Below are 144,179 nucleotides of genomic sequence, written 5' to 3' on the forward strand. Positions count from 1 at the left end.
CAATAGGGAACACAAGTTAGGAAGGCTCTTAAAAGTCACAGTAAGTCCTCCAGCTGTTACTTTCATTGAGAAGGGAAGGCGTGGAGATCTGTAGCAATGGAGTGACAAGGTTTGCTTTAGATTTTAACAAGATAACTCTGGCTGCTGTTTCAAGAGAAGAGGGAAGTGCACCCTATCCCCAGGGCAGAAACAAGACCAGTTACGAGGCTCTTGCAATAATCCAGGTTGGACCAATAGTGGCTTGGAGGAAGGCAGTAGCAGAGGAAGTGGTAAGAAGCAGGCAGAGCCACTGTCTTTTGAAGAGATGTCAGATTTGGAATAATAGGTCAGATTTCATATCAAAAAGAGGAATCAGGATGACTCCGAGTTTTGCACCTGGAAAATCAGAAGGATGAAGTTGATTTTAACTGATAGGAGCCATGCCATGAAATAGCATTTGGTAATATTATTTTTATTAATTCCGTATGATTATGTCATAATGTAATAATGCCTTGACTATGGAGCTTTAGGTTCTATTTCTTCACTTTCACAAATTAAGCTGTGGTTAATATACTTGGAAACAAATATCTCTGCATGTAACTATTGTTGCTTTGGTAAATCCCATTGCCATGAACTTTTAAGGCCCTTGATACACATTGCCATATTGCCTTTGAGACATTCTGTAAATACAACCAGTACGTTAAAGTGAAAATGTACATCATATATCTTTATCTGTCTTTTTATTCTTAGTAATAAATAAATTTTATTCATTGAGCATTTCATACCAAGCATTTTACACACATCATCTTATTTCGTCTTCATGGCAGGATATTGGGTAGATTCTTTAATCTTATTTTACACATCAGGAAACAATCTCACAGAAAGTAACCTGTCACAAGTCATTTAATTGGTAGTGTCAGAATTCAAATAACTATCTAAGTTCAAGGTTTTTCGTTGCTAAGTACTATGACATACCATCTCTTTACTGTAAAACTTCTGTGTGCTCATTTTTCAGCATGTATTTTATAAGATATGTCTAGTTAGATTTTAAACATTCTAGGTGAAGTCTGTATTTTAATTGGGATGTTTAGCCCATTTATTTGTTGTAGTAACTGATGCTTGATTTTACATCTATTCCTTAATTTATTCTGTTCGTTGTTTTTGTTTTGTGTTTTATATACCTCTTTAGACCTATTTTATCTGCTTTGTTTATTCCAAAGATTTGAACATATATATGTCCAAATATAGTCCACCCTGAATTCTATGCGTGAGTAACCTAATTTTTCAAAGACAAAACTGAATTTATATTTTCTCAATTTTTAATTTGATAGCTTTCATTCACTTAATCCTCGAAACCTCTTCATGCACCCTGAAAAGTTTGTTGCAGACTAATGTGTTTGTTACAAAATTGAGGAGCTTGTATTTTTTAAAAATGGCTGCAACAATACTTCCTGTGCCACTTGTTCATCTAGAACAGGGGTCAGTGGACTTTTCTGTAAAGAGTCAGCTAGTAGATGTCTAAGCTTGGTGGGCCACGTGGTACCCGTTGCAGCTACTCAACCCTGCTGCTGTGATACAAAAGCAGCTGTAGACAAGACAGGAATCTATGAGTGAAGTGTGTTTGTGCTAAAAAAAAAAATCTGTATTTACATTCTCAAGTAGTGGGTCAGATTTGGCCGACATACTGTAGTGTCCCAATCCCTGTTTGAGAATCTTTATACTCCTCCATCAAGAGGTGGAGACCAATTCTCTTCCACTTAAATCTGGGAGGATCTCTGTCTCATTTGTAACCTATAGAATGTGGCAGGTGTGACTACAAGGCTAGGTCAAAAAAGACAGTGAAACTTCTTCCTTGCTTGCCAGAAGACTGATGTTGAAACGCTGAACTGCCATGTAAGGAGTACTGAGGACCTGAGGCTACCATGATGGGTGGGAGCTCAAACTACTGGGGGAACCCCGAGATTGCATGAAGAGGTGCACAAGCTCCAAGCATATTGTCTCTCTAATGAAAGACCCAGAGAGAAAACCATACAGATGAGCCCTTACCACATAAATTCTTGACGCACGGAACATGAGAGTTAACACAATGATTGTTGCTGTTTTAGGCCACTGAGTTTTAGATAGTTTGTGATGTAGCGATAATAATTGGGTCAAGATTTAATACCTGTGGGTGGGGGTGCTGCTGCAATAAAAACCTGAAACATGTTGCATTGGTTTTAGTATTGGATAGAGGTAGTGGCTAGATCTCAAATGAGTTTCAGTGAAAATTGGAAGGGAGTTCAGAAGCGCATTAGCAGAAGCCCAAAGGGCCTCAGGAGGCTGTCAGTGAGGGCTTAAGGGAAAGTGAAGGGACTGTTACTGGAGAAAGTGAGATTCTTATGGAGAGGTAGAAAATTTAGCAGAGCTGTTCTTTGTAGAATTGTTCAAGAAAGGAATCAACTTAATGACCTTGGTGATATAGCTAAGAAGATTTCCAGGGAGAGTGTTGAAGGTTCCTTGAGAGAAGAGAGAGATGAACTAAAGAGCAAATGATTCAGTTTTTAAGTGGAGTTTGGATACAAATAATGAATCACGGAACATTGCATCAAAAACTGGGGGTGTACTGTATGGTGACTAATACAACAAAATGAAAATTATAAAAAAAAATTAAGTGGAGTTTGGAGGAGATGTAAAGGGTGAAGAATAGTCTTTTTGGCCAGCGAAGCATTCTCAAGGCAAGACGTGGCCTCAGAACATGGAGCAGCTCAAATTCAGATTTTATTAAGATCTCTAAAAGATCTGACATGGTACTGCCTAAAGCCTTACAGACTGATGAAAATAACTCTCAGGCTCCTAGGGTTTGCCTGTCAAACACTTTTCATAAGTACTAGAGCTTCTAAGAATCTAAGATCTTATCTCAAAGAGACTGCACTTGTGTGTGATAGAATGAACTTCAATAAGAGTTAAAGAAAACTCACAGATTTGGAGAGAAAAATTTCTTTTTCCATTAGTAATGTATTTCCATTAAAGTCTATTTTCTTGGACAAGGGTATAGCTACTCCAAATTGCTTAGAATTTTTTTCTGCTCTTTTTTTATTGTGGTAAAATGCATATAACATAAAATTTACCACCTTAGTCATTTTTAAGTATACGGTTCACTAGTGTTAAATACATTCACATTGCTGGCCATTACCACCATCCATCCCCATAACTTTTCATCTTGTAAAACAGAAAATCTATGCCTATTAAACCCATTCTCCTCTCCACAGCCCCAGGCAACATCATTATACTTTCTGTCTTTATGATTTTGAGTACTCAAAATACCTCATATAAGTGGAATCATACAGTATTTGTCTTTTTGTGGCTAGCTTTTGCACTTAAGCATAATGTCCTCAAGGTTCATATACATTGCAGTATATTGCAGAATTTCCTTCCCTTTTTAAAGCTGAATAATATTTCATTATATGTATATACCATATCTTGCTTATTCATTCACCTGTCATTAGACCCTTGGATTGCTTCCACATTTTAGGTTTTGTGAATAATGCTGCTAGAAACATAGGCATACAACTCTATCTTCTCTTCAAGACCCTGTTTTCAATTCCTTTGGGTATATACCCAGAAGTGGAATTGCTGGGTCATATGATAACTCTACTTTCAATTTTTTGAAGAATTGCTATACTGTTTTCCACAGCAGCTATATCATTTTACAGTCCTACCAACAGTGTACAAGAGTACGAATTTCTCCCTCTCACCAACACTTCTTGTTTTCTGTTTTTTCAATATTAGCCACCCTATGCGTGTGAGGTGATACCTCATTGTAATTTTGATTTGCATTTCCCCAGTGAGGTTGACCATCTTTTCTTGTGCTTATCGGCCATTTGCGTATCATCTTTGGAGAAATGTCTCCTCAAGTCCTTTGTGCATTTTTGAATTGGGTTGTTTCTTTGTTGCTGAATTGTACAAGCTCCCTATATATTCTGGATATTAATCCCTTATCAGAAAAATGATTCGCAAATATTTTCTCCCATTCTGTGGGTTGCCTTTTTACTCTGTGGATGGTGACTTTTGATGAAAAATATTTCTTAATTTTCCTGAAGTTCAATTTATCTATTTTTTTTCTTTCCTTACCTGTGCCTTTAGCATCATTTCCGAGAAATCATTGCCAAATCCAATGTTGTGAAGCTTTCCCCTTATGATTTCTACTAAGAGTTTTGTTGTTTTAAGTATTACATTTAGGTCCTTGATCTATTTTGAGTTAATCTCTATGTATAGTGCTAGGTATGGTTCCAAGTTCATTTCTTTTGCATGTGTATATCCAGTTTTCCCAGCACCGTTTGTTGAAAAGACTCTCCTTTCCCCATTGAATGGTCTTGGCACACCTATGAAAAATCATTTGACCATATACATGACAGTTTATTGCTCGGCTCTCTTATCTGTACTGTTGGTTCATATATCTGTCTTTATGCCGATACCACACTGTTTTGAATACTCTAACTTTGTAGTAAGTTTTGAAATCAGGAAGTGTGAGTCTTCCGGTTTTGTTCTTTTTCTAGAGTGTTTTGGCTATTCGAGATCCCTTGAGATTCCATATGATTTTTGAGATGGGTTTTTCTATTTCTGCAAAAAATGACAATAGGATTTGATAAGGATTACATTGAATCTGTAGGCTGTTTGGGGTCATTACTGACATTTTAACAATATTAAATTTTCTAATCCATAAACATGGGATGTATTTCCATTTATTTAGGTCTTCTTTAATTTCTTTCAGCAATGTTTTATAGTTTTCATTGTGGAAGGCTTTCACTTCCTCTGTTTAGCTAATTCTTAAGTATCTTATTGTTTTTGATGTTATTGTAAATGGAATTGTTTTTGTTATTTCCTTTTTAGATTTTTCATCGTTTGTGTATAGAAATGCAACTGATTTATGTGTATTGAATTTGTATTCAATTCTTTGATACTTTGCTGAATTCATTAGTTCTAATTGCTTTTTTGTGGACTCTTTAGGATTTTCTACATTTAAAATCATATCCTCTGCAAATGGATACTTTTACTTCTTCTTTTCCAATTTAGATGTCTTTTATTTCTTTTTCTTGCATAATTGTTCTGGCTAGAACGTCAAGTCCTATGTTGAATAGAAGTGGTGAAAGTGGGCATTCTTGCCTTGTTCCTGGTCTTAGAGGAAAAGCTTTCAAAATTTTACTGTTGAGTATAATGTTTGCTGTGTGTTTAAATTGCTTTTGCTAGAGATTGTGGCTTGTCCTTTTTATTTCTTTAATTTCAGCCATTTTGTTTCTATATGGCATGTGTCTTTTAAACATCACATAACTAGATTATTTTTTTTGATACATGTTTGGCATGAATATTTGGCCTGCAAAGGTATAATATTAATAAATACTTTTTTTCCTCTTTAAAAATATGGAAGAACCTTTCAATGATTTAATTGTTATCACCTTCCTCTATCTTACATATTGCTGTTTACGATATTTTAGTTTCATCCTATTTTAATAACCAGGAAATTAGTCATCATAATAATTATTATTTTATAAAGTCCATGCTTAGTTAGATTTACCCACGTACTTAGTCATTTTTTATGCATCCTTGTTGTATTCCGTCTTATAAATTCAGCTTCCTTCTCATCAAATGTGAAGGACTTCCCTCCATCAGTCCTCCATCAATGAAGAACTGTCAGGAATAAGCTCAATTTGTATTTGATAGAAAATGAGTTTATTTCACCTTTACTCTTGAGTATAGTTTAGTATATAGTTTAAAATATTTTTGTATATCCTTGAATATTAATTATTTTGTCAGAACTTTGAAGAATACTCCATTGTCATATGGCCTATATTTGCTGTTGAAATCATTACAGATAATCTATCATTTCCCTTTGATTACATTTAATAATTTCTTCTTGTCTTAGGTTTTTTATAGTTTTTCTCTCATATATGGAGTACTGGTGTTTTGGTTGTTGTTTTTTAATTCTCCTTATGACTCATGGTGGTGTCTAAATTTCTGCTCTAAAATATTCTCAGCCATTATCTCTCAAGTAGTACCATCCCCTATTTCTTCTATTCTCTTTCCTGGTACTCCAACAGTCTGCTGTATTATCTCTCCCATGTAAAATATTCTGTTATATTCTCTGTGTTTTTATGCTTCTGTCTTCATTCTGTGTAATTTCTTCATATTGATTGTCTAGATTGCCAGTTCTTTCTCTAAATGTATCTAACCTTCTATTGCATTTATTGTGCTGTTATTTTCATTAACCATATTTAGAAGTTCTGCACAATTCCAAATCTATCTGCCCTTTATAAGTAGTGGTCTGTTTTTATATTTTCTTTTCCCTCTTCTAGTTATTTTATTCTATTTTGTTTTGTTTTTAGCAATTTGAATTTTTCTTACTTTATAGCCTCTATTAAATTATTCAATTATTTGGTTTTTGAAAATCCCACTTGGCTATTTAACTTTCTACTGATTCTCATTCCTGGTGGGTTGTTTCTTATGTGTTTTAAATTCTGGCTTCCGAATTCCTACTGAAAAGCTTTTGGCTGTGCATCCTAGATTGAAATGTGTCCTTTGATAGCCATTTTTTAAAAGTTTCTGCTAAGTTACCTGTGGGGATCACTGGTCCAGGAACAATTTATTACTGTGTCAGCTTGAATGTTCTAGGATTATGTTGAAAGTAAATTCAACACCCAAATGTGCAAGGGGTATAGACAATGGGTATCCATTTTCAATGGGAACATTTTTTCCCCCACTCAGAGCACAGGTGAAGATAAGTGACCTTTATCTTTCTCTCTGGGATTGTTTTATATTCTCCCCTTTCATGGTGAATGTAGTCTTCTGAGCACCCCAATTCAATCAAGGTATTGTAGTTCAAAGCTCTACCTTACCTACTTTATCGCCTTACTTCAGATTGTCATATTTGGCGTAAGTAACTTTTTTTTTCTATGACACAGATGCCCATTTCTAGGAGATTCCTGGATTTTAAACCCTTTGTGTTTCTGACACTAAGATATTTTTAGGAGGTCACAAAATCCCTAAAAATGTTAATTTTATTTTACTTAATTACTTTTACATGTTGGTATTGGAAGAGGTTCAATTCTCCATATAGCTTGAACCAGGAATTGAGAACTAATTTTCAAACTTTCTTTTTTAGTAGGAGAATCTTTTTAGACATGAAACATTATTCAAAACTACATTTTTTTTTTAATGGAAGAAAGAGGAAGTGATTAGACCAAAGTAGATATAAAGCAGTACATCTTCCTCTTCACCCTCCTGTGGACTCCTGGGGTAGTTCAAGGGAACATTAGGGCTCTAAGGCACACACTTTGCAAACCTCTTCAACGGGATAAATTTATTCTTAAAAGCTCTTGACGTAAGCCTGGTGTCATGAAAAACACAATGGAATTTGAAGCAGGTGACCTTGATTAGAGTCCCACTTTGCTGTTATTTAGCAATATGACCTTGTGCAAACCCTTCAACATCTCTTGGACTCAATTTCCTCATTTTTAAGAACAGAGACGGTTGGACTACATGGTCTCTGAGCTCCTTTTTTGCTGAAATATTCTGCGATTGTAATATCCAATCCAAAATCCTCCTGGCATAAAATTTTGGGCATACTAAAAGTAAGAATGGCATTATAGAACTAAAGTAATTGAACACAATTCTCTGATATTTAAGCTCTAAGGATTATTTAGCAATTCACTTATTTTGTGTAGCTTGCCCACAGACATATTTTAAAATGCGAGTTTTTAAATTTAGACGTTGGCTGAACATTCAGACATTAAATTCAACCCAAAGCTATATTGGAATGTTTATGACTAAAAATCACTTAAGTGATAAAAAAAATTCTGCACACAGCCAACTTTAAGTCTAATGTAGGTATAAAGGGAATAATTAGTAAAGATGGGTTTTGAAAAGGTGTTTAGAAAATCTTGTTCTTCTTTCAGCCACCACCAAACTGATCATAAGAAAAAAGTCTCAAAACATAAATTTCTCTTAGTAACCATGACAACATTCAAAACAAAAAGAGTTTTAAGAGGGCTTCATTTTTCTCCCTTTTTATTTTTTGGCAGTAATCGTTTCTGCTTCTGAAACAAGTTCATCTAAATTTATTGCACTACTCTACATAGAGATTAGTACATACCACAAATATAGCTCTGTTTCAGCTTATTTAGGATACAGCTAACAGCACAAGAAAGAGAATTGAAAGTGTTGGTGTGATATGGTGTTAAATTATATTTTACAAGCTTTAACTTAAAGTGTCAGTTACATTATTATATAGTTTTCTTTCCATTACACTTTAAAGCTTTATTTTAATGATCAAATATGGGATAAAACATATCCTTTGTAAAATAGTTCAGACTTGGACTTGAAGTTGATGACCTAAGTGTATAAAAAAATTGAATTTAAAACATTGTTAGTATGTTGGGTTATACTAGGGACGTACATACTGTGAAAATATATATTCACCTAAATTTGGAAGTAATGTTTTACCCTTTTCCTGTGATTTGATTTTCAAATTGAATTTCAATTTACAAATTGCAATTATATTTTATCCCATGCTGAATTTTACTTAAAAGCAACTCTCTTAAGGTGGTGTTCAAACTAGGATGATCGGTAGGGGAAGAAAGGGATAAAGAAAGGGGGGTAATCAGAAGGGGGAATGAAACATGAGAGACTATGGACTATGAGAAACAAACTGAGGGCCTCAGAGGGGAGGGGGTGGGGGAATGGGATAGACCGGTGATGGGTAGTAAGGAGGGCACGTATTGCATGGTGCACTGGGTGTTATATGCAACTAACGAATCATCGAGCTTTACATCGGAAACCGGGGATGTACTGTATGGTGACTAACATAATATAATAAAAAATCATAAAAAGAAAAAAAAGAAAATGCATTTCTAGGAAATTAAATCAAGTTCTATTTGACCATAAAAAAAAAAAAAAGGTGGTGTTCAAGGGCAAAAAGAGAGAAAAAGAAAAAAGAAAATCAACAAAATGACAATGTAACCTGTGGAATAGGAAAATATATTTGCAAGCTATCTCTGCAATATCCAAAATGTATAAGTAACTTATATAAATCAATAACAAAAAATCTAATTTACAAATGGGCAGAGAACCTGAATAGACATTTTTTCAAAAGAAATACAAATGACTGATAGCTACATGAAAAGGTGCTCAACGTCACTAATCATCAGGGAAATGCAAATTAAAACTACAGTGAGCTATCACCTCACACGTGTTAGGATGGCTCTCATCAAAAAGACATGAGATAGCATGTCAATACCTGGATACAGAGGATATTGATAAAGGGAACGCTTGTGCACTGTTGGTGGGAATGCAAACTTGTGCAGCCACTCTGGAAAACAGTATGGCGGTCCTCAAAAAATTAAAAATAGAACTACCCTTGATCCAGCAATTCCACTTCTGTGTATATATCCAAAGGAAAGGAAATCAGTATTCAAAGAGATATGTGCATTCTTTTGTGCATTGCAGCAGTATTGACAATAACCAAGATATGGAAACAACTTAAGTGCCTATCTATGGATGAATGGATAAAGAAGATGTGATATCTATCTCTATCTATCCTATTCTATCTATCTATCTATCTATCTATCTATCTATCTATCTATCTATAATTCAGCCAAGAGAAAGAAAGTAATCCTGCCATTTGCAGCAATGTGGAAAAAACTTGAGGGCATTATGTTATGTTCAATAAGCCAAACAGAGAAAGACAACTACTGTATGATATCTTTTATATGTAGAATCAAAAGAAGCTGAACTTATAGAAACAGAGAATAGAATGCTGGTTGCCAGAGACTGGGGTAAAGGGGAATAGGGGAAATGGAGAGATGTTGGTCAAAGGGCATGAACTTTCAGTTATAAGATAATTTCTGGGGATGTGATGTGGAGCATGGTGACTATAGTTAACGATACCATATTGTATACTTAAAAGTTGCTAAGAGAGTAGATCTTAAACGTTCTCACTACACATTCACGCACACATACACATACATATACACAAGGTAATCATGTGAAGTGATGGAGGTGTTAACTAACACTATTATGGTAATTATTTTGCAAATGTAAGTGTATCAAATCATCACATTGTTTACCTAAAACTTACAGATTATACGTCAATTGCATCTCAATAAAGCTGGGAAAAAAGAGCACTACTTGCTCACTTCGTTTAGGGAAACAATACATTGTTTGGAATTCAGTTAGGTGGCAATTAAGCATTCTTATTTTTATATTTTATTAAATTGGAAGGGAAAATGACCCTATTTTCACATGTAAGCATTTGAGATGATGGGTGAGGTCTATTTTGTAAATCAGGATCAGGAAATAATGTTTGCATGTAGTACACCGGTTTCTAAGGAGGAACTAGAATAAATAGATCCCTCCCTAGGTGTGAACACCTTTCAGGCAGAAAGAGGGATAATTCTCACATAGGTCAAAGTTTTAATTCCAGAGAATATTTAGCCAACAACCAATGAGTACTTGTTCCCTCTCTATGATAATAATAATATCATTATTATTAACAATCCGTAGGATAAAAACCATAATAAAGCACTGCGAGGTTTTGCTAATATTCATTATAAAAGTTATAAAAATAAAAGTAAAAGAGATTGGATTAAAATTTTCATGACATTTCTTACATATATATAAATAAGCAAATGACAGTCATTTTACGTGGTTCTTTGAAATACTCTAATTTTTAAATAGTTCTTTGAAGTAAAAATAACCTATGTGGCAATCCTTTTAACAGGTTCTGAACCACATTATAAAGATAACTTGCTTTTTTAAAATGGGATTTTCCAGTTGTTAGTGGCAGATATTCCTTATTGGGTGGTAATAAGTAGTTACATTTAGATACACATCATGCCTCTAGTAGTCAATAAAAATTAGAATCTTTAAAAATACTAGACAATATAGAAAAATACGTGGTAGTTAAGCCAATTAAATCTGCTACCAATCAGAAATGTTTTATGAGTTTCTTCGGAAGTTGTTTTTTCAGCTGACACCACTCTAATAGAAGTGCCTGCATGACGAAATTAAACCTTTCCCATTATTGCAATGGCATAAATCTGCAGAGAATCTCCTTAGTCAACTTATCTTATATGCATTCTTTGTTATTGTTACAGAACATAACTTTCCTTTTAGGGACAGATTTTATGAGAAATTCTCAGTGGTATTACTCATAATAAATATACTTCATGTGTGTGAATAATGTTTAGAATCTGTCAAACAGTACCAAGAAATTTTTAAATCTAAATCTTCCATAAGGCCAAAGCAAGGTGCTTATATAAAAATGCAGGTTAAATTCTTGGTCTGTAATGTCACGTGGTTTCAAATATCCTTTTCACTGAAGGCAGTATGCAGAGGTCCACGATTTTAATAATATATGGCATTATGAGTGCCCTGGCTAGGTTTTCTATCTTCTCTGGCCCATGATTATTCAGTTTCTCACCAGAGTTCACTCTGTGGGGAAGCATCTTGCACAGTGAATGACTACCCAGGTCAGGCCTAGTTTTCGTAAGTGCTTCTACTTGCCAGTGTTTGACCCTATGAAACTGCTATTTTTATAGACTAAAAAATCGTGTCATGTCAGCAAACTCATACCGCTCCACCTAATACTTGTACGACCACGAGTAAGTAATTTCTTTAGGGCCGAATATCCCTATTTAGAACATGAAGAGAATAAAGTGTGCACCATAAAATCATTACAAGAATGAAGTACATAAATTAATTTGCATAGCGCTTAGCCTGTAGCAGTTCTTTCAATAAAAGGTAATTATAGTTATAACAATATCATAGCAGTAGTGCGGGCATTTAAGGAACAGTGTTATTACCAATAAAATCACGGTTAGCGAGCGTTCTCGTAGGAAACGTGGGAACTCTCAGATGAGTTCTTGGTCTTGCAGAATGACATTATCTTACCGACCAACCACTCCTACCTTCATTTCTCCATATGGAATGTAGGAATATCAGCTTATACCTCACAGAATCAGGAAATGTGATATTGATAACTCCACATAAATATCAGGTGTAAGAAGTACCCAGAGAGAAACAGAAGCTCTCAACACAGAGTATTTATTTGAGCTGTTTTTTATCATTTTTATAACTTTTTTCTTTCTTACCAAAAGGAAACCAAAGTTTGGGGAATTTAAGTAATTTGTCTAATATATCACAGATAGATGCAAAACTGGTTTTAGAACCCAAGTCTATCCTTATATCAAAGCCTGGTTTGGGTTACATTTCCCTGTTACGTTCCTTTACAAAACTTAGCATTTATTATTTTATATAATAATGATCTGTGTTCCTGTCTGCCTTTTTCCAAACAGAGAGAATGCATTTTTGTCAGCTTTTTAAGTCAGGTACCAGGAATGTGCCTGATGAACAAGTGAGTAAGTAACCTTTCCCCATATTCCTGTCACTTGACACTATGAGAGAGCTTCAATTTTCCTGATTTTTCTTCCTGACTACAGCTTTTGGCAACCCTTAATTAAAATCTCAGCATCTCCCAAGGATCTGTATTACTGATCTCCATCTCTCACTGGTGCTATTGCCTCTTAGATATTGGCTGGAACCTTCCCCTTGACTGGGGAACCACACGTTTCCATGTGCTTAGTCTGGGTTGTACCGGAGTGAAAAGGAACAGAAAGTAGAAAGAAAACACAAGTAATCTGCTAAAGCGGTGAAATATCAACAGGCCCAGAGAAAATAAGGGGTCATTCCTGAAAATAGAGAGTGCAACACTTGCACTTCCTTATGTGCGTGATGACCCTTCTTCTCAGAGCCTCTGTAGAATTTTACCACCGAGATGTAAGACAAGTGAAGGATCAGCATGGTTCAAGTTTGCTTATGGCTCAATAGTTGTAGGAGATATGTAGATTTATTTCTGGTTCAAATTAATTCACTGAGTTTTAAAATAGTTGTATTCCTGTAGGCTTGAAGTTCAGTAACTGAGTGTAGCTCATTTTCATTTTTGTTTTATGCTTCTCTAGATGTCCTTGCTTACTACTGTGTGATGGGCTATGGCCATTATAATACCACGTGTTCCAATTCCTATCTTCCTTACTTTCTTACTACTGCTCTATAGGAAATCCAGGGGCCAAACATATCTTTGTCATTAGCATCATCATTCATTCAAGAAATGTTTATTGAGTGCTGACTACTGGCCAGGTAATGGAGGAGACATAAAATAAACAAATGTGGAAATCGTCAGGGGTATGATAAGTGTTATGAAGAAAATTAAAACAAGAGTTAGAAAGACGAGAGGGTGGTAGGTAATAGGAGGTTGGAACTACTTTATATGGGGTGGTGAGATTTGGCTTCTTTTGATGAGCTCATAGTTAAGAAGATACCTGAAGAAAATAAGGAAGAAAAGCCACATGGTCATGTGGAGGAAGAGCATTCCGGGCAGAGAGGACAGTAAGTGCAAAGGCCCTGGGGGAGAACACTTGATATGATTGAGCAGTAGCAATGTGGCTGGAGGAAAATGAATAGTGGGTAAGTGGTAGAAGATGATGTCAGAGAGCAGATGGGGACTACATTAAGGTCTTTGACTTTTACCCTAGAATGGTGGAGGAGTGTCATGACCTGCTCAAGAGAAGATGGAGAGCAAAGGGTTGGAAGTAGGGAGACCAGGTCAGAGGCTACTGCAAATAATCCAGGTGGGAGATGGTGATGGCATAGGTCATAATGGAAGCAGCAGGAATGATTAAGAAATAGACTGTGGATATATTCTGAAGGCAAACTCAACAATATTGACTGTTGTATTGGGGGGTGGGGTCAAGGTTGATTCCACATCCCTGGGCATGAGTAATTGGAAGAATAGAGTTTCTATTGACTGAGCTATTGTATGAGGAGGAGGTTTCATGGTGAGTGAGGGGGCAGCAACATAAAAAATACAATGCATTTTTCACTTTAAAATTTAAACAATTCTAGCTGGCTTTAGTTTTGGCATGGAAGTGTTACATTAATCTGCTGAGAATTTCTTTTGGAAGACAGATCTTCTCTTTAAGGCAATGAGTAAGATTTTTATTCATCATAACTTAAAACGACAGTAAACTAAAGTTGGTCTTGATAAAATATAAAATCTCTACAGTCAGTCTGTGTATACAACTGTCTCGTGGATTTCACCTCCTTGAGTAACAGGGATGATTTTGTGGTGTGTGAAGCCAGAAAGCATATGGTAAATGTAAATAGTGAGCTAGCTATCTGGGATTTTAAGTCTGGGCTTGGATTAAATTAATGGGAACTGTTTAGGGAGAACCCAAGTACCAACTTGGAGGTGATTTAGATAGGGTACCCTGTAGTGGCCGGATGTCCCCTGGGAGAGGTAGGTCCTGGCTGCTGTGGGGGCTCAGGAATATTTTAGTGGCTTTCCTGTGCCCAGTAAGAGGAGGACATGCATGGATGGTCCAGAACCTCCCTCTTCGAGGGCACAGGGCTATTTAATAAGCACGAATGCCTGTTTTTTTTTTTTTTTTTTCTCTCCATATGTGCAATTGAGAACTGTTGACTTTGGATTCACTTTTCATACACTGGTTTGAAATCCACTTTCTTTAACATTAATTTGTCTTTCTTATTCAATCAAAACAATCATACCTTGTAGCTGTCATAACGTTTACTCAGACTAGTAAGTGGTAACCCCCCACAATTACTATTCCTCTAGGGAGCCACCATAGTGGTCTCTTTAGGCCCTTGTGTGAGAAGTTCCTGCCCCCTCGGTGCCTGCCCAACAAAGGCCGTTCATCAAGCAAACACCACAAAGGCCTAAATTAGGAAACAGAATCCTAGGAATAACAGACTTCTATAAGGAGGTAAGACTCTCTGACCAGCAGCCTCAACAGAGCAATCTTGTTTCTAAATATAGAAGCAATTTTCGGGCCTCTTTTCAGGGCAGAGAGACAATTATTGTCAAAACAAATAAGGCAGTGTCTCTGTACCTCGGGCACTGAGGGAATGCCGTCTGGGCAAGGACGACAGCCGGGACAACAGCACGCCAGTTTCGCTGGCCTTGCTAGGCTAACGACCTCCCTTAATTGTCTTCGAACGGTTTCAGCGTGTCCCCTTAATTGATGGATTAGCTAACTTGAACAGAATGCGAGACACAGGAAGATCGCGGTGCTCTGCTCGCCCATTCGCCTAGCACCACAAATATACAGGACTCGCTAGAGATGGACGGCTGTGAGCAAAAACGTTAATAACATGCAAAACTTCAGGATACAATTGCCAAGTCGTCTCAAAATTCTGATTATGCCCTGAAACGATCCCCTCGAATTTATCTGCATGTCCGGGCAGGGATGTGATGGATTAATGTTCTCCGCTTGAAGTGAAGTTAGAGCTCTGAACTGAATCCTTTCAGTTTCTGCAAATAGCGTCATCGAGCTTCTGGATTGTTGCTCATTAATGACCACCGTCCGGAGTTCTTTCAGACACATCCACCTGCCTCCCTGTGCTTTCTCAGGATTCCACCCCCATCCCTACTTCATGATTTTGCCCCAGGATCGTGTTATCTCTACACAAGCCCAGCAACTTCCACATAAGAGTTTAAAGAAAATGTAAGGTCGTTCTGGTCTCCAAATTCTTTTATCTTCTTGACCCTTGGCCTTCTCCTGTTTTCATCTTGACATCTTTCAACTCTGGATAGCCTCAGTTTTCTTTCTTCTCTGCTTTTCCTCCTGGGCCCCAGAGCAAGTCACAATAATTTCAGACATTTTTGTGCGTCCTTAAGGTCTTAGCCTCATTTCCCCTCACATTTAGTCACTGACTTCACTTCTGCTCGGATGAGAATGAGATCATTTTATGGGAATTTGCTCCACCTCACGTCTTCTGTATCCTTAGCCAACCTGTCCCCTTTTGTTCATTCTCTCTCTGTCTGCCTGGCCCATAGTAGCAATTCAAGAAATATTTGTTGAATGAATCAATAATTGCTTCTTGATCTCAATCCTTCAAACTAATGGTGGTACTTTGCCCTGCTCCCCTTCCCCTTCATTCTTTCCTCTTCTTGAAACATGATTAATTTTCTTTGCCTTACTGTTTTCTCTTTAAAGGAGACTCTCTTTTTTTGATTATGCTTATGGTACAAGGGGAAAATCTCTAAAAAAAAAATTACATGCAGAGGAAATTGCTGATAACATTTAGGTGCTTTATTTCTATGCTTTTATTTATTCATTCAAACTAAATCACTCCTATGTTTATCTCAAAGCCTTCTGTTTAAGCCTCCAGGTTCTTCTACTTGCCACAACATTTTTTAACTAAGTCACTTGGAGCAAGTCAATTTCTTTCTTTCTTTTTTTTTTTTTTTGAAGATTTTATTTATTCATTTGAGAGAGAGATAGAGACAGCCAGCGAGAGAGGGAACACAAGCAGGGGGAGTGGGAGAGGAAGAAGCAGGCTCCCAGCAGAGGAGCCCGATGTGGGGCTTGATCCCAGAACGCCGGGATCACGCCCTGAGCCGAAGGCAGATGCCCGATGACTGAGCCACCCAGGCGCTCCGGAGCAAGTCAATTTCTTTAAGCTTAAGTTTATGCTTCTATGAAATCAATAATAAGAATCACTCACATAATTATACGGTGGAGATTAAAGGCAATATTGCATATAAGAATTTACTACACAGCTCAGCGCTCCGCTGCTCAATAAACATTAACGCTTGTCATCTCCCTTCTCCTTCCATCTTTAAGCTTCTATAAAAATTTATCCTCTTTCACTACTTCGCTTTCACCAACCATTCCTTTATTTCTTATGAACTATTCGGCATATCCAAGAGAATATATGTAACAGACTTGTTACAAACTGTGACAATAGTATGGATACTTGTGAGTTCCATCATCTTAAGAACTACAACATTCTCAGTGGATGTGGGTGGAGCAGTTAAGAGTCGACTCTTAGTTTCAGCTTGGGTCATGGTCTCCCCTGTGAGATAGGCCCCTGCATTGAGCTCCACACTTGGTGGGGTCTCTGCTTAAGATTTTCTCTCTCTCTTGGGGCACCTGGGTGGCACAGCGGTTAAGCGTCTGCCTTCGGCTCAGGGCGTGATCCCGGCGTTACAGGATCGAGCCCCACATCAGGCTCCTCCGCTATGAGCCTGCTTCTTCCTCTCCCACTCCCCCTGCTTGTGTTCCCTCTCTCACTGGCTGTCTCTCTCTCTGTCAAATAAATAAATAAAATCTTAAAAAAAAAAAGATTTTCTCTCTCTCTTTCTGTGCCCCCCCACTCTCTCTCTCTCAAATAAATAAATCTTAAAAAAAAAAAAAAGAATCACAAAGTATCTCCACTCATTTTTGTACTTGATGCCTTTGTGTGCACGGTTATCTCTTTCTGGAGTGTCCTCCATTTCCACCTGCAGAAATTCTTCCCGCTTTCTTGTGTCCAGACTATACGTTACCTACTCCTTTGTGTTTTTCTTGAATGCCAGGATGCATATTACCTCTTAGTTTTCTGAGCCTTTACCATGGTTCTTTCCTAACATAACTTTTGCTTTGTAATAGAATTATTTGTGTGTAAATATACCTGACTAGATAGTATGGAAGTCTTGGTGATAGAAGTGTCATTCATTTTTACTTCCTATAGCATAGCTTCTTCTTCTTTTTTTTAAATAAAGATTTTATTTATTTATTTGTCATAGAGAGAGAGAGAGAGACCACAGGCAGGGGGAGCAGCAAGCAGAGGGAGAAGCAGGGTCCCCACTAAGCAAGGAGCCTCATGTGGAACTCGATCCCAGGACCCTGGGATCATGACCTGAGCTGAAGGCAGGTGCTTAACCGACTGAGCCACCCAGTAGTACTGAGCATAGTATATTCTCAACAAATATTTGAAAAATTAGCCTCACCAAAGAATCTATAATATTCTCTCAAGAAAGAAAATCATACTATGATGCTTTTAAACCCTCAGAAAGAGTCAGGTTGTAATACACACACACACACACACACACACACACACACACACACACACGATAACAGGAAGCAGTTAACTGATAGGACCGATTAAGAAATTAGAAAGTTTAGATGGAGGAGTTATTTTCAGGGTGTGTAGAACCCCCCTTTCCTATGTCTTATAGAAGCTCCTGCTTCTGTTATCCCAGCCCCAAATTTCACAGCCATCATATTCTTTAGAGAGGATTCAAGTTTCCACCATTAGAGCCATTCAGAAGTTCAAGAATTAACATAGAAAACCACCATAAAATGGGTTCATGTTAAATTAGGCTAGAGATAACACCAACAAGCAATAATACAAGTGGGACATGCCTACCCCTAAAAGACAGGGTTCTTAGAGACGGGAATGAGAAAAAGGTAATGTTTTGAGAGAAACAAATCATGAAAGAACTTAAACTGGTTTATCTGAAAAGCAATCAGAATGTGGACCCTACTTGGGAGAGGGTAATTCCATGAAGACTCTGAGTTTCACCTTTAGCTAAGGACTAAGGACAAAAGAATAAGAAAACTACAAGTATAATATAATAGGGTTTAATCTTGGCCTACTTTAGAGGGTCCTTTCTTGGCTTAGAAGTTTTATAAAATACATTAAATTATACATTATCATTTTTAAGTTCTCTAAAACTCAGATAATGCTTTTAGGAATTTCAGAACTTAAGAAATACATTCAATATCTAAATAATACATTCAATACATAAATAATCAATAACATCTAATGAAAATGAAATCTTGCATAATAAGAATTTTATGGCCTACTTCCTATTTTTACAGTATCAAAAGTTCTACTTAGGTATATTCTGGCCACGGTGGAGTTACTAGCTGTAGATCAGCCCTCCCTGTGTAAACATCTGTTACACTGGACAAAGTCTTTGCAGGCGTTGGACAACAGGGAGTGATTCTGGAGAGAATGGAAAGTCATGAGGTGAGTGTCACGATCGTCAGTTTCTTTCCAGGAACAATTTCCAGGTAATAGTACAGAGCGGTGGGGTCTGAGCAGAGCACGCAGTGGTTCCTCTGAGGTAAGGAGGCAGAGATCAGGATTTGGGGTGGAGAAGTGGCTTGAACCTGCGGTGTGTGTCATGCAGAGAAGGAAGTGAGGCAGAGAAAGGACCATACGGATGCATGCGAGGGTTTTCTGTAAGTCTGTGGCTGAGGGCTAGCTGCACAGAAGGAAGGCAAGGTCATCTCAGGCTTAGTAGAGAGGGGCTAGTACGGGACTGGGAAGAGAAGAGAGGAATTACAGAGGTGGCAATTTTCCAGGAAGGTCTGTGTCAGGGAACATTAGAGTTCTGGACTCGCAAGCATGGAAATATCCTATAAATATTTCCTCCACACCTCTGGCATCTAATACAAGAAAGAACACATCTCAGAAGTACGAATTATGACTTAGAGGAAGATCTATCTATCCTACACCTTCCCAAACAAAACTTACAACAAACTCCTACAAAAACCAAAGGGAGAGAGGGTTTGGAGGTTGAGTCTTGCCAAATTAGAAAGACTTGGGAATCAATGGAGTCTCTCCACGGTTCTGTATAATAAAACAACATAAAATTCAAGGCTATAAGTGAGAAATTGGACTGTATGTTAAAACAGGCATCCCAAATTTGTCAGAGGAAGATAGCAGAATCTATAACCTCTTTAATGTATTATCCATTACACGAGATCTAAAAGAGAGAAGAGAATGTGATCCATAGGAAAAAAAAAATCAATGATATAGAGCATTCAAGAAAAAAATGAATATTAACCTATGCAAACTTTTTTAAAAGATAAAACACTTCCAACTCATTCTATAAGGTCAAAATAACCCTGATAAAAAACTTCACAAAGACTTTTTTTTTCAAAAAGAACATTACAGACCAATATGTCTTACAAACATAGACACAAAAATCTGCAACATATTATCAATTTAATCAAGCAAATAGGGGTTTTCCTAGGAATATAAGGTTGGTTTAACATTTAAATATCAATCAGAGTAATTCACCACAAAGAAAAATCATGTGATCGTCTTAAAAATGTGGAAAATTCATTTGACAAAACTTGACGTTCGTTCATAATAAACATTCTACAAAATCTAGGAAAAGGAGATCGCTTTCTCAGTCTGATAAAATGGCATCTGTGAAAATCCATAGCTAACATTATTCCCAATAGTGAAAGATTGAATGCTTTCTCCCTAAGTTCAGGAATAAGCTTAGTATGTTCACACTTAGCACTTTCTTTTTTTTTTTTTTTAAAGATTTATTTATTTATTTATGTGACAGAGAGACAGCCAGCGAGAGAGGGAACACAGCAGGGGAGTGGGAGAGGAAGAAGCAGGCTCCCAGCAGAGGAGCCTGATGTGGGACTCGATCCCGGAATGCCAGGACCACGCCCTGAGCCGAAGGCAGATGCTTAACGACTGCGCTACCCAGGCGCCCCCACTTAGCACTTTCTATTCAATACTACAGTTGAGGATCAGGATTTCAGAGAAAGCTGGGCTGATCGAGAGATGAGATACTTGGGGAGGGCTATAATGTCTTGAGACTATGAAATATGCATAGACAGAGAGGAAGCAGGAACAATTTGAGCAAAGGTTTAAAGGCAGAATAAAGCTAGCATAATGGTAATAAGTTAGAATCATAAGTTAGGTGTAGGTAAAAATGTAACTTCTTGTTCTTATAATTTATTTATTTATTTATTTTTCTGTAGGATGCATTTTATTATTTTTTTAAAATAATTTTTTTATTATGTTATGTTGGTCACCATACAGTATATCCTTAGTTTTTGATGTAGTGTTCCATGATTCTTTATTTGCTTATAACACCCAGTGCACCATGCAATATGTGCCTTCCTTATAATTTAAATCAAATTTTCTTTATGAGCTCTGTATTAGTTTTCTATATAACATGACAAGTCACCACAAAGGTAGCAGCTTAAAACTAAATGCATTTATTTATTTTATTTTTTTTATTTTAATGTTTTTTTATTATATTATGTTAGTTACCATACAGTACATCCCTGGTTTCTGATGTAAAGTTTGATGATTCATTAGTTGCATATAACACCCAGTGCACCATGCAATACGTGCCCTCCTTACTACCTATCACCAGCCTAGTCCATTCCCCCACCCCCTCCCCCTGAAGCCCTCAGTTTGTTTCTCAGAGTCCATAGTCTCTCATGCTTCATTCTCCATTCTGATTACCCCCCCTTTCTTTATCCCTTTCTTCCCCTACCGATCTTCCTAGTTCTTATGTTTCATAGATGAGAGAAATCATATGATAATTGTCTACCTCATGCATTCATAATCTCAGTTTCTGCGGGTCGGGAGTCCCGGCACAGGTTAACGAGGTCTTCTACAGAACTACAATCATGGTGTAGGCCATACGTGGTTCCTCATCTGGAGGCTCTACTAGAGAAGAGTATTCCAAGCTCACTCAGGTTGTTGACAGAATTCAAATCCTTGTGCTGATAGGGTTCATGGAGCTTTGGTTCTTCAAAGCTACCAATAGAGAGAGATATTGGAAAGTATCTGCTAGCAAGATAGGGTCATGCAAAATAATATAATCACAGGTGTAACATCTCATCATCTTTGCCATGTTCTCTTGGTTTAAGCAGGTCACAGATACCACCCACATTTGAGTAGGGGGTGTCAGAAAGGGCATGAGCAGCAAGAGACAGGCAACATGAGGGGCCACCCTCAGGACTGTCCACCACAAACCTCCACTTCTGCTTATCCATAGAAATCATAAATATAGCCATTTCTAGGTGTTTTAATCACTTCTGGCTCAAAACAATCTCTTTGGGTGAACTTATTCAGTCCAGTATGATTAACCACTTATAGCCCCTGTCAGAGGTTTGTCTCATTTTCTGAGTCTATCCCAACTCTTCCTCTTGGTTTTATTACTACTTCATGGAACTCATGTAGGAGTAAGCCAGAAGTGACTAGAAGGGGAGAGAAAGTAGGGATGACAGTGAGAAGGACAAAGCATGTGCCTCCAAGGCCAAGTGTAGGCCAGAGGAAAAAGCGGAGCTGGCCACTTCTTAAGTCAGGCCTGTATTTCAGCTTTGTGTTGGCATCACAAAGCTGTTTTATTAGTCTTCCTGGGCTGCCATAAGAAAATACTGGATGGCTTAAACAACAGGAATTTATTTCTCATAGTTCTGTAGGCTGAGAAGTTTAAGATCAAGGCACTGGCTAATTTTGTTACCTGGTGAGGGCTCTATTCCTGGCTTGCAGATGATGACCTTTTCACTGTGTCCTCATGTGATGCAGAGAGAGAGAAAGAGAGAAAAAGAGAAGGGGGTGGGGGGGAGGCTCCCTGGTGTCTCTTCTTAAAAGGACACTAATCTCACCATGAGGGCTCCATCCTCATGACCTCATCTAAACGCAATTGCCTTTCAAAGACCCCATCTCCAAACATTACTACATTGGGGATTAATTTTTCAACATGTGAATTTTGGTGCTGGGGGCATAATTCAGTTCAAAGCTGCTGCTGATATCCTATTGGCTTCTTCAGTGTGGATAAAGTATGATTTGGGGTCATTCATTTGCCACATTAGATATTCTTGGGGAACTTAGGTGGCCACCACCATAACACCTCAGCCTCCTGGCTTCTGTGGTAGATGATCCTATTGGGATCATCTTCTCTAATGGGGGATCCATCCCATGTCCCACAGACTATGTTGGTGGAGTGACTGTACTGCAGGGTAGAGACTGGGGAGTTTGAAGCTGGCAGACCAGTTTATCCCCCCGGCTAACTTTTATGGCCTTCTCTAGGCCCACAAGAAACCTAGGAATTACCATCATTCCAAACAGGGCACCCCAGAAAACCAACGGCAATCTGTATCCTCTCCCATCTCTCTATGCCACACCATGTCTCTCTGAAGTCTTTCTTCCACATGCTGGTAGTGCTGGATAAGCTCAGCTTAGCAAAAGAGACAAGAGTTAGGCACTGGTCCCTATGTTCAGAGTCACCCCCAAATATGTAGGGACATTCTCTTGGAGACTCTCTCGTCATTTGGAGATGACTGAGCAGATGATGGTGGCAGCATACATAAACCCTTCCTTCCTTCTCAGTTGCTATTCTTCCCAAACTCACCTCTAGTTCCTTGTAATAGTCTATACTAATAACTTGCCCTGAGTAGGGAGAACATTAGTTCTTTAGGCTGACATTTCCTCCACAACAGCTTCTTCATCTGCCTGGCTGGTTCTTTATTAAATCTAACAGTTGATAAACTTGTTGTGTCTCAGCAGTACGTGATGCGTGTGAGGGCTGGTGGGAATTAGGACCAGGTTGGATACACTGCGGGAAGAGAAGGAGAACATGTGCATAAAGTTATTGTCATAAGTAAACATTTCACATTTCAACATTTGGAAAGTAGATTTGGGGGGGGGGATGAAGAAATCAGCATAAAGGGAGCAAGCTGGATCCATGAGACTGGACATACAACAAGGACCAGCCTGGGGTTTGCCTTCAAAGTCTGACAGTGAATTAGATGCTATCTTGGTTTTTGCTTGTAGTGGCCGTCCTGCCCATCACTGCTTCCAATGGTTTATATTTGGAGGGTGTAGGAATGGAATTACAAACCATTTTAGAAAAAAAAATTGAGTAGAGAGTCAATTTTTCAGACTTGAGGGAAAAAATTGAGACATAGAGCTCTAGTAAGAGTTGGTAGTCTCTTTTCTTAACCTCCTTCCCCCCCTTTTAAAATGATCTTCTTTTTAACTTAACCTTTTATCATAATTTCTCCATTTATTTCATATTTCTCCATAATCTCTCATAGGGATAAGGCAAATTCAAGGACAAAATATCTGCTCTATGTACGACATAAGGGATGCATGCTGATTTTGATATGGCTAAATGTGTTGGAAGCATCAACTGATTTGTGTACCTTCAACCCAATGCAGAGCTAGAATAAGGTTTCGTTTAAGGAAGCTCCATCTGAAGATGATGAGAATCCTTTGGTTATGGAGCAGTGATTTTGGGAATTCAGCGATCACATGGGCACAGTGAATAATATATATCATTTATTATTGATTATAGAATAAGAAGAAGATCAAAGAAACAAGCTTTATAGGTGTTTTTTTGTTTGAATAATGCTTTATCTAAAAGCTTGGAATTTTGAATACAAATAGGGAAATTAAAATAACCACCCCCTCTGTAACAAGAGACAAAGATTGTCATTAAGAAGACAATCCAACAAGAAGACATAACAATTGTAAGTGTTTATGCACCTAACATGGGAGCACCCAAATACACTGATACAATAATAGTAGGGGACTTTAACATCCTACTTATATCATTAGGTCATCTAAACAGAAAATCATATGATCATATGATTCTCTCAATAGAGAAAATATTTTTTTAAGATTTTTAAGTTTTTATTTATTTTAGAAAGAGAGAGAGAGCATGAGCAGGGGGAGAAGCAGAGGGAGAGGGAGAGGGAGAGGATCTCAAGCAGACTCCCAAGTGAGCACAGAGCCTGACACAGAGCTCAATCTCATGATCTCATGATTTCACGATCATGACCTGAGCCAAAATCAAGGGTCCGATGCTTAGCAACTGCATCACCCAGGTGCCCTGAGATTTTTTTTTTAAGATTTATTTACTATTTTAAGTAGGGGAGGGGAGAGGGGCAGAGGGTGAGGGAAAGAGAGATTCCCAAGCAGACTCTCCCTAAGCACAGAGCCCTACATGGGGGCTCGATCTCATAACTCTGAGATCATGACCTGAGCTGAAACCAAGAGTCAGACACTTAACTGATGATGCTCCCCAGGCACCCCAACATCTCTTCTGGAGTCCCTTGTGGGGTCCCATATTAGGAGACAATGGATTTTTTTTAATTGATTGGATTTACTAATCACTTCCTCAATAAGCCAGGAAAATGAATCGCCCCATATCTCAAAACAAATGTACAGTAACTTTGGTTAATATTTTTTTTAGTAATTTTTATTTTGTTATATTAGTCACCATACAGTACATCCCCAGTTCCTGATGCAATGTTCCATGATGGATTTTTTTTTTTTTTAATCCCAAGGCAGGACAGAAAAAATTTCATTTATCACTGGAGGTGAAACACCTTCAATGAAAAATAAATTGACTCAAAAATTTTGGAGATTAATGTTTTTTAGGTGAGTTTCAAATATCACCCTTGGAGCCTGTCAATTTATTCTTCAATCAAACATTTTATTGAGTGTATGCTGTTTGAGTATGAGTAGAAGTTTGCAAGGGTTGTGCTACTGTAATAAACTAGGCGGATGGATCCATGGTAAGAATGAACAGAAGGTAGGAAGAGCAGTATTGCTTTACTCCTTGAAACCACAGTTTCTCTGGTGACATCTAACATTGCGCCTAATACTAAATGGTGACAAAGACATAACAATAATAATTATTTTTTATTTGGGTATAGTTGACACACAATGTTACATTAGTTTCAGGTGTACAACTTAGTGATCTGATAACTTTATACATTATGCTGTGTTCACTGCAAGTGTGGCTATCATTTGTCCCATTACATTGTTATTGTGATATCATTGACTGTATTCCTTATGCTGGGCCTTTTATTCCCATGACTTATTCACTCCATAACTGGAAGCCTATGTCTCCCACTCCTGTTCACCCATTGTGCCCAAACCTCTACTCCCTCCCCTCTTGTTCTCTGTATTTATAGGTCCAATTCTGCTTTTTTGTTTGTTTACTCATTTGTGGGCTTTTGCTTGTTTTTAGACTCCATTTATGAGTAGAATCAGATGCTATTTGTCTTTCTCAGTTGGACTTATTTTAATTAGCATAATACCCTCTAGGTCCATTCATGTTGTCTCAAATGGCACAATCTCATCTTTTTCATGGCTGCATACTATTCCTGTGTGTGTGTGTGTGTGTGTGTGTGTGTGTGTGTGACATCTCCTTTATCCATTCATCTTTTGATGGACACTTACAGAGCTTCCATATCTTGGTTATTGTAAATAATGTTGCAATAGACATAGGGATGCATATAGTTTTTTGCATTAGTGTTCTCATTTTCTTTGGGTAAATACCCAATAACAGAATTATTGGATCATATGGTATCTCAATTTTTAATGTTTTGAGGAAACTCCATACTGTTTCCCACAGTGGCTGCATGAATTTACATTCCAAAATGACAATAAATAGCAAGTATTGGTGAGGATGTGGAGAAAAACGAGCCCTTACACACTGTTGATGGGAATGAAATAATTATTAATGAATAAATTGATACATATTTATCAGTAAACATGATTCAGAACATCTCTCTCTCTCTCTCTCTCTTTCTCCCTGCCTGCCTACCTCCCTCTCTATCCTCTTTCTCTTTGGAAAGTTTGACAATGTTTCTAGTGCGCTTAAGTCTCCAGAATTTTGAGTTTTGTTGAGTAGTTCACCATGCACATGATTGGGATACTCTAAGGTCTTGATACAGAAGTGTCTTCTCAGCTGAGTGTCCAGTCTTCTACATCTGTAAGGTGAGGTCCTTTGCTTTTATATTTTAAAATCTTAAATCTCTTAAACCACTTTCTAGAGTATGTAAGCTAATTTTAGATTTCATTCATTTTAAACTTATTCAGTAAATATTTATTAGATGCTTCCTATGAGCCAGATTCTATTCAAGAATCTTGGAACACAGCAGTGAGAATAGCACCAATATTATCCTTCAGTGAGCTCCAGGGAACTTACAGTCTAGTCAAAAGGAGGATGTAAATTAAATGATGAAGGGAATCTTGAAAGCAGGGGTGTCTTTTGTTTATTTTCTTCTCCGTTGTATTCCATGTGTAGAAGGGTTTCAGACAGCTAATGAATTGCTGTACAGTCCATGTTTGTTGAATGAATTAAGGAGAAAAAAAAGAGAGAATAAGGTTATATTAGAGCACATTTAAAGAAAGAAGAGAAGAGAAAGAAGAGAATAAGAATGAGGAAGAGGAGGGGAAGATGGAGGGGATGAAGAACACCACCTGTGGGAACGCCTCAGTGGCTTAGTTGGTTAAGCAGCCGGAACTGACGAAAATGCCTCTTATTCACATATTTTTGAAGTTACCATATATGTTACACACAAAGGAACTCATTTAGAATGATAGGCATATATTTATAATGAAAGGTATAGATTTTTGGAAAGCTGCAAATCTTGGAATGTGAACTGCATTCTTCAGATCCCATTTTTGCTTCAATCATCATACCAATGGCTCTCACAGAACCATGGTGATTCTTGTAGGCAACTGTGGCTTTCACAGTCACAGTTCCCAGATCTGTGCCACAGCCTGTCAGGTATGCCCCCACCGTGCCCCACGTCATCCTTGGCACACGTTTTGGCCAATGCCACGTCTTCCCTCCAGGCAGCCCCTTGTTGAATTGGAAGTTCCCCTCTCGCATTTCTCGTCTGCAGTCTAAATGATGTCCTTATTTCCCAGTCACAAAGCAGTTCAAGTGGTGCCTTCCTTTTTCTCTTTCAGGCTCTTCTTACTGCTTGTAGGCTCCTGTAGGACAGAAAAGCCCACACGTCTGTTCTGTCACTTAACTCTGTGATCTGGGGTAAGTTTTAAGGCCTCTTCTACCCTGTATTTCATTATCTATAAAATAGCAACAGTTACAACAAAAATGCTTCTCCCAACCATTGTGTCTGTTTCTCATAGCATCCCTACCAGGTAGATGCTAATATCATTTCCATTTTCAAAATAAGAAAACTGGACCCACTGAGGTGAACTAATCCACCCAGCGCTACGCAGCTAATGAGTGGTAGAGGTAAGAGAGATAACGGTAGTAGGATCTGGCCTCCAACAGCTCCACAGTACATGTATTAGCTATCATGTGATCATAAGAATCCTTTCTTATTGGTTCTTGTGAGTTAAACGAGATGATTTTTGTGAAAAGCTGAACATGGCGCCAGGCACACCATCAATTCTCGATGACTATAAATTTACTTTCTTCTACGTTCAGATGAAGAAAACAGAGAATTTGAAAAAAGGATTTTTGTGTGTGCACGTCTGATCTGTGCTTTGTCCTTGTTTCAGTATTTAAACCTTAACGTAGTGAAATAAATGGAATGTCATGTAGAGAATTATTGTGTTTTGTCTTGTTTCTCTACATAGCTCTGCACTATTTCTATGACTGAAAACTAAATTCTGTGTAAATCTAAGTTTCCCTTTGAATGGATTACAACAAGTGGAACTGACTTTTCCAATTACCTACTCAATTGACCTGGTACAAAGAAGGTTAAAGTTCCCACCTAATATATGATCATTAAAGCTTTTCATGTAGCTTTTCAGACAAGGCAGTCTGGGAAAACCCTGACACAACATCATTCTCGGTGCCAGACTGATAAAGCTTTTAGCATTTGTCAGTTACAGGAGAAGACAAGATATTAATTAGATGTACTCCTTCTCTTGGACAACATGGAAAGAATCTTCTGTTTTTTAAAAAAAGAAACATGTCAGATAATAAAAGGTAAATATAGGGTGGCTTAAATAATATAAAGAATCTCTCTTATAATACCAGAACTTTGAAATCTGTCATATAGATTTAACATATATAGACATATATATCACATAGATATATGTCTATATATGGGAAGCATGCACTGAGCAATATTTTTTCATCATCACTGTTAATTTTATGCTTGATGATTTCACCCAGGATGATTTCCAATGCCTGGTACCAGCTAAGGTAAATTAAGAAAAGAGGTTTTGGGGAAAAAACATCACTTACCTAGAGAATCAACTTCTCAGCTGCCACACACCTCTTCAACTTCGTAAACATTTTTTTTTGCCAGTTTCCGAAATGTTGCAGAAACAAACAGTGAGTAAATCCAATAATTGTCCTCTAAGATTTTAGTCTTAGTTGAAATCAATCATGTAGGCCATTTATCTCCTCTTTTTCCTCTGCACCAGCCCCCGCCCCCCACCAGACCAGTGTGGGCTGGTCACTTGCATGGCCTTCATCCACATGTGTTTCAGTTTGGGGATCCTTCACCATAATTGATGAAGGATTATTTTTCTTTTTCTTTAAGACAGCTACACAGCACGCTTTAGGAACTGGGTTCCACAAAAGGACTTTAAATTCCATCTTTTAAATATTTTATAAGTTTTTTGAATGTTGAATTCTATACATCAGTATTCAGAGAAAAAATGTCAGCATTGCATATATCAGATCAACATTTTATTCTAGAGCACTAATTCATTTTTCTTTTATTTAGAGAACTAGCTACTTAATTATAAAAATCATGTTTTGTATTGTAGTATATTATACTGAAACCCTTAGGAAGGTTTTATTTATTTTTTTTTAAGATTTTGTTTATTTATTTGAGAGAGAGACAAAGAGAGCAAGGGCAGGAGCAGTGGGAGACGCAGACTCCCTGCTGAGCAGGGGACTCCATCCCAGGACCCCGGGATTGTGACCTGATGCTTAACCAACTAAGCCACCCAGACACCCCCTTAGGAAGGTTTTATATTCTTGTTAACTTACACTGTGGTGTAAACCAAACTGGATTGGTTTCTTAATTTACTTCCTTTTATGGAAATTAAAAAAAACAACAACCTTGTTTTTGTTTGTGAGTCTGGTTTTGCTACAGAGTATCCGATTTTAGTGTATATTGATAGTTCCAACGTTGAAAAATAGCCATTGCTAACCTTTCTTTTCCTCTTTCCCTCTCTCACTCAAAGAATAAACGGAGACATAGAAGATTTAGGAAAACATCTAAGAAGACATGTGTAGAACCAGTAGTCATGATAAAATCCAGATTTTCTACCTTTGGTAAGTGCTCTGTTTTAATTATATTCTAAATCATATGAACTCATGAAGAAAATACAGATCATGGCATTTTCTTTGTATTTTAAAGTATCCTTTTAAAACATTATTTTTGGTGCCTTTGTCAGTTACAGGAGGTAGTTGCATATTCATACATTAATAAGGTGTAATATTTAATTATATCATTATTTCCCTTCATTTTGAAGGGCAAAAATCTTTCTGGACCTTGGAAATAGGGCTTGGAAATGAGAGGCGAAATCTTAGAATACCATCTTCAACTTGTGCTAAATTTTGCAGATCTCAAGGTATTGCGTGCCACGCTGCCATGAAATATTTTATGGAAAACAGTGTCCTACTACGTGTAGGTTAGTGTCAGCTTGGAATTCATTTGTTAGCATTATAGAGTGCAAATACTTGGAGGAACTGCCAATGTGCTAAACTAGCCGTGAGTCATGAATCCTCCTGACCCTTGAGCTCATCTGGACTTATCTTATCATAAACCAGGGGGGAGCAGAGATTGTGAGGCTCCTCCCACGTGCATTTAGATACATAGGGCCAGCTCTCTTGGTGGGGCTGATGCCCAAGATAAGTGCTAAAGGTGACCGCTTGTGGCTGTCCTTTCTGGGGAAGAACTCTGTAATGCGTTACACCCAATATCCGCTTGCAATGATGTCAAGATCCACAGTTTGGATTATCAGCTAGGCATTACTCACAGAGTTTAGAATTGTGCAAGAGACCTTATGTCCTCATAGAATGAGGAAGACTATTTTAATTCTAAACATGCTTCGATTCAGGATTTTTCTTTAATGCCCCCATGTGTCACACTTGCAATTGCTTCAGTATAAGGAGTCAATGGCCAGCCTTGGACTTTGGATATTGTTACCCAGAAATGCGAAATCGCTAGCTCTTTCTGAACTATGCTGAAATAGAACTTTAGCTTTACTGTACATGTTTACCATGTTTTTCTTTTGCCAATTGAAGGAGACACACGAGCTTAGTGTAGGCTCATGCACAGGTTTTATAGGATGTCAGACAAAATGATTTTTTATTGAGGAAGGGTCAAACGAGTTGTGTTTTCTGTTGTGTCACACTATACAATATGAGGGCCATGTTATAAAAATTCAGGGCTCCCATAAGAAGGCAAAGGCTAAGAATGGTGATTTAAGACTACATTATCCTGTTTCTAATTCCTTCTCTTTCTTCCTGCGGAAATGTAATTGCAGAAGCTGGGAGAAGGGATTGGAGCGTGGGCTTCTATATCTGCCTTGAAGAGAGTCGTAAAGTCTGTTTTATGAGTCTCTCTCTAGCCTCGTTCTACTTTTCCAAATTAAAGGAGACAATATGACAATTTCACCAGGCTCTGATCTTACATCTTAATTTGCAAACTCAGCAGCAATATCAGTATCTGGTTTAAGTAGAGCAGATAAAAGTGTTGAAATTAACAGCTTATCTCTAGAAATTCAGTAAAGTGTTCTATGTAGTGAAGCCAAAGCCATTTTTTAAAAAAAGAATATCTTTATTACAGAAGTTATTATTTCTTAAAATTGATGTACTCCATGTCAGTTTCTTAGTTTGGACAAACGTTCCATGGTAGTATAAGATATTAGCAGTGGGAGGAACTGGGTGAAAGGAATCTTCACGCTGTTTTTACAACTTTTCTGTAAATCTAAAATTATTCTAAAGCAAATTGATATATACATTGCAAGCTATTATATGTGTCCTAATACATTTGTGATGTGACAACCTAAAGACTGGGAAGCAAATTCACGGTGCCGTATTTCTGTGTCAGATTAACTGAGGGCTTTCATGGTATAGACTGTTGCCCATTTCCATGATTTTAAGAACTAAGAGTATTTTGTTTCTTAGCATACGTCATGTAAAAGGGCAACGTGAACTTGTCTGAAGCATATTCACCAACTGTTGTGTTTCTAGTCAGGCCAAACAGCCTTCACGTATTACGTGAGTTCCCTTCACCTGCGCAGGCTTTGTCAGAGAGTTGAAACCACCATGACCGACAGTGTCTCTTGATTATGGCTTCAAAGGACCACCCACTTCTGGGGGTGAGAGGCTAATTCTGACTCTCCAACAGGCCCATTTTAGACCTTCGGAAAACAAGCATTTCATTTAAATCTTCCCAAACAGAACGGAGCTTGTTAGTGGGGTTCTAGCATTTGGAACAGAGTCAAGATTAAACCTTTGTACTATTTAAACAGAAGAGAGATGAGAGTTTACAGTTTATCTCATCAAAAACAAAAACAAAAAAAAACAAAACCCCAAAAACACAAAAAAACCAAACAAACAAAAACTTCAGTGAGAAAAAAAAAATGTGTGCGAACTTCACCATAGCTATTCTCCATGTAATGACGTGCCATTGATCATCTGGAGAGAAAACTTCCATCCTTTGACATGCAAATCTGTATACAGTGCTTCTGGAATCGAAATCTATTCCTTTGTTGAAGTGAAACATTACAAATGAAAACCAAGAAATGCACTAACCTGCAGAAAGAAAACAAATGTATTGCCAAGACTTCACAAATCACAACGAATTGAGTCACAACAAAACTTCAAATAAAGGAAACAATGTGGTAATTGGGCCCCTTGTCCTATATAATACGCTTGTTGGCATACATTATGGGTTTGCTATCTTCTAAGAGTATTAAATCATTGTACAAGAACATTGCCAAAAAAACTCTTCATTTCCTTTTAGTGACTTCTTACTGCCCTCAGTGGAAGTTTAATAGAAAAGGAAGGACATGATGTAGTTTTAATGACAGGAAACCCATAGCCTTCCAAATGAATAAATTCCATCACTGGCTGCCACAAAGTGTGCTAATTATTTCCTTTGATAAATTAAAAGCTGTAAAAGTCCAAAGTATATAAGCATGTGGTTTACAGTTATAATCAACCTGTCTGCATCACCAAAAGTTCATATTACCCTCATTATTTAATAAGCATTGCATTTATTTTTTTATTTCAGAAGATTGTATCAAAAACATGTGTTAAACCTTTACTGATTTGACAGATTACTAAATAAACTAATTAACCATCTTGTTTCTGAACTATGGGATCCTAAAATCAAGTATTACTCTATTCCCCAATTCCAAACTTTGAGGTTGAAAATAAACTATAAAGTAAATATAAACTATATTTATGAAAAGATGAAACAAAATCAAGCAAAAGCCACTCATATTCAAAATGTATAAAGGAATTGCAATCTTATACTTGATTTTATTAATTTATTTTAAATATCACCAAAATCAACTTTGGGAGTGCAATAGAGCAATTAGTTTACTCAATAAAATTTATTATGTACCTCTGTATGCTCTATATGAATTTATTAACTACACAAATATTTATTTAATATGTTCCGTGCATTCTGGGGATACAGTAGTAACCCAGATAGCCTCCCGTCCCTGCATTCATGGAGCTTGCCATGTAGTGGGAGAGCCATGAATGTGGGGATCATACGACTGTAAACTTGGAAATGAGGTAAGGAGGTTTGCAGTTTAATGAAAGCCTACTGACCATAGGGAGAGCTGTCCATATCATAGAGCTTAGATTTTCTCCATGGAAGGGGGATCAAACTGAAATAAGAGCAATGAGCTGAAGAGGACAGGGAGAATTTCAGGCAGAGGTATGGCATATGCAAAGGCTTTGTGGTGGGACTAATAAAAGACCTTGTGACATCAGGATAGGGAACGAGGCTGGCTAGCATCTAGCTTGCCCACCAACAACTTTGCGTACCTTTTCTTTCTTTCTTTCTTTCTTTCTTTCTTTCTTTCTTTCTTTCTTTCTTTCTTTCTTTCTTTCTTTCTTTCTTTCTTTTTAAAGATTTTATTTATTTATTTGAGAGAGAGAGCGAGCATGCAAACAGGGGAAGCTGCAGGCAGATGGAGAAGCAGGCTCCCTGCTGAGCAAGGAGCCCGATGCAGAACTCAATCCCAGGACCCTGGGATTATAAATTGAGCCAAAGGCAGACATTTAACCAACTGAGCCACCCAGGCGTCCCAATCATGGACCCTTTCTTCAAAGTAGATGCAGACTGTACATGGATTGTTGAGTGGAGTGCGGTTGCATTTCTTTCCCCATCACCACCTTGCTGAATGGCCAAATGCAGGCTATGATTGCACAATACATATGGCAGCCCTGGGAAAGTAAAGCAAGATAATGTAATGGTGGGGAGGTAGGAAGAGGTCAGTTGCTACAAGATGCTATAGACTGAATGCCTGTGTCCCCCCAAAATTCATGTATGGAAACCCAATCCCTAATGTGTTAGTACTTAGGAGAGGGGCTTTGGAGAAGGGATTAGGTCATAGGGTGGAGCCCTCATGAATGGGGTTAGTACTCTTATAAGAGGTTTCTTGCCTCTTCTACTGTATGAGGAGACAGGAAGAAGACAAGATGCCATGTATGAGCCACAAAGCCAGTACTCACCAGACACTGAATCTGCCAGTGCCTTGGTCTTGGACTTTCCAACCTACAGAACTGTGAGAAATAAATTTCTGTTGTTTATAAACTACCCAGTCAATGGTATTCTGTTACAGTAGACTGAAAGTGCTAAGACACAAGACTTTGCTGCCTTGTAGCAAATAAAAAAGAATGGTTTCTACTAAGCTTCATATTAAATGAGCTAATTTTACAACTTTAGTTTTGCACCGTTTCCAACATTTCTCAAGTTCTAACTCTGAATAGCTCTTTGACTAAATTGAACATAACATCTTGCCTTTGTCTTGTCTTTTGCATTCAAACACAATACCTGTTGTATTTTCAACCATTTACTATAATTCTGTTCAGACTATCTAGACTAAGACATTGAATGTAATTTAGTAGACATACATGTGTGGTTAAATCAAGGCTTCGTAATGTCTTACATCAAGGTACTGTGGTTCTGTTAGAATTTAAAGGATATTATAACAGTGTCTTATAAAAGAGTTGTAGAGTAAATCAGCTATGAATCCATGCAGTCATTCATTCATTTATCCTTTTTTTTTTTTTTTTAAACTCGTAAAAGTTCATGTTAGGTCTACTTTTATCAGGATCTGTGAGAAAGAGTAGAAGACTCAAGGAATCAGTCCTAGGCCCTGTACTGATTCCTACTGGGGAGATCACCTAAATAGCTTATTAAGGAACAGATATTTAGGAACAATAAGACTCTGACAAAGTATTAAATAAGGGGTGAGGGAAATCATTCTGGGCAGAGACTGTAAGGAGTAAGCCTGACAAAGAATGGAGGAGGAGCCTTCCAGATGGAGAGGTCAGTGGGAACGAAAACAAGGAAGGAGAAAAGCATGTTGCTGGAGCATAAATGTGGGGAAGAGAGAAGCAAGGGCTGACACAGGATGGTACGAGGGGCCAAGTCAAGGGGAGGCTTGAACATTAAGAAGCTTAAACTTAACTTTTTAGAGATGGGAAGCTATTGAAGAGTCTTGCTTCTTCTCTTGGGATCCATCTAAGGAGTCCATATGTATCTGGGCTTAAGGCTTCAGATCAGACTCTGTTCTTTACTACTTTGCCATGGGTCCAGCAGGTGTTTCACAAGTGTTTTTCAGAATGACATAATCAGGAATATGGTGGAAAAGCTGTTTTGTAATTCAGTTTAGTGGCTCAGATTTGCATTTTAGATATGTCACTGGATGTCCGGATAGAAGAACAGTTTGGCAGGGCCCCAGCTCTAAGCACAGATACCAATGAGGAAAGCGTTGCAGTTGTCCAGGGGATAGAACCTCAGCGAAGACTCTTGTGGTGTGCAGGAAGAGAAAACAAAAACCTGAGAGGAGTATGGGAGATAAAAAACAAGCCATGCTCACTGCTTAATTGAATGTTTGGAGTAAGGTGTGGGGGGGAGAGAAATCAAGGATGACTCTTAGCCTTCTAGCTTGAATAGCAGAATAGAATGTGAAAAATCAGAAAAGATAAAGACATCGAAAGCACCAAAGCATTCATACACTGAATTAGGAAAAAATTTGGTGCAACAGGAAATTTCAACAAACATCGACTTTGTTCTTATCCATATGGAACCGCATTTAGTGACACGTAGTTGTTCGCAGCGCTATTAACAAGAAGTTTTTCTTTGGCAGGATGATGGTCCTCTAAACAGGCAGCTTCTTGGCACTGTCCAAGACAAACCCTTCCTGTAGCAGATTCGGTGCGTGTTCTTTTACTCTATCTATACATTCTTTCTTGTCATTTCAGATACTTATTAATCACACCTAACCTCTGCGTATCTGCTTTCTCTTCTCAGTTCTAAATAAACCTAATCCTTTAACTTCCACTCAGAGACTTTATTTTGCAAACTACGAAATCACTTTGCTTCTTCTCTTGGGATCCCATCCAGGGAGTTCATTCCTCAGTTTCAAGGCCTTAAATCAGACACATTTTCCCGACATTTCTACGCCTTGCATCCAGTAGGTGTTTGATAAGTCTTTTCAAAATGATAAAATCCTGAGGATGGTGGGAAGACTGTCTAGTAACTCCCACATGCTAGAATCCTATTTATTCCAGCTTTTTATCAGCACATTTTTAATCATTAACATGGCATTGGTGACTTCTATGTGATCCTCTCTAATCCTGTCTTTTGTTTATGCTGTATTTGCCTGTGACCAGGTCTTATCATCATTTCTGCACAGTTTGTTCTCCCCTTTTCACTTGTTCTGATTAAGTTTTTATTCTCATTATTTCTGTTTATTTTCAAGGTCATTTAAAATTATAATTATCTTCTCCAAGTTGCTAAGCTTCCCACTCAACTTGGTGCCACTAGTAATTTACTGAGCTCCTCCCAAATTCATCTGTGCCATTAAAGATGTTATAAAATATTTCTGGCTCAGGATGAGTCCTATGAAAACACACTCATGCTGTCCAGGCTGATATCGCATTGTGGATAACTGTCTCTTGAATATTTTTCTAACAGGTTTATGCTCTTAGCTAGTTGCAAAGAAGCTTAAATAGTAGTGAACAAAATAACATACGTCTGTATGGTATTATAGAATCCCCCACCATAGATCATTTAATCTGTTGCTTAAATAACCCTGTAAAATAGGAAGAAGAAGGTTTTCTTAATCTCTATTTCAAAGGCATAGAAGCTGAGATTCAAGGTAAGTGGCTTGAATAAGGTCACTCAGCTAGCAGCTAGTAGAACCAATTCTTAAATGCATATATACTGGCTTCAAAACCAATGCCCTTGCTACTCTACCATGCTGAACCACACTGTTTATATATTAATACATGGTTTAAGATTAAATTAAGATCCCTTATTAAAAAATTCTGACTACTCCATTCCAACATTGATCTTCCTATTCTTTTAATACTTAAGGCATAACTGGTCTGTACAACACAATTCAATTCAACATGTACCAATTGTTCAGGAAGTGCGTAAGGCACTGACCTAAACGCTGAAGGGTACATAAAATAATCATGACACTTTCTGAAGGAGCTATCTTAATAGATATCAAGGGGATAGACAGTTGAATCTGACACCAAGAACCACAAGCATAGAAAAAAATTATAGGGTGTTAGGTAGCATCTATTTATGTGAGGTTTTGAATTTTTATGTTTATTGTTTTAAGAAAAATGGCTCATTCCTTGAGAGCAGATTCCATGTAGTCTGTATCTGCATCTTCTAATCATACATAGCAAGTTCTGGGCTAATAGCATAGATTTTTAAAATACTTGTTGAACTACTTTGCTGATTGCACTCCATATTTACTGAATTCCTACTACGTGTCCAATGCTGTGCTAGGTATAATGTGGAATGCAAAACTCTGTCTTCAGCAAAGGGAGCACTAATGAAAAGGGTGTGTTTGGGAGATAATTAGGACACACCTTGACCAGACTAGACTCTTGATTCTTGACTAGAGTTCAGGTTTTGAGGTGAGGAGAAGGAGGAAATAAGCTTGGAAGGATCAGATTGGTCCATAGTATAGAAGACCTTGAAAATCAAGCAAAAAAGGCTAGACTTGAGTGATAAACAAGAAGTATAATTTCCATATCAAATAAATCCATTACCAAGGATGAGAAGAAATTTAAGATTATATCATCTATTGCTTCCTGTGTGGTAATGTAAGTATTCCAATTCCTATTATTTGAGAAATAATAAAATAAAAAAGAAGCTCTTCCTACCTCCTTGAAATGAAATATGTTTTCTTCAGTGTTCCTTTGGCCCACCTGTCTAGACATTCTTTATCTAGCAGCACCTTCATGGCATCCTTCTCCTTCTTCTGGAATCTCAGCCCTGCTTCTTTTGCTCCTTTTTCCACACATGTGTTTTTCCTGGGGCTGATGACCTTTTTCAGCCATCATTTGTGTTTGCAAATGATGATTAAAACCATTATGTTTTCAGTCCAAATGATTTAAGTTCTAATAAGCTACTCATTTTGTCATTTAATCAATTGACCCATCCATTCATTTGACATGAATGGGGAAGGCAAATGACATGGAAGAAATCTGGATTGTGTGGGCAATGTAAAGAATACAAAGAGACAGTTGAGGGCCCTGAGAAGCTTCCGAGCTAGGAATGCATTACAGTGCAATACATTCCAAGCTTCTTGTATAGCCTAACAGTTAAGAATACCACTATAGCATGTGGTTTACTCCCTAAAGTAAAATGTAATTTAAAATATTTAAACATCTCATTAATATATTCCTGATACAGTGAGTGGGGAGGAAGAGGGAGAGAACTCTCAAGCAGACTCCCTACTGAGCACAGAGCCTGACATGGGGCTCAGTGGCATGGCCAATGAAATCATGACCTGAGCCGAAACCAAGAGCTGGAGTCTCAACCAAGTGAGCAACCCAGGCACCCTGCTAATTGTAATTTTAAAAAATCACACTGGAAGTAGTTTGGAGCACAGATAGAGGAAAGAACCAGCATGTCTAGAGGTAAGTAGACCAATGTGGAGAGAATAACCTTGGATGTTGTTTGGATTAACTTCATGTTACTAAAGGAACAGTCTCTGTTAAGTAGTGAGCTCTTAATGAATGTAGCTTCTAGAATTACTACTACTGGCATTATGTTACTCTTATTTGTATTACTGAAATAGTTTTGGTGAGAAATGAGAAATGATTAGAACATATACTAGAGTTTCAGAAGTAGGGGTGGAGAAGAAAACCCAGATTCTCAAAAGTCAGCTGGGTTAGGGTGTAGGAGAGGCTAGAATTAAGAAGGTGTTTTTTTTTTGTTTTTTTTTGTTTTTTTTTGTTTTTTTTTTGTTTTTTTTTTTTGTTTTTAGATGACAGGATAAGGTAGAGGGAGAGGTCTAGAATGTGCTTTGAAACTTTGAATCATGGCTCATTAGTAGATTGTGATATCAATCTAGAGGGTTATGACTGGCCATTAAAAAAAACCCCAAATAGAACAGAATTGAAAGGTTCACGAGTAATTATTCTGCAGAACTTTTATGTGGCTGGCATAAGTAAGGGCATTTTCCGCGTGTCTGTGGTGTATCCAGGCACTATGTTTAGCACAGGTCTGGAAGAGTCTGGATGAATACAGTCCTCCAGCGGCAGGGCAGACAGCTCAGAGAAGACTAGCGCTCAGGTTCCTGAAGCCATACTGGTTCCGAGGGGGAAGCTGAGAGAAGCCATGCTTATATCTTTCCTTCAAACCTGCGTATTAGGTAAGAGATCAGTCCTCTTCATGGATTAGAGGTATGAAGAAAGGACAGAAGTATTGTTTGTTTGTTTGTTTGTTTGTTTGTTTGTATAGGAAACTCATCCATAGGGAGCAAAAGGAATTCAGAGTATGTGTTCCTTTCTAATAGATGATTTACCTTCCTCCAATTTTTGATGAGGTTATTGTCATGATTTTTATTTTCATAGAGATTGGCACTAAAATTGACATAAAATGGCAGTTTTGTGAATTCAGAAATTCAACCTGACATCACAATTCTAAGATCTCTGAAGAATTTTTGCTTCCATAAGGAAAGAGTATCTTGCTTCAGTGAGAGCACATGAGTCTTTTGGTTTTCTTCTTGCTTTTAGTGTCTGAACAGTGTTTTACTGCAGGCAAAGACTATTCTAAGACTCTGAGGTTGGAAACTGAACATAATTTGATTTTTAAAATAATTTATAACTGTCTATCATGAATGTGTATCTCCATGTCAAAATTTTAACCTGTGACATGGACCCAGATTCTCACTGAGGAGAGTCCATATCTCTAAGCTAATGGAGCCACTAGGGCACTGCAGTGGGGGAAGGAGGGAGACAGTGTGAAACTCACTAACTGGACCATTAAGATTTCCAGTTTTCAAAGCCCTAGGATTTTTTTTTTTCTCTCTCTTCTTCCCAATCCCAAAATACAACCACTTTCAAACCTTATTAATTCTATCTTTGAAATGTCTCTTGATTCTGTTTTATCCTTCCTGTTCATGCTACCACAGGGCATAGCATAAATTCCCGGTGCCTGGGTCATTATGCCCTGCTTCCACTCTGCCTTCTCCAGACAGCCCTTCCCTAGACCCATAGGCCCGTCTTCTCAGCGGCTGCTTCCATGGGATTGCTTGCCTCGCTCAAAACCCCTTGCCTGGGTGGCTCATTCCATTAAGTGGTTGCCTCTTGCTTTCATTTTAGGTCATCATCTCAGGGTCCTGGGATTGAGCCCAGTGCTGGGCTCTGCCCTCAGCAGGGAGTCTGCTTGAGATTCTCTCTCTCCTTCTCCTTTTGCCTCACCTCCTCCTCACATGTGCAAGCTCATCTCTCTTTCTAAAATAAATAAATCAATCTTTAAAACAAAACAAAACTCCTTGATGAGACAACTAGGTTTCCATACAAGGAAAAACGAAGGGAGGGACTCTAGTCCTATCTTACATGATGCACATAATTCCAAACAGAATTAAAATCTAAATGTGAATGGCGAAACAAAAAATGGTTTACAAGGCGATTCAGGAAAGGATCTTCATTACATGGAGGGTCACGAAGGGTTCTTTAAACAAACACAGGAAGCACTAACAAGAACAAAAGAGATAGATAGTTCAGTCTAAATTAAAATGAGAAATTAATGTTAAGAGGAGTTTTATCCAAAAACACCATATAAAAAATGAAAAGACAAGCTTTAGCATAGGAGAAGGTATTTGCAACCATACCCAACAAAACCCTAGCATCCAAAATATTTTCAAGAACTCCTACCAAACAATATGAAAAAAACAGACAACCCAATGGAAGAAAAGACAAGCAAAAAAACCAGGCACTTTCCAAGAGAAAAAACCAGAAACAAACCAACAACTCCTTGATGAGTGTTTATTGTCTACAACTCAAACCCCAAATTCTGCCTTCAAGGTCTTTTGCAAACTTGACCCCCCAAAGATTCACTTCCACCCACTTTTTCTAAGACCTTCAAACAGTCAAACTTACTATTTCTCAAGTACACCTTGTCTTTTCCTCTCGCCAGGCTTTGAAAAGCCAATACAAATGCTGCAGCTTCTGGAATACCTCCTGACTGCAACCATGCACACACCATCCATCCCCTCTGACATGAGGATGCACGTTCATCCATTTGTTTTAAAATGCCTCCTGATCCTTGTATTCTTCCTTTGTTTCAAATTTTTCCTTTCTCCGTTCATCTCCTTTCCTTCAACCAGACACTGAAACTTGCCGAGGTCAGAAAACACATCTCCCTTTAAAAAAAAAAAATCTGTATATTTTTCTAGGATGTACTTTATGTGGAGGGGATATTTTTGACTCATGATCATGAAAAGAGAACATCTTTTCTGGGTATTTTCTCAGTGTAAATGAAGTCATCGTAAGAGCATCTGCAATCACTCTCAAGCTTTGCCCTTCATCTCATTGAGTTTGAAAAAACATTTTGCTAAAATAAAAGTAATTTCTTTCTACCTTTTTCTTTAGTTCATGTCATCCACATCCATGTCCACTTTCTCTTCTCACATCAAAGGACTCCTACTGTGCTGCAGATCCAATCTCCTAAGTATTTCTTGGATCTCTCATAGATCTCAGAGCCCACCTCTTATCCATCTTCATGGCCACTGCCTGGGTTTTGGTTCTCATCCTTCCACCTGGAACTTTCCATACACTCTTTCTTGAGTCTGAGCTGTCCTCCAGACTGCTACGGGACTGTAGCAACTCACAAAGCAATCTCACAACTTGCTTTGATGGCTTTGCTTCCAGGCTAATGCATAAAGTTCTCCAAGGAGGGAGGAGCACAGTGGTCCTGCTTTGTTCACAGACAGCCCAGCACTTGACTCCTGGCACTGCCACCTGTACTTGAGTGGGAATAGGATGAAAAGGAGACAAAGAATTAATGCAAAGGACTTCCAAAGAAATAACCGTTTATGGACAACAAGAGAGGAGGAGTAATCAGCAATGACTTTGGGCTTTTGAGTTTGAAAATGGTATGTATGATGAGAAAATAATTGGAAATTGATAGCAAGGAGTGAACAAATAGTTCTTGTTCAGCGGATGTTAATATGGTACATTTGATCCTTAAAATATTCTCACTGAGTGGAGACCATTTTCTAGAATTGTTCATTGTTATTTTGGGCAAGTCACTCAAACTGTGCTTCAGTTTCCTCATTTATAAAATGTGGATAATAACACCTACCCCACAGGGGTATAATAAGAATTAAATAAGATGACAAGTTATAATCTTAGAATGGCAACTGGTACATAGTTTGGGATGAGAAATTGCCAGCTATTATAATGATAATGGTGGTGGCATATGAAATGTTTGACCTTCTGGCTCCCCTCTCCACCCAAGCCAAAGTAATCACACTCCTTAAACATCTCTTAGCCAGGGGTGTTCTCATCATCCCCTTTCTGCAAATAAAAAGTAAGTACACTTGTCATTCTTTAGAACCAATTCTAAATTCCCTGTAATATTTCCTTATTATTCTAGGTACTGTGAGCAAGTCTTACTTTCAGGGTCCCCAAAAGTTTAATGTAATTTTTGAAGCCCCTGTATTATTATAATGCTATTATGATGTGATTATATGTTATGGTATTTAACACATGGAATTTCTTCATTGCAAGAAAATGTCTATTTAAAAATAGGGCTTATTGTTTTATTTACTCAATATAAAACAGTGCTTATTATAAAAAAAAGTTGGAAAAAAAGCTGAAGATTGAAAAAATCTGTAATATGATCACCTAAAGATAGCCATCATTTATAATTGATATCTTTACCTAAAATATCTTAAGGCATTTAAAAAATTTCATTGGGTTTATCCTATGTACGGCTTTGATTTCTGACTTTTTTAAAATTTGATTTTGGCCTGAAGTTCATACCATTCAAGGGTGCCTATCTCAATAATTTTTTTTGACCACACTGTCAAAAACTTTATCAGTCATAAAATCTCATGTGCTCTGCTCTTCTCATCCCCATTTCTTCCTTCCTCATTTCAAAAGCGCCTAAGGATGCTACATTACATCAGTGTTTGTTTCGTGAATTAAAGTCTATTTAACCATTATGGCGTTAGGCACCCTACTTTCTTTTCTAAGAGATGAAACAATTTATTGTCCTTAATAATTGATATTTGAAATTCACCTTGGTATCATTCATAAGTTTTGTTCCATAGGTTTGAAAATAGTTAAGATGTGAAAAATTAGGTTGGCACGATGATGTCTACATATGCTGGCTTCCAATCATCATTCTTTGTTTGGAAGAATAATTAGAGTATTAAAGAGATGGAAAAAAAATGTAGCACATTTGTTCTTGGGCAAAGGACTAATTTACGTCTGGAAATTGTCCTTTAAAACAGCAACATTTAACGTCAACTCTGTCTTTTCAGAGGTGAATTCAAAGAGAATCTCAAATTCTGTTATTTCTTTTAACGATTAGCTCTGCTTGGGAGGTTAGACATATCTCTGAGGTGTGCTTTGATAAACATTTCCCATTCTTCTGGATGAGAAAAGCATCAAGAAATCTTTGTTTTTAAAGAATCATTAATGTAAGGATAGCATTCTTGCTCTTGTATAAAAAGTTTGTCTCCAGACTTCTGGTTAGTGAAGGAAAGATCTGGAGAACCTAAGAAAAATCATGGAGGTAGGTTTTATAAAGAATCCTTTAGAGAGAAAAAAATACTATTATTATTAATAAATTATGAGGTGTGCTTTTTTAAAAAAAATCTTAATGTGTTTTAGCAACTGATAGGTATTGGTTGCATTTTTAATTATCTAGGAATATTTTACTTTTGGTTAGCTGAATGTTAGGAATGTTTTATGCAGTATTTCCTAATTTTCTAGTGTCACAGCTGAGGTTAAGGGCTGCTTCTGAAAGGATACCCCTGTGTAGGATCTGCTTGGTTAGAGAGAGCTCCCTGGGAAAAAACAATCGTCCACACTTATCTAAAAGTTGGCACTATCATGAATGAGAGGCATAATAATATTATGGTAAGATACATTTCCTTTTTCAGTCAATGTGGGGACAAAGGAATGGGATAAAGATGAAACAGCTTCCCTGTGGCTCTGGAGTTAACTGAAACAGAGTTCCTTAAAATATTGTTTATTGCAGTGATATTTGTGCTACTTGGTTAAAGATCTCAACATCTTTACAGTCCAATTTCTCTTCAAAGATTTGTGACATTTCTAGAAGAATTAACTCCAGTCTGAAAATTGGCAAATAGTACCTCAGTGTAAGAACAGATCATTTCAGGGGGAGAAGGAAAGACTCAGACATTTATGGGTCTATAAAGGAATTCTCTTTTAAGAATTTTTCTCTTTGTTCACGGAGGATTTCTTCATTAAAACAAAACAAGACGAGGGTTAGAACTTGACTTACGTGCGCTAATCATGAAGTAATGTGAACACAGTAAAATTTAACCAGCGGCTCACTGTTATGGACCAAATTGAATTCATTTATTCGAAGAAAATACTTTTCTAATGATTTTACTAACCGACTCCTAATTCTTTGCAAAAAGGATGTAACGAGAGAAAATTTAAAACACGAGAGAAGTATAAACAAATGATAAATTCAGGGCAGGAACTTTGCTCCGGACACCTTGTTTTGTTGCTGCTGTGTTTCATTTCTTTGTTCAGCATTTTTAAGAGAAGAGTGTGTGGCTGCTAGTTAGAAGGTTATACTCCCCCTCTTTTTCAGGGAGAACCAGGCATAGAAATTATGATGTGTGCCATATTGTAAAAAGAAACATTTGCTTCGAAGCTTGTAGCTGACATTTTTACTCAAGATCTTGTGCTTTCAAGGCAATGAAAAGCTGGAAAATGTTTTCCTTTTAGAGTGTGAGGAGGATCTCACATTAAAATAAGCCCTATTTACTGGTTTCTGATTACAAATGTCATGTTTTGGCTTATTTCTTCCACTAGGTGCTGGTTAACCGCAAGTATGATCTGTTGTATGTTGCTACAGAGCTGGACCCGCTCTGAACATACTGTGGGGTTTGGACATCTACGTTTTCTTCTTTTTCTAGAACTTTTGTGAAATGTTTCTGATAGTGTTTTAGTAAAATATGAGGAAATGGTTAAGTTCTCAGAGTGTTAAGTAAATTTAGTTTCATTAGCTCATCACATCTGAAATTAACATATCTCATCTTTAAATATTTTAAAATTTTCTTATTTTCTTTCTCGTTTGCTAAAGAATCATGTTATTTTGACAAGTACAAGGTTCATGCGAGGACCTGTATGGACCTGTCCTCATGTGCTCCACCATCGATTTCCACCTCAGCCGGCAAAGGACTGTACAGGTAAATGTGACTCTCTTTGCTTCTCCTCCTCACCTTGGCTTTCCAGTGGTTGGGTGAGCAAAGGGCACAGAGCAGGGGACACTCAGCGGGACCTTGTTCCTGCTCATGTGAAGAATGTCTCCTGATGCTGTGACCAATCATCCATATGGAGCAGTTGCGCATAAAATTGCAAATCTCATCTTTTACACGAACTGTTTAAAACTTGCATGAATTTATAAGCTTGATTAGCACAGATCCTGACATAATCAGTAATAAACATATATAGAACAAACAAATGAATGTCATAAGTTTTCTTATTCATGGGCGCCTGGGTGGCTCAGTCGTTAAGCGTCTGCCTTCGGCTCAGGGTGTGATCCCGGCGTTCTGGGATCGAGCCCCACATCAGGCTCCTCCGCTGCGAGCCTGCTTCTTCCTCTCCCACTCCCCCTGTTTGTGTTCCCTCTCTCACTGGCTGTCTCTCTCTCTGTCAAATAAATAAATAAAATCTTAAAAAAAATAACTTTTCTTATTCACAAATCAAGTTAATAGGTCATAATAGCTCTCTCACTGAATGTTAACTCCACAAAAGCAGAAATGATTTTCTATTTTTTTTACTGATGGGTCTTCAGTATTTCACATTCATTCATTCAAGCACCAAGTATATATGAAACCTGCAAAGTACTGGAAGGAGAGTGTTGAATAAAGCATGAATGACTCCTGCTTTCATGGGTGTGTAGTTACTGGGATAAACAGGTGCTAAATAAATTACCAAAAATCCCCCCACAAACATATAAATGCTAATAAGGGGAAAAAAGTGTACAAGAGATTTTAAGAGACATACTAAGCAGTAGTATTATTAGTAATACTAATAGTAAGTAGTAATAGTAATAGTTTGGGAGTAGTGGTGGTCAGGAAAGGCTTCTCCCATTTAAGGGAGCCCTGGATGATTACTAGGATTGGCCAGGAGTGCAACGAGTAGAAGAGTAGCTCCAGGTGTGGCTGGAGAGGTAGGTGGATTAACTCATGTAATATTGGTAAGAATTGGGAATTTATTCTAGTACTAAGGCATGTCATTAATGAATTTTGAGCACAGAGTGAACCACGTTATTTTTTTAAATATATTTTTATTATATTATGTTAGTCACCATACAGTACATCACTAGTTTTTGATGTAAAGTTCCATGATTCCTTACTTGCGTATAACACCCAGTGCACCATGCAATATGTGCCCTCCTTAATACCCATCACCAGCCTATCCCATTCCCCCACCCCTCTCTCCTCTGAAGCCCTCAGTTTGTTTCCCAGAGTCCATAGTCTCTCATGGTTCATTCCCTCTTCTGTTTACCACTCTCCTTCTTCTTCCCTTTCTTCTTCTACCAATCTTCCTATTTCCTATGTTCCATAAATGAGTGAAACCATATGATAATTGTCTTTCTCTGCTTGACTTATTTCACTTAGCATTATCTCCTCCAGTCCCATCCATGTTGCAGCAAATGTTGAGAAATCGTTCTTTTTGATGGCTGAGTGATATTCCATTGTATATATGGACCACATCTTCTTAATCCAGTCATCTGTTGAAGGGCATCTCGGCTCCTTCCACGATTTAGGTATTGTGGACAATGCTGCTATGAACATTAGGGTGCATATGGCCCTTCTCTTCACTACGTCTGTATCTTTGGGGTAAATACCCAGTAATGCAATTGCTGGATCATAGGGTAGCTCAATTTTTAACTTTTTAAGGGACCTCCACACTGTTTTCCAAAGTGGCTGTACCAACTTGCATTCCCACCAACAATGTAGGAGGGATCCCCTTTCTCCACATGCTCTCCAACATTTGTTGTTTCCTGCCTTGTCAATTTTTGCCATTCTAACTGGTATAAGGTGGTATCTTAGTGTGGTTTTGATTTGAATTTCCCTGATGGCTAATGATTTTGAACATTTTTTCTGTCTCTCTTCACAGATGACATGATATTCTATAAAGAAAACCCAAAAAACTCCACCCCCAAACTACTAGAAGTTATAGAGCAATTCAGTAATATGGCGGGTTACAAAATCAATGCTCAGAAATCAGTTGAATTTCTATACAGGAGCAATGAGACTGAAGAAAGAGAAATTAGGGAATCCATTCCATTTACAATAGCACCAAAAATCATACGTTATCTCAGAATTAACAACCAGAGACGTAAAAGATTTATATTCTAGAAACTGCAAATCATTCTTGAAAGACATTGAAGAAGACACAAAAAGATGGAAAAATATTCCATGCTCATGGATTGGAAGAATTAATATAGTTAAAATGTCTATGCTACCCAGAGCAATCTACACTTTCAATGCCATCCCGATCAAAATACCAATGACATTTTTCAAGGAACTGGAACAAACAGCCCTTAAATTTGTGTGGAACCAGAAAAGGCCCTGAATCCCCAAGGAATTGTTGAAAAGGAAAAACAAAGCTGGGGGATCACGTTGCCAGATTTCAAGCTACACTACAAAGCTGTGATCACAAAGACAGCATGGTACTGGCACAAAAACAGACACATGGACCAATGGAACAGAATAGAGAATCCAGAAATGGACCCTTGGCTCTTTGGGCAACTAATCTTTGACAAAGCAGGAAAAAACATCTGGTGGAAAAAAGACAGTCTCTTCAATAAATGGTGCTGGGAAAATTGGACAGCTACATGTAAAAGAATGAAACTTGACCACTCTCTCACACCATACACAAAGATAAACTCCAAATAGATGAAAGATCTTGATGTGAGACAGGAATCCACCAAAATCCTAGAGGAGAACATAGGCTGCAATCTTTGACATTGGCCACAGCAACTTTTTTCATGACACATCTCCAAAGGCAAGAGAAACAAAAGAAAAAATGAACTTGTGGGACTTCATCAAGAGCAAAAGCTTCTGCACAGCCAAGGAAACAGTAAAAAAAAACTAAGAGGCAGCCCACGGAATGGGAGAAGATATTTGCAAATGACACTACAGATAAAAGACTGGTATCCAAGATCTACAAAGAACTTCTCAAACTCAATACACAAGAAACGAATAAACAAATCAAAAAATGGGCAGAAGATATGAACAGACATTTTTCCAATGAAGAGCCACGTTATATTTTAAGAAGATCACCTGGCTGCTGCATGGAAATTGAATATAGGGGAGCAAGAGTAGAGCAGGGGAGAAAAATTAGGGGCTATAACAATACTTTAGGCGAGAAATTGTTGGCTTGTTCCCAGAAGGGTGGCAATGAAGACGTCAAAGGTAAGAGTGGATGGGTTCAATATGTTCTGGAGGTCTGATCCATGGATCTTGGTGATGGTTTGGATGTGGAGTTAAGGATGAAAAAGGTGTCAGTAATCGCTACCAGGTTTCTAGGTTGAGCAACTGGTGGGTTTCAGTGTGATTTATAGAGAAAAGGGAGAATTAAATAGGAGTAAATATCAGGTAGATGATCAAGAAATCAGTTTTCGACCTGTTAAATTTGGAATCCCTGTAAGACACCTAAGTGGTGATATCAAAGAGGAAGATACATAAAAGATGTCTGGCTCAGATCTATACATTTAGAGCTCACCAACATCTAAATGGGTTTTAAAACCAGAGGCAAGGGTAAGATGGCCTAGAACAGTACTTTCCAAACTTGTTGGAACATAGAGATTCCTGAGCAATTATTTAAAATATATACTCATAGGCTCTACCACAGATCTCTTGAGTCAGAATTTCCAGGATTGGTTAAGAGGTAATCCGTGTTCTTAATAAGCACCCTAGCTGCTTTTTATAATCAGGTATATTTGGGAAACACGGAGCTAGACAAAGCATGTGGACCAAGCTCAGAAGAATTCAAGTATTTCAAGGTATGGGGAGGAGGGATAATGGGACTACGGGTATCAGGAAGAAGAATGGGAGAACAAAGGTAACATTAGAAATCGTAGGGTCTAAATCAAACACTGGCACTCTCAATCCCTTTGCTACAGATTTAACAAACAACCCCACTAAGAAGCTTTATTTTCTATTTTCACATTTCATGTTACTTTCAAAGATGTCAATATCTTTATTCAATATAGTTTTATACACACAAAACTTTCGCATACATCTTGCCAAATTATAAGGCAGCAGGCAATTGGAATTATTTTTGCTCTTTCTGTACTTAAAATATTGTCTCCCTCGAGTAAAACAGTTCCATCTGAGCCAAATAAGTATATTTTGATGAATTTGGAAGCTAGAGATAAAAATCCTGGCCTCATAAATGCAAGCAGCCCCAGAACTCTTTCTGTCAATATGGCATTTCACCATTAGAATGTGATCATTTAAAATCATAAACAGCAAGTATAATGAGGCTGTGAAGATTGCATATGAGGTGTGACATTCTTTTCTGTGAATTTCATAACTGCCATTTTGATTTTATTGTGGTTTACTTCATCCTCAATGGTGCTATTAGGAAAACCAAAAGAGTCTCTTGCTCTTAAAATTTAAAGCTCTTGCTTTTAGCTAAGCCCAGGCCACTAAAAGGAAGGAGGAAGTGCAACCCTACATTTCAGTGTCACAGCCTTACACCCTAAATTCAAGTCAAATTATATTTGTTAAGATCAAAAGGAATTTCTCTGGTTATTTGTTTGCAGATTTAAAATTTAAAGGAAAATGTTAAATAGTATGAATATATACATTGCACTTCCTATCTCTATACAAGTGTTTGAAATTGATTGAGTTTATTCTATAAAGTTTGGTGGTTTCTATTTTCTGCCTTTATTATCTAGTGTTTAAGTGAAGGTGAGCTTAGCCGATCTGTTTTATGTCTATGTGACATGCATCCTCCTTCTTTTTTGGCTCTCTTCTCCCTTTTGGGTCTTGACTTCTATCACTATTTTGGAAAGTCAGGAAGTCAGCCAGAATAAAATGAAGCCTAGCAGATTTTTTTTAATAGCATTTATTTAGGATGGTAATTCCAGTGGCAGCGAGTCCACCATTAGCAAGGATATATTGGTTACTTTTATTACGTATGTCTGAATTCCTTGTCTGTCATGCCACACATAAACCCAGAAGAGAACAGTTAGCAGATTTGTGGTTTGCACTGTCTCCGAGATGTTACTTTAAATACCTGATTCATAATTCTCTGGAGGGAAATCTCATCCTCTGGAATGGTGGGAGATCAAGGGGCTGGGATGCCTTTAGAGGGAGAGTGGGGCTTCTGTGCCTTGCAAAACCCAGTTATTTCTTCAGCTAAGGCTGAAATTTTAAATCTCAAGAATACAGTTAAAAACCCTGTCTTCTTGGTTCTGCCCCCTGCTAATTGTCAGTCAAGGCAATGATTTAAAAAAATTGAAATTTAGACTCAACAATACATCAAAGTTATAATTTTCTTTTTTAAGATTTTATTTATTTGATCAAGAGAGAGAGAGCAAAAGTAAGTGGAGGGGCAGAGGGAGAGGGAGAAGTAGACTCCCGCTGAACAGAGAGCCCAAAGTGGGGCTTGATCCCAGGACCCTGGGATCATAACCTGAGCCGAAAGCAGACACTTAACTGACTGAGCCACTGAGGTGCCCCTGGAATGTCTACTTCTGAGCAATTCATGGTATAAGTATGGACTTGCTGATGCAGAAACATGTTGATGATGTTCATACTGACAACATTTGAATATGATAAGGTATGGGAGTACATCATCATATGCTCTGAGGGAGAGCAAGTTATCGAAAGGCATCTGGATATCATGGCAACAGCTATCCCTATTGAACCTTCAGGAATAAGGACTAACACTTCTTCTAGTGGCTTTTGTATCTCCATGCATTTCATTTATATCATTCTCCTTGAGAAGAATGCATATTCTAGCATTTTCTTGATAGATGGGAAAGTTAATGAGGTAAGGGAGAATACCAAGAGAACAGAAAGAGAGGCCTTGTATTCTAATATTGGCCTTTTTTGGATTTCTTTGCAATTTGTGTCCTCAGGATGTGATGGAATGGATAGACGGAAGTGATGATGGAATCAGGGCCAAATGAAATGACCAAAGTGTGGGTTCTGTTCATGCTACTTATCATCTCTGCGACTTAGTTTCTGCATCGTAAACTGAGATAATAACACCTCTCCTGAATATTCCACAGGGTTTTTCTATAGAGAGCAAGTGAAAAAATCCCTATAAAACTCTAAGATTTCATACCAATTTAAAAATATTTGTACCGAGATAGCCAAGTGAATATTGTAAAGAAACGAAGAAGTTCAAACAGTAGTGAAATATGTCAACTTACTCAACTACAAATAAAATTGAAAAAATCAAATTAGGAAAGTAAAATTTAAAAACAAAGAAAAGAAAGGTGCTAAGAGAGTAGATCTAAAAACAAATAGTAGAAGTAGCAATAGTTGAAATTGCAGTAGTGGAAATAGGGGCGGCAGCCAGCATTTGTTGAGCATTCCACATATTCTATGAACTGATCCGGCTGTCAGTTTCCCTAGATACATTGCCTTCATATTCATAGTAACTTTATAAAGTAGATTAAGAAAAAAAAACTCAACTGCATAAATGAAATTGCATTTCAGTGAGAAGTGAAGCAATTTCCCCAAAGTCACTCAACAGAGAAGTACAGAAGGGCGTCAGTAATCACCATTGGAAGAATGTCACATGGATCTGCATGGAACAAAAGGATACAGCTAGCACAAATTTCCAGCACTTTGCTTTTCTTCCTGCTGGGGGCTGTCATGAATACATTCTTAATGTCACAATTTCATCTTTGGCATTAAGATCCCAAAGAATACAGATGAAAGGGCGTTCATTTTTCTTTGATTTTTTTTGGAAACTAACATCATTGGAAGAGACTCTGAAATTACCAAGATCTTTCTGTGCTACTTTATACACAGAGAAAGAATAGGAAGCATAGTGTCTATGTTGCATGCTTCCATTCAGTTTCCAAAACAACCTGATAGAGATTTTGAAAACACTTGCACCTAAGTAAATGTGTTCATGAGACTAATGCCAGAGAAAAACGAGAAGGTCACTTTATAAAATAGATTACTAACTGGAAAATATCAGTGAAATTGCAAGATCTCTTTCTTCAAATGAGTATGACTATAAGGTAATTCCTAAAATGACTAAGCTTTGGAAAGAGCAAGCTTGACAGTTATTACAAATGGCAAAAAAATTTAATACACACACTTAAATAATGATGCGATATCTTTCAAACATCATATTGTGTTCCTAAAAAACTATAAATATGTAATATAAAAAATGTCATATGGTTAATAATGTCCTCTGTTGTAAGATAGTACTACTAGAAAAAAAATCTTGTAACTGAAAGTAAGTTTAAAGAAATTACTCATCTCAAGAAAAAAAAGCCCTAACAGGAAATTCATAGACAATCTTCTAACAACCAACAAACATATGAAAAGAAACCAAACACAAAAACTTGCAACTTGCTATTAAAACATTCAGAATAAAAGGAGAAAAACTATTTCACCTATCAAAAGGCCAAAAGGTTAAACAATTTACATCTAGTAAGTCTTTCTGTGACTGGCAGGCTTACTGACTGCTGGAGGAAGGGAAGGTGATATCATCATTATGAAAAGACATTTGGAAATGTTTTCAAATAACTTCAAAAATTTCATATTTTTTGATCCAGTAGTTCTATGTCTAAGCAAATAGAGATGAAACAGGTCAAGTTGAAGTATCGTCATTTGATTGTTTTGCACAGTCAAAAGTTAGAAAAACACTATTTCAAAATAGAGAAATATTTTAGTGAGTATACTTACATATGGCCATGCATATCTAACCATTAATAAATTTTAGAATATTATCTAATGTAGCAGCTTACAAGTAGTTGGAAAAAACAAATATAAAAACACAATGTATACCCATGGTTTTGTTTAAAAACATGAATCATAGAAAAAATATTAGAAAAAAACATAATGCTGAATTTGAGTGGAGGCATAAAAGTTAGTTTTTCTTTATAAGCTTCTGTATTTCCAAGTTTTATACACGATCGTATAATATAAAAGCTTATATGAAATTGTTCATAAGTGTATTATATAACATTCAAAGAAATTGAGTGATGCTGAGCAATAAACTATTTTGACAGTTAATTAATGAAGTAAGTAATTAACCGTAATAGACCATCATTTTATTTATAAAAATCAAATATTTATACTTCTCAAAAAGAACTCTTCCTGACATTTTATTTGGCTTGAAGGGGACCCTGATGTGGTCAGACATGAGATCCTTCAATTATTTAAAATGAATCCTTCAATGCAACTACTTTCTTCCTCTGCAAGTAGAATTTGTACTTTTTCCTATTTCTATTGTTATATTTTCTTAGTTGTCCAAATAATCTATGCCTAGAGAGATAATGTTCTGGCAACCCATACTGGTTGTTCCTTTCTTCATAGTCACTAAAAAAGTAAATCCTTCAGGAGAACATTTCTTTAGCTTACTTTTTCATTATTTCCAGAGGCAAAAACTGGCAGGGCAATTTATAATTCAATTTTTGCTAAATCCATGACACCCAATATATATGTCAGGCATTTCAACGGCAGGGTACTTTGGGGATAGGTGATAAATTGTACTGATTATAAGTGCAAGCTGTTCTTCTAAAACATGATATCAAAAAGAAGGTAGGTACTATTAGGAAAATGTAATGTATCTTTCAATTGTCCAGAAACATCAGGGCTAATCGCTTCATGTGAATATATTCCCCTTAGTGTTATATAGCAGAATATTACAGTTCTTACCATGTTTTTGATAGCACTCGTCTGGAGAAAGGGGGAAAAAGATGCTATCAGTTCCCAGAATCACAGGCTGGTAGTCTTTCAGCAGACACATAGCTCTTAGAGCTGCAATAACTCACACCAGCCAGAAACGACTCACTCTGAAACCCGAAACATGGCCCTAATCATTTTAGGACCGTGTTGGTATATATGAGTAGTATAAATATTATTTTATAATATAATCTCCTCTGATCTTTTTAAACATCCTTTCAGTGTTCCAGATATTGCCCTGTGTGATACGTACGGCTTAAGCAAAGCCACGGGATCTCTGAGGTTATCTCCCCAAAATGCTTAAAAACAAAAGTGGACAATTGAAATATAAAATTCTGCTTTGGCGGTAGACACATACACACCCACACATGCTGCGGTTAAGTTTGGCATTCCATTCATGAGTGAAGTAATTAAGCAAAGCAAACTGGTAGGGTGGCTCCAGGCCTAAGCGTAGGGAATGGGCTAGGGAGCCTTTCACCTCTAGGTCAATGGTTTCTGTTTAATCGGGCTGTTAATGACTAAAAGTCATTGTTTCCATCTGAGAGCTGTTTGGTCTCAATGTGAAGTAAGTTGGTGGTCTGCTATCAGTTTCTCATGTGCAAATGTACAGATCGTGAAACCCGCTGCTGCTTTTGCTAGGCTGTTCGACAACTCAGTAAAAATCTTGCTGTTTGAAGGAAATGACAAAACAGCTCTCTCTCAGAGCATTGCCTCAATCAGAAAAGGTATTCGTAAATAGAAAGTTATAGAAAGATAATTGACATAAAATAATAGAGGATTCATGAATGGACTTTTACTACTTAGAGTAGTCTTTTTATATAATTGCCTTCACAAACCTTAACTTATTTGAACCTCAGAGTGAATGTATATGACAGAGGCCATGAGGATAATCATGCTTTAAAGTTTCGGAAACCAAAGCTCAAACAGGCCAGTGCTTGCCTTAAGATCACGCAAGTAGTACGTTTTTACATCTGTGCTGGAGTCGTATGATAGCTTCTTGGAAGGGGGGGGCTTGAGGAGGGCTTTCGAGAACTGGGAGAATTTGGGTAGAAGAGAAAAACAAATGATATTCCATGAAAGATGTCAGCTTGAGGAAAATCAGAAAGGTAGAAATTAGGGGCGCCTGGGTGGCTCGTCCGTTAAGTGTCTACCTTTGGCTTAGGTCATGATCCCAGGGTACTGGGATCGAGTCCTGTGTGTTGGGCTCCCTGCTCAGTGGGGAGTCTGCTTCTCCTTTTCCCACTGCCTGCTCCCCCTACTTGTGCTCTCTCTCTCTCTCAAATAAATAAATAAATAAATAAAAATTTTTAAAAAGGTACTAATTAGCACAGTGTGTTCATAGAATGCATTGCATACATTTTACATTATATGTTCCCACAGGAATGCATTCCAATATAGTTTTCAAATAGTTTTAACATACACACACAACTATATTAATGAACACCTGTACATTCACACCAAGTTTATGTAAGCAATAACAAATTGTTAGTGGTGTTCTTTCAACAGAAAAGGTAGCAGTAAAGATCCATTCAGAACAAAGCATGTAACTATTTATGAGGAAACAGATGTGAAGCTGCTGCTGGAAATAGACAAGAAGCATGTAAACCTCTTTTCAGAGACATGAGCAGCGGTGGAAAGATAAAGGCTCTTATGATCCTAATAATAAACTAACAATATGTCTTGATTAGGGAAGAAAGGCTTCTGGTAATCCCACAGATAAAAGAAGTTATTGTGGAACTTTTCAGTCAAAAAACTCCCCAAAGTCCATAGAACAACCTGCTAGAGTTGTTAGAGAAAAATCTAGGTCAGGAATCTGTGCTTCTCAGTTGGGAGACGAACACTTCCACATGCAGGGACTGGAAAATAGTAGGGATAATTTTGGTTTCCGGTATGATAGGGACTCTAATGGGCAAGGCCAGAGATGCTCAGCTTCAGTCCCCCTCTGTGAACACTTGCTCTGTCCCCAGTGCCAGTAGTAGCCTGACCAAGAAACACTGTTAACATTTTTCTCACCAGTTTTTCTGTAGACCCAAGACTGTAACTCCAACACCCACAAAGACTCGTTATCTCAATAGTTTTATCTTTATTTTTTCTTCATCTACTTCAATTTTGCCTTCACTTTTTTTTAAGTAGGCTCCATGGCCACCATAGAGCCCAATGTGTGACTTGAACTCACAACCCTGAGATCAAGCTCTGAGTTGATATCAAGAGTTGGAGGCTTAACCAACTGAGCCACCCAGGCCCCGCTTCCCTCCACTTTAAAAAATGATATTCCTACTAAGATTATTCCACCAGCAGTGTGCCTGCTTGAGGGAAGTCTGCTTGAGGATTCTCTCTCTCCTTCTCTCTCTGCTCCTCCCCCCACTCATGCTCATGCTCTCTCTCTCTAAAACAAATTGATAAGTCTTAAAAAAAAAAAAAGATATTCCCACTAAGATTATCCCTAAACTAAACACCTTATCCAATGGGTGCTCTTCAGTTATCATCTTTATTGGACATCCCCTTTTTCTGGAAACTCTCTTCTATATTGACTCCCTCAAGGTCATTCTTTCTGACCTTTCAGAGCACTCCTCAGTTGTCTCTGTAGGTTTCTCTGAGTTTATCAATTCCTTAATACCAATGTTCTCTAGGGTCCAATTCTTAGCTCCCTTTTCTTTTCTTATTAAGTTTTTTTCCCATGCCCGTGGCCTTGGCCACCACTACTGATGATTCCCAAATCTCTATCTCCAGTGCAAATCAGTCTTCTGATTATGAGACCAATAGTGTCTAAACAAGGTCAATTGTCTACTGCATATCTCCACCTTCACACCACAAAGACAGATTTGGGTTTTCAGCAGTGTCATAATTATGCCACTCTAATCTTTTCCTTTCTGTTTTCATCCAAGTGACATGTTTTTATTAAGTGGAGCTAAAAATAAAAATATAAGTAGAGCCTCCTAGTTTGGCTGAGGATATAAACCTAAGTAATTACAAAAAAGGAGTGTTCACAATTCCATGGGAGACAAAAGAGGGAGGGTTCAACTCGGAAAAGGGAGATAAAAGGGGTGAGTAGTTAGAGCCCAGGAAACATCTTAAGGTACAGGACACTTAAGCTCAGAGTCCCCCATACGATCAGAGGCATTCTGACAAACGAACTAACAAGGAACATGTCCATGTGGTTGAGAAGGATTAGGGCATGTTCTTGCACCTCTCCGTCACCCGGTGTGACTTTGAAGTGCACAGGAAGAGGGCATGGGTGCAGTGAAAGAGAGGCAGCAACCAGATCACAAAGCTCTTCCATTTCCCTGCAAATTAATTTGGACCTTATCCTATAGGCCACTGAACAATCGAATGCGTTTAACTAGAGGTTGCCTGACTGCATCAGCTTTGTGTTTCCGGTGGTTCGTCTCAGTGTGGTAAAGAGGTTGATGAAGACTGCAGAGCAGTACCTAAGGAAGACGTGGACAACATAGGATTTTTAGCAGCCAATTTAGAAATCACGAGACCCTGCCTGATTTAGGGTGTCGGAATGGGAGCACAGAGTAAGAACTGAAGTCCATATTTCCTATTCTGTGGGAGGAAAATCAACAGGCTGTGGTGACCACTGAATTGGAAAGTGAAGGAAAGGCTAGAGAATCGAGGATGACCGCCCGATGTCTGGGTTTGGTGATGCAGGGCGCAGTGCCAATGAAAGAAAGGGAAATAAAAGAGGAAAGGAAAATGAGAACATTTTTTACTTCACCACGGGCTTAAAATAACTAGGCCTTGAGAGTCAAAGCTGAACAATGACCTCTTTATTCTAGGTAATCTCTCCTATACCAACCCTTTCCTTCTTAGGACATTGAGCTTTGGGCTTATCCTTAATGGTAGAATGGGTACAGTAAGGAAAGATAGAGCCCTGGAAAGTATTTCAAAAATATCCACCTTGTTCTATTAAAATGCAGTTTGTGATCGTTGGCATGTTACTTAAACCTATCTGAGTTCAATGGTCTTATCTGCTAAGAGAGCAGAATGATGGCCGCCTCACAGTGATGTTATGTAAAATAAAAGGGCCCATTTTAAGGTACCTACTCACATTCTTTATGCTCAGGAGTCTCTCAAACTTGGGTGCATCTTTTCCCTTCCACAGTGTGGTTTTCCAATAGCTTCAAAAATATGCCAAATGCTCTCCAGATATTCTTTTTCTTTTAAAAATAAAGTCGTGCTTGTTACTGAACTCCTATATTTCAGCACATTTTACAGAGAATAAATAGCTTATTGGCATTATTCTGGGCCTGTTTGATGTACTTAGGGTTTCAGCAGTCTAGACTTACCTAACTGCGAAGCTTTGTGGCAGCTATATATTTTTCTAAAAATAGTGCTTAGAAGAAACTAACCACCTTTAAAGGGCAGGCTTTAAGAGTCCAAACAGTTCTTATAAAAGTTACCATACATAGAGGCAAATGACTGTAGCAGTTGGAATCTGAAAATGAAAATGTCCTCGCTGTGGGAGTGGAATGGTAAGAGCAGAGATGAGAAAACCTCGACTTTAAATTTGGTAGGTCCAGCTGATGAAACACTAAAATTGATGGCAAAAAGTGGAATTTGATATAAGAGAGTCCCAGAAAACCTGATAACAAAGAAATTATCGTTTAGAACAGCAAGATTGAGGAAAATTTTTGGCATAAAACAAAACAGACCTAACAGTTCAATTTCTATGGAACTATTCCAGCCACAGGGTTCCTTATTATAATCTATATAATTTGGTTTAGTTGATGTAGTTGTGCGGCTGATTTATGCTACTGATAACAGAAACTTATAAATTTCTCGAAGGGAAGTATGGGCCTTTGTAGTGGACTGTGTTTTAATTCACTCACACAACCCATTTCTACTAGCAGCAACCTAAGTCTTTTATATAAATCAGAAGTGCCCGGCCTTTCCAAAGTCTTGTCTATACCCTTGTAGAACCATTAAAAACATGTCAAGATGGAACATAATTGGCAGAACTTTGGGCCTAATCCACTTTCCCCCTGTTTAATGTTGTGTTCTGGCTCATAGATCCGCAAAGAAGATGGATGAGGCATTTTCATTTACAGCAGTGGTTTTCAACTAAATATTTATAGTAACATGAAAAAGAGAGAAGGCCAAAAAGCATGTGTTTATGTGAAATGAAATACAATAGAGAAGTAAATATTGATGGACTTTATATAGGCCTACAATGGGTGAAGTGATTGACAGAGGGAAGAAAGAATGAGGAAGAGAAGAGAAGTCCCAGGACTGAGCCTTGAGTGACTCCATACATGGAAAAGCAGGAGAGAGGACGAGTTGGCAAAGTTGACTGAGCATAAGACGCCATTGAGGAAGGAAGACTACGGCATTCGTTCTTCTGAGAAGCCAAGGACAGATAGAATGTGTTTGGTTTTGAAGGGAAGGTGAGAAGCAGTAGGTAGAAGTGGAGTTAAGGGTATTTTAGGACTTGAGTATATTTAAATGCTAATAGAAAGGATTTGGTAGACATGACATGAACAAAGAAAAAAGAAAAGTGGAATCCCAAAGTGATCTTGTTTATGTGGGTCATAACTAATAATATTTCCTGTATGAGAAATTAAAACTGAGAAATTATTAAAATAGTCACCGATATTAACTCATCCAAATTGCCATAACCCACCCATTACGTTTTAACATAAAGAGCTTGTTTTTATTTAGAAAACTATATTTTCCAAAATGAAAATAAGTTAGTGATAAGAGTGCCACCGTTTTACACTTTCTCAATTCTTTCTCGTATCATGTTCAGTAGAAGACAGCTGGGGTCTCATGTCTGCCTCTGTATTCAGTTGTCTGCCTTATGTTGTTTTGGTTAATGTATATTAAGAAAATCTGGCCTCACACAAATACAGAGTTGAATAATGGAGGAACTATCAGTATGCTTCTCTGAGGCTAAAGTAAAATTCACCACATAGTAGTTTTTTTTAAAGATTAGCTGCAACGTAAAATCTGAAGCCTTATCATTACATGAACTTTTTGTACTCTACACCCATTTTTCTATCTTGGACTTCAAACTGAGTTAGGCAGATGCTCTACATGCTGATAGATTTATTGCACAATGTTAAAAATCACATTTGTTACTATTATCACTAATCTCATCAGACGTATCTCTTAGTATTGGGAAGCTGTCAAGATTATGATGTTAGTTACAAGTTTCCCAAAATTCCAATATTCACTTGAAAGCTAATATTTTATCTTTATCGATACTTTAAATTGTTTTCCTTAAAGTGGCAGGTTCACTTAGTTCATTTCCAAGAAAATCTCTGCCAGGGACCTAAGTGGGAATGACCCCTGTTTGTCTCTCAGTCATTCTTTCAAGTAAAACGTGTTTCATGAAAAAGCTCTGAGTTCAAACAATTGTACAAGTGCTTTTCCTCAGGACAACTATGATTTTCGCTTTAGGTGTACTTTCTATTATGTCACACAGAATATTAAAAGGATGAATACTAAAGGTTTGAAATTATTTATTTTTTAAGATTTATTTATTTGGGAGAGAGAACGAGTGCACACACGCGTGCACACACACACGCGTGGGCACACAGTGCACTGGGGGAAGGGCAGAGGCAGAGAAGCAGACTCCCCCCTGAGGATGGAGCCCTAAGTAGGCTCCATCTCACAACCCTGGGATCATGACCTGAGCGAAAATCAGGAGACGGAAGCTGAATTGACTGAGCCACCCAGACGCTCCTCAAAGGTTGAAATTTAATAAAACTAACGATTTTTATGGCTTCATCAAAGTCATTTTTAAGCAAGCTGGCTTTTTTTTTTTTTTTTTAGTGCAAGTGTGTGGAGGTGAAAAATACAAAGCACATATGTGTTGAAACTACCTTGCTTGGTGCTAAGGTATCCTAAAGTTCTATCTGCCCTTGACTTTTCTTCGTCAGTGTATAAGTCAGGACAGTGAAATAGTTTTTTTTTTTTTTTTTTTTTTTTAAGATTTTATTTATTTATTTGACAGAGATAGAGACAGCCAGCGAGAGAGGGAACACAAGCAGGGGGAGTGGGAGAGGAAGAAGCAGGCTCATAGCAGAAGAGCCTGATGTGGGGCTCGATCCCAGAACGCCGGGATCACGCCCTGAGCCGAAGGCAGACGCTTAACCGCTGTGCCACCCAGGCGCCCCAGGACAGTGAAATAGTTTTAAGCTTGTGGAGACCATGACATTTTATAAGATATCTCTGGGATCCAGGGACCACACTTTGAAAACCGCAACTCTAAGAATTTACTATATAAAGACAGAGTTTAAATCCATCGAGAAAATACTATTAAATAAATATTTCTGGGACTATCAGAAATGTATTTGGAAAGAAAAATGTATATCCTTACCTTATATCATACAAATACAACTTTAATAGATTAAATGGTTGCATGTGTATGGTTTTATTAGCTAAAACTATTAGAAAATATAGGTGAATATATATTTACTTTAAGGATGAAGAAGACTTTTCTCTGCCCTAACACAAAAGAAGAAACCATAACAGGAAATATGGACAGATCTAAAAAAAAAACCAAAAAAACAACAAATTGAAAGACTTTTTCAGGTCAAATAACTTCAGTGTTGAGAGAAGTATAAACAAACTGGAAAACTGAGAAAACAATATTGGCAATATATAATGGTTAAAGAGTTGTATGTATTTTTTTAAAATTTTAATTTTTTTTATTATATTATGTTAGTCACCATACAGTACATCCCTGGTTTCTGATGTAAAGTTCGATGATTCATTAGTTGCGTATAACACCCAGTGCACCATGCAATACGTGCCCTCCTTACTACCCATCACCAGCCTATCCCATTCCCCACCCCCCTCCCCTCTGAAGCCCTCAGTTTGTTTCTCATACATAAAGAACTCTTGTGAATTAAAAAGGAAAAAGGAAAACATGATGACAGATCATTTTTAACAAAAGAACTATAAATGATCAATGAACAAAGGAAAAACAATGTTCAATCTTTCTATTGATACAACAAATCGGTGAAGATGGGAAAAAATGATTGTCTTAGTTACAGTTATTGCTGTTGAACAACTTACTCCAAAACTTAGCAGCTTAAAATAACAGACCGTTTCTCCTAGTTTCTGTGGGTCAAGCATCTGGGATAGCTTAGCTGGGTGGTTCTGGCTCAAGGTTTCTTACGAAGTTGAGTCTCAAGATTGACCTGAGGCCAAAGGATTTTCTTTCAAACTCAAACCATGTCTGCCTCTCCTCTGGACTTCCAACAACATGGCAGCTTGCTTTCCCAAGCACAAGTGATGAGAGAGAGACAGAGAGACAGAAAGAGACAGAGAGAGAGAGAGAACAAGACAGAGTAGTCTTTTTATAAGCCAGTCTCTGAAGTGATAACCCATAATTTCTACTATGTTCTCTTCATTCGAAGCAAGTCAGTGTGTGCACCCCACTCTGAAGGGAAGAGAATCATTGGACGCCATCTTAGAGATGCCTAACACAATGATAATCTGCAACATGGCAAGGCTATGATGATACAAGTGGGAAAAGGTACAATTGCTGTCTCTCTGGAGGAATTAGGCAATATATATCAAAACATTAAACATCTTGGCCCTTGTGACATAGCAATTCTATCTCTAAGAATTAATGAATATGAGGAGTATATAAAAGATATTCACAATAATGTAAATTATAATAGCAAAAAATTAGAGGAAACCTAAATGCCTAACAATATTTAAAAAATAGTTAAATAAATTATTATACATTCCAGGAGTATAAAATTTGCAGCTTTTAAAAACATTTTTTAAAAACTTTTACTAACAAGGGCAATTTACTTGTGATTTATAGTTTATTGGGGATGTACTATATGCTGAAATGTTTTTTAAAACTTAATGCATGCTTATATGCATTGGCACTACGTTTGAAAAGATACAATTCTAGATGTTAGTGATTTTGTGTGTGTGTGTGTGTGATGGGGGAAACATCTTGTTTTCATTTGTATTTTTTCTCTTTCTCTGCTTCATCTACACTGAGACTTTACCATAGAGGCAAATCAGAAAATATGCCCTAATAAAGAAGTAATGAATTAATTTTTTTAAAGATTTTATTTATTTATCTGTCAGAAGGAAATAGAGAGAGAGCACAAGCAGGGGGAGTGGCAGGCAGAGGGAGAGGGAGAAGCAGACTCCCCACTGAGCAGGGAGCCTGATGAGGGACTTGATCTCAGGACCCTGGGATCATGACCTGAGCCGAAGGCAGACACTTAGCCAACTAAGCCACCCAGGCATCCCGAAGTAATGAATTAATTTTTAAAAAATCAACAGAAAAGGAACTTTTGATAGAAATGACTTTGAGACCAGCTGCTAAAACCGTAACATACAGTATAATAATTATGTTTTAAGCTGCTATCGTGAGGATTCTTTCCCCATACTCAGTATTATATTACATGAGCTGAATGGCAACATAGCTTTAACTATGCAGTTATCAATAAAATTTGAGCTAATGGGGGTGGGGTTCAAGAAAAGTCATCAACTATTTTAAAGTTTATCATTGGAAAGTAAATGATCACTTCTTTCTAAATTCTTGAAAAAGCAGACAGATTCCAGGTTCTTCATTAAATGACTGTCTTCTTCCCAAAGGACATGAATTAAGTGATTTAAGAGGTTGTTTCTAGTCTAAATACAGTGCTTTTGACCAATTTGATTGGAATTTCATCCCAAATTTTTGCTTTTAAGAAAGAATGTTAGTTCAAAACACATTGGTGTAATTTAGAGTACATTTCCCAAACCACCCCGGGGTGTCTTTCCTTGTGTTAGTGGTGGTGCTGGATACACTCGGGCTCAAGTGAAGCGTGTCTCTTAGTGAGGCTCGTGATACTTTCTACGGGCGCCTTAGACCATATGTATTTCTGAGTACATACCATTTATATGTGAGACGTTTTGCAACAGGATATTTTTGAGACCATTTGATATCATGTGAATTAATCCAGATTTGAACTGAGTAGCTATACATAGGCAGAAGAAGAAGACTAAAACAAATGAGATTCTCTAGTAGGTATTGTGGAAATCCCCTTAAGAAGTTCATTTTAGAATATATTCTTATACGATACATTCAAAGGTTAGGTTTCATTTGGAGTTTCACAATTGCCCTGTTACGGTGGTTTTTAGTAGCTGGCCCATTGTAATATATCTTTGGAGAGTGTTTATTATGTCTTAAAATTTGGATCTGAATCCACAGCCAAACTTAATGCTGACATTCATAAGGGCTTGATAGGCTCTATCTCTGGCTGGAGAAAGCTCTTATTGTGGTCAGTTTAACTGAGCCAACTATTAATAATGTCACAATACCATTCTGCAAAGCAGAGCAATGCTTAGTCAAAGTGATTCATATTAGCTGAGCATGAGCAAAGAAATCTCAACAGGCTATTTCAGAATCCTGGACTGCCATTGAATCCATTGCTCTTGTGAACACAGTGGAAAGAATCAGGGTTCATGCTCCTGGCTGTTCAGACTTCTTAGTAAATGTTTCACTGTGTCCCAAGGAGAAGACAGAGTGTTTTAATGTGGGAAATGGAACCTTCTGTGCTGTCTGTTCTGGAGAAAAGAATGCGGCTTCTAAAATATTACTTTTTGAACTTCCTGTACTGTATTTATATAATTCTGACTCTTTAAAAGGCTAAACTGTGTTATGACTAAAGCAGTCACTGATAGACCTAATTTGCTCTATAGAGAAGGGTTCTTCGCCATCTCTGTGCAATTCCCTTTGTGTGGTGCCATCTTTTCCCAGTCTGTATTACTCTACATTCAGCAAACGAGGAAGCATGAGCCAGGGGACCTGTTTCTCCACTTACCACGCTAGATAATTATATTCCACCTGAGAATGTGTTACGATTCAGTGATGAAAAGCAAGGGTGTGGAATGAGACCAGACTGGAATTTCATCTTGTCTTGGGGTTCACTTCACTGAGCCTCAGTTCCCTCATTGTAAAAGGAGGATAATAATACTTCATAAAGCAGTTTTGAAGATTAAATAAAGTGGGTGTGTTGCACAGTGTCTCACAATTAGTAATTGCTCAATAAATTATAGTTTTTGGCCAGAGGACCAGAACGTTTGATTTCCTTTGGCTGTGGAAAATGGGTTCAGCTGATGAGAATGCATTAGTGAATTTCCGAGTACTAGCATATGCTCAAGGTCATCTTTACATACACTTTGTAAGTCAAAAATCAAAGCTGATATCAGAATTGAGGAAACAGATTAAGTAAGCAATGCCTTCTTACTTTTGGAAAAAAATGCCACCCACGGTAAGAAATACATTTGACCTTGTGACCTAGTCTACAATACAGAGACATGCCGTACTTGTAACTGAAATGACAGTTGAATGGAACAACACTCTTCTGTGTATGATATACTCAGATATTTTCTCTCTTTTTCTTTCCTCTTCTCTTCCTGTCCGGTTAGAACCAACTAAGTTGATTTCATATGCACTAATGGTGTGTAAACAATGTGAAAGACACTAATTCAATGGAGAGTAAATTAATTTATTGCACAAATTTGTTTAGGACAGTATTGGTTATTGAGTGTCATTTCCTTGTACTTGCATTTTGTAATTTTTAATTATATTAATGAACGTTTGCCTCGAGAAAGCGGAAGGAAACTGACAATTGCTAGTACGTACTGTGCCAGATATCATCTGCACCGTTTTGCACGTTATCTCCTCTTTTGTTACAAGAGTCACACTATTCTCTCCATTTTACAGATAAGGAAACCAAAATTGGGAGAGAGAAAATATCTTGCCCAAGAATTCAAAACCATTGATTTTCTACTGTCTCTAAATGCAAGAGGCCAAATAACTTACAGTGACACATTGATAAGCTTTTATCTCTGGGCTGTACTCTTATGTTCTTTCTTTAATTAAATTGTGCATCCTTGATCACTTAATAGAATTAGAATTCTAATTATTATACAAAAATTTGGAAAAAAAAGATCACATGATAGTTCTACTTTGTCTGATCTTAATAAAGAGTAGCCCTCACCAGGAAATATTCTGAAATGGCAGGATAATTAGGCTAATTTAGCATTTCTTGGTGAAACAGAGTTTCCTGGCATGTGATTATTTTGTTCTATGATTCTAAATACAATCGTTTTCATTTTTTTCCTGTAAAAAATACTCTTAGAAGAGACAACACAGGAATCTTATTCTCTTTTAGTTAAAAATAAACCAACTTCGATAGTACCATCATAAACCTAAAAGGATTTTAGTTTGATTCAGTGTTTGAAAGAATGACCAAACTCTTAAGTTTATTTTTTCATAGTTCTTTTTTTCTTCTACAGATTCTTCCCCACAATGGATTAACAACAGACATTTGAAGTTGTACTGTTTAAATATCTTTGAATTATTTTTGTTTAAAAATGTCAATGGGTACGATAGGAAAAGTACATTTTTTTCCCTGTAACTTCAAAACAACTGAACAGAACCTTTGGACTGAAACCAAGAATTGAATGCTTTAGCTTTAAGAAGATTTTCCTTTCTGAGAAATAATGAATGAGTCTCTTTGCAAGTTTAACTATTTCAGGTTTCAATTCTCTGACTTCAAGCATTCTGCTATTTTTTTTAATGTAATGTTTCATGAGTAAACATTTTTTTCTTTTTCGGTTTTCTTTCAAGCCATGTAAACTTCAGATATATATAAAAGTTCTATACAGATGAGTTGCATAATGTTTTTAGGTGTGTAAAAACTAGTGTTCCATTTTCTTAGTGGCTACTTTCTCTCTTTTTTAAAAATTTTATTTATCTATTTGTCAGAGAGACAGAGAGAGAGCACAAGCAGAGGGAGTGGCAGGCAGAGGGAGAAGCAGGCTCCCCACTGAGCAGGGAGCCCGATGTGGGGCCCCATCCCAGGACCCTGGGATCATGACCTGAGCTGAAGGCATCCCATTAGAGGCTACTTCCGAGTGGGCATTATTGAGTGACAGTGCTTGAGGATAGCCCATAAAGGCTAGTGGAAAGAGAACCTCATAGTTTTCTACTTGCTCTACGTGGAAATTGAGGAGAGGCTCATCTTCGTGATATCCCTTGGGGGGCACAACAGTGTTTAGTAATTTTTATTTTAGTAGATTGTAGAAACTGTGTGCGGGCTGGGGGACACCATAGAGACTGACCAAGATCCACAGTTTCTGAAGACTTCATGTTGGGACAGGTAATTCCTGAGGTCTGCTTTTAGACACAGCCAGACATGCAAAGCAGACAGATCACCACAGACCCTCTGTTTTAGGAATCAGAACAGACAAGGGCATCTGGCGAGTTCTGCCCTACCTTCCAAGACACCAGAGCTTTCTAAAGGCATCAGAGCTTGCACCTGCTACCTGCTACAAGTGCACGAATTCCTTGGCTCACAGTGTCCCAGCTAAAGCTTTCTCAAATCATCTGTGGGGAAGACAAGCCAGTGGAGGAGAACTTTGCAAAGGCAGATTTTAAATGGTAATGACTTTATGAAATTCTTCTTAACATTCTTAAATGTACACTGGCTCATTTTCCCTCCAAAGAACACAATGCATCCCCTTTGTACTTCCATTCAAAACTTGTATCTATAAGGCAAATGCACTCCTCTGTGAAGGAAATTTGTAGAGATAAGATGAATGGTAACTATCACTAAGAGTTAAAATGGTGACTCAGTTGATAGGTGAAGGTTATCAGAAGGAAAATATGGAAAGATAGATTAGCAAACCTGTTGATGGACTCAACTTTGCTTTCTTATTTTCTGAAGTGCTCTTTGTAACTCTCTGATAAAGCCAAATTTGGGACAAAGTGCTGTAATACAAAACAATATATAATATTAACTTGGTGGGAAAAAACACATTCTACTGATTTATTTTATAGTCTCCAAAGTGATTCTACGGAGTATGTATAATATATAAAGTGAGGTGGAAAAGAACATACTTGTTCACTATAGAATTTGCTATTTTTATTGATCACAATGGATAATCTGGCATCGCAAGAGTAGGAAGAGAAAGACTATGCGTAGAAAGAGCGATTTCATTTCCAGAGATAAAGATTATGTTTTAAAAATCAGTATTCCACATGAAATTTATTGTAATAAGATAGCCATATGGTAAAGAGACACCAGGGTTCTAGTTAGAATTTGCTCTCTAACGCGTGACCTTGGCAAGTCCCTTTACCATGCTGAAATTAACCTCTCTGAACTAGAGCATAAGCATTAAGTCACCTTTATCATCTTTTTAGGTTCTGGAACAAAAATTTGAAAGGAAAAAAACCCATTTCACCAAAACCAAAGTGCCTGGGAACCTCACAGACGAAATTGCTTTCTATGTTTGCCAGCACAGCTCCCTGCCCCCCCGCCATAGCCTGGAGGAGTCTGAAGTACCAACTTTTATTAATTTATTTTTAATTTCTTTTTTAGAGATTCTCTTTATTTAAGAGAGCTAGAGCGAGCAGGAGTCAGAGGCAGAGGCAGAGAGAGAAGGAGAAGCAGGCTTCCCGCTGAGCAGGGAGCCCGATGTGGGACTCCATCCCAGGATCCTGGGATCATGACCTGAGCTGAAGGCAGATGCTGAACTGACTGAGCCACCCAGGCGCCCCAAAGCACCAACTTTTAAGCAGGCCATCGTGCAAGGTGTGAACGTAACTGTCTCATCAGCGCTCTGTCTTTACTTCCTCTCCCAAGACTCTGTGCTGCGGCCACTCCAGACTCTGACTGTTTCAGGAAAACATCATGCCCTCTTCCTTCTCTGGGTCATTTTCCCTCCCCACACCAGTCTTTTCTGTATTTCTGCCATAGCTACCATCCCCATTCTTGGGTAATTTTTTCTTGTTCAGTCTCAGTGCAGTCCTGCAGTGGTGCTTTAAGACATGCCATCCGATAACCGAGGTTCCAGTTCCCAGCCCATTACTTTTAGAAACAGGTGACTTTGGGTGAGCGACCAAGTTTGTGTTTTTCCCTCTGTAAATGTAAGGGCCCATCCCTTAGGGTTGTTATGGGATTTAAATGAGCTATTACAGGTAAAATGCTGGCTCTGTGCCTGCCACACAGTAAGCCCTCTTGGGGTGTTTAACAATATCATGAACCCCAGCACTGTCGGGTTTCCCTGTCTGATGGCATTTATCTCCTTGTTTCAGAATTGCCTATTTACTCGGTTGTCTGCACACATCACCACTGCTTCCACATCCCAGTTAGGCCAGATAGTCCCTGAGAACAGAAACTGGGTCTTGTTCACTGTTGTGTCTTCAATGCCTACAAAATAGCCTGTCTCATGGTGGGGCCCAAATAAATATTGAATAAGAGCATGGTTATTCCATCTTATAACCTCATAGGGGAAAGAATCAGCAATTGTTTTTAAAGATTTTATTTATTTGAGAGAGAGAGAGAAAGAGTGTGTGTGTGAGAGAGAGTATGAGCAGGGGGGATGGGTAGAGGGAGAAACAGAGTCCCTGAGCCCAAGGCAGGACTCAATCCCAGAACCCTGAGATCATGACCTGAGCCGAAGGCAGACGCTTAACCCACTGAGCCACCCAGGACCCCAGCCAGCAATTCTAATTCTGAGATATAATCTATAGGCAACCAGATTGATTTAGGAGTTAAGTTTTTAGCAACCTAGAACTTCTGGCATGGTAACAACTCACTTGAAAAAAAGTTATTCATTTTAATATTCTGGTCATTTCGGAACACTAAGCAGGTTTGACTTTTCTCACTAGGGAACACTGGTCTTTGGTGATTTGTTCTTTGGAGACTAAATTCTATGCAGTTCTATATTGATAAAGAAAGCTGACAATATGTTGAGGTATTTCTTTTTTGGGAATCTTGTTGACAAAGGTAACACAAATCGGTAAATATTCATTTGGCCAAAGTAGCCAAGAAAATACTCTGTTACCTATTTTCTAGAATCTAACAAGTAATTCAGGATCAAGAAGGCAATCTGTGGGAAATTCTACCACAAAAATGACAGAATCTTATACAGATTCATGTCTAGGCCACCAAAATTTCCAACTGAACGTAGTCATTCTCATTTTATGGAAAAAGAAATAGGAGAAAAAGAAGAAGCAATTTGTTTGGTCATCAGAGGCTTAACCCCAGGTTTCTTGTCTCCCATTATTTTCTCTATAATTTAAACTGTTGTCAAACCTGTTCTTTTTCTGCATTGCCCACCAGGTTCATGTTATCACATCCCCTTGGTCTCGTGTGAATTTGGAGCCATTCTCACCGCTTCATCTTCTCTCTACTCTCCATCTTCTTCTGGACCCTTCTGTTGGTCACCAGGTGTTTTGTTCTTGAAGAATCCCCCTCTTCAACTCAAGTGCCACTACCAAACAGTAGCAACTCAGGGACCACTTATGGATGAGTGTTACTGAAGTTAGGACAAATCTGTAGTAAGTTCATTTCCCCTAAGATGTCAATCCTAGAGGACAACACTCAACTGGACACATAGACTCAATTGGACACATGTGGTCATGACTTTGTAAGTAGACATCCTGGATATGTGTGTAAAAGAACTGGAAATTTACTGTGAGGATAAAGCTTTCTTAAAGTATGAGACTTAGAACCAGGGAAAGGGAAGATAGATGGGTATAGAATTCATGTTTAAAAATTATGATTATTCGAGTGCGTATTTTTTCAAATGAATCATTGATGAGAAAATAATTATAAATCTATGAAATACATGGAAACCATTTTATAATTAAAAACTATGTTTACATTTTCTAGCTATAGAGTAATTTAAAAGTAAAGGAGATCACCACCTGCCCTGATTCTTTAACTAAGCGCTCAACTTGCTTCAATGATTGTGACTTCGCAGATCATCTTGGAGTTCTTTCTATGATTTAGTCCGTGATATTGAACAGGCTCTGAAGCAAGAAGAGAAGGGAAACTGTATAAAGTAAATAAACTTAACAAGGCAGAAGATACATGTACCCGGAGAGTTCAACAATTTAGAAGATTTGCCTGACTTTTTTTAAGTCCAAAAGTAATCTGTGTTGATTATAACAGGAAACTAGTCTTCCAAATTAGAGACTGAACATGTGTGTGGTCAAAACCCTCTTTAAAAAAAATGCATTGAAAAATGTAAAAGGCTGTTTAAGGAAATCACAACTTCCTATATTCTCTCTTCATTAAGTCTCTGAAAATATTTTCACCAGTTCATACATATAAATGCACAGTCCTTACAAAAGGGTGTGTGGGTGAAACTCACACAGAGACCTAGCTACAACACTGTTTTGTACAGAGCAAAGTTGCGTACATGCTCACCATTGATGAAACGTGCTAGCAATCTTTATTTTGGATCTCGTTGATAAAGATAACGTAAATTAGTAACCAGTTTTTCATCTGGTCAAAGTGTCCAAGAAAATAACGAAGAGACTTCAATAGAACAATGCCATCATTTCTCTGGTCAACATTTTAGTGATGCCAAGTGTCTCGTGACACATTGCAAATGATCCAAAAATAATCTATATTATCGTAGGGTTCTGAGGTTCTAAGTTTATAATTATTTTTAAATGAATGCAGCAAACTGAGTTCTTTGGAGGGGGGCTGGGATAAAGTGGGGGAGGGGAGTTATGTTAAGAGAGGGAAAGAGAGAAAGAGAAGGCAAACTGGGAACCAGTTAATTAAAATAATAATGATGTCAGTCTTTTTACATTGGAAATATGTGCTCCATCATGCTCCAGTAATGGGGAGTGCAGATTTCCTGATAAGACTGGGGGACTGTAGTTGGGGTTAGATGAATGCTTACCATGTGTGACCAAGTGGGAGGAAACGGGTGAGGCAGGGAAGGAGAGAAATAACTCACTTGGCGTCTGGCATGATGATGTTGAAGCTCTTTAGCAATGGTCTGTGTGTTATGTATGGGTTATGGGAGTTGGCCCTTGCGTTATGCCTGCTGCAAAGAAATGCCTTTTGGCTCAGATTAAGTTGTGATAGCTTCCCTTTGGCGCCCCTTCAGTGGTGTCAGCATTTACAGCTCATTCCCAGCCACGGCTGCGGTTAAGTCTTTGCGTCTCAAAAGCTAGAGAACGCAAACCCAGGTCGCATTGTTGGCGTTGAGGGAACTCACCCAACTCCCTCGGGCAATGACGGCTACATCCTAAGGCGGCACTTGACTCTCTACCCGTGACCCAGGCTGTTCCACTGCCAATGGCAGGTCTTGCCAGTTAATCGGGCTCATTACCACAGGCAGAAAGGGAATCAGCAAGATAGAATAGGACAAAATACTTCCACCAAAATTTTATGGGGTATTTAAACAAGACAGAGGAGTTCTTGGCTTTTCCCGAATACTATAGAGAAAGGAGACAGACAGTGGAGGTAGAAAGTCTCATACACTATGCAGATTATTATGATTAAAGCCTCCTAAGTAAACTGTGCTGCTGGGTATCCTTTACATTTTGTCTTTTTGAAATCCCAAATGTTTTTGAAATTTGAAAACTCAAACTACTGGCCTACGAAACCCTAGAGAACCAGCAGACCAGAAAAGGAAACCTGGCAAAATAAGAATAAACAATGATTCTGTGTTAAGATCGATGTGAATCGTCAAAGGAAAGGTACAATGCAGACGAATTTCAGTCTCTCCGGACCTTTTCCAATTCTGCTTTGCTTGTTTTCCCTCTGACAGCTCCCTAGAGTTTTCTGATGTCTTTCCTGAACAATTCAGGTAGCTAGGCTTCCTTTATCAGTAGTTCTTAATGTCCTTCAGTGTGTCTTGGCATTGTCTTTGCCTTCCCATAGGGTTTTCCTTACATCTTGATCCGTGATAAGAATAGTTTTTTTTTTTTTAACGTGTAAAAGTCCTAACTACCCACCTTTAAATATATATATATATATATATATATATATATATATATATATATATATATTTTTTTTTTTTTTACTTTCCTCTTTTTTGTTTTTTGGGTTTTTTTTTTTTGTTTTTTTTGTTTTTGTTTTTGTTGTTTTACTTTCCTTTTTCCTTGTTTCTGTTCTTGTTTTTTTCTTGTTTTTCAAGGAGGCAAAATGCTACAATGCTGTATTCTGTTTCCTGACCGCACTTCCAAAGGCAGTAACTCAAGCAAGGGCTTCAAAGACAGGTGGGGCTGGTGTCACCAACTCTGCGACCGTGGGCTTCCATTTTGTGGTTTGCAAGATGGGAATATTCACATTGCATGGTTATGTAATGATTGGATTATATAACGCCTAATACACAGGAGCTATTCAATAAATGTTGAAACAAATTTTTCTTGTAAAGAAGGTAGCCACTGAGAGAAGTGACTTAAAAAAAAAAAACCTATAGAATTCTCTACCCCCAAGCATTATTTGTCACCAATATAACGTTAAGACCAGGTAAAAAAAAAGATACATCTGACTTAGGTCTCTCCGTCAGGCTATATCCGATAACTCGGAACTTCTCAGCCTTGACCATTCCCCAAGGTGCACTGACAATTCACATTGCAGTCCTATGTCTATCGTTAAAAGATATCAACTCATAAATAAAAATAATCTCTTTATTATCCCTACTGCCTCTATTCACACTGCATGCTGTTTTTTTTGGTTTCCCCTGAGGAAGTATCTCTCCAGCCAAAATGTGCCTCTTCTATAAGGCCCAGACCTGATTAATATTCTTTTTAAATGATTTTTTTTTTCATTCAGTAAGCGCCTATTAATCTCCTCATTTACAACCTGCCCTGTGTGGTTATTTGCAGTACCAGATTATTTAATCTTTTATATTATTCTCTAATCACTTTCTGTTTTTAAGTCTGACCTGTGAATCTAAGACTTGAGCCAAGGGTTCTAATGAAAGTCTGCCCTAAAACTAAAGATTTGCCATGATGGTAATGGTTGTTTTCCGGGCCAAAGATGGAGCACATAATCCATATGAAAAGTATAAAAATTGCATTTTAAATATTAATTAAACAAAACAAAACTACCACCATGATTCCTTGGGTTTTTTTTTTTTTTAAGATTTTATTTATTTATTTGAGGGAGAGGGGCAGAGAGAGCACAAGCAGGGGGAGGGTCAGAGAGAGAGAGAGAGAGAAGCAGACTCCCCACTGAGCAGGGAGCCCTACATGGGGATCGATCCCAGGACCCTGTGATTGTGAACCTGAGCCAAAGCCAGACACTTAACCAACTGAGCCACCCAGGTGCCCTGATTCCTTAGTTTTTTGAAGTGGACATGGCTCAAACCTCTTGGAAGAGTTATTTTTATCCCAACTGCCTACTACAGTGGTCTCCAAAGTGGGGTGCACAACACAATCCATTGGGGTGCAATAAAAAATTCTCCTTTTACTCTTATATTTTAAAAAAGAAAGAACCGAGCTCTACCGTACTTAATAAGTTATTGTTATGGGTTTCTCCCTCAGCCCACTATTGGTCCTAGATGTCAGATGATTGCATGTCATGCCCTTTATGCAGAATAAGCCAAGGTAAGAGTGCTACCTTACTGTGAGGAAGTATTACTAGCGGTGTCTTTATTAGAGTGTTTGATCTAACTTGATCTCTGCATATTGCAACATCATATAGTTTTTGTGTGCACTGGTTGTGTGGTTTCATGGCTATCGCTAAGCCCTCCCCCCCATGATAAACATGAAGTTAAAAATATTCCTTCTGGAAATTGCTGCTTAAAACAATATTATTAATGCAAGCCCAAGGGACCAAAAAGCAAATAATACAGTCAGTACATTTTTACTATTAACAAAGCTCTTTGTCAGCCACAAAACATGGTAAAAGCATTGACAGATACTATTTGTCGAGTGGTCAGCCAAAAGAAAAGCATCAAGAGCCCCGCATAAAGTGGATTTACGTCTGCCACCTTTAACTCGAACCTTTCATTAAGTATATATTGTGTGAAAAGATATTCACTAGTGGTAGTATGAAGCCATCACATTCAACTACTCACTTCAAAATAGGATTTCCTTTTTATTTCTCATTATCGAAGAATCTGTATTTTTGTGTATTTTCGAAAGTATGTAATTAGCATGGTGGGCCATATCTGTCATTTATAGGTAAATGAACAGAAAGGAAGGGTAGGCACAGAAAACATCTTTACAGAGAGGTGTGGAAGATCCAAATGTAGACCCCAGTGCTCCTCTGGACTGTAAATACCTGACTAGACTGTAAGACTCTTGAGGACAAGGGTTAGAAACTAACTTGCCTGGAGTGCCTTCGAGGAGCGAATGAACAGGGGAGTGGATGAATGAGTGGAGATTTCAGTGACTCACATTTCTTAACTTCAGGGCACTTTGGCATCTTCAGTGTTCGAGGCAGCATTTACCATAAAGAATACAAACCCTGTGTGTGCTCTACCCTGGAATCGTGGCAGCAGCTCACTGACAAAAATAATGATGTCAGCTTTGACCTCATCAGGTAACGGAAAGATAATGTCTTCTTTTTTGGTGGAAATTCATCCCTATCCTTATATTATGTTGCTTTTTTGTCTAACAGAAATGACTTTTATCTATAAAAATACAAATTTTCCTTGCTTTTGGAACTATCTCACATCCGTGGTTACTCCTAGACTTCCATATTTTTCTAAGACTTGCAGTTCTTTGATTTACCACACTCTATGAGGAGATGGACCTCCGTTAATTTATAACCAAACTTCAGGACATTGACATGGTACTTGAGATATACAAACAAGTCCTTGTCTTCAGAGACTCTGTAGTCATTTTATTTTTGTAAGCTTTAAATCGTGTGTGTGTGTGTGTGTGTGTGTGTATACATGCAAGCACAAACATATATCCATATACTTTTTATTTGGTATGGGGTTTTCTTTTTGAAGCCAGATATAAAATACAATTAACACCCAGGTTTATAATTCCGGAGGTACCCTTCCAAAAACCAGACACATTTTTCTGTTGAAAATACGACATAGATACAAGTAGAAGGATGAAGACTAAGAGAAGTGTGATCCCATCATGTGCCTCCTCCAGAAGGAGAACCCATTTTGTAACAGCTGGAGCAAAGGCCTGAGATGAGCATGGTGTCTGAAGATGATGAGGGGACATGGCTGGTTGAGAGGAGTTGTGCGACTAATGTCACTCCAGGGTCCCAATGTTGGACATAGGTTTGCAAACAACCTCCTCTCTCCAGGTTGAGAAACTGTCCCCTGAATTAAGGAGCCAGGACACTTCCTGAGAGAAACGACATCCCAGCATTCTCTGGAAGTTCAATTTTTTTTCACCTTTCCCTTTACCACCTCCCCCATCACTCATCACACACATACACACACACCCCTCCACAGAAGCATCTGGCACAGCTGCTCTTCAATTCACAAAAAGAACTAAGAGTTTACTATTTCCTATATTAGACTGTGGCTTGAATGGAACATAGAGACCTTCGCTTTTTCATTTAATTATTCATTCACTAATTAAGCAAAGAACATTAATCACCTAGCATGTCAGAAACTGCTCAATTGCCCCATACTACCCAACCTCCCTTTCCTCATGTTAGTGAACCCATTGGACTTTCCACAAGACACAAGTCTCCTGGCTAGATCCTTCCTGTTGGCTAATGTGAGCAACATCTGGGTCACTTCCTTAGAAAGGAAGCTTCCTACCTTCCACCTTCTTTCCCTCTATCCAGGTATAGGAATGTAGATGTGATTCTAGAGAGTTAGCTTCAACCTTTTGGATGAGGGCAACATGGAGGCTAACAGGGCAACAGGTAGAAGGACCCTGGGTCCTGGTGGAGCATGGGGACCTACCTACCTGCCCTGGACAGCCAACTCATGGTTGAGCTTGTTCCACGAGGGAGAAAAAAACCTTCCATCTTGTTTGGGCAGCTATGCTCTGGGGAATACTTTAGTCTATAGCCCAATGAGTAGACCAACTTTGGAGCCGAAAACATGGATATTTACATATATATTTAATAAAATATTTTCTTAGATATAAAATAATTCTGCCTTATACCTTCACAGCGTCAGGCTTTATTCATGCTTTTTCAGCCATCTTTATAATGCCGCTTATCTATGGGCAGAAATTCTACTTTTCAAGGTCTTGCTCAAATATTATCCACTTAGTAGTTCTTGTCAGTTTTGCTCTTCCTCCTGAACCTACCCTGTACCTTCCAAACTGTTCCACATAAGATCAATGTCTTCCTTTGTGCTTCTCTCACAATATATAGTTTTTGTCTAATATAATGACTACGCATATGTTTGTATATTCCACTAAAGGCTTCAGAACAAAGACTATCTTCTTATTAATTTTTCTATTTCCCTGATATCTAGAGCAATGCCTTCAATAATCGAATAAATGTTTGTGAGATATTCATTGAATATAAGCTTTATTCTGTGTGCATTTATCAGACTAAAATAGTATATGTTTTTCATAATTAATCTGAAGAAAATGTTCCTATTCACTTCTTTTCTATTTATCAAATGGAAAAGTAATTGTTATTTCAAAAATTGTGGGAGAAGGATATCTTCTTTTTCTCCAATTAAAGACTACTAGCCTGCCTTGGAAACATATGGCAGAAAAGCTAACTATTGTTAGGATAAGAAAATTGTGATTGTAATAACCCATTTAAAAGACATATCAGCTGCTCCTGTTCTATTTTCCACATAATAGAGCTATGGGCTGTTTCAGTATGATGTTTTCAGGACCCGGTATATATTTTTATTTCCCTACATGAATCTTTCATCCTTTTACTGACATTTATTCTTTTTATGCAATTATCCTAAAAGGAAAGCTCTGGCCAGGCAAATGGGTTGTTGTCTGCCTCTGAAAAGACATTCATATCTTGTGGCTTAGCTTTCAAGTTCTGCGATCAGGAACCCTCGGGCCGATTTTTAAGGAGGCTGCGGGCTAGTTGAGCTCCACTGTCTCCCAAAATGTCCAAAATGAGATTACATGATGGGCAAGATCAATTTACTGGAAGGTACTTAAGCAATAAATCTGGAGCTTTTGGTCTCGTCACTGTTTCTTTCAAGCTTTGTGGCAGAAAATTAAGCCGCAAGAGCTTTGACAAATTGGATATTACTACATCTAATTGTGTATGTTTAAGCTTATCGCAGTGAATCGCTGCATTGTAACTGACTAGTGTGCCAACAAGGCCTTCGTTTAATCAGCGCAGTGCCATTTAACGGCGATTAATCACCCGACTAAAATGTCATATTAAGGTCACAGAAACTTGAAGGCTCAGAAGACAGAACATTAAAGCCAGCTGATAAATAGAGGAAAAGAGCATGTTGTGCCAAGGGAAGTCAAGCACTTTGCTTTGTTAGAAGCTGGTAGACCATCTAACGAGAACTCGGGCTTAACTTTTTCAACTCAGATCAGAAACTCTTGAATTTACTTGATTGGGAAGGAAGCCGTTCTGTCTCAGTTCTTTAGTGTGTTTGTATGTAGGCAACTCCTGCCCACAGAAGACTTGCTATTGGTGGTCCATTTTATAGATGTTTGTATCTCTGCAAATACTACTTGCTGATTTTTATTTAAATTATTTTTTAATTTTTTGGCATTTTCCCCCTTGCTGTTTCTTTTAAGAAGAAAGAGATCAGATAAGATATGGTACGCAAGACACGAGGAAATCACATCACCATTTTGCACACTTGCAAAATATTTCTGAAAAGGAACAATCGGAACAATTTGATTTTGTTTGCAAGGGACATTTTATTTTTTTATTTTCTAGAAAACTTGCCAAATTAAATGCTACAGGACAAAAGGAAAATGACTAAAGATGTTTTTTCATGTTTATTCTTAATGCCTACAGGGGAGTTGTGCAAATGGGTAGTCTGATAAGTCCATTTAAAGGCCCTTACAAGACAAAAGTTGTCAAAAGTGGAAATAATTTTACCCGAGTGGATCTAGAATAGAGACTCCTTGAATGCAGGGACTCTGTCCCTCAAGGTTTGTTCTAAGCACTTTAACCATGCTCGGCTCCAGTAAATAGTGCTTGACTAACTGAACCAGAGTCATGGCAAATGGTAAACAAAAAAAAAAAAAAAAAAAGGCACACCTAATGTCTCTTTTCATTAAGGAGAATTAGGTAATTGCCAGTAAGCTTATAGACTCCATGTAGAATTTTGGAATATTTTGTAATGTGATACAACTTCCTATAATGGCCGTTGTTTAGACTTGGAATGAATAGCACAGAGACTGAGAACAAGGGTACCTCAAATAGGAAGAATGGATTCAGTTTTCACATCCAAGTGAGTTTATCAGCAGGGGAGGCTTCCACGTTTTGAGCGAGGTTCACGGAGACTGCCATCCAGTTTCTGCAGGCCTGCGTGGTCCAATACAGTCCCTGCTAACCACATGTGGCCATTGAGCACTTGAACGTGACCAGCCTGAAGTGCGAGGTGCTACAAGTGTACAGACACACCAGATTTCGAAGACAGCATAAACAATACTGTAAACTATTTCATTAATAATTTTTCTTATTGATTACGTGTTGGAATGACAATATGTTGTCCTGAATTAAATGAAATATATCATTAAAATTAGTTTTGCCTAGGCTTAGTCGGCAAAATGGCCAACTCTTGATTTTGGCTCAAGTCATGAGCTCAGGGTTTTGAGATTAAGTCCTGCATTAGGCTCCGTGATCAGTGGGGAGCCTGCTTAAGATTCTCTCCCTCTCTCTCTCCTTCTGCCCCTCCCCCTGCTGTGTGCACTCTCTCTATCTCTCTAAAATAAATAAATAAAGCTTTAAAAAAATTAGTTTTGCCTTTTTCTTTTCACTCCTTTTAATGTAGCTTCTAGGAAATTTAAAATTACATATATGGTTTACCTTATACTTCTATTGGACAGTGTGGTGTAGACTAATGAGGAGTCACCTATGTTGGTACCATTCTTGACCTAGACCAGATGTGATCCAATAACCCAGGGGTGAAACACTTCCTGACCTATTCTAATCTACTAAACCAGGCTGTCTCCCAGAGCTTTCACCTCTTAATCAAAGAGATAGAGTTGCTATAATACTGAATGGAAAACAAATCAATAACATCAACAATTTGAGGATTATTTCTAGAAAGAAATCGGCATCCTTCAGCTTGAAGGAGAGAATGACAAAACACAATTTAATGGGCACCTTTTAGGGACATAATGAGACAAGCTAAGAAGGCAGCATCAAGGTTGGAGGTTAACTGAAATGATTTCTTAAGAGTCAGAGCTGTTTAACACTTGAGACAGGTTGTGACTCTTCTTTTTCTGGAGGGCAATGATAATAAAGTAGGGCCTCCTCTGAAGTCCCAGATAAGTATAAGATTGGAGAAGACAATTTAAGATAGTGACTCCAATATCAGTACTTATTCAGATACCTGGAGTGCTTCTGAAAGTTGGTGACAAGACAGGACAAGATTACCAGCCCTTACAAACACAGTGCGCCTCTAATTGGAGCCATCTTTAATTTCTCTGTTTAGATATTAATGAAATTCAGTCTTAAAATTTTGTGATATCTGGTCATTCTCAAAATATTTGCATTTAAGGCTTTTCAAAATAAATCTGGAAATGGATTAAAAGCGCCTCAAGATCTGAAGCAGTGCATGGTATTACCTTTTTATTATCATATGCCATCGTGTGCATATAACTATGTTGTACTTATTATATAATTAAATGGGTGCACACACTATAGGACCCAGTAGCCATTCAAGAATATTTGATGAATGAATAAATAGATTTTGAATAATACAAAAATCAAATATATATACTTCCACAGCTTAGGTAGAGAACACAGCTAAAGTGTGCCGGAAATCTCCACCTCCCTAATTACGGTTCAATATATTTATACTGCAAAACCTTAATAAGCAAATACTGCACTTAAATGTAATAGAGTTTGGATTTTTTTTGCCAGCGAGATAGAGTGTTATATTGTTTTCGCTTTAGGAAGTTAGGAATGATTTTTCTAAAAATATTGTTGTTTTATAATACTTTGCAAGATAAGGTCTTCTGGTAGTATGGCATTAAATTTACGAGGTGAAGGAATGGTCACTACATGTCTCAATATGAGAAAACCAAACGGCATTCCAAAGCTCTAAAAAAACCGCATTCTACTTAAAAAGAAGTCCCTGATCAAGTCAAAAGCATGGCTTATAACCTGTAAGGCATTACCGAAAATCTACATTCAAACTAGGTTCTTGAGTGGAGGCTTTTGGGTTTCTTTTTTTCTTAAAGACAATGTTTCTGGCCTCCATTTGTATGGTGTTTGTAAACTCATATGCTGAAATCTTTGGTGGATCACAGGTTTATTTTTTTAATACATTTATATCCATGCATCAAGTTTTAAATGGAAACATCTGAGTTTTCAGTGGCCATGAGCCAATCGTGATTGGGGAAGGAGTGTTCACACGACACATGTTATAAAATCCAGGTGTGGCCGGGGTGCCTGGGTGGCACAGCGGTTAAGCGTCTGCCTTCGGCTCAGGGCGTGATCCCGGCGTACGGGGATCGAGCCCCACATCAGGCTCCTCCGCTGGGAGCCTGCTTCTTCCTCTCTCACTCCCCCTGCTTGTGTTCCCTCTCTCTGGCTGTCTCTCTGTCACAGAAATAAATAAAAAATCTTTAAAAAAAAAAAAAAAATCCAAAATAATGCGCATCCACATGCATCTCGAGTTTCTGCCACATAAGGCAATGGATAGTAGAGCTTATCACCTACGGGAATGTACTGGGCGATTCTGACTCTGTTACTGAGAAAAAGTGATTTTATCTTGGTCCAAGACTCAAACAATAAAGAACCTATTGTTTCTTCTTCTTAAACTATCAACTTCACATCCAACATTTCTAACAATGCCAAAATTAGTTAATTTTGAGCCATTTACTCTACCTCTGGCTGGACATGTTCCTCTAATTTCAATGCCAGCGCACAACTATTTGGCCTTTTATAAAGGTCACATATTTCCCTTCTAAGTAGAGTTAGTTGCTCTATGTCAGAAAACATGTGTATCCGTTCTTCCAAATGAGAGATTGATCTTCTCACCTATGAGGATCCTGCAGCGAGCCCCTCAAGCTGCTGTTACCTTTTCTTGGAGGGTGAGGGGGGAAGCTACTGGGACCTGTACAAAAGATAGCTTCACTTGATGCAGGTATCGATAAATTACTTGTCCAATCAGAAGAGCAACACTGGATTGGGTTGCGAAGTTTATACCAATACCTGGGAAACTATGTTGCTCTTATACGCAAACCATATGAAAAAGAAAAAAATAACATAAATTTTAACATCTTTCCATGAGGTTCGTGGAATTGTTCCTTTACATATTAGGAAAACATACTCTAGCAGGTATAGTACTTAGTGAAAATTAAAATGCTGTTTTGGAGAAACACAGTGATATTGCTAGATGTCCTTTTAAAAAAAAAAATCCTTCTTCTCTGCCCCCGCCCCCACCTTCCTTTGAATGAGTGGCCAACGCTTGGGCCGGGCAATTTAATTCTTAGTCCTTTTATCAACATGAGAGGTCCCAGCCTAAAACAGGGAACTTGCTGTTTTCTTTTTTTCTTTTTATTTGTTTTCTTTTCGAGATATCGATGATATGCCCCTATCAAATGTACAGTTTAGTGAGATGGATGACACGTCACTAACTGGCAGTTCAAGGAAGTCTTCCCCGGGCTTGTTTACACGAACACGTCTTAGACCAGCCATCTAGCTTCCAGCCGGCTCTGCCCCGCTGTCCGGCACTGGGGGGAAAAGCAGTCCACGGGCCCATAGGTTGCTGATAAACTAACCCCCCATTTGGCAAGCAAGGAAGCAGAATGATAAGCGCTCTGATTTATGTTTTATCTGTCACTAAGTTTTCAGTCAAGTTGGGCAGCCAGCCTGAAATGACTCAGTTCTGTTATCACCTCAGATGCCCCAGGTTTCTTAAGTGAGGCAGATTCTTTGGCGACTTTTAAAGAGAACTTCATTTCACCTCGTGGAGAAGGTTAGTGACGCTGCGTTAAAACACCCGGCTCAGGGGCTGTCAGCTGGTCTGGGGGGCTCGGCTCCAGCGCTAATTCTTAGCTCCCCAGATCACCTGTATATATAACTGTAACTCTTTGGGGAACACAAAACCGGTCTTGATGATATTACTACGGGATGGCTTGAAGTTTAAAAAAAATAAAATTGGATACCTGAAAAATCTGGTATAACATGAAGACTGCATAGACCTTTCCATTCAAATTTACCTAAAAAGAAAACCTTCTACAAACAGTATTCAATTCGATCCAGAATAAAATACAGGTCGACTTCAGATAATGAAAAGCAACTTGAAGGAGAAGATAATCTATCTTCAGGGAAAAAAAGAGTGTCAGTGGATACAATTAGAAAGCAAAAAAACTCCTGTTTACCCTGTGATGGATGCCGTGGTATGGCAATGGGGGTCAATGGGAGATTAGCCTACATAAAAGCGAGGGAGCATGTCCTTATCTAGTCAACTAACACAAGTCAGTAAATGAAAGCCCTCTGTACCCTTCTCCAACCTGTTTCAAGTTGTTTCCCCCCACGTTTAAATTGGCTTGTCGTTTTACAAGGATGGATGGGTATTATTTTTAAGCTTTTATTTTACAATGAAAGAATGTGAGGGTTTCAGCAGTGAAATTTTCCCATGGAGAAGGGCATAGCAATGAATCATAAACAGTGTAAACACTCCTGAGCTTCTTACATACAGAAGGTTATATTCTAGTATCTTCTCTCCCAGTCGTGTTTTCTTTCCAAACATCACACAAGCAGAAGTGGGTGGGGGAGAGGGAAGGGAGAAGGCCATTAGAAGCTATCTTTTGAAAACAGTGGTAGTCTATCTCTGTATTCTCAATTGTATAATCTTATTGGTATCTGACACGGGTTCAAAGAAAATGACTCCGTATTTCCCTTGAGGAATATCATTCAGTGATGTTCCTCCTCTCCCCTTCCTTCAGGATAAAACTGAAACTTCTTAGCACAGAAGCTAGACCTTTCAGGTCTGCCACCATTTGCCTACCTGGTCTCACCCACTGCCACTTTCCACATGTGGTTTTCACACGAATGTACCTGAAGTCCCCTGAGTATTTCATGTGTTTACCCTTGACTGATCGTACCCCTCTCTGTGAGAGGGAGGGCTCTCAAAGACAGCAGGTTCGATCACTACCATTTCCCCCCAATGGCTGAAACTATTCCTAGAACTGACTTCCTGTCCAATAACGAGTTGTGAACTGAAGAGTCTCTGTTCTTCCTCTGACCGAATTTTACTTACATTTCAAAATTGGGGTCACTTCGGGGAAGTCTTGTATCTCCCATCTCCAGATCAAGGAAATACGTCACCATCGCACCACTGCAATGCTTCCACATTTTCTACACTGCGTTTAATTCTTTGCATCCACTAGCAGGGAGAGAGCTCCTTGGTGGGCGGGGAACTCGTTTTCCACTTCTGCGTGCCTTGTGTCTGCTTGAGTCTGTGATGAGTTTAATTAGCGGCCAAGTCCCCTCTGTGCCCAAAGGCCCGAATGATGTGCTCCCTAATTAACCTTTCAAGTCTCTTCTATTTCTGCCCACTCTCCCTCACTCTAAACTACTGACAGCCTTCCTTGCTTTTCCACGGACAACGCAAGCCTTAACCCTTTCACACTCCGTTCCTTCTGCCTAGATTGTCCTTCCTTCAGATATTGCTCTAAAACTGCCTTGCTAGCCTCACTCAAATGGTCACCTGTTCATGAGGTCTCCCCTGCTCTCCCACCTAAAACTGCAATCCTTTCTTACCCCATTGCCGACCCCCCTACCCTTCCTACCTTCTAACATACAATAGGATATGGTGGTGTGTAAGTTCATTGTCTCTTGCGTCTTCCACTTGAAAGTAAATTTCACAAATGCAAGGACCTTTGTTTTATTCACTGAAGTATCTTAAGCACTTATAACGATGCCTGAAACACAGTAGGTAATCAATAAATACCTGTTGAATAAATAAATGCCTATTGTATACATATACATACATGCATTTATATATACACATAAAGCTATAATTACTGTTTTAACCTATATAAATATATTCAATTACTAGTTGAATAGTGTTATTATCTACGTTAACACATGTCCTTTCTTTCCCTTAATGAAAGCTATAAAGAGGTTTTCACTGCGTCTTTTGAAGGCCAATACACAAGCTAATGGAAGTCACAGTCTCTTTCTTAGTGTGACATTTAAATTTTCCTTTTAAACCAAATTACTTGCCTTTATAAAGAAAACTTTCTTTGGCTTAAACTGTTCACCAACTTGCAATCTTGCCTCATAAGCCACAGTTTTCAGCCCCTATTTAAAACCACGGTTGATTTTAAATTGGTCTTCTCCACTTTTGATGACTTCAATAAAAATCATGTTGTGGGCTTTTAAATTCCTCAGTGTATTTACAGTACATGTGGGTCGACTGAGAAGAAGATGCCAGAAGCAGGCTGGCGTTCCTGAACCTTGGCTTCTGAAGCATTCTCTCGCTGTGCAATTGACTATGAAAGCGTTTGTATTCCCTATAAAAATATTTCCACTTTATTTGCTTACCCACTTTGTACCACGAATATACATATATTTTTAACCACTAACGAGCACAACATGAAAATATTTATCTTTGCTTTCTCATCACCATGTTGGCACGTTCCCACTGGCACTGGGCATGGAAAAGAGATGTCACTGGAAGTCCCGCCTACATTTTGCCATAGTCCTGTCATTACAGAACAGAGAGATCCAAATTTTGCTGAAACATGGCGATTTGATACTTCTCTCGAGTTTATGTATGGCCGGTTAAACAGTAGGCTTAGGAAGTAAGATCATCATTTTGCTATTGTTGCTTTTGATTTCCCCTTCTCTTTATGTCTTGCCCTGCCTTTTCTAATATATTTCTTCCTTTCTACTTTTTTGCAGGGTTACTTTTTGGGGGAGAGTTAGTGAGGGCATCTCACACCAGCGTCCTCATTTTGTATTTACTTTGTGTCTGTTTATATGTATTTGTATTAGTATAACTGAAATGATCTTATTATTACCCAGTTCCTTTTCCCTTGCTCACAAATGTCACATCCCCCATGGAATTGTCTTAGGTATACATGGGATCTTCTGGATTTGTGTCTACTTAATAACAAATGAGTCAGTTGGCACACAGTAAATCCGCGTTCGTTACACACATGACAATTGTGTACGATGGCGTACATAGTTGATCTATATCCTTAAATCACTGTTTACAATTTATAACAAAAGATTTGCATGTACTCTGTTAAGGAGAGTTCTTCAACAGCTGTCTTAATTAGTTTGAGAACACTGTCCTTGACTTAGACACATTGTACCAGGACACAGAATATCTGGGCTCTATATACAGGAGAACAATAGTTCACTTAAGTGGGACATGAACAAATGCGGGCTCAACCAAATGCTATCATTAATTTTAACATCAACAGAATATCTTCAGTGCATATTAGGCAAAGACATGGTGTTGACTTTATATTTGAATGGCATTTGTGGTATCCTATGCATTAAATTTAATCTCCATAATCCAGTAAGGTTAAGCATCTTTTTTAAAAATAACAATTTAAAGCTTCTTTACTGGAAGTCACTCGTTTTGTTTAGTGAAAATGTTATAACAAATTATTCTACACGAATACATTCATGTTTAAGAATTCTGTCATGAGTAAGTTCCCCCCAGCTGATTATAATAAGTTTCTGGAGGCAAGACTGGTACATTTTTAGAAAGATGGAGGGTGGTAGGTTATTGAAAACTTTTAGGTTGGGTATATCCAAGACAGATAAGCCCAATGGTTTGGTGTAATGGAAGACTGTGAGTAAGTTGGGGCCTTGAGAACTGGGTAGAAATGGAAGAATAGGAGAGCAAGAGGCTAAAAAGAATCTCTACTTCACTGGGTGTGGTTGTAATAATTCCAAAACTTTACAGTGGGAAGCATTCTGTTCTTATGATAAAATGTATAGTGACATTCAAATGTACCTTGGCTTGATCTTCAATGTATATAGAACTTGCGGTCCTTTTCTCCACTCAGCTGGACTTACCTTCACTCAATAACTCAATAGAAGAGTATCAGAGACCAAGCCTTGAGCCATATATAAGAGATGTAGGATTTAGGAGAAATGGGTTAGGGTTTTTTGCACTACCAGACTCTTTGGCTTGGAAAGGGAATTGGAGGGATACTGGGTAGGGAGAGCTGGCTGGACCTCAAAGCTTGGCCTGAGCAGACAATCAGGCACATTTTGTCACCAGCACCCAGAAGCCTATGCAATCCCAGAGACCATTCACGATCCTTTCAGGTGTACAGTGGATATCACCTGTCCCCATAGGAGTGAGAGCTGTCCCTCTCTACTTGCTACTTTTCTTTGAACAGATGGTTTAGTTCGTAAGTTACAAGGGGAAAGTGACTCATTACACGCACAAAGACTTTTGTTTCTCTTAAAAAACTGATGCCTCGGGGTGCCTTGGTGGCTTAGCTGGTTAAGCATTGGCCTTCGGCTCAGGTCATGATCCAGGGTCCTGGGATCGAGCCTCACATCAGGCTCCCTGCTCAGCAAGGAGCCTGCTTCTCTCTCTCCTCCCGCTTGTGCTTTCTGTCGCTATCTCTGTCTCTCTTGCTGTCAAATAAATAAATAAAAATCTTAAAAAAAAAAAAAACCCACAACTTGATATCTGCTCACAGTTATGCCTAAGCTAAGCCTGTCTAAGGCACAAAGTGAATTGAAGGTTAAAAAATATACCGTAAAAAAAAAAAAAATCCTGTATCTTTAAGAAAGTGAGATAGTCCAGTAGATAAAAAAAGTGAAACATACATTGATTTCCACTTTCTCTTGAATTGCTTTGGTGTTTCACAACAAGGCAGGAATTTTGCTTCAGTCATTTGAATACGCTAAAGCTGGATAATTCTAGTACAATTCCCAAATATAAATTATGAAGGTCCTTTAGAGAATCTATGAGATTAAAGAAAATCATGTTAAATGTACTACGCAATATACTACCCTATATATATAGCGTAATATACATATGGCAAAGGGTGCAGTCTGCCATTTATTTAGTTTGTCTCAGGTATATATTAATAAGCCCCAGGATACTGCAGGTAAACATTTATTCACTTTTAGGACCTAAGGCATGGAACAGCCACCAAATAAAGATAACATCCTAATAGAAGTGTCAAATAGTGAATGATATCAGTCCTGTAATATGTGCAAACAGCAAACATCACTAGTGTTGACAAGCTTGTGACTGTTCTACTAACAGGCTGTGTCTCTCAGGGAATACAGTTTGATTCTCAAAGCTGGCCCTTCTTTGGATTGCAATCCTTCCAGCTGTCATCCGGGAGAACCGCAGAGCATCAGACAGCTGCTGTGTTAGTAGAAAATGTAACAAACAATTCCTCCAACAGCATTTGTGGACCTGAAATGAGAGATTGTGTCCTCAAATGCTCATTTCTGAGTTTTGCCTCAGGATGTCCCTGCTTCTGATCATGGGTTTGGGAGAGAGATTTTGAATGTCTTGTTATGTATTCATAGGCTGCCCCAGGAGGCCGTATCAAAAACGTAATACTTTTTCCATCGACTTTATTTTTAAAGGAAATGGGTTAGAAATAGCTGTGTGTTCACTTGTTGCCAAGGATATTGGTGAGAAAACACCTAAAATATGTACAGCTTATGTCATACCGTTGCCTAATAAATTAGTACCAAAAAAGTGCAAAACCTCAAGAACATTTAATGATGACAGTATATTTTATCACACCGTACAATATGAAAACAGTCTGGAGAGCCTGCCAGAAATTTTAGGGACAAAATTCAGCAGCCCGTTTCACATGCTGTGTGATATGATGGGCGTCCAGATGCAGAAAACCTGCTTGGATATCAGACTGGGGACACTCAGAATCGTCACCAAGACCTCATCTACCAATTTTTAAAATGATTTTCAGGTATACACAAAGGTATAAACAGCCCTACGACGTGTCCCATCTGCCTGTCACTGAGTTTCAATAGTGATCAATGGTTTGCAACACTTTTTTTTTTCTTTAGACACCTCTCCCAACATTTTTAAAGGACTATTTGAAAAAAAAAAAAATCCCAGGTATCATGTCATTTCACCTATAAATATTGCCAGGATGCAACTTTAAATTCTGAGGGTTTTTAAAATTAACCACCATGCCGCCACATGAAAAAAAAATAATCGCAAAATATCATTTATATTCATATTTCTAGTCTGAATTCAAATTACCCTAAATGTTTTGAAAATATCTTCCTATGGCTGGTTGTTTCTAATAGGGATCCAAAGAAAGCAAATGGATACAAATACTGTATAGTATCACTTACACAAGGACTCTTTAAAAAACCCTAAAAAAACCCATAGAAACTCATAGAAATAGAGAGTAGAATGGTGGTTACCAGAGACTGGGGTGGGGAATAGGCAGAGATTAGTAAAAGGGTACAAATTTTTAGCTATAAAATGAATAAGGTCTGATAATCTAATGTATATAACATGGTGACCATAGCTGATAACACTGCATTATATAATTGAAATTTGCTAAGAGAATATAATTTATTTTTATTTTTTTCAAGAATTTATTTATTTGACAGAGAGAGAGCACAAGCAGCAGGAGCTACAGGCAGAGGCAGAGGGAGAAACAGGCTTCCAGCTGAGCAAAGAGCCTGATGTGGGACTTGATCCCAGGACCCCAGGATCATGACCTGAGCCGAAGGCAGATGCTTAACTGACTGAGCCACCCAGGTGCCCTAAAAGAATAAAATTTAAATGTTCTCACCACATATACGTATTTATATATATGTCAATATGTGTGTGTGTGTGTGTGTGTGTATGTATATGGTAATGGCTGTGTTAATTAACTATATGGGAGAAATCTTTCACACTGTATAAATATATCAAGTCATTACATTATACACTTTAAGTACCTTACAGTTTTACTTGTCGATTATACCTCAATAAAGCTGAAAAAAAAAATAAGATCAATACATTGCATTTTTTTGTTAGTCTCTGAAGTCTCTCTTATTCTAAATAGTCCTCCTTCACCACACTCTTTTTACACCATTGATCTGATAGGGGGTTTAGAATATTCTGCCTTCTGAATTTGGCCAGTTGCTTTCTCTTGCTAAGATCTCTTTGGACTTTTCCTACAAACTGGTATTTAAATCCAGAGGCTTGATCACATTCAGCTTCAGTTATCATGGGTGGTGCTGAATACTTAACTACAACCAGTCATGGGGTACCTGTCTGATCACCTTGCTCTTAGTATGGCTAATATTGATCAGTGGGGTCAGATAGGGTCAGTCTGATTCTCCACTATAAGGATCCCCATCACTTCATTTTTTTAGCAGTAACTGATGAATGTTGTATAGATCCATTATTTTGCTGTGGTTGGCAAAATAGTAATTCTTTGATTTCATCATTTCTGGAATTCCTTTATAAGGAAACTAAGAGTATACTTATCTTGATGAGCACTGAGAAATGTATAGAATTTCTGAATCTCTACACCTGAAACTAATATAACTAACTAATATAACACTGTATGTTAACTATATTGGATTTAAAATAAAAAAAACCCTGAAAGTTAAAAAAATAAATACATGTTTAAATTGAGTCCCTTAAAAAAAACAAATTCTCCTTTATCAATTATTTAGTTATCCTGAATACAGGACAGTTTCCCCTTATTTATTGATGCTGAAAATAATGTGCTATCATACTAGCAATCCCGAAGATACATGATCTAATTCCTCTCTGATAAATTCCTCGTTTTCTGTCACATAAGATCTCTCAGGTTCATCTGATACATTTGCTGGACATGATACCAGTTATTTCTCTAAGAACCCTTCATTCTTGTTAGTGGGACATCTAACGACCAAAATTTGACTTTTATAAGAAATATGTCCTTGAGTCGTGGATGTGAACATTGCATGTATTGTTTTTCATTTTTTCCCCCAAATTGCTGAAGTATTTGAAAGGCTAGACATATAAAATTTTAAAGTGGGCCTTTCAAAGTGTGACCAGTCAACTCTTACTTCTGTGAAAATTTAAAAATTTTATATAAGCTTGTAGGTAGCATGTCTATGTCTTCATCTGTCTTTAAAATTTTTATTTAAAATAATTTTGGTTTTCTGAAACAAGAAACGTATACACCAGTGTTCACTTAGCAATCTTAAAATGTAAGCAAAATACAGTTTAAGGGGTGATATTCTTAATCACACAATTATTGTTTCTTATTTTCAATGACTTTTTAAAAAAAATCTGTGAATCTGCCTTTCTGAAGCTAGCATGTTTTTGTTTGTTTGTTTAGAAAGGTAGAGGGAAAGAGTGGCGAGGGGAGAGGGAAAGAGGGAAGAGAGAGAATCTTAAGTGGGGCTCAATCTCAGGACCCTGACATCATGACCAGAGTCAAAATCAAGAGTCGGACACTTAACTGACTGAGCCCTCCAGGGACCCCCTGAAGCTAGTGTTTCTATAATGGAACATTCAGTGCTATGATTTGAAGTGTAGCTTTGAAGTCTGTTTTTAGCTATAATTTAGGTAAGTCAAATCCATTTCTGTAAAAAGAATTTGAAATCCAGGTTTATTGCTGATAATTAGAAATTTGGCTCATGGGGTTCAGCTCCCACTTCTTTATTGCACCCATAGGGTGCAGAAAGGAGAATGACTTAGAGGAAGGACTAGTTCATCTGTTGTCTGGACTTCTGTGCTGGTTCGTGTTCCTGCTCAGGCCCAAAAGATAAGACTTTTGTATCAAAGAAAGACTTTCTTTGCTCATTTTCTCCCTAAAATCCCTAGAGCCTGGCATGCAAAGAACTCTACTTTGTCCTGGTGTCTTTCAAAGCAGTGCAATTCATTAGTCAACTGGTGCTGGAAACTTCAATATGATTAGAATCTTCCTACATTTCCAAGTTCTAGTCATTGTACATGGTGCAAAATTCTCCATATATCCCTAAGCCTTTCTTCTTCTTCCCCTTCCTCCTCCTCTTCTTCCCCTTCTTCCTTCTCCTCCTCATCCTCCTCCCCCTATTCCACCTCCCCCTCCTCTTCTTCCTCTCCTCCTCCCCCACCTTTTCCCCCTCCTCCTTTGCTGCTTCTTCTTCTTCTTCTTCTTCTTCTTCTTCTTCCTCCTCCTCCTCCTCCTCCTCCTCTTTTTCCTCTTCCTCCTTCTCCTCTTCTTCTTCTTTTCATCTTTTTTTTGCATTAATTATTTTGATTACTTGATCCCTAATAGGTATATCCCAAGAGTTAATGTTACTTAGGTCCATAGGCACCTGGGGCCAGTGTAGTGCTAATCAATATTTTGAAATAATAGTGTCAAAGAATCTCATGAGCACACTCAGCATTAGGGGACGCAGATGGGTGAAAATCAAGGTGGAAAGAAGAGGTAGTTGGTCTCTGGGGTACTGGCTGGTCCAGCACAGTAGTCCTGAAATTGGCCTAAATGGATATGAACTCACTTTCTACCCCCCCCCCTGGTCTCTTTTTTACTGCTTTTTGACTCATATAGGTCATTCATTTTTAGATTTTATGTGCAATACTTTTCATTATCAAATAGTCTCTTGTGGCCTTCTGGAAATATTGGTTAAATTAGAGGAGGTTTGTTGTTTTTCTGTTATAAAATAATAGCAAACCTTTATATAACACTTATTCTGTGAGCCAGATGCAGTCCCAAGAACTATACATAGATCAACTCACAACAGCCCTGGCACAAGGCTACTGTTATCAGTCCCATTTTATAGATAAGAAAATTGAGATGCCTAGAGAAGATCAAGTAACTTGCCCAGCATCACACAAACAATTAGGGACAAGAAATGTGCCCACTAGTCTTAGAGTCACTTGCAGGTTGTTTAACATATAATTAGCTTCTGTGAGCTGCAGCCATGAGGTGTCATTAAGAATTGGGTCTTGGTCTTCAAATGATTTCCAAATTAATCTTGGAACTGTGAAAATAGCATAAAGCCATTCTCACTTACTATAGCAGAGTGAATGTCTTTCTAGAGTAAACAAAGCAACAACTATGTAGGTCTCTGATAAATAAAATTGATACCTTGAAGGTTGTCCTTGAAGATAAATAAAGTGGAAAATTATATATTACCGTTAAAGCAAAAGTTCCTGGGGTATAATTTGAGAGAATACCAAAATCAAGATAGAAAGGTATCAATCAAAGGAACGATGCTCACATTTGAAGGTTAGATTAGAATCTGGACTAATCACAATGTATAAAGAAATATTCTAAACCAAAATCATGAATCTGAGAATATCACGACCTACACACAAAAAGTTGAGCTACTGTCCCCATCAGCACCCAGCCTGCTATGAACTATTTTCTACAAAACTGGAAGTTACTGAAGTCAAAACAGTAAGTACTAGATCTGAAACAATGGGGGGTACAGGAAAATGACGCATAGCTCCCCACAATCCTATACTCCTACGCTGCGCTGCCGAGTCCGTCCTGGGATCAATGTAATGTCGCTCCCAAATGCCATGTGGTTGCGTGACGTTGAAAACTAGCCGGTGGTGACTAGGCAGAGACCACCAACCTCTAGACAGGCTTGGAACCCAGGTCTCTGGAGGTGAAAGGTCACAGCCTCACCTCACAACACCACTTTGGGTCTGTTTCTTATTACCAAATAATTTCCAGAAGGAGACCAGGCCATGGGCCTGATTTGCCAGTAGCAATACAGAGGGAAATGAAGAGTTCAAGGAGGAGAAGTGATATTCTTTGTGTGGTAGCTTTTCAGTGACTGATAGAGCAGTGACGGTGTCAGGAGAAGGCAGCTCTCTCCCAGTTCCAGCACGTGCCGAGCGTGGGTGTTCCTCACAGCTTACTGTGAGGAGATAGGAGGAAACACAGAATCTGTTCACAGAAGGTCCGGCTAACTCTCAGAACCCCATTCGACAGAGCCTTGGGCAGGCGCGGTCCCAAAAGAGGGGAGGTGAAAACCACATTCATGTACCTGAGGTGAAGGACCACCATTAAAAATAAATAAGAAACTCCCAATGTGTAAATCCGATATAAGCCGAACCATATGGCATAAAATGAAAACATTTTCTTCTTGTACCTTTGGTAAAAATTGTTTCTTACCAGATTTGATATACAGGAAAGTATTAACACACCTTTTGCCATGTAGTTTCTCCCCTGATATATGGCATTGATAATATAAGTAGTTCAATGATACTTCCACTGTTTGTGTAACGAGGTATATAAAAAGAATGTTGTGCATATAGGAAAAGTGCTAAAATCCCGATGTAACACCTCATACATTAGTGGCCTTCCGTGGTGAACGAAGTCATTTTTCAGGCAAGTCATAAAGCAGCCTCAAACACAAGTATTTCAGTGTTTGCTCCGAATGAGGCAGTGGCCCAGGACCGCCGTTCATCTGACATCATCTCTGACGCAGCGCGGGCTTGGTATCTGATCAGGGCTCCCCGCCACCGTGGTGCCAGACTTGCTCCTTCCGTGAGGTGGCTGAGGGAAATTAATGTGTCAGCGTCACCAGAAGGGGAGAGTGTCTGCTTCAAGTTTCCTTTGGAGAGCTTCGGCTGCAATGGCCTTTGATTCCTTCCCAGAGAAGCTTTTCGAAGCTCTTCATGGAGTTCGGTAATAGGTAAAGATGAGCTTGCGACAGAAAATGGAGCCAGCCTCAGAAGAGAAGGTGCCCTGGAGGGTGCAGTGACATTTATATACAAATGTAGGTCAAATAGCTGACTTGTGTCAAGGATGAACTGGGGTCTCCTGGGAAGCCAGAGGGCCCGTATTCCCTTACCTCTAAAGGTTACATTTTCAACGTGGCCGTGCCACTGACCCACTGCCTGGTTCTGGAAAATCACATAACTTCTCTCAGTGTCCATTTATTTCCCTTAAATAAGAAGGGAAATGCTATATGCTTCACTGATGTATGGGAAAATTGGGTAGAAAATACCCAAATGTGCCTTGAGATTTTTCGATGAAAGGTGATCTATACATGAAAGTATTATTTCTGTAACGTGTTTTCTCTCTCCCCCTTCTCCTCCTCCTCGCCTGTCAGCTGTTTCATACATAAAACTTATCACAACTCCCAACCCTTTTCATTTCCACTTCCCAGGCAAACTTTTGGATCTGAGAATAGAAGATTCTGGGACGCACCTTTTCTTTATTCAGTTGAAGCAATGCACACAAAAAATTTCTGCAGACCTTAAAGTCAAAAAGAAATATCAATGACTATTTCCTTTTCTTATTGAGAAAGTGTAACGTAAGAATGCGTGCTTTGTCTCAGACGAGTGTGGACGGGAAGCCCGGCTCTGCCGTCTGCTCACACTTACGTACAGCTCATTCATACACACGCGCATTGCCATACGCACACGAGAGCAAACACAGCCACAGACTACTCACACACATGTACACATGCACGCAGACGCTCCCTCCTGCGTGTATACACGCGCACATAAGCTCACGGGCGTGCCTCTACACACAGATTCTGCACACTTAAGTGACTCCTTGCAGAGGTTCTGGGATCAGAGAAGCAGTTATATGTGTTTGGCTATTACTGCGCCTGCCGCTATACTTCCCAGGAAGGACATTTTATTTTACACCTTTTACACGGCACAGAAAGCCTTTTCTCTTAGTGTAGAGGCCAGTGGCACCAACTCGGGTCCGGAAGACTGGGTTTGAATCCTGCCTCCACTACAACTGTGTGGCCTTGGATAAATTACCACGCATTTGTGCCTCTGTTTCCTCATTCGTCTGTCAGGAGTAATAATAGTACCTCCCACACCACCTTATAAGGGTGTTTCAAGAATTAATTCGTAAGCTATTCAGAGCAACGCTTGGTATGTGGTAAATGCTACGTACTTGCTTGCTATTAATATAAAGGGGGGAAATAGCACAGCCAAAAGGGAGATTTTTTTTTTTTAAATGCAATGGTCTTTAATGTGACTTTCCATGCGTGAAGGGGTGGATGAATCACCCAAGATCTTAATGGACCAGGTCATCCTAATAGTACACATAGAAAGGATGTGTAGTTTTCATAGTAAATTAAGGCTTTTCTGGTTCACCCATAGGGAGAGTCAGGTCTGTGCTCCCGTGACTCTCAGAACTGAGATCACAGCCCACCTAACAGCCGTCAGTTCCTTGAAATTCATTTTAAGATGTCCTCCTAAGAGTTTAATGGTAGGCAATTATCCACGTTCTCAGAAATCTGGGATGTTGGGTCTGGCCTCTAAGTGTGAAAGAAAATAGGCTTCACTGCTTTATATTTTTTTCTTGAGTGATGTGATAAAGCTGGTCATCATACTCGTTAGGGCTCTACTTCTCCCACACCAAAAACCCTTACATGTGACTGTATCATTTTGTATTATATCTAGCTGCTGTCGTTCATGAGAATGATTTAAAGATGTTCATTGTTTCTCAGGTTCTGCCTATATAATTATGATGTACTTCGGACAGAGAAATCATAGCTTGATGGACTTCAGAGCTGAGTAATCAGCTTTATGGAGGTGCTAAAAGAAGAGTGAGGAATGTGTATGAAGCGCTGTAACTAATCAAGATTTGAAGAAATACTTCCGGGGCCCCTGGGTGGCGCAGTCGTTAAGTGTCTGCCTTCGGCTCGGGGCGTCATCCCGGCGTTCTGGGATCGAGCCCCACATTGGGCTTCTCCACTGGGAGCCTGCTTCTTCCTCTCCCACTCCCCCTGCTTGTGTTCCCTCTCTCGCTGGCTGTCTCTCTGTCACATAAATAAATAAAATCTTAAAAAAAAAAAAGATTTGAAGAAATACTTCCAAATTAACAATCTTTAATTATCCTTCATCACAGCCCATCCTAGCTTTGATTTCCAACAGACTTGGAGATATTCCATCAACTCAGAGTGAAACTTCCTATTTGTAAAATAAAATATAAAATAAAATAAAATAAAATAAAATAAAATAAAATCTTCTGCAACGTATAGTCTTCTGGGTCTACGTGATAGTATGATATGTAAATATTTGCAGTTTTGATTTCTAAATAGAAATTATTTGTGTATCTTCTCTCTTCTAAAGCCTGCTGTTGAAGAGTCTGTACCCCTTCACTTTGACTCGTGGAGCTATGGTGTGCTTGCACCTGGGTTGGGTGCTTGCCCTTCCCTCAACTGTAGATTTCCAGTCACATTATCAATTTATTTTCTGCTTCTCGTTTGTATGAAGGGTTATGAGCTGCATGAAGTATTTAGATTAATATTTGTATTTATTCAGCCAACCATTTCTCTCTCTGAGTTACCCCCCTACATATCAAAAAATTTTAGTATAAATCACTTTCAGAGGTTTGGAGCTATGCTAGATTGTAGCTTAAACATTTATATTGAAACATAATTTAGCAAAGGGTATAAATGAGAATAAATGATGGAGAGGAAATTATTTTTTGTTCACATGATAATTTGTGATGTTTTAGGCACTGATCTTTATTTGAATTATTTCTTTTTTTTTTTTAAAGATTTTATTTATTTATTCGACAGGACAGAGACAGCCAGCGAGAGAGGGAACACAAGCAGGGGGAGTGGGAGAGGAAGAAGCAGGCTCATAGCGGAGGAGCCCGATGTGGGGCTCGATTCCATAACGCCGGGATCACGCCCTGAGCCGAAGGCAGACGCTTAACCGCTGTGCCACCCAGGCGCCCCTGAATTATTTCTTTTAATCCCCACAACAAGTATGTGAAATATTAAGTTATAAGGACAAGGAAACCAAGCAATTGTTGAAACCAGGGAAATCGCACTCATAAATGCAAGAGATGAGATTTTTATCCTAGATATAAATAACTAGATGGTCTGATTTTCTAATATAGAAGTGCTTTATGAATGTCTAGAGCTGACCATTTATTTTTAGGATCATCATTTTTTTAATCAACAAGATTTATTTAGGCCTTAGTATATGCAGTGTTTGATGAGAGGCACTGGAAAAATGAAAAAAATTGATTCCCACATTCAAAGATGGGAATTTAGTTGGAGAAAGAAAACATACAACCCACATTTCAGTAATCATGTCACTCTATCAAACAGAACGTGAGAGAGACAAATAGGAGTAAAGAAAACTAATTAATGGAAAATCTCCTGAAGGAGGGGGCAATTAAACCAGGCCCTCAAGGATGAGCAAGAGAACACTGGAGAAGACAGAATCTATCAGCAGCTTGGGGATGGAGTTCATTATCCTGCATTCAGGTGATACTAGGAAGGCTTCTCACACTACAGATGTGCTCGAATCAAAAAGTAATGAGAAGGCGGAGCATATGACCAGTTGGCCAGGATTGGAAAAATAGGTGGAAAGTCTGGACTTAGTGATATAAGCAAAGAAGATAATATTAGAATTTTGTGAGCACCAAAGTATCATAATGGTGGACGTATTTAAAAATATCGCGGGCCTATAAATGATGATCCAATTTAGAGGATAATGAGGGCAATTTAGGCTTGAAGTGATAAAATCTGCTTCAAAAAGATGATAGTACACATACAAAGGGGGAATAGAATCTGGTGACGCATCGAAACTATGAGATCTAGTGGAAAGTTTCAGTGATAATTGTTTGATTTGGAAAATGGTTCTGCAATTTATTTGATTTTACAGGGGAAGCCATCTTATCTGATATAGTTGTCACTGGTGCTTGGTTGCATCACTGAGCCAGTTGAAGAGTGGAATCATTAGGAAAATAAAATAGGCAGTTTAAACATTTTAGTTATTTTGAAAACTCATGAATTTACCAATATTTGATGCAATTCCTGGATTTGTTCATTGGAGTTCTGTGTCATCTTCTTGGGTAAATCACACACTTAGGGCGCGATTTATAATATCATATTTTTTCCAAGGGAATTCAAAACAGTTAACAAAACAATTGATCAAAAAATTCATCTACTTTTTGATTCCCCCCCCAACTCTCAAAGCAGTTTCACATACACCACATTCAACCACATTCAATAGCAATCATTTCAGTGACTAGGCTTATTAAATCTTTCCAAGCCGTTCCCTTTAGTTTTCATAGAAAGACACCTTTCTTTTTTTTTTAATTAGCATTTTATTGATTTCTATAATATCTAACTAAATTACATACATAACAAGTACAACTGATATAAGTAGGCTTAGAAAACACAACTGAGGGGCACCTGGGTGGCTCAGTCAGTTAAGCATTGGACTCTTGATTTCGGCTTAGGTCATGATCTCAGGGTCATGAGATCAAGCCCCAAAGTCGGGCTCTACACTTATCATGGAGTCTGCTTAAGATTCTCTCTCCCTCTCCCTCTGCCCCTCCCCCTGCTCAGGCATTCTCACTTGCTATAAATAAATAAATAATTAAATAAATAAATAAATAAATAAAATCTTTAAAAAAAACAAAGAAAAGAAAGTTAGTTAATCCAGCAAGTCAGTGAAGAAGAGATTGGTGAAGAGTTTGTATTGTTTTATACAGAACACATCCCTCTAAAAGCTAAATGGTAACACATTTTTCATAGTTACTGTGTGCATTAAAATGGAACCTGGCATGAGGTGGTCCTCATTTTCTAGTAACAGTATATCTTGAGTTTAAACATATAGATCTTCTATATTGTCTTTTGGGGAAATTTTAGTTCAACTAAAAATAAATGTCAAATCTAACAATTTTTAAATTTGTAGTGAAATCAAGGCAGCAAGCAGATAAGAATTGAGATAGAATTTGACATTGTAAAGTAAAAAAAAATTTAAATGTATTTAAGCCATGATTTTATTTGTTTAAAGATTTTATTTATTTATTTGAGAGCGAGAGCGTGTACATGGTTGGAGGGGGAAGGAAGGAGAGGGACAGAGGGAGAGGGAGAAACAGATTCTCTGCTGAGCAGGGAGCCTAATGAGGGGCTCAATCCCAGGACACGGAAATCCTAACGTGAGTGGAAGCCAAACACTTAACCGACTGAGTCACCCAGGAGCCCGTAAGCCATGATTTCATTCATTATTCACATAGAGGTCAATCCAAATGAGCACCTATTTATTTTTTTTAGAGTTTATTTTTTCCAATATTTGTAAAATTATGAAATACTTATTTGCAAGAACCACTTCAGGAATTTTTTTTCAACCTTAGGAAACATAAAATCAACAGATCATTTTAATTTCCTAAGTGAAGTAAAGCCAAAAAGTTATCAAGTATTACTTATTTCCTTGATGTCACCTAAAAGGTCTATGAAAGCCGAGTATAATGAAGCCTAATACTTACTCCAAAGTTCATTCTTTGACATGAAACCCCTATATATGCTATCCCATCTCATTTTTTTTTTAATCTAAGACTTTCATGGACATATATGAATTGCAGAGCTTTGGACACATGCCAGCTCCCTAGCAGCATGGCAGGCTGGTTAAAATAGTTCCTGGTTTCCACTTTGGTGTCTCAGATCCATAAATTAGAAAGCACTCTAACAGAGAGTGTTAAAATTACAGATTATGACACTACACGCTATAGCTGGTAATCACATCATGCCGTCACATGCCAAAAGGAATCTTTTGTAAGGGTAAAAAATACAAATGTGAATATCTCAACTCTTTATTTTAAATATAATCAGACTTAGCACAGTGAATTATCTAAAAATAGAAATCAACAGAAGGAACCTCAGTGCATTAATCATTGAAGGTTATTTCCCCTGTTTCATCTTTAAAACCCCTATATGTGATAACCATGTCACATCTAGTTTTTATAAATTGAGTGACTCTCAAAAATCCATTTTAGTGGGTATATTTCACGTAGTGAGCATTTTGATAGCCATTAACCGCTTTTAGGTCTTTCAGAGATTTTTAATTATGACAGGATGGGTAGGCATGCAATGTAACACCAAAAACCAGCCATAGATTACCTAGATGACATTGTACTTAAGAAGCTGAGGAGTTTGGAGCTGAGTACTTTAGCTGATAAAGCACTCATTTTTCACCTCTCAGACCTCGGTTCCAGTTGTCTCTGATTCTTTAAGCAAAATTAATTTTGTTATGTCAACCGTGCTACCATTAGTTGGTAATCCAGGAGGCAATAGATGACATGCATATTTCATCCTTCGTTAGATTCATGGTGTTTCTGAACATGGGCTGAACACAAAAAGCAAACACTTCAGACATGCTTAGAGACCCGCTGACTTTAGCTTTAGCTCAGAAATTGTAAAAGTTTGGTAAATTGTTAACAGTTCTGAGCAGAACCAGTGAGACACTTGAGGTGATGATCCCAATTTCTATAAAGGAAAAAGTATTGACAGATTTTACTAGTGTGCCATGTTTACTGGATTCAGAATTAATTTGTGTTTCTATTATTAACTTTGTGAGGATATGAATTACTTTTGGAGTTCTTGTATTCTCTGTTTGCCTCCCTTTCAGGCCTGTGGAGTCCCTTGGGTTAAAGATGAAATGCCTAGGGCAGTGCTTAGCGTAGAATGTATGCTTAAAACACAGGGTGGGGGAGAGCGGTCCAGCCGAACCCACTAGGAACATTATCACAGAAAGGTTTAGGAATTAATGATCAGACTCCAAGATACAGGAATTAAAACCCTGGAAAGATGACAGAAGAAGGCTTCAAGGAGTACCTGAGATAGACAAGCAACTCATGCAGACATAAGAATTAAGCAGACGTCGGAGCTTCGTCCTAGGCTACCAATTCAGTTGAAGGGAGAGAGTGTACTACACTTTTAGGTGAGTGCTTTTAGGTCCTATTCAAATATCCTCCAACTCAACCTTGGGAAAACTTATTGCAAGTTCTTTGAGGGGGAGGAACCAGGAAACTAAAGGAATAAGATCACCCTTCCCGGAGTCTTGAAGAACTAGTCGTACCATAATCAGGGAGGGAGAACTCAGCTGTGAAGCACGTTTGCACTTCAATAACAAACCATAAGAGCAGAAGAAAGCCCATGATCCGCCATAGTTACATACTTTACACGGCCGGCCTTGAGGGATGAGATGGCATTCCCAACCACAGGCCCTACACTTGGGCTTGATAGGGAGACCGTGTCACTCACCAAGAGGGTCTAGACTGGTTGATTGGTAACCTTAGCAATCATCATGGCCAACAAGTGGTGAACGAAGAGAAGCTCCTTGGGCGGCAGGATAAAGGAGTTAATTACCTCCACAGAGAATGTGTGAGCCACTAGGATTGCATCTGGGAATGGGATGGCCTTTGGGGGCACAGTCCAATGAAGCTTCTGGCTTCACACCTGAAGACTGGCTATTTTACTATCATAGAAGATTTGTTAACACTACAATTTTACACAAATTTACTCACACTACGGTTTAGACATACAGAAAAAAAATGTAGTTAATTTATTTTGTCCGTAACTAGTCTCTCGGGGGTCCTTAATGAGAATTGAGATACAGAGAAAAGTTATTTTTTTCCTATTTCCCTTTCAAATTTCTGGAGAAAGATTGCTCTTTAGACTGCCCTGAGCTGCTCTGAAACATGACCACGTCAAAATAGATCTGGTGGCTCCCCGTAGACAGGCAGAGGGAAGCCTGGATGTTCAGCTTCCTTGGGCTGCTCTAGATTCTACCTAAGAAATGGCCTGGATGGCACTCAGAAGTTTCTACAGGTTCCCAAGTGGACGACCTGCCAATCAAGGGTCTGTTCTTGAACCCGCTTGAAGAAAAGGTGACATGACTCCACAGAAAAAGTCAGGAGTGAAGAAGTCCGTAGCGGAGCGCCTAGCCAAGAGCTCGGAGGGGACTGTGGAATGCATCTGGCTCTTGAATATGCTTGAATATTTTCTTGGCCACACCTTTCTTGTCATGGAAGGAACTGGCTGCTGTCATGTTGCCACCATACCCCAATCTTAGACCTCATTAGAAAAGAGAGAGAATTGTCCTTCAGTGTTTTCTGGCAACATTTAAACAATTATATTATGATGATACATAATGAACATAAGTGTTATCTCTGAGGAGCCCCCCAAATAACCTACCTGTTCAATAATTAAAATTTTGAAATAAAAAAAATTGCATCGCACTGGAGCCAAACATGTTCTTTTTATCTTCTCTGCATCCACAAGAAGTCTCAACCTACTAGTAATGCAAGCATTTGCATTATGAAAGTTGCTTTTTAAACATGATTCAAGGTGTGAAGAGCCATGGTCAGAATGTGATGTGAGCTGTTTCATCTAAACTAATTTCCATAAAAATCTCGTGGGATAAGCTCTGTTCAAATGTTAAAGTCAATTTTTATCATCGTATCTGATTGAAAGGGGGAAGGCATCCTTAGGGACAATGCGATACAATAGTGTTTTAGAATTTAAAAACCTCATAGTATTAGTAATTCTCATCACTTTGTGTCTTAAAATAGGTATAGTATTACACGTGGGGACATAATTAGCATCTGGTCATAAGCAGAGCGGGGAATAACATGAACTTGGCCCTAGCCCTGCTTACCAAGAGGCTAGGTAAATAAGACAAATGAGGAAGGGCCTCATCTCTTCTAAACTTTTCGGATAACTGTTGTTAAATCTAGTTAACTGAAAAATATGAAGTCGGGAGATAAAGGTTTTGGAGAGAAGAGTGGTGTGTCCCAAATACAGAACATTATGTGTTGGATTGATTCTAAGTGGTAACTTTTGGAAAGTCAGAAAGAAGAAATGAAAAAAAGATGTTTAATTCTTGAAAATTTTCTCTGTCATATTTGAGACCATGGGTATTTTCTTACCAAAAGAAAAGAGGAAACTAGTAAAAGCCACTCTGCTGAAGAGTATAATTCCTCTAAATCATAGCATCTGTATTTTGAACTCTTTTTAGTATGCTGTTCACAAAATAATTAATAACCTAGAACTGTAACAGGTTGTGGACTCTGGCAGCAGAAAAGCCCTACAATGACTTTTTGAGCATTTCTCGATTATTTACATTATGTTTTCCTATCTATCGTGTTCCCCTGTTGGCTCAAATTAGGTGACAGAGGATATTTGATTGTTAGATTTCTGCCCTAAGGTTAATGAGTAATGTTTGTGATCTGAAACAGGTATATTACATTGACAGTGTCAGGAATGCCGCCCGCTGTGCAAAAAAAGGTGTCAAAATGCCAATAACCAAGTGTGTGGTGAAGGTCATAGGGACTATATCTGGCCACTTGGTGGGCAGATCATAAACTCTTAATAAGTGGCACTTGGGCTGGGAAAGCCTCATAATTTGTCCACACATGTCTTTTCTTCTGTACTACCACACCCCATCAATTCACAGCCCACAGCTTTAAACATTTTCACAAGCAAATCTCAAGTATGTCTTTCTAACTCCACTGTAACTAGGTTGTAGAGAGACATCTCCTTTGCTTTCAAAAGTCTGTCTTAGACCTCCAATGCAGCTCATCCATTTTCATCTTTAAAAAAAAATAAATTATACATATGAATTGCATATCTCTAAAATGACATGCCCTTTCGATCATCTAAATCATGTGGTCATATATAAATCTTCTGATTGCCACAGCGTAAACCTCTGAATCATGACGGCATTCAGAACCAGTTCATAGAATTTCTAAACCAGCTATCCTGTTAGCAGCTAGAAAGATTAACCCATTTGTCTAGTTATGGAATGGATTTTAAATTTTGGATTTTTTTTCCAAGTTAATATTTATGATTATTTATAAGAGTATCTCTTTCTCGGGCACCTGGGTGGCTCAGTTGGTCAAGCATCTAATTCTTGATTTCAGCTCACGTCATGCTCTCAGGATTTGAGATCCAGTCCCGAGCCAGGCTCTGTGCTCTGTGTGCAACCTTCTTAAGATTCTCTCTCTGCATCTCCCCCCATTCCCCCCCCATTCCCTCTCTAAGAAAATAAAATAAAATAAAGTGCAAAGGAGAGCTTAAAAAAAGGACATTTCTTTCTCTCATTCAGTTTTCATTGTTTACTATGTGCTAGACAGAATTCTAGGATTGGACGTATTAGTAAAGAAAACAGACATATGTGGGAACTTTGTTTTTGCATAATTCACTAATAGATCTTGGTTAATTTCGTATGTGGATGATTTCCATATCAGTACAATTCAGTGCAGTCAGGAGCATTTACAGTTAGACACTGTGATCTTTGTGTGAGAGGACAGCCATAGCAATTCATTGCATTATTCTTTTTTTAAAATTATTTTTTATTTAAATTCCAGTTAGACAAACTGATTTTTACCAGAGGGGAGGTGGGCAGGGGGTGGGTTAAATGGCTGTTGGGGGTTAAAGAGGGCACTTGTTGTGATGAGCACTGGGTGTTGTATGTTCCCTGGTTTCTGATGTAAAGTTCGATGATTCATTAGTTGCGTATAACACCCAGTGCACCATGCAATACGTGCCCTCCTTACTACCCATCACCAGTCTAGCGCATTCCCCCACCCCCTTCCCCTCTGAAGCCCTCAGTTTGTTTCTCAGAGTCCATAGTCTCTCATGTTTCATTCCCCCTTCTGATTACCCCCCCTTTCTTTATCCCTTTCTTCCCCTACCGATCTTCCTAGTTCTTATGTTCCATAGATGAGAGAAATCATATGATAATTGTCTTTCTCTGCTTGACATTTCACTTAGCATTATCTCCTCCAGTGCCGTCCATGTTGCAGCAAATGTTGAGAACTCGTTCTTTCTGATAGCTGAGTAATATTCCATTGTATATATGGACCACAGCTTCTTAATCCATTCATCTGTTGAAGGGCATCTCGGCTCCTTCCACGATTTAGCTATTGTGGACAATGCTGCTATGAACATTGGGGTGCATATGGCCCTTCTCTTCACTACGTCTGTATCTTTGGGGTAAATACCCAGTAGCGTCACTGCACCATTCTTATACAGCAGTTTGCATAGTGTTTCTTTACTCAGAAGTCAAAGGGAATAGTCCTTCCTTCTTTTCTCCACTCTATCACCTACTAGTCAAATACTTAATCTGCCCACCACATCTTAGATAGCTATGATTCAGAACATCTGTGATCCATATCTGGGACAATGTTAGGGGGAAAAGTCATGACATATCCTTGTAAACTCCCAACGTTCTACTTTTTCTGACTCTGGCTTCCTTTTTACTTCCATCAATGCTGTCATTAGCTTTATTTTTAATTCCCAGGGAGAAAAATAAAAGAGATGGGGAAAGGACACATATGTGTTGTGTCATGTAGTACTTGCATTTTTAGATGGAGCTTTTTCCAGTTGTCCCATTGAGCTCATGTTATGGATGGCTCCTACTGGTAGCAGAATACAGCCATGGAAAATGTAAAGTTTCCATGTTGGATGCTTTGCAGTCTTATAATATTCCTCATTGTTGGAATTATGTTTGTCTCATAATACATGAAAGAGTTGAATCAGAGGTTAGAAGGCATTTATACTCAAGTCTTCTCCCTCTATGATGGAAGAACTTTTTCTACTTTTAAGACTCATAAACTTTGATGAATGTTCTTTGCTGATAATGTGCTTTCCCCAGAAATACGATGCTATATCTTGGATGTAAATTCTCACGCATATTGTACAAAAGAGTTTGAATCATATTCCTCCCCTCTCCCTTCAGAGACTTTCTTTGCTGTTGGTTATGTGGGATGTCGAGGGAGTTGTTAATCTTTTCATGCAAATCTATGGGAATGTGGTTTCTTTAAAGATAACCACGTTGTAAGAAATGTAGTTTTACTTTTTTACAGAAAATTTAATTAGTTCAGTCTTTAATAATTATTCATCTTTGTAGAAAAAAGTTTATTTTTTCTTCAAAACAAAGATCATGTATGATACAAGCTAACACATATTGATTAGGGGAATACACTCTAAATAAATGACTTAACTATCACCTCTTTGCATAGTTTTGGTAAAGCATACTAGAAATAAAATAATTTCAAGCTAGGTCATGAAATTGCCTAAAGAACTAGAAGAAAGCCTGGGAAAGCATAATGCTCTTATTATTGTGTGTGTGACTTAGAATCCAATAACATCAGTTACTAAAACCACATAATCAGAGAGGTGTGTTTGATGAGTGAATATCTTATTTTGGACTTCCCAGAGCTAAATCAAATAGATTTAGAACCTTTAATAGCTTTTGCATATGAATATAAATCTAATATAAACAGGTTTAAAATATTCTCAGATGGTGCTCATGGAAGTAATTGCCACAGTTTGCCTTATTTTCTATTGCTGGTTTTTGCTCTTCAGTTTTCACCTTGACTACAATTTTAAATGAGCTATCTCAGTGAAAATGAAATCCCCTATCGACTGAAATCTGTGAATTTGCAGCATAGGAAACTGAGATACTAATGTAGTAAAAATGGATGATGACATTTTTTAAAATTGTGGCACATAATTTATTCCCCCATTACAGTTTCTGTCTCTTAAAGGAATGATGACTCAAAGAGTGGTTTAGTTAACTAAAACAGATTACTAAGTTAGTATAAACTCAATCAGTGGGAAATCTGGCAGCCAGCACAGTTATTTATGATGTGCCAGATGCAAAATCATGTTCCTACTTTGAAGTTTTGGTAACAGGGCATATTGGAAATTCCAGAAAGAAAAAAAGAAGCTCTTCTAAAGTATTTGAACGTGCATATAGCTTTACAATTGTTTCTGTAAAAAGGTTTCATGGTTTGATATATATACTTATACAGGATTGCTTGGCAAGCAATTTATAAAATTAAATAATTATACATTTTAACTTAAGTGCAAAGCGACTGAGAAAGGGCAATCATTGCATTGTAAGAAACAGATTTTTAAATATTATTTTAAGGCATATCAAAATGAATAGATTCTTATCTAACTTTTTTGACTCATCTATAGGTATCTTAAAATTGTCTTCTTTTTCTCTTTTACACTTTGTGCTTATTCCAACTATTTTTTTCATCACTGAATTGTGGAAATATTTCTATGACGCTACCAAATTACTGAGACCACCAGTTTTCTGTGTAAAGGCCGATTGTGAAAGTCAACTTTTTTGATTTGATAATAATGTGAAAAAGTGGAAAATATAAATTCATGTTATCTTTGGGTGCACTTATAGTAGGAGATAAACGCTGTTAACGTGTTTGTGTAGTCCTTAAAAATTTTATCATACTTCATTGTTCTGTTCAGGTGGTATCTGTGCCTGAGTTTCATTATTATATGGATAACATTTATTTCCAATGAAGCAGAAACTGATTTTAACTGTTATAACTGGGTATTTAAATTTCTAAATTAGAAACACTTTAAAATGGTTCTACGAATATAATGTCTACTCTAGAGGTACTACTGCAGAGGCACTACAGCTGGGTATAAAAGAAGTAGCAAACAAAAACTATACATTCAATTCTATTCAACAGGTACTTACTAAGTCTCTATCATTCATCAAAAACTATTCTAACTGGAGAATGCAAAAAAAAAAAAAAAGGCAAGTGGTACCTGTTATCAAAGACCTTACAATTTGTTAAATAATGTATGCTCCCATGAATAATGTTTATGACAATTCAATGTTGAATGCAGTTGAGAGGATGGTGTATTAAAACTTCAGAAAAGAGAATTAGTATTCAGTACCATTTGGGAAAGTCTTCATGGTCAAGGAGGGACTTAACCTGCACAGAGTAAGAACATTTCAGTTAGCAAAATGAACAAAGACACTATGACCAGACCAGGAAGAACCTGTTTAGTAAGTTGATGTGAAGAGCTCCTTGCTTGACTAAGAAAGAAGTCTAGGGAAATCATGGGAAATGGGCACAAAAGGGAAATCAAGTTTTGATCAGATTTGGAGGACTTTAAATACTTTTATAATATGATAATTTCTATATTCTAGACCTAAGTGGTTGGTTTCTGTCCCATAAGCCTTGGGAGGCAGAAAAAGACCAGAGGAATGCAATGTTTTCAAAGAGTAATTGAACAGTTAACATTTAGGATATTATTAGGATGTTAGGGGAAAAGATAATAGAGGCAGAAAGACTAACATAATGCAAACATGTAGTTACTACCAGGACATAGGGGGAAAATGGTAGAAGTGGCGAATAAAAAGATGGATATTAAAGAGGTGTTCAAGGAATATTTATCCTCCAATTCAGTAAAATGATTTTTTTCTAGTCTTCAACTATTTTTTTTTTAATTTTCTGAAGTTGTCCTAGATTAAAGATGGTTGCACATTTTTTCCTATACCTCTTATTGAGAAGTGGAGTTTAATTCCGCTACTTCTGATTTGGGCTGAGCTTGGTGAGACTTGCTTGAACAATAGAATGCAACACAGGTGAGACCTCTGGGACTATAGGTCATAAAGGACTTATAACTTCTGCTCAGGCCTCTTGGAACATTTGCCCTAGGAACCTGGCTAATGTAGGAGTGGCCAACATGAAGAGGTGCTGAGGTCCCAGACAATAGCCCCAACTGGGCTTTCAACCATCAGCCAGAACCAGTTGACTAGCCATAGAAGTGAACAGTTTGAAAGTGGATTCCCCAGCCCTGTTGAGCTGTCTCAGTCCCATGAGGAACAAAGATGAGCTACACACAAAATTGTGAACAAAATAGAACTGTTTTAAGTGCCCAAGTTTGGTGTCATTTGTTATGAAGTAATAGGTAATCAGGATAGGAGTAAATAAAAGTATTTGAGTTCAACATAGAATCAACCAATCAAGATCAAATTACAGGTGATATTTTATTTCCAGTTATTATTCTTAAAGAAATATTAAATACTTTCTGACTAAGGGGATCAGATGAAATACAAATAATGGAAAAAGTCCTTACTGCCTTATAAAGGCCTTGAAGGAGGAAGAACCCTTTAATATCAGATTCCATAAACATGAAATAAAAATATATTCAAAATTCCATGACACTGAAATCCATGAGTGTTCTTTCTTCTTTCTTTTCTCAATAAAATTGATTAAATGATTATAATTTGTCATTCTCTATTGATACTATTTAAGAGCTATTTTTTCCTTTGATATACAGCATGAGATATGTAAAATTTAAATTTGTTCAGTTTACTTAATGACATCAAACCATTTTGAAACTCACATTTAAAAAACTTGCTTTAAGTTGCTGCCTTATTAGAAACATAAATTAATTACTAAATCTGTGAGTTTAAGTTTTTCCAGAAACTTCTTGTAGATTATCAGTTTCTTTTTTTTTTTTAAAAGATTTCATGTATTTATTCGACAGAGATAGAGACAGCCAGCGAGAGAGGGAACACAAGCAGGGGGAGTGGGAGAGGAAGAAGCAGGCTCATAGAGGAGGAGCCTGATGTGGGGCTCGATCCCATAACGCCAGGATCACGCCCTGAGCCAAAGGTAGACGCTTAACCGCTCTGCCACCCAGGCGCCCTAGATTATCAGTTTCTATAAAGTGAAAAGACTTTATTTTATACTTTTATCATATGCCTGATAATCGGGAAGATGAATTCTACTCTCTCAACATGGAAACAAGACAAGGGGTAGCGCTCTTGGGAGAAATCAACCCTTATCTTAATGAACATTCATGGGGAATTCACAAATATTTAGGGGCATTAATAAGGTACCTGTTTCTTCTTATTTATTTTGCTTCTTTGCTTTCATAGAAAATAGGAATGGGGAAATATTTGTGCAGGAAAATGCTGAAAAAGCAAATCAACACTTTCTCTTTTACTTGGTTCAAATACTAATTAGGAAAGTGCCAAAAGAAATATGAATTAAAAATTTTAACTCCCAGAAATGCTTCAAAACATAAAAGCCAAATATAAACATGTTTTCCAGCATTAAGGCAGAGAGGGAAGAAATACAATGTATACATTTATCTCTTTAAGTCATTGGAAAAGAAGGAGACAAATATACACTTTCAGAATTAATAAGAAAAGTACTAGGCACATTTAAACAAATTTTGCTTTCTTTTAAGTTATTCTGTAGTCAAGTATTCATTAACATCACAAAGCTTCTATGTGTGGCTGTTTAGATGGTTTGAAGAATACAGTAGGGTGCTGTTTTAACCTAGAACAAAACTGACTTTAGGACCAATGGTGGACAGAAGCTAAAAGGGCATCAATCAGACTGTTGATGAAAACTATAGGTCCTCAAGGAGAGTCTTAGGGCTTCAAGCAAGGTATTGTGAGGGTGTACAAAAAAGCAAAACATAACTCAAAGTTGGAGAAAAGTGAACCTAGTTTTGTATGTAGTGAGAGAAAGTTTGGCAACATTATTACCTGTGATAATTTGAACAATAGAAAATATACCTAATGAATTTGTAAATCTGTCTAAAATTTCCAGGCAGTTTGTTGAAGGCACCACCCAACCTCCCTGCCTGTGATAAAATGTGAGAGGAGAAAGATAAGAAACACAAAAGACTATTTCTAAAATTAGAGTAGGAAAAACTGGTCTCATAATGGAACTATTACCCCATGTGAAATGGTTTCCACACTGAGCTATACTCCCATAACCTTATTTTAAACATATTTATCCAGGAAGTTAAATATCACAGGCATCCAATAAGAGAATTGTTCTAAAATATTTTCAAATAGTGGGGCACCTGGGTGGTTAAGCATTTGCCTTCGGCTCAGGTCATGATCTCCGGGTCCTGGGATTGAGCCCCACATCGAGCTCCCTGCTCACTGGGGAGCCTGCTTCTCTCTCTCTCTCCCTCCCTCTGCCCCTCCCCACTGCTGTGTTTTCTCTTTCTCTCAAATAAATAAATAAAATCTTAAAAAAAAAAGATTTTCAGAAAGCAACCCATTTTTCCAAGTGCACTATCGTGATGTATAAGGGTGTATGTCTGTGATGAAGGTCCGTAAGTCTGTGAATAATCAGTCAGAGGGGCTTGGGCCCCAAATAAAAGGGAACGTCTCTTTTTGGATGATCACAGTGGCATTAGGAACTCTGGCTGGTCATTCAGAAGTTGGGACAGCTCTAGGTTCTTTACCTGTGTTGTCATCTACAATTGCTTTAAGCAGTATATTGAAGGAAATGTTTATATGTAATAATTCTGTTATTTTTCCTTTTCAATAGTTGGCATCTTTAGGAAATAAAACATTTAAGCTTTAGAAATACCATTTATCATGACACAAATATTTCGGGTAATCGATATTGAACAAAAACAAAACATTTGCTACCATGATTTTGCATTCTGACCACATGTTTAATTATTAAATAAAACAAGAAGGAAAAGATAGCCCATATATACTGAGCTTGAAATGCTCATGCAGCATGCTTCCACGAGCAGTGGAAGTTAGGGGAAATGCTTGCTGTGATGTAGGAATGAAAGCAATGACTCAAAAGTGGAGTCTTTGAAAACCTGGATGCTGTTATTTTGTTCCCATGTCCAAGCTGACCATAAAGATAGCCCTGCTCCTGCCCCCCAGTCCTATGCCATGGAACCAAGTCTAGGGAGAGGGAAGCCATCCTGAGAGTGTTACAGGGCAGCATGCCCACGTGGAGATTTCTAAGAGCCAGAAGCTGGCAATGTTTCATGTGGAAAAGGATTCTGTCACCTGGAACTGTTCTAGGTAGCAATGGTGAAATGATAAATAAAATTTGACCTGAATATCTGATTTGGTCAGAATCTATAGGTGGTAGTCACTGAGGAAAACAAACTGTGAGTGAGCCTCAGGGTAGACAAGCTTGTGTGTAGCTCACAGGGAAGTTTTGCACGATTCTAAGACCACTCTGTGTGTGACAAGTGTGATATTAAACATATAACGTAAAAATATAAATATGACACGAGAGCATAGAAACATAAACAATTTAACCCGAGAGTGTGTGGTATTTAGAGTATCACAGAAAACTGAGAGGAGAAGGTGATATTTAAGTTGGTTTTAAAAAGCAGGTAGTATTTTTAGGAGAAAAGGTAGGGAAAAGATACTCCAGGCTATGGAACAACATAAGCAAAGAAATGGAGGCATGAAAATACACGACAGATTCAAGGAATTATGAGCATTCTGATATGGCTACAGTGAGAGATGACTGTTGCCTTTGGAAGCGATTAGTAAGTACCCTAAATGCCATGCTACTGAGTTTGGACTTGTACCTCATAGGCAATGAAAAGTCCTAGAAGTATTTTAAGCAAGAATATGGCATAATCAGATCTATGTTTGAGAAAAAACAAACTGCATCTTCCAATGTGGTAGTGACAAGCCACACGCAGAAAGTTAAAGAAAATTAAAAATTCAGTTCCTGAGTTGTCGTAGTCACATTTCAAGTGCTCAGTCACACAGAGACAATGCAGACAGAGAACGTTTCTATTAAGTTTTATTGGACAGTGCTGGGAAAGAGAAGGCATCGAGTGTTGGAATAGACCAATGACATCAAGCATCAGAGGAAGGGAAATCACTTAAAGGGCTATTTTCACAGTCACCCAAGGAGAGAATAGGGACTTGATGTAAGAAGAGTGGCACTGGGAATGCAAATTGAATGGATGCAGGCAAAATCAAGATATGCCTTGAGGGACCTGGGTGGCTCAGTCATTTAAGTGGCTGGCTCTTGATTTCAGCTCAGGTCATGATCTCAAGGTCCTGGGATTGAGCCCTGCATCAGGCTGCTTGATCAGCAAGGAGTCTGCTTGAGGATTCTCTCTCTCCCTCTCCCTCTGCCTCTCCCTGCTCACATGCTGTCTTTCTACAGTAAATAAATAAATCTTAAAAAAAAAAAAAAAGATATTCCTAACAGGTGACTGGAAGCTAATTGTGAAATTGAATTCCTATGCCCACGCTTCTGAGAGGAACTATTTAAGAAACAGATACAAGATTTGGTACCAAAATACTAGCTAATTTACTAGAATAGCAGATTGGAGAATGTGACTTGAATCAGAGGCCACATCCAGGTGTCTTAATACTTTAACCCTAAATCTAGATTATGGAGCCTCTATGGAAGAAAGAATTTGCCACTCTAAGGGAGTGTGGTAACCAACCTCCGTGATGGTCCCCTTAGCTTCTGGTATGGAGAGTTGTTCAGTCCCTTCTTCTTTAAATAGAGTCGAGTTGTGTAACCAATAAAATATTATGGAAATGACAGGGTAACTTCTAACTTGACATCATGGACATTGAAGCATTCACTTCCCTCTCTATTGGATTAATCATTCTGGAAAGCAGCCATACAGCAAGGACGCTTAAATAGCCCTATGGAGTAGCCCACATGGAGAGGAACTGAGGTCTCCACCAACGACAACTACTCACTTGCCAGGCATGTGTAAGCTTCCTTAGAAACAGATGCTCCAGCCCCACTCAAGCCTTCAGATGCTGCAGCCCTAGCTGACGCCTTGACTGCAGCCTCGTGAGAAACCTAGAACAGGACATGAGCCAGACACCTCGCTGATCCGTCCTTGGAATTCTGACCCCACAGAAACTGCATAATATTATAAATGTGTATTATTTTAACCAGCCAAGTTTTTAGGTAATTTTCATGCACCAATAAACATAGGGAGTTGTTCTTTATGAAGTTGATCCTTCATTCAAGGATATAAAGAAACAAGACACACATGTATATGACTCTTGAACATATTCATTCTACACAGTCAAGATATATAAGCAGATGAAAACCACGGTCTTACTACTCACATCTCCTCTCATGAAGGCCCTGGGGGAGGAGTTTTGCAAATATCAATCTAAAAGAGGAGAACATAGGCAGCAACCTCTACGACATCAGCCAAAGCAACCTTTTTCATGACACATCCCCAAAGGCAAGAGAAACAAAAGATAAAATGAATTTATGGGACTTCATCAAGATTAAAAGTTTCTGCACAGCCAAGGAAACAGTCAGAAAAACTAAGAGGCAGCCCACGGAATGGGAGAATATATTTGCAAATGACACTACAGATAAAGGACTGGTATCCAAGATCTACAAAGAACTTCTCAAACTCAATACACGAGAAACAAATAAACAAATCAAAAAATGGGCAGAAGATATGAACAGACACTTTTCCAATGAAGACATACAAATGGCTAACAGACACATGAAAAAATGTTCAAAATCATTAGCCATCAAGGAAATTCAAATCAAAACCACACTGAGATACCACCTTACGCCAGTTAGAATGGCAAAAATAGACAAGGCAAGAAACAACAATTGTTGGAGAGGATGTGGAGAAAGGGGATCCCTCCTACATTGTTGGTGGGAATGCAAGTTGGTACAGCCACTCTGGAAAACCGTGTGGAGGTCCCTTAAAAAGTTAAAAATTGAGCTACCCCATGATCCAGCCATTGCACTACTGGGTGTTTACCCCAAAGATACAGACGTAGTGAAGAGAAGGGCCATATGCACCCCAATGTTCATAGCAGCAATGTCCACAATAGCTAAATCGTGGAAGGAGCCGAGATGCCCTGCAACAGATGACTGGATTAAGAAGTTGTGGTCCATATATACAATGGAATATTACTCAGCAATCAGAAAGAATGAGTTCTCAACATTTGCTACAACATGGACGGCACTGGAGGAGATAATGCTTAGTGAAATAAGTCAAGCAGAGAAAGACAACTATCATATGATTTCTCTCATCTATGGAACATAAGAACTAGAATGATCAGTAGGGGAAGAAAGGGATAAAGAAAGGGGGGGTAATCAGAAGGGGGAATGAAACATGAGAGACTATGGACTATGAGAAACAAACTGAGGGCTACAGAGGGGAGGGGGGTGGGGGAATGGGATAGACCGGTGATGGGTAGTAAGGAGGGCACATATTGCATGGTGCACTGGGTGTTATACACAACTAATGAATCATCGAGCCTTACATCGAAAACCGGGGATGTACTGTATGGTGACTAACATAATATAATAAAAAATCATTATTAATAAAAAAAATAATAACAAATAAATAAATAAATATCCACTTACTATTGATTTCAATCGCACTCAATTTTACCCTAACTTCAGGTAAACAATATACTTTTACAGAATTATCAAGAAGTACCTTGTTAATTTTGAGTCTGAATGTTTCACTTTGTGGTTGTTTTTGTAAGCGACAAATAGGATACTATCATTTTAAACATGAAATAATGTGCCTATAGAGCCGGCCTTTTAAACATTAGTGGTAATAATAGGCTCAAACAGTAGGGAAACACAAGAAAACACAATTTCTTTGTTTATCAAATCTTATGTAAGTTATTTGCTATATGTAAACTTTCGGGATTAGCAAATTTTAAAAATTTAGTCATTCGACTTTTCCCTAATATTTTCAACTTGCCAATTCTTTCTTTCACTTAAGACTCACATCCTAACGGACTCAATTCTCTAAGCACAGGTTTCAAAAGCACGGGAAACTTGCATATATTACATAATATGTTTGTTCATGACACACTGTGTCACTGCAGTACTATTTTTCCTCTTGCCTGTACCAGGAGTAAAAGATGCAATAGAGTAATCAGCAAATATACGACTTCGTATCAACTAAAAGCACTCTACAGAAGAGGAGAGACTCCAAGGCAACAGACTTCCTACGGCAGTACTTCCCTAAGTGTACTAAGGTAATTAGCCTCAATAGGAGATAATTTGGGTTCACAGGGGTTGCTGTTGTTCTAAGTCTTCCTGGGAAATTTGGATTCTCCATTGATAGCAGTTTTAACATGTCACACTGGAGCCAGAGTGAATTAAAGTGAAGAGCTACACAGTCTAAACAAACATTCCTTCCCATTATCAGAAGCCTGACAACATAATAGCATAAACTATAGTCATGTGGTCACATTCACAAGTAATACAAGAACAATTAAAAATCAAAGAAATGCTACCCTTCCTAAACCAGACTTGAACTGGGGGTAAGCATGTTTAAAATGACCACTTTTCCTCCCCTCCCCCATAAGTTTTATAGTATGTTTTACATTGAAAAAAAAATATGGTGGTCTTTACTCGAATCATTCTCATGATTCGTCTACGTTGACGTTTTATAAAATTAAGGCAGAACGTGGTAATATGGCGATACAATTTCAGGTATTTATACCTAGAAAATACTTTAGATTTTTTTAGTAATTTTTTTTTATTTTACCAGAAGTCCACCATTATGCAAATGAATTTAGAGCTGTAATTCTACTACATTTTCCATTTTCCCCAAGGATGTTACTAAAATTTGGTTTTATTTACTATGAAGACCTTTTAAGCATATAATGGGTAATGTAGTTTACATGTTAAAAATGAAATATTTTTCCATGTAAATTTTCTTGTTTTTCTAAATAAGAGATTAAAAAAAACAACTCCTAAAAATATATTTCAGTAGTCTCCAAAGAGAAACTATTTTGTCGATAATTTCGGTATTCTAATATTCCTTCACTACTTTTAGATGAGGGTTACACAACTAATACAAGCTTGTCAGAAACAGTTTTGGCCACAGAATGTGTTCTAAAACAAACATATTTTTTCGTTGTTGCTTAAGAGGGGTTGTATTCATTATATTAAAAAAAAATCTTTTAGGCTTAGACTCTGATGGCAGATGATCTCACCTGCACACGCTTGGAGTTTCACAACCACACAATCCTGCACTTTCCAAGACCCTCATTGTCAAGTACTCTGTTTCCCGAAGTATATCCAGATTTGTCCAACCTCATTATTTTTATTCAGAAAACAAAATCAATTGCCATGATATTAAAACATCTTCAAATGAGGCTTTGTCATTTCTTCTGTAGCTTTTTCCAAGTAGGGGTTTGGCAAACAACTCACTTTATACTCAACTTGCCTTGGAAAAACAACCAAATATTGTTCTGAATTCAGGGATTGACGGTCAAGTGATAAGTGAGCAGGAAATACCAAGAAGCACCAAAATGAATAACGGTAAGAATTCAATTCCACATGTTTTTAAATACCTACTGTTTACTAAAAATTGTGCTAGGTACTGTAGGGGTTATTATAATCAGAAATATGCAGCTCTATCCTCAGCGAACAGACCAGCAGTGGGGAGATAAACTACAGGAAAATAATTATTACATAAGACACATTGTGAAATGTTAAAAGAGAAGAAAAAGAGAACAAAAAAGATACAAGTTTTGGAAAATATCCCCAGTTCAGTGATTCCCAAGCCAGGCCATACATGAGAAGCACCTAGAAAGATCTAGATTAATACTTTCCTTGACTCAATGAATAAGAATTTCTTGGGGTTGGGGGTGTGGGTGGGGGTTGGGAGAGGTAGAAACTAGAAATACATATTTTTAAAAATTTCTCCGAATAATCTTGAAGCACAATCATATTTAGAAACATTAATCCACAGTATCATAGGAACACTGTGGGATTTTACGTAACTCTATCTTTAGCCCTCCTTATTATTTTCTGCTTGGGGCTCATTCACGGGGAACTGACTCTTTCATACTAACTTCCACTTGCAAAATTCAAAACATCCCCCATGTAGTCCCACCCATCTCCAATCTCTTCGTTTACTTAGGAACCTTTCATAATTTCATATAAAATTTGTTGACATGTGCTTCCATTTTTTAATGAATTCTTAGTGATTTGTTCATGATTTTATTTTGAATGGGCTATGATTTAAGGTCATTGTGAAAATTTGTTCTTATAGTTAAATACATACACATATTTATCTATACAAATCTATATATAACACAGATTCATACACACATCTATGTATGTATACTAAGATTTTACATACATACATGTTTATACATTTCCCCACATCACATAGTCTTGTACCTTGTAGTGGTGGTAGTGGTAAGTGGCTTAGTGATAGAAAATTTTGGAAAACATTAGCAAAATACTTTTCACAAGCATGAAGTTTATTTTCTTCCATTACAATATTTGTTAAAGTTCAAAGTTTATTTGATTTCTTTTTAATTGTTCAGAATTTAATATTTCTTCTAAGCTGAGAAAACTTGTGTAAGTATTAATAAAGCAAGGAAGCAAAGTTCCCACGAAAGCGTAATTATAAAATATTTTTTCATTAACACATACATATGGCCAAAGCCCAATACCAATTCATGAAAAATGGCATTATTTCAAATCTGTAAGGTCATTTGACAAATAGGTAAAAAAGGCTATGAAATGTTTGTGACAGCACTACGGAGTTCAACCAGCCGGATTTGGAGTGAGATAAAGGAACTTTAACCAAGAGCTCCCTGTGGGAAATAATAAATTTCTCTCCTTCTTGGGAGAAAAACAACAACATCAACAACAGAAGTTCCATGATGCAGATGAATGGGGGAAGGGAAGAACAGACTGAAATTCTGGCACTGTGTTCTTTCCAGTGAAAGCCATTGTGCCAAGGCTATTAAATTCTTCCTGGCTAAAAAGACTCAAGCTTAATCATACCATGCTTCCAGACCATGCAGATTTCTGATCCAAAACAATTTTATTTCCAGCCCATAACACAATGAAAAATACCTCTGGGTCAAGGCAAAAGAAAAAAATAAAGATGCAATGGGTATCACATTCTGTAAAAATTCCCCAGTAGAGGAAGATGTCAGTAGAAAGCTGGGACATTAAAATAGTCCAAATGGTCCCTTGAGTATTGCTAAAATCTATAATACAGCTTTCAGTTTCTGATAGTCACCCCTGGAGTAATGACATGAACAACGAAGTAAACAATAGTCTTAGGCTCATCTCATTTTATTTTAGCCATTATTTTAGGGTTTTAACCTAAATATTGTGTATATAGGAAAAATTATGTTACTTTATGCATGGGCTGACTTTATTTATTTATTTATTTATTTCCCCAGAAATTTTCCCAGAAAATGATGGCCAACTCAGGAAAGGTATTTACAGATTTAATAATTATTCAATCCACAAGTATTTACTGAATATGGGCTTTAACTAACCTCAAAACAAGGTCTACAGGAGGAAAAGAGCAGGCCTGGGTGGCGGTCTTGGACTTTGAGAGAACCCTGTTCAGTGAAAGAAGGCAAAGAATGCACCTGAAACAAGATTAATAGACATAGAAGGAGGTGATTCTAAGTGGCCAGAAACATGAGCTGTCCCTGTGTTGCCTCTTGACATCCAGCCTTGACTTTGTTATGAATTGGGTGGAGCCAATTGTAGAGAAGACAAAGATGGGAAACGTAGCAAACAGCACCATCACTTCTTTGGATTAGACTGAAACTATTCCAAATTTTAATCACACACACACACACACACACACACACACACACATAAAAAACCCTTTATACTCAGTTTTACAAAAGTAAGATCATCTGGTCGTTTGAAATCGGCTTGTGCATAAAAGGAGAGAGGCAGTATGCTATTTGTATATGTTTGACAGATTCTTGTATTTTAAAATCACTACAATCATAAAGGAATTCTAGCAGAATGATTCATATGAAGTGGGCTAAGTAATAAAATCACTGCCATTAGAACTTGAATGAGTTTCTCTCTAGAAATTCCTAATGTGGGGAGTAATTTTAATTTGACACTCTGCCCATTAAATGACTTCCATTAAACTGTGAACTCCTTGAGAAAAAAAGAATATCTCTTCTTAGTTTTGTACAATACTTAATGCACTCAGAGAGTTAGGTGGTTTTTTTTTTTTTTTTTTTTTTGATTGTTTGTTTTTAAGAGAGTTTAGTTTTTAAAAAGTATTAGTTAGGGATACCTGGGTGGCTCAGTCAGTTAGGTGTCTGCCTTCAGCTTAGGTCATGGTCCCAGGGTCTTGGGATCGAGCCCCACATTGGGCTCCCTGCTCAACAGGGAGCCTGCTTCTCCCTCTGCCTGCCCCTCTGTCTACTTGTGCTCTCTCTCTGTTAAATAAATAAATAAAATCTTTTTAAAAATTTTAAAAAATTTTGTTAAAAAATAAAATAAAAAGCATTAGTTAGGCTAATAAAAAATTATTTTTAAAAGGTACGCCTAACAGCCATCTTCAATGCACCATGCCCAAAATTATATTCTTGATCTTGCCCAAACTGTTCTTCCTTCCCATAGGTAGCTACATCTCAGTAAATGGCAATTTCTTCCTATCTGAGCTCGGGCCCAAATCTTTGTAGCTATCCTGGACTCCTTTCCTTCTCCCACATTTGCATCTGATCCATCAGCAAATCCTATCAGCTCCTATTAGGGCAGAGGCTAAGCTGCTCTAATAAGGAGACCACAAAATAGAGGCTTAAGACCTCAGAAGTTAGTTCTTTGTTGGACAAGAGCTTGAGAAAGTAGCTCTTCAGGTCTCCAGGGCAGTGGCGGATCTGTCTGCCTCAACGCATTAAGGTGCTCGAGTCATTGTCATGTCCGGAAAGAATGGAGGAAAGAGGAGAAGCAAATGCAAAGGAACCGTCTTTAGGAAGAGAGCTGGGAGCTGACATATAGCACCTCCACTTAACATCCCACTGATGAGAACCTAGTCCCATGGACACTCTGCTACAAGCTTGGACGTGTAGTTTCTAGCTGGGCATCCTTATGTCCAGGAAGGAGAGAAAAGATGCAGGAGGACGGCCAGTGAGTGTTCTCTGCCACAAATTTGTATTTGCAAAATATATTTGGTCTCCAGTTACTTAACATCTCCACCTCTAAACACGACTGTGCTGCTGGAAGCCCCAAAATTCATCACCCGTAACTATTGTTACTGCTTCTGCGCTGGCCTCTCAATCTGTTCACATTCAGTCAATGATGGTGTTAAAACTCACATTGGACCGGGGCATTCTTCTGCTCTCACTCGCAATAACTTCCCACCTCACTCTCAGTAAAAGCACATGGGTTGGTTCTGCTGTTTCTAGAGCTCAGCTCTTACTCATACGGTGGGCCACCTGGCTCCAAACAGAGCCTGCGTGCTCCTGCCTCGGTCCAGCACTTTCTTCCTCCAGCTCTCCCTGAAGGTCACCTCCCATCTTTATGTTGCTTCAAAAGGACCCCATCCTGGCAACGCCTTGCCTGGACACCCTGTTTAAAATTGCATCTCTGCTGCCACCTTAATACCCTTACCACCCTCCTTCCCTGTTTTATCTTTGTTCTCAGCACCTTCTCTCCTTTTTTTTTTAAGTTTTATTATGTTATGTTAGTCACCATAGAGTAATGTCCTCAGAACCTTCTAGCATATTATGTATTTTACTCAATGTTGTTGATTCTGCTGGCTCCTTCCTTTCCTCCCCACCTCCAGAAGGTAAGCTCCAGGACAGTAGGTGTTTTTGTCTGTTTTGTTCTCTGAACCTTGTATAGCGTCTGGACTATAGTAAATGCTCAATAAATACTTTTGAGTGAATTATAGGGAAAAATAAACGTATAACCTCAGGCATCGGACTTCCCCTTTAAAACATCACCTCGTAAATACTTAAAGGATATAAGGAATCAATCTTATAATAATCATGCTGTGAAGCTCTACAACTAGGAGCTAAACATTGAATGAGCTGTGGAAGGAAACAGAGACCTGAAATTGGGAGATTTTATGTTTATTGCCATTCTGAGACTAACCTATTTGTGAAATTAAACAACTGATTTCCTTCCTATTTGCCCTGGTTTTCTTGGCTCAGTGAAATATGCTTCAGATTTACAGGGATTTAGAAACTTAAATATGTGAAAAATTCAATGCAATATCTCAAAAGTATTTGCATATAATTATCTTTAAGTTTATAACCTTTGTTAAAGTGAAAGAGTACCAAAGAATTTGGTAATTTCAAACAGTATATCCGTAACAGTATGGGTAATTTGTACAGATCAGTCTTTTTCTATTTTGTGTTTATCTCTCGGGTTATAGTGAACCCCAAGGATGCCCTGAATATGTTTAATAAAGTAATCATAGTAATAGTAATTGAGAACTTTGGGATTTGACTTGATTATTTTTACGTGTTATATTAAATCCTTATAGAAGCCCTTTGAGGTAGGTACTTACAGAGACATGCAGGATATGATTATACCTGACCTTAACAATTAAAATAATAATAAAATATGTATAATTTGATAACTTAAAAAATTTCAATTTTGACACTAACGCACAATTAACAAAAAAGTGTAAATATAAAATAAGTATATTTTTGAGATGAGTATTTACTTACATGAGGTACTCCACTTTCCTTCCATAATCTGTTATTTTCTCAAGTTCGACCAATAAAGAATGTCCAAGTAGATGTAAAATGCGAAAAGTAATAGCTGTTAAAATCGTTTCCCCTTTTACACTATGATAAAGATGCAATGTGTGGCAGAGGTCACTAACTCAAAACTAAACAAATTTCCAACTAACTCAAATTGCTCTAGTTTTCTTTCCTAAATTAGAAAGAAAGGAAAAAAAAGAATATGAGTTTGTCTGCACATTAACTACACAAAGCCTCACAAATAAGGTTTTTTTCATATGTAATTTATAAGAGTGACAGACTTAGAAAAAGCAGCCGATCATGAATTAAATGACAGTGTGTGGAATGATCAAGGAAACAACCCAGATTCCTGCTAATTTAGTTTCAGGAGATGATAATAATGTTTTTTATCTCCAACTTGGCTCAAGTTTGGGGAAAAAAAATTTTCCCCAGGAAATTTTAGCCCAGCTGCAGCAATTGATGTTTACTGACTGTACCCTCATTTCTCAAGTTTCGCTACTTAATACACGTTCTCTCATTCACACGCATTCGAATGGTTGTTCAGAATTGAATCAACAACTTTGATGGAGTTAATATCTCTGCCGGCCTTTCACAAAATGCCCTTGTTACTCCAGAAGATGGACAAGAACCAGAATAGACTTACCCAGTTTCCTAGCTACTGCAATTGAGACAATCAAAAACAGTGTTTGACTCTCCCCTTTTCTTAAGACGCCACAGAGGGAGCACAAATTTCAAAAAGGACACAATACAAGTCTTCAGGAATAGAATTTATCATATTCTAAAAAAAAAAAAAAAACCTTTTAAAAATGACATCTCAAACCTCCTATTATTTTATGGGCAAGCCTGGACACACTCACAAAACTTGTGATTGCTACAGAATTCTCAACGATGGTGGCCATAATAAAATTCTTGACAGTATTATTCTTAACACAAACAACAGATAACTTCACATTCATTGAAATGAAAATGTAAAAGCTTTCTGGATGTTAAAAAAATAATTTAATGGCTTTTTGCAAGTCTTCTCTGTTAAATTTATATTGATTATGGAAGTTTTAGTATGAACATTACTTTCATTAAGTTTTTTAATGGTAGCTAAGAGAAGTATGGCTAAAAAAATTCCAGAGTGTTCTTGGGTTTAAAGGGTCACTTCCTTAATAGATTGGAGTTGTGTCAAATCTACTTTAAAATGAGATGGTACATATAAAAACACTTTGAAAAGTTAAAAGCATCATATAAATGCAAGACCTTTCATAGATTGAGACCTTATTTTGGAAGCACTTAACTATAATTACAAACGCTGATAAATGAAAAAATAAGGCACCAAAATGCTTTCATTGCCTTTTCCCCAGTGCAAGTACATTTGCTGATGAGGAGAAATCCATGTCATACATTAATGTGGCAAGACCATTTAAATACCAAACCTGTAACAAGTATTCAAATCTGAGTTCTCCTTTGAACTGAATCCCGAATGAATGCTCCCCACCACACACACACTTTTGGCCCTGTATCAATAGAAGTTTGTTTCAATAATTTTTTAAAAATTATGGTATTTTAATGAACATAACGATAAAAATTATGTCTTTCAAAAATGATTCACTTTTCCAAAGCGACTTTGAAAACCAATAATCTTCTCCTGACTTACTGTCCTCCTCAAAGGGCAGGGATGGTTCCTTTTACTTCTCTACTTCAACAGCAAAAGTAATGTTCAAAAATGTACCATCCATGGAGTATTAAGAATCAACATCATACCAAAAAATTAGTATGTCCTCAGGTTGTGCCTGTGAAGCTCTGAGATAGCGCTATCTCCCTCTACTGGCTAAATTAGCGTCCAGTTTCTGAGTTCCGGTGACCTAGAGACTGATGCCCCTTCCCCCAAACAAGGAAGAAAACCGAAGAGAGCGGCTCTGGCTGTGTGCTAGGCTTCCAGAAGCAGCCCTGTGCTAAACAAGGCTGGGAATTTTCTTTCCATCTGAAGGAAGGAAAAAGAAAGAGAAAGAAAGGAAGAAAGGAAGAAAGGAAGAAAGGAAGAAAGAAAGAAAGAAAGAGAGAGAGAGAGAGAGAGAGAGAAAGAAAGAAAGAAAGAAAGAAAAGAAAAGAAAAGTGATTACCATGAATAAAGACACACTGATTAAAAAAAAAAAAAAAGGAAGTATTTTTCTTAAAATTTTTTTTTTAAAAGTACCAGGACTATTCTTGAAGATTAAATGCAAATGCAGTGTTCTATGGGCACAGTGTGACTTTTCACAGGCTAAATAAAAAAGAAGCCATTTGTAGAATACAGTCACAGCAAATCTCATGGATGAGAACGTGTGGACGTTAGGAATACATATCCGATATTTGCCTTCTTGATAAATGGCTCATTAGGGCACTACTACTAGAAGTCGGGAAAGGCAGGACCTGGCTTTAGGTATTTTAAGTGGCATTTCATGTTTTCTTTCAGTTCAGAGGGTTAAACAGGTAAGTGGTTTCACATGTTGGTCCTTCCTAAAAATTGAGGACAGAAATGATGAGCTGGTCACTTTTTTAAAGGTGGAAAAAAAACGAGGTAGAATCCACGATCTCTGGAGACACAGCCCCGCCGTAAGTGGAACCTTCTGACGACGGGGGCCGCGGGAGTCAGCAGCTGGGTTCTGTCACCCTGACTGGGGCGGCCTTGTTAGTGTAGCGTGACCCCTGGAGCGCTCGCACAGATAATACCGGCACCTCTCTCCACTCTAATCTCCTCCCCGTCTGAGCAATTCAGCAGGAGATAGGGGCAGTAAGGCCATATTATTCCAAACAACATTTAGCTGAATGGTAGCTGAAGATTGTGACAGCAAAAGACAAATTCTCCCAGTCAAATACGTTCCTTCCCAGAAAAGTTTCCTGTTTTCATACTTGTGAGACACAGAAACGTCATTAAAATGGAACCCAAATGGAAATCCCACACCATCCTTAGCTGAACCTAGGAAAGCTGAAAGTTCAGTCAGAATTTTCTGGAAGCCTCTTATGCTACAGCAGGCTATCCTAAACACCACCAAATGTCCAGATAGAGACCAGTGCATCCCTTCATGGGTTTGCATGTTTGGTTGGTGGTGTGCTCTGTCTCCAGATGCATACGGATACCCTGTTCGTGCATGGCCTATTTAAATACTTGGTGGCCTGCAGTCATTCTTCCTGGGATGAGACAGTGTTACGAGCACATAACCAGGGTCAAAACTCTAAATGCCAGGGGTAGAGTGCTACTTTTCCTATTAGTGATACAACCTGCCCTACATTGAGACACCAGTGAACGTGTTTCTCACAGTCCGAGTTAGCAAAAGTTAAAAACGTCCTTAAATTCGGAGAGCTCATTCTCAGGGCTGTAGTTGTACCCTAGCCTTCTTTTATATTTCTAAGTGGGAACTGAAACAAATCACTATCTAATGTATGGAAGGCGAATTAGGAGCCCTCCCTGTGGTTGCTTTTTCTCTTTCTGTTGTTTTTCCTTTCAAAATATACAGCAACAGGATTTCGCTCTGATGTTCTAATAATCCAATTTGGGTTTTAAATTCTGGCAATAGGACTTATGGGAAAAAAAAAATAAACTATCTCTCCGGTAATCGGCAATGTCTGGTGTTCTGAAATAAGGTCAGATAGTGATCAGAGATGATTCTTTCCTGTGACGGGGCACTGTGTTTTGGGAAAGGCTGATTATTCTTTTAGTTTTGCCTGCGTAAAACATGACCTGACTTGTATGCTAACATTGGTTTGAATGCTACAGCCGGTGTCTCTCACACCTTTGAGGCTCACGATAGCGATTTATTATGAATGATGCTGACCATTTAAAGAATCTCCTTTCAGGAAAGTGTGCATATTACGCACTTCCGAAGAGGTTAATATATCAATAAAGAGCTATTTTCTCTATCATTCTTTTAAACAACATCATTCTTTTAAACAGACTTGTTTAATAATGAGGAGTAGATTTCCCTTACTGAATAGTATGTTATATAGCATTGGAATTCATACTTCATCTGAGAAAACTAGATTTTCCACATGTCAACTGAAATAGGTTTGTGTGACCTTGTTCTGTTGGTCAAAAAAAGTAAGCTCGCTCCTGTGCGTGTGAAAGAGGGGGCAGTAGAGATGGTCATTCACTCTTGCACACTAAAGCAAATCATTTGTTGAATCTGCCCTATAAATCTTTATAGATTTTGAAACATGACCAATTAACCCATTCTCATCAGAACGATTTGATCAATTTATTAACAGCTATATCTTTGTCATTTTTGTCACAGTAACGAAAGGGGGAATTTTATTAATCATAAACACACTCACTCTTTCATCCTAACTAGGAGCATATCATCTTACAACTGGAACTTGGTCTTTTTCAAGTCAATCCCTTTATTTTACCGAGTCAGACACAGAACCAAAGAGGTGAGATAATAATCCTTTGAGTTCACCAAACTGATTATCATGGGAGCTCATGATCCATCCAGGTCTGCTGAATGAGTCTGCCCTTTCTACCTCGATCTGTTATACTTGACGATTTTAAGCTATTTGTGATAAGTCAGCAAATAAATGGATAAATAGAAATACAAACCTCTTTTTATAGTTAAAACACATCCGAATAAAATTATAGAAGGAGTCGGATTTTTAAAAACAGGCAAAAGAGGCAATCTGTGCAGGGCACTGAGCTGTAGAAATTACTGGAATAAATAAGAAATGTGATGCCAGGAAACTAGGGTTTCTGCAGAACGCTTTGTACATAACTGATAAACAGTAACTTGGTCCTGCTCTTGGTGAAAATGAAAACATTCTTTGCCCATACCAACCTATCTGAGTATTTTATTTTGGCTGTGTTTCACGAGTTGCCAGGGAGTGCCAGGGACACTTTGCTATAATTCGGAAACAAGTAATACAAGGCTCTACTGAAAGCTGATTTATTATTGAAATAATCATTTAAATTTTAAGTTGTTTAACATACTTTCAGAGAAATTGTCTATTTCAGAACATCAAAGATGCAAATTAAAAAACAAAAAAGTGAGATGAATAAGAAGATTTTACAGACACCAAAGTCACCAGAAAACAAACAATTATGTTATTTGGAATTAACCGCATAATTATATTTATTCCAATAGTGAGTGATGAAGAAATTCAAATAAAAGATAATTTCCAGAATCTTAAAATGTTATCTTTTTAATGGGGAGGAAAACCCCATGTATGTTATCAATAGCAACAGTAACAAAAACTGCTTAGAATTAAACATAACATGAAATATCCTAATCCTACATAGAGAAAACCATAAAACACTACTGAAGGCAAAATATTCTTGAAGATATGAAAGACATTCCTTGTTCTAGGACTGGATGTCTCAAAATATTGAGATGCCAGTTCTCTATTCGTTAACTTGTAAATTTGATGTGATCCTGATAAAAATACCAATGGCCTTTTGTTTTTTAACAGAGCTAGATAAGTTTGTGTTTAAGTTCACGTGAAGCAGTAAAAATGGAATGCTAGCTAGAAAAACCAAAAGGAAGAAGGAGGCCTATGAGATAATAGAACATACTACAAAGCACCTGTAATTGACACAGTATGACACTGGTGTATGCCTAGATAGATACCCAATAGAACAGAATAGAAAATCCAGAAATAATCTTCTATACACAGAAACCTGGTATATGATAAATAGGTTGCTCTCTAATCACTGAGGCAAGGCGTGTTTTGTTGTTAATAAATATATTGGAACAACTGGTTAGCCATTTTGGGAAAAATAAAACTAGATTCAATTTCTTGCACCATAGATGAGAATAAACCCCAAATCGATCAGAGAACTCCAAGTAAACATGACATACATACAGGCATTAGACAAGAAAGTGGGTAAATTCTTCTCTAACCTGAGTAAAAGGAATTTCTAATTATGAATAAAAGTCCAGATGCAATAAAAGAATGTTAAGTTGTATTACATAAATTAAAAAGTTATATGGCAAAAAAACAAAAACCAAAAAAAAAACCCAGAAACCAACAGAAAAACAGACAAAAAAGCCCCACACAAAATGCAAATATTATAAACAACACTTGAAAGACAAATGATGAATTGGAGAAAATATTTATAAAAACAGTATAGAGAGGGTTAATTTCCCTGATATTCAAAGAAATTATAAAAATTGAAGAATCTTATAGAAAAAAAATCCAACAACACGAACAGACTGGTCACAAAAGACATAAAAATTACCCTTAAACATAGGAAAGATATCCATCCACCTTAAGTTAGAGAAACAACTAAATTACAGAGAAAACCTATTTCCTACCCATCCGGTTTACAAAAGAAAAAAAAATCAAAGCTTGACAATACATTCTTCTGATGATGATATTGAGAAACTGACATTTTCATACAATGCTGGGGGAATGAAAAATGGTATAATCCTTCTAGAATGAAATTTGCCAATATCTAACAAAACTACTCGGTCATTTAATATTGTAGGAGTTTACCAAAAAGATATACTCTAACCATATGAAGAAGAAAAATATATAGACATGCAAGATTATTCACTATGGGGACACCTGGGTGCCTCAGTCAGTTAATCATCTGCCTTTGGCTCAGGTCATGATCCCAGGGTCCTGGGATCAAGCCCTGCACTGGGCTCCCTGCTCGGCAGGGAGCCTGCTTCTGCCTCTCCCTCTGCCATTCCCCCTGCTTATGCTCTCTCACTCTCCATGTCTCTCAAATAATTAATTAATTAATTAAATATTTTTTAAAAAATTAAAGATTATTCACTACAGCAATTGAAATTACAAAAATATTGGAAATTATCTAAATGTCTAAGCATAAGAATGGGTTCGGTTAATCATATCACAAATACTCAATGCAGCACTATGCAGTTGTTTAAAAAATGGATTTAAAAGTAATGATTTCTAGGAGACACTGTGAAGTGAAAAGTGCAAATGCAAAATAACATGTATGTACACTACTTTTTGTGTAAGAATGAGGGGAAAGTAAAAAAACACTCACACACACACATATGTATATCTTATCTTTACATTAAAAAAAACATGCACACACAGAATGGGTAAACCAGCAAAAAATGAAGTTGATTACCTACAACGTGTGGGGGAAAACAAGAGGGGCCACAGAAAGAAGTGACACTTCTCTGAGTTTTTGTAAATTTTGACTCTCTGAAAGTATGTTAATGTTAGTAATCAAAAAGTAAAATTGAATCAGCAAGAATGAGAAGGCAGTTCTTATATTAAAGCAAAAAGAAGTAAATGAACTAGATAGAGTGTATTTCAAACGACTCAATCGTCACACTGAAGGAAGGTAGAGAACTAAGCTAAGGGAGGTCTCCTGCCTCTAGTAGATTACTGAGTATTACCTGGTAAATGTGGAGACAGTAATAGAGCTGGAAAATCATCATTTTGCAGCCAACATATTATAAAGACTGGTTCAGGCAAAAATCACTCAGAGGAGCTCAATCATGAGGGGATTTTGATGAGGAGCGGCACATTTGCATGGACCTGAAAATGTATCCCACAGATTGCTATTACTTAGGGAAAATAGGAATACCTGTACAATGGAGAAACCAGACAACACCCTGAGAGGGTGATCAAAATTAACACCACCAGTGAGAGGGAGATGGACACAGTGTCCTGAGAAGGCGACCGCTTCTTCTGTGTAATATTTCAGTGGAGGCCACGTATATGTAACTTCAGTCTAATCACAAAACACAGTGGACAAATGAACATGGGGGAGCATTCTATTTTTCAAAATGGGGGATTGTTCTTCAAAAATGTCAATGTCATCGAAAGACAAAGAAAAGCTGAGGAGATCTTCCAGATCAAAAGAAGTTTCAGCAATATGATGACTAAATGTCATACTTGATCCCGGAGTGGATCCAGTACGGGAGGAAAAATGATGTTATAGAGGACATTATTAGGTCAATTGATGGATTTGGAATACAGCAGCTCAATGTGTTGAAGTTGATAGAGTACGTGGTTATATAACTAAATATTCTTATTCTTAAGAAATACATCCTAAGGCATTCTGTATGTGATTCTTTTTTTGCAATTCTTCTTCAAGTTTGTTATTATTTACAAATGAAAAGTTCTTTTTTAAATAGCTTGTAGATAACACATATAATAATACCTAATTTGGGTATAAAGATACAAACATTTTAACTCACATAAAATCAATTTATTATCCCCAATATGTAGCAAATGTTAGTTTGAGGGATACCAAATGTTGGCCTGGCTGGCGTTGCCCTAGATATTAGTGGACTTGTGAAGTAAGCTAAGTCTCTCTTGATATTGTTTGTGTCTCCTGAAAATTAGAACTCAAAACCAACCAACAGAAACAAACTTCTGGACTACTTCTGACCCATAAGAAAAACCCACTTGGGTATTGTAAAGAAAACGTTAAAATGCCTGAAAAAGCAATAAAGTCATCTTAGAACCCTTAATAGTCAGTGAGTGAAAATATAGAGAGTTAGACCTGATATTCAGTTTTAGGACAGCACAGTTCAAAAATGTTTAGAGAAAAAAATGTTTGACCCCAAAATGGGAATCCCTGGAAGGGAGTCCAGAATGTTTGAGAAGCTATGATGACCTCATAAAGGCAATCTTCACTGATGAAGAGTAAAAGGAGAGACACAAGTAGGATAAGATTGCAATGTGTAATCATTTATGAACTCAAAAAAATGAAAATAAACATAAAGGGAAAGAAAAATAAAGACAAGTAGCTGCATAAGAAAGAACGAGTGAAATAGGGCGGTGAGGACATGTAAAACTAATGTCAGGAAGACTAATGTCCCTGATGAAGGGAGGCTTGCTCACCCTTCCCCAACAATGGTAAATAAAACAATTTTTTTTCCTGAAGCTATTATGAAGCAAAAAATAAAGGAATAGAGAACACTTATCTTAGCTTGACTGGTCGTGAATGAGACATTGCCTGAGCTGAATTTTATAAGAAAAGTTCAAGAAATAAGAATCAAGAGGATTTCTATGTAGAGGGATTGCCACAAGCCATGCCACAAAGGTATGGAGTTGAGAAGGAACCGTAAGGGCTCTGTTGGAAGGTGCAGAGGATGAGGTCAGAACACTCAGGTAGGAACCAGGTTATGCCTGATGCACCACACCATGGATTTCAGATTTTTGTCCTACAACTGGGAGATGGGGACCATTGCAAGTTTCTATTATTATTAGCATTTACAATTATGGGATTTATCCAAGCATCATTTTAGCCACTTCCCACAAACTTTGATTTGTTACATTTCCATTATCATTTTGCTCAAAACGTTTTTGGATTTACTTTATGATATTTTCATTGACTCATGAATCATTTAGAAGTGTGTCGATTTGTAAAATATTGTGGGTCTTTCTTGATAATGATTTATTATTCCTTTTTAATTGAATTCCTCTGAGGTCAGAGAACATTCTCTGCAAATTTTACCTCTTAAAATCAATTTGAGAATTATTTTGCTACCCAGGATATGATCTAACTTGGTGAATGTTCCGTGTTCATTTGAAAAAGCTGTGTAGTCCTTTGTTATTAAGGATAGCACTCTGTCATTGTCAGCTTGGTTAAGGTGGTTACAAGGTCATTCTGATCTCCAGCTTCGCTGTTTTTATAGCGTTGTACTATCAACTACTAAGAGATGGATTTCAGAATTTCCCGTTTTAATTGTGGACTTGACTATTTCTCTCTTCATTTCTGTGAGTTTCTGCTTCACGTATTGTGAAACTCTGTTGTATGATTGTACTATCTTTGTAATATATTGACCCTTTAGTCATCCTGAAGTGTGTCCTTTCCTGCTAGCAATCTCCTTGTCTTGAAGTCTGAGAGAAGAGCAAGCTCACAGATTCACCCAGTGCAGTTTGTCCATCTAGCTCGAGTCCTCCCTCATCGCTGCTCTTTCCCAAGCCCCCCTCAGTGATCCCCACACGTGTGCAGTTGCAGCCATCCAGGGATTTGGAGAGTTTATGTTTAGATTCTGTGAGCCATCCCTGCTGCAACTTTCTTACTGCTAGGATTTCTCTCCTAAATCTCCAGCTGCTTTGCCAACCTTGAACTCGGTCTTTCTGCCAGCTAGGGACTAGGATATAGCCCACAAGACCATAAGTAAGAACTTAGATATTGTTCTAAATGGGATGGGATGCATTGGAGCTTTTGAACGAGGGGGTGTGAGATGATGTGAATTTTGGTTAATGGTATTACTCTTACTGCTGTAGGGAGAGTATGTCGTAGAGCAGCAAGAAGGAACTTTGAGAGACTGGACAGGGCGTGATTGCAGTAGTCCAGACATGTACGCTAAGCTTCATTGTCTACTGACTATCTGCAGAAATAAACACACACTCTGGGAAATTGAAAGTATCATTTTTCACAAAGAATCAATCTTCATAACTGTCTACATTGCTGGGTGTGTTAGGGCCTGATTCACTATATGTTGGCTTGTGAATAGTAAGCAAATGAATAGTTCTTTTAAGGAAGAAAGAAACAGCTGACATCATCATAATTCACTTAACAAATACTAATTGAGGGACTGCCAAGGGAAGGCAGGCTCTAACTTAAGGCAGGGGACATACTGGCAAAGTCTCTGGCTTCGGAGAGGTGATAGTCTAGAAGGGGAGATGATAATAAAGAAAGAAGCTAACGGACATGGATTTGGGCAGGTAGCAATACATGTTTGAACAGTGACCTACATGAAGGGAAAGAGGGAGCCATGTCCAAATCCAGCAACAGCGATGTCAAGATGGGAGAGCACTTTGGTGTTCTAGAACTGCAAGGAGGTCAGTGTTCTGGGATTTAGAAAGATGACGTCTGAGACACAGCCAGTGCCAGGTACTGTCAGGCCTCATGTGCCACAGTAAGGACCTTGGATTTTATTCTAAGCATGACCTGTAGTTATTGGAGCAGGGAACTGATTTATTTTTTTTTCCAAGTATCACAAACTATTCCAACAATCCTTCTTGATCAATTCCCTTTTGGAGAAACATTTCCATGACAGTCTTGCATTTCAGGACATCTTGCAGGCAGAAATACTGGCTTCTATGGTTATCGATTATCTTTGTAAGGATGTTTGAAGGAACAGCCTTGGATATAGAGATAGTGCCTTCCTCCAGAGCATATATTCCCTAAGCATGGATTCCTCCTTCTGACATAACCCGATGCCTGAATCACCTGGCCCTCTTCGAGTCACCCTGTGAGAATTGGGGCTTGGAAAATAAGACGAAACATTGATTCTCTGGCTACTGCTATTGCTGTGAGTAATAAGTCCTTTGTCTCCTACTCAAGAGAATTGTGTATTTTTCCAGCATCTGTGAAGCTGTGGCAAACTGACTTATTAGCTTGTGAATAGCATAAACTCACATCCTTCACAATTTTCAACAGTTTGCGCAATGAGAATAGAACACTGACAGATATATCACTCTAGAAAAGAAAGGATTAGAGCCTCTCAGGCCAATTAATAGGAATGGAGGAGAGTCTGGGAATCAGTAGTGAACTTGACCAAATTGTATAGTGAACTTGGCAATAAACGGTGTCCTCATCATTGCTTGTGAATGAGGAGGAACTGGGGAGGCAGCTGCTGGTCGAGTACAAGGAAGTAGTTTTCCAGACAGAATCCAAGTGGTTCCACGTTTGTTAACTCTCCTTCATCAGGGATGAGGGGAAAGGAAGATGGAGGTCATCCTCTTTGATCTGGCAGTCAGCCAAGGTCTGCCCTAGTGTAAAAACTAGTACTGAGATTCATCTCAGGTAGTATCCACACACCAGCAGACAACAGTTACAGCGATACTCACTCACATTTAGTGTGAGAGGAAGAAAACCCTCAGCCAATATGGGCAGAAGCCAGGCAAATCTTAGAATGTTGGCTGGTTCACCTGGGAGACAAGGGGTGGTGTTAGGTAAATACCCAGGGAAGAATGGCAACGGGCCATCTTACAGCTCGACCCCTTTGGCGTTCTACCATGTCAACCTTACATACCTTCAGAAAGGACAGTAAAAGATCTCAAGGAGTTTTATTTGTTTGTTTAAGTCCTAGCTGCTATAAGAGAGCTTTGGTCCCCTGGGTGAAACTTCCCAGAAAAGCCAAACACCAGTGGGAAGTCATAGACGAGGCATCTGCTAACATTTGGGTTCACTGTGGCTGTGAATTTTTTTTTTTTTTGTAAGACATCCATGAAACATCTATTGAAGTATAACTTTATGGCAAACCCTTCAAAATGGAGTAGCTGTGAAATATATCTCTAGATAGCTGAATCAGTCTCTAAGTAACAGATTCCTGCTAATCGGACCATGAGGCCCCCACCCTTCCTTTTCTCAAAAGCCACGTCTTTGTCAATATCCCATCCGCATTGCCAAAACCAAGACTTTGTGATAATCATTTCTTAGAGATCCTAGGAATAGACCAGTTAAATGCTGACATCTGACATCTGACAAAAATTATGATTCTGGTTTTGAAAGACTTCATCCAGAGTCTTTCATAGAGAAATTTGCTAACAGAGCAAAACTTTTTTTGAAGTTAGTCCTAGTTTATTATTATGCAGCCATATTACCCTATATTGTCCAGTACACTATGGTGGGCAGGAGGAAATCCAGTGTTTATGCTTGATTTCTTCTCCTTTTCTTCACCCCCCACCCCCAACTGAGGTAATATATGTATTTGGACAATTCTTAATATAAGAGAAGACGTTTGATCTGATGCTGGAGTCTGGAGCCTTTTGGTTCCTGTGATACAAAACAGGTAAAAGTACTTCAGGTCCACTGCTGCCCACCGTTTCTAGAATGGTCCATGGAGAGGTGGTGGTCTGCCACTTTGGTAAAGCTTGGGGTGAAGACATCTAACCGAATGGATTCCTGAGAAGGTCCAGCTATTTTAAGCAATTCTTATTAAATACTACTTCTGATATCTTGCCCACTTATTTTCCAGAGTCAAGGGAAGAACTTTTTAATGCTAGTGATGCCAACTTCTTCTCTTCCATATTAGCTGAACTGTTGTACTCTTGTAAAATCAGGAAGACAATCATCCTCTAAGATTGAAATTTCCTAAGATTTGCCATAGCCCATCAGCTCCCTCTATGCTGTCCTCTTAGTAAGAAGCAGGTTTATAACTTACATTCTTCCACTTGCTCACTTTCCACTATCAGGCTGCTCTCCAAACAAAGCTAAATGGGTTCAGAAGAAACAAATAACTATGATGTTCCCCATAGGCCTATGAGTACCAGTGATAACCAGAAAATGAAAAATAGTAAACATTTCAGAGTAATCCACAGCTTTAAGGATAGAAATGAAGTAGAAATTGCTAGAACAGATAGATACCATTGAAATAGGAAAAAAAAAAAACATAGCAGAAATGTAATTACAGAAACAGGAAAGAACTAAAAATAATTCATTGATATCTGAAGAGAAAATTATACAAAAGGAGAAGAGAAGTCGTAGAATAACAAAGATTTTTTTTGTGAGCAAAAATTATGATGTGTTTAATTTAAAAATCCCATAAAGGCAGTGAAAATGGAATAAATACTGATGAAAAAACCCCATTAATAGTATAGTAAATGAACTGGAAATTATTCTAAAATAGAGAGTAAAAAGACAAAGAGTGGTAATTTGGAAATTTAAAAAAAAGTAAACTTTTTTTTTTTAAGATTTTATTTATTTATTTGACAGAGAGAGAGACAGCCGGTGAGAGGGAACACAAGCAGGGGGAGTGGAAGAGGAAGAAGCAGGCTCCCAGCGGAGGAGCCTGATGTGGGGCTCGATCCCAAGACCCTGGGATCAGGCCCTGGGCCAAAGGCAGATGCTTAACAACTGAGCCACCCAGGTGTCCCCAAAAAGTAAACTTAATAGAAGATACACCGAGGAGATCAAATGACCCACTAATAAAACTTTCAAAAACAGACAAAGAAACAGATGAAGAAAGAGAAACAAAGAAATAATAAGAAAATGTATCTCTGAGTTGAGTTTTCAGATTAAGGGTCCTGATTATCAGCCCAGGGTAACAACAACGAAAACATTCTCCATAACCTGGAAAATTCTCGGCCCTGAAAGGACAAAGAGCAAATCTCGCAAGCTTCCAAACAGAGAAAAGAGTTTACCAATAATTTATCAGAATAGAAAGAGATTTTTCCTCTGTAACTCAGGAAGCTGCAACAGAGTAAAACCATATTTTTGGTTTTCTAAAGCAAAAAGACTGGGATCCTATAGGCAGCAAGATATAATTCAGGGGTGAGGGAGAGAATTTAAAACTTATCTTGCAGAAATTGAGTAATTAAGTAGACAAAGAACACACAAGCACGTAAAGAATCTAAAGAATATAAATTAATGTATGAACTGGCTACAGAATAAAAACTGAGAATAGTCATGTTTTTCTTATGTCCGTGGAGTACTTTTAAAATCTGCTATGTGCTTCATCACAAAGAAAATCTCTGCAGGTTCCAATAGTGTGTATTTTATGGTAAATCTGAACTAAAGTAAAATAAAGCAAAACATTTGATTTCTTAGTTATTTAGAGATAAGTAAAAATAAGAATATCGCATGTCAAAACCTGTAGGGTCCAGCTGATGGAGCAGAGTCAAGGGAAGATTTCACTTTTAAGTAAGATTTAAAAGATTTCACTATTAAGTAAGAAAGCTTTAAAACAAATGGAATAGCCATTCAATTTAAGAAAGAGGAAAAATACAAGAGCTGGAAATTAATAAAGATGAAAGCAGAAATTACTAATTTAGGAAACAATAGTAATAGTTAACATTTCTAGAGCATTTGCCATATACCAATTACTGAATAAGTGCTTTGTAAGCATTGTCTCATTTAATCTTCATAATAACTCTAAGCGATCATTTTCTTCATGAAAAATAACAGTCGTGGATCTTTATGGGGCAAATAATTACATCAGACTCTATAAAGAAATAACGAATTACAATTGCCATAGATGTCTTTTAAAGAACTCTTCCAGCCTTTGATGAGTTTAGAAAATAAAAGGTCAACACTGCCCGCAAAACCAAACCAAACAAAAAACAAAACACAGAAAATGTGAACAATAAGATGAAGTGGAATACACGTATATTTATACTTTTCTTATACAAACATGGAATATGTTTGGAATTAATAAATACAACCCATCTATTCGGACCCCAGTGAAAATGAAACATGAAAAAGCTAAACCTTGTACAGGTCACTATCTAGAAAGCATAGATCAAGGAATAAACACGTATTTCCAAAGAGTAAAATTGGGGGAGTTGAAGATTATATCCTCATCTAAAATTACATATGTTGGGGGTGCTTGGGTGGCTCACTCGGTTAAGTGTCTGCCTTCAGCTCAGGTCATGACCTCAGGGTCCTGGGATCAAGCCCCACTTGGGGCTCTCTGCTCAGTGGGGAGTTTGCTTCTCCCTCTTCCTGTGTGCTCTCTCTCACTCTTGCTCCCTCTCAAGTAAATAAATAAGATCTTATAAAATCTTAAAATAAAATAAAATAAAATAAAATCACATTTGTTAAGAAAATAGCAAATAAGGATCTTTTTTCAAAAAAAGGAGGCCAAATCTATAAATGAAAGCATATTAACAGCCTGAAACATTTTGAATAATCAAACAAGAGAGAATGAAAATAAATAAACTAATTATTCATGTCAAGAAGTTCTAATATGCAAAAACGATGGAAAACTAGCAAGGAAAGACTTCTGAAACCAAAGTAAAACAATTATTTTAAAGTGGGCAAGAGTTGTTAAGGCTTTTTGACGTTACTTTTAATTTCTCTTTTCTATTCTAACTTGTTCTAAGTCGAGTTTTTTTTTTTTTTTAAGATTTTATTTATTTATTCAACAGAGATAGAGACAGCCAGCGAGAGAGGGAACACAAGCAGGGGGAGTGGGAGAGGAAGAAGCAGGCTCATAGAGGAGGAGCCTGATGTGGGGCTCGATCCCACAATGCCGGGACCACGCCCTGAGCCGAAGGCAGACGTCCAACCGCTATGCCACCCAGGCGCCCCTGTCGAGTTTTTATCATAACAGTATTTATTTCTCAGTGTTGATTCTGCTCTTAACTGCCTCTAAATTTGATGCAGTGATGGAATTTCTTAATGTTCTTTCCCAATCTCATTCAGCTACCTTTCTATGCCTGCCACCCATCTCAGTGTCCTTTCTTATCATCTGCAGTGGATACTGTTGTACCCTGGGCCCAACCTTTCCCATGAATTGCCTACCTCTTCATGAAGTTGCATTAGGACTTTGCACCAGACCCAAGGTGGGGAAAGTCAGTGCTTTTCGCTTTGTGAACAAGAGAAAGCTAGAGAAGGAAACACAAGTCAGGCTCTCTCTGGCTATGTGGACCTGTAAAATGATGCTTTTGGTAGCTTTCACTGCCACATGACCTGGTCTGTAGGAAGAGAATGAAGGTTGTAGAATGCAGCAGGTGCATGGGGTGGGGCAAAATTAAGAGAGACTAGAAGCCTCTGCAGGGCTTGTTTGGGTCCTGCTGGCTGCTCATTTTCAGCCCAGCTCTGTGTCAACGAGCTGTCCCAGCATCTCTCGAGCAACTCTGTTCTTGGCTACTTGGATCCGAAAAAGTCCTTATTTCACACATTGCCTTATCTCACCTTGCTTATTTTATATTTCCAGTTATTATTTTCCACTGGCTGTTGAAAATACAGAGTAGATTCTTTAAATGCCTAGTTCTGCTTCCTTTAGTCTATCTTTCCACAAGCATGCTATTCCTGTGCTCTGTGCCTCGAGTACCCTATGCTCCACCTTTATATTAATAATCCCCATAGAGGTGCTTTTTTTTTCTTTTGTAGTAATTCATCCTTGAAGAAACACAAGTCCATCCAGCTGTGGGTGGATTCTCTTGTATTCTTTTTAGCTTTGGTGTTATTTGATGTATGTATCCCTTAAGTCAATTATCTGAAGGTTTATAGCCCTTTCTCCATGTGACTCTGCGCCTGGACATCTTACTGCGAACAGTAGAGTTCATCCCTGGTTATTGTGAAGCAGCCTCACATCTCTCTTGCCAGAATCAGCAAATAAAGACCCGTAATCCCTACATGAGCCACTTTCAGCTCTTTCAAGCTTAGCTTGCTCCTGCAACTGGTTTCATATCTAGGAATGTCAAGTGCCACTCCCTACCCAGCCTGCCTTCTGCTCCAGTGCCTTGCTGGCAATCTTTTATCCTCCTTCAGGCCTGGGGGATAAAGGTTCATGTCAGGCTATGCTTGTTTGCAACACAATGATACACTTTGCCAGAACCACTGCTTCTATGTGTCAGAGACCACAGATGATTAAAAAAAAAAATAGTAGTTCTAAATATAAAGATTGCATAGTCTAGAAAATGTAGAGTGTTAGAAAAGTGTAGAACTTGCATAAAGAGAATAAATGACCCTGCGGAGCATTAATCTGCAGGTCCCTGAGTATGCCAGGGTCCGTATTTTTAAGAGATGTAATCTTAAGAGGGATTAGAAAGCGATTGAGGAAACTGGCTAGAAGCTGTAGGGTAAATGATGGTAAAGGCCCCCCTTTGTTTGTGACGCAGGCACTCTCTACTGCTGCCATTCTCTCTACTTATGCTTTTGGTAGGTCATCATAAAATCCAAACAAATCACAAAATTAGAGAAGCAAAATGTAAATGTATTAAGGGATTGTTAACTAAAAGTGTAATAAGAATAGCATAAGACAATATGACACGATTTAACATTGTTTCAAGGAATCATATTAAACATAAGAGAATTTAACTACAATGCAAAACATAAAAAATTTTTAACATTTTTAAGATTAACAGCATGAACCTTGTTCCCATCACTACCTCAGCACCAGATAAATGGCATTCTCAAAGGGTTTCCATTTACAGAGGAGTGGGGAGACTTCGAGAACCAAAAGAACTGGTGAGAAGTGGGAAACCATGAGCATTTCTAGACTCAAAAGCAGCAGGGTGTTTCCAAATGGTTTTGCCAGAGTCAGTGAGGGCCACTGCCAAAAGGAGGGTCCACTTAAGGTACAGGAATTGTGAGGTAAGATAATGAAGGGCCTCTCTCCTCCCACCATCCAATCTTTATCCTGGGCCTCCCAGGGCACAAAACAGGGCTGAGAAGAGCAGAGAATGAATCTGGACAGAAATACCAACCTGAAAGAAAAGGAAGTTAAGGCTAGAAAACATAACAAAAATAAAAACGTGAAGGCAAAGGGGGGAAACGTTGATAAATTAAAAATGTTAAAACCCAGGGTACCTGGGTGGCTCAGACAGTTAAGCGTCTGACTCTTGATTTTGGCTCAGGTCAGGACCTCAGGGTCGTGAGACTGACCCCTGCATGGGCTCCTTGCTTAGAAGGGAATATGCTTGAGATTCTCTCTTCCCTCTGCCTCTCCCTTCCCCTCCACACTCTCTATCTCCCTCTAAAATAAAAATAAATAAATCTTAAAAGAAAAAGTTAAAGCTCATTAAATGAAAACAAAAAGAGTATAGTCCCGGGGCGCCTGGGTGGCACAGCGGTTAAGCGTCTGCCTTCAGCTCAGGGCGTGATCCCGGCGCTGCGGGATCGAGCCCCACATCAGGCTCCTCTGCTATGAGCCTGCTTCTTCCTCTCCCACTCCCCCTGCTTGTGTTCCCTCTCACTGGCTGTCTCTATCTCTGTCGAATAAATAAATAAAATCTTTAAAAAAAAAAAAAAAAAGAGTATAGTCCTGGTGAAGTCAGATTAAGCAGAGTTAGGAACTAGAAGTCTGAGTAAAAAATGAAAAATTAGTCAAGTAAGTAAGACACGAGGCAAAATAATTCATTTTATAAAATGAAACAAAGGAAGGAAGTTCAAATGTTAGAAAGAGGTGATGAAATCAGAATGCAACAATAAAAATGAAATCAGCAAAAATAAAAGCAACAATATATGTGAAGAAGTAACCTAGCTATGAACAGTATTAGAATTACTTTTATTATTTTTATTTTATACTTTATGCAATTTCAGAGTTTTGAAATAATAAGTGTGCTTTATTTTTATAATTAAAGGGGAAACTAGATTTAGGAAATAAAAAACACATAAAACCCAGTCCAGTCAGCCAAATATTCAGAGGGCTAGATCAATTAAAAGAATATATTATAGATAGAAAAACTGTTCATAATTAAGTAATTTGCTAAAACCATGTTAAAAGTTAGGGAGGAAATAAATTTCTTCTACTGTGTTGTGCCCTCTCCCTCCTGGCTGTGTTTTATTTTGTTTATTTTTAAAGATTTATTTATTTATTTGAGAGAGAAAGAGAGCACACGCATGCGGGGGGCTGGAGGCAGAGGGAGAGAGGAAATCTTGAAGCACACTCCTCCCTGAGCGCGGAGCCCAGTGCAGGGCTGGATCCCAGGACCCTGAGATCATGACCCGAGCAGAAATCAGGAGTCCGACGCTTAACCTACTGAGCCAACAAGGTGCCCCTTGGCTGCATTTTAAACTCAATCACCACAGATCCCCCTCTCGGGTTTTTGCCACAATTATTTTATTGCTTCCCTTCTCAGGTAGAGAAGAGGCAAAGATCTCTCTATCTTTTATTATATGACTGTTCAAATGATTTGGAGAAGCAGACACAATACATTTGGTATCTAAGCCCCTATATAATATCTTAACTATCAAAAACATATATGAGTGCCATTGTATTGCTTTCCCAAGGCAACCAATTGTGTGATACAAGGATGAAAAGGACAGCGTAAGCCTGAAAGACATCACGCGTATGCTGGCTTCACCACCAGTGAAGCCAGTACCTACAGCAGTGTTTCTAGGCCCCACAGGTGCCCCAGTTCCCACCATCTGGGGATTCTTATCCTTCTCCCCTCACCCTCGTTGTCCACCATGGGAGACATGTCTGTTGAGGATCACTGCATTTTTTTTTAACCCAAAATGATTTTTTCAAGTCTCACTTTCAAGCTACACACTATAGGTTTGTATTACAAAATCAAGAGCTTGTTTTCTTCCTTCCAATACAATAGACACTGACTCAATATTTTTAGAGACTACACTAGTCCCGCTGCACCAAGGGTACCAAAATTTCTCTGATGGTGTCCTCTCTTCCTAGCTTTTGCCTGCACAATCACAGCTACTGTTGCCAAGCTGACACTGATCACCCAGAAAGTAGCCAAAAACGCTTATGTGACTCTCAGACTGGTTTGTGTCTTTAAAAAATCTGGAAGAAATTTCTTCTCAGCCCTTATGTTTTCTCCTTTGTATGATAAGGTTGTGTTATTTCCAAGTGTGCTTCTTTGTTTCACGTTCTGGATTTTCAAGGATTCAATCACCAAATGGGTTTGGTCATCATACATCTTGGTGGGTAAGCCCATGTTCAGGAAAACTACTCCATGCTTAAGATGGACACTGCAAGGACAAAAGGAAAGTGCTGCCCATCCCGGGCTCTCCTGTCACTGTCACCTCCACCAAAGTGCCTGGGAGAATCCACACTGACTGTCTTTTTGTGTATGGAAGCAAAGATGACTTCCATTGCCCTGTATTTCTGCTCCTGACATTTGACATTAAGAGAAAGTCCAGACATCAAACAGAGATATAAAGGGAAGCTGAAGCTGAAAATGGATAAATAAAGTAAGCCCTGAATAATGGGAGTTGTTGATGGCACTATAATTGGTCCTTGCAACTTTATAGAACAGATGGGATTCCTAAAAGATCTTAAGAAAAGATAGCTGGAGGGTGGCATATATTATATAACTGTCATATTCTGAACTGAAGGAGAGTTCTGGGGAGAAATAACTAAATTAGGAGCATGTAAAACAAATGTGTTTATTGTTATCTATTATTTATGGCTCTCTGGATAGCGGGTAGTTCATTTGACTATACTTCTGCCTAAACCAATTTAAATTAATCTAGCTGGTAAATTGAATAATGCTATATCAACTGCTTTGCTGCAATCAAGATATATTGCATATACTCAACTCTCTTAATCTAGTAACCATATTTGCCAATGTTGATGGATAATTGCCTTTAAGTGCATCCCTGCCCTCTCTGCTTTTAGGTCTGGTTGATAGGACCATTACTGGAAGTGGTATGTTCCCAGAGCCATTTTGAGAATGCAATTTGCCTTAACTCTCCCATCAGTAATATCAGGATTATCTGAGGGTTCTAAAGGCTATTAGCTTTCTCTAATGGTCTTTGACTCCCTTAAATAATGATCAAAAAGGGTCCAACAGACAAGAAGAGACAAACTTCAACTTTCAACTCCCTAATATTTTCTCCCCTTCAGTGTGAATGTTCACTGCAGTTCGTAAGCATATAGTTCTGAAGGCAAAGAATACCTCTGTGAGGATTTGTGTGTTGTATCAATGAATACAGCCTAGTCAAACCTGTAATTTGCAAAATTGTAACTGTAGTGAGTTTGTCTGTTTCCATTTATACTTTGATAGGACATTGCTATGGCATATCAGGAAGCTATGAAGAAACAATGTTAGTGAAAGTCTGGCTTTGTAGACCTGTATTAACAACTAAACTAAAAACATTTCAATGATGCATGAAATTTCGTCTTTTTCACCAGCAGGACAGGATCAGAATTCTGAGCTGTTTACACCTTCTTTTTCTTCTCAAACAGTTGGTAGATACTGTAATTGGCTTTAAAAATCTCAGTTTGCATATGCCTCTATTCCGGCCAGGAAATTTTTTCTATTAGCGTTTGTCACAGACTGCTTATTCCTTTAATGTTCAACGTCAGAGGTGTGATTTTCTGAAGTTAGCTTAAATGTCTTCTTCACTTTTTATC

At 38.0% G+C, this 144,179-nt stretch overlaps 3 long non-coding RNA genes across 3 annotated transcripts; all 3 read left to right on the forward strand.

Annotated features, from left to right (window-relative positions):
* The first annotated feature begins 18,774 nt into the window (after positions 1 to 18,774).
* LOC123002113 (uncharacterized) lies at positions 18,775 to 39,227 on the forward strand. Its single transcript, XR_008958673.1, has 8 exons — positions 18,775 to 18,825; positions 26,217 to 26,358; positions 27,340 to 27,418; positions 27,520 to 27,628; positions 29,545 to 29,635; positions 35,707 to 35,774; positions 38,277 to 38,503; positions 39,073 to 39,227. It is a non-coding gene; the product is annotated as an uncharacterized LOC123002113 (long non-coding RNA).
* A 2,515-nt stretch (positions 39,228 to 41,742) lies between these two features.
* LOC130543354 (uncharacterized) lies at positions 41,743 to 52,890 on the forward strand. Its single transcript, XR_008958672.1, has 3 exons — positions 41,743 to 41,967; positions 45,165 to 45,270; positions 47,210 to 52,890. It is a non-coding gene; the product is annotated as an uncharacterized LOC130543354 (long non-coding RNA).
* Positions 52,891 to 66,657: 13,767 nt separating this feature from the next.
* LOC123002110 (uncharacterized) lies at positions 66,658 to 70,634 on the forward strand. Its single transcript, XR_006411658.2, has 4 exons — positions 66,658 to 67,118; positions 67,194 to 67,399; positions 68,340 to 68,552; positions 70,086 to 70,634. It is a non-coding gene; the product is annotated as an uncharacterized LOC123002110 (long non-coding RNA).
* Positions 70,635 to 144,179: the final 73,545 nt, after the last annotated feature.

The sequence above is a fragment of the Ursus arctos genome, unplaced genomic scaffold (genome assembly GCF_023065955.2).
Source record: "Ursus arctos isolate Adak ecotype North America unplaced genomic scaffold, UrsArc2.0 scaffold_11, whole genome shotgun sequence".
Classification (NCBI taxonomy): domain Eukaryota; kingdom Metazoa; phylum Chordata; class Mammalia; order Carnivora; family Ursidae; genus Ursus; species Ursus arctos.